Source organism: Sus scrofa, chromosome 2, assembly GCF_000003025.6.
Source record: "Sus scrofa isolate TJ Tabasco breed Duroc chromosome 2, Sscrofa11.1, whole genome shotgun sequence".
NCBI lineage: Eukaryota > Metazoa > Chordata > Mammalia > Artiodactyla > Suidae > Sus > Sus scrofa.
In genome coordinates this window covers 3,061,329-3,184,515 of record NC_010444.4, presented here as the reverse complement: position 1 = coordinate 3,184,515, position 123,187 = coordinate 3,061,329, and the positions used below count along the sequence as shown (strand labels likewise).

At 54.4% G+C, this 123,187-nt stretch overlaps 1 protein-coding gene across 11 annotated transcripts; it reads left to right on the top strand.

Annotated features, from left to right (window-relative positions):
* PPFIA1 (PTPRF interacting protein alpha 1) lies at positions 19,040-111,280 on the top strand. Of its 11 annotated transcripts, XM_021082660.1 has the most exons (31): positions 19,086-19,258; positions 20,480-20,743; positions 57,593-57,694; positions 58,028-58,192; positions 58,850-58,924; positions 59,278-59,379; positions 59,582-59,803; positions 62,322-62,468; positions 63,795-63,929; positions 65,195-65,278; positions 66,997-67,128; positions 68,741-68,803; positions 70,002-70,081; positions 73,162-73,297; positions 77,335-77,558; positions 80,093-80,324; positions 82,306-82,335; positions 85,869-86,020; positions 86,962-87,134; positions 87,486-87,579; positions 92,033-92,114; positions 92,215-92,415; positions 93,813-93,875; positions 94,338-94,364; positions 99,683-99,858; positions 99,954-100,051; positions 102,711-102,886; positions 104,253-104,321; positions 106,028-106,193; positions 109,264-109,332; positions 109,944-111,280. In XM_021082660.1, the coding sequence occupies exons 2-30, from the start codon at positions 20,480-20,482 to the stop codon at positions 109,320-109,322; spliced, it is 3,729 nt and encodes a 1,242-aa protein (XP_020938319.1). In that variant the 5' UTR covers positions 19,086-19,258; the 3' UTR covers positions 109,323-109,332; positions 109,944-111,280. The 11 variants fall into 11 exon arrangements, 9 of the variants coding, with proteins under 9 accessions (XP_020938326.1, XP_020938328.1, XP_020938321.1 ...); XM_021082662.1 differs by lacking the exon at positions 109,264-109,332 and having other exon boundaries at positions 19,085-19,258; XM_021082661.1 differs by lacking the exon at positions 94,338-94,364.

Sequence of the window (123,187 nt, the reverse complement as noted above, 5' to 3'; positions counted from 1 at the left end):
CAGCTGCGTGGCAAATGGCTTGTTCCTTCCCTGAGCCAGGCAGTGACCACTGACCGCGTGGCGAGGATGAGCGGGTAGGACCCGGGGTGGGCGTCCCAGCCGAGGCTTCAGGCGGCGTCTGGCTGGTGTCTCTGCAGTGTCTTACGCCCGATTCTGTTCCTTTTGGGACTCGCCCCGGCTTCCTGCCATCTGGGCTGCAAAAGACCACCTTTGCCCCCGTCCTCTGCCCAGTTCCGCCGCGGCTCCCGACTCTGCCCTGTGGTGCCGCTGGGCTGGCACCTGCCCCAGAGCCTGGCATTCCAGCCAACTCCAGCCTTACTCTGTTTCCCAACGTAGGCCTTCTCTGGCCTAACTCCTCCCTAGAAGGTGCCTTGGGCTGTGACCCCCCCGCCCCCGATGTCTGTCCTCCTCACCCATCTCCCCACCGCCGCCCGCAGGAGCCTGGTCATGACCCCGACACGGACTCTGCCGACGCATCCAGCTCTGAGACGTGGAGCAAGGCCCTGAACCTCTCTGAGCTTCGGTTTCTTCGTGTGAGGAGATGTCATTCAAGAGTCCCTGTTGTGGCTCAGCAGGCTAGGACCTAACTGGTATCCGTGAGGAAGCGGGTTCAATCCCTGGCCTCACTCAGTGGGTTAAGGATCCGGCGTTGCTGTGGCTGGGTGTAGGCCAGCAGCGGCAGATCCAGTTCAACCCCTAGCCCGGGAACTTCCATGCGCCACGGGTGTGGCCCTAAAAAGACAAAAAGTCATTCAATTCAATGCATATTTATTGAAATCCTGTTCTGTCCATCCAGTCTGGGAATCAGTAGTGGAGAAAGCTCATTTTCCTCTATTTGCAACTTTTAAATGCTGCCTCATGTGCAAGTGATATGTATTTAAAACTTCTATTAAAACAATGATGTTTGAAACAAGACTTAGGGAGGGGGAGGACAGCTCGCTCCCAGAGCTGCTGTGAGGATGAAGGGAGGTAGCGTGCGGTCTCCTGTCCAGCAAAGAGGACACGCTCCCCCAACCACAGCTCAGCGAAACGCCACGCTCTCAGCTCCCGTTGTAAGACTTCTTCGGTTAAACCTGACCCCCACCTCCTCTAGACTCTCATGACACCTTTGTCCAGACAGCCAGCCACCCACCTACCCACCCCCCCATCCACTCACTCAGCCAGCCCCATAAGTCACCTGTCCATCCATCCTCCATCCACCTACTCACTCAGCCACCCACCCACCTACTCACTCAGCCAGCCGCAATAAACCCTGCACCCATCCATCCTCCACCTTCCTATCCCTCCATCCATGCATCCTCTCATCCATCCATCTATCCATTCATCCACCCACCCAGCCCCAACACACTCATCCACTCGTCAGGTATTTATTGCATACCTACAAGTGCCAGGTCCTCTGCCAGGTGGGTGGGCGATAACGACACTAGAGCCCCAGTCCTTCCCCTTAAGGGGACAGCTGTCAGGTGGGGGACAGACACCATCAGAAAGCATTTGCTCTCCATCACCCGAGTTTTGCTAGGTTGTGCACAGAGTAAATACGCTCCGTGGAGCTCATGGTGCAGGCACGTGACTTGCAGAAAAGTGGGACCTGAAAGTTGAGACCTCAAAGTAGAACAGGCAGGCGAAGACAGGGAGCCCCTCCCCTGTGAAAGGTGGGAGGTCGGAAGGTCAAGAGGGCAGATCACGATGGAGCCTTGGGCTTGAAGTTGAGAGTAGCGTAGAGCTTAGAGGCCACAGAGGACCTCGTAGTCACGTAGGGAATTTGAACTTTGTCCCGAGAGCAGGCTGGGACACGCCGGGAGGGTCATGATAAGGTTCTGGGTTTGGAGCCCTCAGTGTGACTACAGTGTGGACAGTGGGCTGGAGGGGTAGGAAGCCGGGGTGAGCAGCAGTGGTCCAGGGGAGCCACTGGAAAGCTGAAGCAGAGATGACCCAGGCAGGAGAGGGCGACGGGAGCTGGATCAGGGCACGGGCACTGGGGTGCAGAGGACAGAGTGAGATCGGAAGCCGCCTGCCCCTCCATCCTGAACATCTTCACCCTCCAGGGAAGTTGAAAGAACCCTGGGAGACTGCCATCTCCACTTGGACCCAGCAGTCACCACCGTGGTTGCCCTTTGCCTCCGCTCAATAGACAGCAAGACAGGCAGAGTTCCTTTTTCTGAGCCCCCGGGCGTAGGTTGCAGTCAGGGCGACGCTTCCTCCCTGCCTCCTTCCGCTGCATCTCCTGGAATAAGGGCGTTTTCCTCCTTCACCACGCGGCCAGCATCGCACTGGAAATCCCACAGGACGGCATCTGCTGTGCAGTCCACGTTCAGATTTCCCCAGTTATTTCAGGAATGTCTTTCATGGTTGGGTTTTGTTAGTTTTGAAATTCCGGGGCCCGTCAAGTTTCCGGGATTGTGTATCTTTGGCTTTCAAGGAGGACTCAGGAGGTGGAAGGTGTAGGCTTGCTGATCGCTGGACGGCGGCGGTGGTGGGCTGGGTGAGCAGGAAGGCACCCGGGGGCTGCCTGGGCTCGCGCTTGGGCAGCCGGGATGCAGTTCCCCAGATGCGGAGCCCAGCACAGGAACCGATGTCGAGAGAGAGGAGGTGCGGCCGGCAGGTGGAAAGGCAGAAGATGACCTCGGCGGGACACAGCCTGGGGGCTGTGTCAGCGTCCTGGAGCTGCCACGACAAGTGACCACAAACCAGGTGCCTTAAAACAACAGCAGCGTATTCTCTCGTGGTTCAGGAGGCAGCAACCCGAAATCCAGGCATTGGTGTGGCTGTGTCCCTCCAAAGGCTCCATGGAGAAAGCCTTCCTTGTTCCTTCCAGCTTCCAGTGGTTCGGGGCGCTCTTTGGTGTCCTTTGCCTTCCAGCTGCATCCCTCGGATCTCTGCCCCCTTCTGCCCCTTGGCCTTCTCCCCAGTGCATCTTCACACTGTCTGTCCTCTTTTAAGGATGCTGGGCACTGGATTTAGGGCTTATCTTATATCGAGTGAGACATGTGACCCCATCTTAACAAATTGCATCTGCTCAGACCCTATTTCCAAATAAGCTCACACTCTCAGGTTCCAGGTGGACATGAATTTAGCAGGACATGATTCAACCCATCGCAGGGGCCATCAGCCTCTAGATGGAAACTGAAAGCTCAGGATGGGTGAGCTTGCCCAGGGGTCCAGATAGAGAGGGGGGCTTGGGAAGGATGGGCGATGGGGGGAGGGAGCCCCATGGAATCCCCATGTTTAAGGGGTCACTGTAGGTTTGGCCACAGCTGGAAGGTGGGGAGGACGTGGCTTCAGCAGAGCCAAGTGCTATGGGAAGGGACCTGCTGAACTGCAGGCCCTGGGTTCCTTGAGGAAATTAATTTCAGGGTGCTGCTTGGGGAAGAACCTAGGCTTTCTTTTTTTTTTTTTTTTTTTTTGGTCAGGGCGTGCAATGTCTTGATGTGGGCTCTCAGTTCCCAGACTAGGGGTCGAACCTGTGCCACAGTAGTGAAAGCACAGAATCCTAACCCCTGGGCCACCAGGGAACTCCCTGTGTGGTTGTTTTTATATACTACGTGTCTGATGCTGTCACTTCTTCCCAGAGGACCATAAGCCCCTCCAGCTTAGGGACCCTGAGCTTGACAGTCCCAGCCCCCAGGACAGTGCCCAGCTTGTAACACATAATGAGTGTTACGTGAGCAGGCGAATGGGGGCCAGCGTCCTGGCTGAGCTTCTCATCTGTCCGAGGTTCCTAGTATTGAGGAAGGGGCACCCCTGCCACCGTTCAACAGGGGTCAGAGCTCTGGCGGGCCCAAAGGCAGGTGCTTCCAGACCTCCAGGTGACTGCCACAGTCCTGGCGCTGGCCCAGCAAGCATCCCCTGGCCCTGCTGCCTTGGTCCTGCTGCTCAGCCTGCGCTTCTATCTCCACTTCTGCCTCTGACAAGCTGCCTCAGCCCACAGCCCTGGCGAAGCCACTCCCAGCTCCGCCTGGCTTCTCGGAAGGCTGGCTGGGCCGGTCTCTGGTTTGGGTTTCTTCAGTTTTTATTACAGGTTCTCCTCGTCTTTTCTCACGAGAGACTCGCTTGTCATCCTTGGGCAGGTTGCCACCTGGCCAGTGGGTGGGAGCCCGAGGCCCTGTTCCCACACCCCCTGGAGCCCCAGCGGCACGGCTTGCGGGGAGGGGCCCACAGGCCGTGAGAAAGGGACAGCGGGGGGGGGGGCCCAGAGAAGGGAGTGGAGGGAGGACACGCTTCCCCCCCTTGCAGAATCCCCCTTCCATCAGGCAGAGGAAATCTGAGCACCCAGATCTCTGGCAAGAGGATTCGAAGGAGCAGCAGACGCCCCAGCCTCCACGAGCGCTCTCCTCCCAGCCTCCGCGCTGGCTCGTCCTTCTGCCTGGACCTTCCTCCCACCCTCCCCGTGACTCACTCTTACTTGTTTTTTCTGTCCTGCCGCCGATGATGCTTCTTCCAGGAAGACGCCTTGCTTTCCCCAGGCCTGAGGTGATGCCCCAGGCTCTGAGACCCCCACCATCTCCTTCCCCTGCACTCTGTCTGCACCCTCAGAATCTGGGTTCAACTGCCCTCCCTGTGCCCTGGGCACCTGCCCCGCAGCACCTCACAGGCTTGCGGCAGCTGGGACAGGAGTTGGCCCGGTACCTCTCTCTCCCTCCGCTCCAGGACCAAGCCCATCGACTCACTGCCTGAGGCGCCTGGCTTCCCCCTCTCTCACAGGGACCGTGGCCAGCCAGGAGCTGTGGGGAGAGATGGAGCAGGAGAAGCAAGCTGGACGGGAGGGGCTGCTTGGCAAGGTGACCTCCTGAAGCAGGTGACTTTATGGCGTGAGAACTCAGTGGCGGTGAGAGGCCAGAGGCCAGAGGCCAGGTCAGAGTGTTCTGGAAAAAGAGGAGCAGTGAGTGCAAAGGCCCTGGGGCAGGAACCAGCCTGGCAGGTTTGAGGACCACAGAGGTGGCCTCTGTGAGTGGAGCTGGCTGGGCGAGCTGTGGCGTTTATCCCAAGTGTGTCAGGAGCCAGGGAGGGACATGATCTGACTCTGCCTGTGCTGCCGTGGGCAGGCTTTCCTGACTCCGGGCGGGCTTGTTGAACGGGGGAGGGGGGGCACTGGGGGGTGTGCTGGGGGACTGGGCTCCAGGAGGGTTCCTGGCGGCAGCACCCCCATACCTCCCCACCCTGCAGACACTGTGCTGGCCATTACTTGCATGTATTCCCAGAAGGCACAGCGAGGAGGAGCACATGGGGCAGCCGGTACTCGACTCACCTTCCAGTTCCCAGCATTGATATTAATGTTGCTGGGTGAGAAGTGGGTCAGGGGCGGAGAGAACCTGCTTTTCCGCTGCCCACAGCGATGGAGACGGGCACAGAGAGCCTCTAGCCGTTCAGCAGAGGTGACCCGTCTGTGGCCTTAACCTCTCTCTGGGTTTAAGATATTTCCACAAAGGTCTGGGTTATATTGTCAACAGGTGTTAAGTTCGCTGACAAAAGGACCATTCTTTTCCTTTCTTATCAGAAAGGACTTGAACTGCCAAGGACCCAGCTGTGTGACGGGAGCTGGGGTCCCACCCGGGGCCCAGGGGGGCAGATAAGGCTTGCCCGCCTGACCGGGCACTCTGATCTCCTGGTGTAAGGTGGCCCCATCCCTCAGCCCTGGGCACACATGAACGTCCCAGACCACAGGCCGGGACACGCAGAAGAGGAACTTGGCACCTGCACCTGCTTCCCAACCCCGTGCCCTCTGAGCAAACTTCTGTTAGGAAATCATTCGTGTGTACAAAAGGACAGGCTGAAAATAATAACGCATGGATGCCCACGCACCGCCGCCTACTTAAGCGAGAACGCGCCAGGACCAGTGAGGCCAGTCGGGGCTGCTGAGGTGCGGCGCCCCCCACTCCGCCCCACAGGTAGCCATGACCCTGGATTTTGCTTCTCTCTCCCCCCCTTCCGCCCCCCCGCCCCCCGCCGCCCCTGCCAGATGCTTTGTGGTCTTATAGCAAGTAGGAAGTTAATCCGGTGTGGGTTTTGTGTGTGTGTGTGTGTGTGTTTGGCAGCCCCGTGGCATAGGGAGCTCCCAGGGCAGGATCAGATCGATTCCACAGTTGTAATCTAAGCCGTCCCTGTGGCAACGCCAGATCCTTAACGCACTGGGACGGCCTGGGGATCAAACCCGCGTCCCAGCTCTCCGGACGCCGCCATCCACAGTGAGAACTGCCATACAGTGTTTAGTGTGTCAGTTTCCTGTAACAAACGGGACAGCTTAGGACAACAGAAATGTATTCTCTCACCTTGCGAGGCCAGAAATTCCAAATGAAGGCGTGGGCGGGGCTGGTTCCTCCGGAGGCTCCAGAGAGCGCGTCTGTGCCCCGCGTTCCCGCGTTCCCGGGGCTGTCCTCTGTGTCCCTGGGCCTGCAGCCACACCCCTCCAGCCTCTGCTTCCGTCTTCGCACACCGCCTCCCCTGTGTCCCGTCTTCTCGGCATAAGGACACGGTGGTTCTGTTCTGTCCTTTCCTTTTTTTGCCTTTTACGGCCGCCCCTGCAGTGTATGGAGGTTCCCAGGCTCGGGGTCGAATTGGAGCTACAGCTGCCGGCCTGCGCCACAGCCACAGCAACGCTGGATCCTTAGCCTACTGAGCGGGGCCAGGGATCCATCCTGCATCCTCATGGATACTAGTCAGATTCTTAACCCACTGATCCGCAAAGGCCACTCCCAGGACCTGGTCATTCTATGTGGGGTCCCCCAAATCCAGGATGGCCTCGTCTTGCCGTCCTTAATGTGTCGGCCTCTGCAAAGACCCTTATTCTAAGGATGATGCAGTCACAGGGACCAGGGCCAGACTTGGACACATTCACCCAGCAGTACATAGAGGAGGGTGTTCAAAACTTACGTAGTGATGCAGGGGCTTCATCAAAAAGCTTCAGCGCCCCCCCCCAGAGAGGGTGATGTTTCTGCCATTGCCTCTGCTTCAGGGAGGGGGCCGCATCTTATGCCCCAGAGTCCCCCAGCTGCTCAGTGGATGGAGCAGACTGGGTCTGGTCCAGAGTGCGGGAAGCTCACTCAGGAGTCTGCGCAGTCTGTTAAGACTGAGCGTGGGAGTTCCCAATCGTACCTCATCAGAAACGAATCTGACTTGTGTCCATGAGGACATAGGTTTGATCCCTGGCCTCGCTCAGTGGGTAAAGGATCCAGCACTGCCATGAGCTGTGGTGTAGGTCGCAGACGCTGCATGGATCTGGCGTTGCTGTGGCTGTGGCATAGGCTAGTGGCTACAGCTCCGACATGACCCCTAGCCTGGGAACCTCCATATGCCAAGGATGCGGCCCTAAAAGACCGAAAAAAAAAAAAAAGATGGGCTGAGCCTAGAGCGGCAGCCAGGTCTCCCCCCGCACCTGCGGGCCGCAGCAGCCCACTCTGGCCCCCGCCACCTCCCCCATCAGACTAGCTCAGAGCAGCGTCCGTTCTTCTTGCACCCTCTCCTTTCCTGTGGGGCACTTCTCACCTTGTGATCGAAGAAATGACGGGGAAATTAGGTCTTTAAGACGCGTCTCCTCCCCAGGACTCACTCGGTCTGTCCTGTTCCTTCCTTCTCCGTAGGCCCACAAGAGATGAGTGCACTGAATGACTGAGGGCGGGCCTGGGTGATCTGGACCCTTCTCGGCCTGGCCCGAAGGAGCCTGTGGGCTGGGCTGGGTCCCAGGGAGGCGCCCGCCCGTCCAGGAGGAAGAGACCCTCCTGTGGTCTCCCTGAGAGCAGCAGGCAGATGTGGCCCCTGCCACTGGCCTCGCCACCCTGACTGGGTGCTGGAAGGACAGGGGACAGCACCTGTCCCCAGGTGGTGACTGCACACCTGCCCGGTACTGGGGATCAAGGCAGAGGGACAGAGCAGGCCCCACCCCGGCCCCCCTCCAGGCCTGCTCCCCCTCCCCCCGCTGCTCACTAGGATAAGAGCACACTCTATGTCTTCCACGCTGGCAATCCTGGTAAAGAGAGCCCACGTGTTCCCGGCCCGCCAGGCGTGAAAGCCCAGCGCAGCCAGCACTGTGGATTAATGCAGGCAGGCCCTGGGGTGGGCGGCTCCCAGCCAGCACGTTCTCAGAACCCCACTGCCAACCTGCCAGCTCTCCTCGGGGCATCAGCTCCTAGAAAGCCCTGGCGGCAGCACCACCCAGCACAGCAGGCTTGTTATGTGTCCCTGGCGGCTTCTGGGGCTTGCAAACTCCTGGTCCCAGCCCTGCTCCTCGCAGTCTGCCTGGAGCTTTCACCAGCTGCTACATGGAGAGGCATCACTCAGAGCTCAATAGCTCAACCCAAGTGTTTAAGAAGCCCCCACCCCAGGGAGTTCCCATTGTGGCACGGTGGAAATGAATCTGACTCGTATCCATGAGGATGTGGGTTTGATCCCTGGCCTCGATCAGTGGGTTAAGGATCCTGTGTTGTCATGACCTGCAGTGTAGTTTGCAGACTTGGCTCGGATCGGGCGTTGCTGTGGCTGTGATGTAGGCCAGCAGCTTTAGCGCCAATTCAACCCCTAGCCTGAGAACCTCCACATGACGCAGGCGCAGACCCAAAAAGCCAAAAAAAAAAAAAAAAAGAAAAAGGAAAAAGAGGAGTTCCCGTCGTGGCGCAGTGGTTAACGAATCCGACTAGGAACCATGAGGTTGCGGGTTCGGTCCCTGCCCTTGCTCAGTGGGTTAACGATCCGGCGTTGCCGTGAGCTGTGGTGTAGGTCGCAGGCGCGGCTCGGATCCTGCGTTGCTGTGGCTCTGGCGTAGGCTGGCAGCTACAGGTCCGATTTGACACCTAGCCTGGGAACCTCCATATGCCGCAGGAGCGGCCCAAAGAAATAGCAAAAAAAAAAAAAAAAAAAAAGACAAGAAAAAAGAAAAGGAGAAAGAAATGCCCACCCCACTGCCTGTGAAACAGGCCTCACTTCCCCTTCTTTGTCCTGAACCACAGCCGGTGGGTTCTGAGAAGGCGGGGCCAGAGGGACAGTGACAGCGCTCCCCGTCAGTCCCTGCCAGGCTTTGAGGACATCCTCGAGCCGCAGGGCGCCGGTCACCAGTGGGATGGAGGCTGGTGGCTGAGGGGTGGGACGGGGTGAGGGCGTCTTGTGCTCAGAGCAGCCGGCGGGCTCCCTTCTCTGGAAGAAGTGGGCCTCGTCCGTGGGGACGTTTTTCTTTTCACACTGAATCTGACCCACCCGGCTCTTCTGACCCACACGCGTGTGCTCTCTGATGAAGTGGCCAGTAATAAGCATCAGACGTGTGCAACTCCGTGCAGCACAAGACAACCACAGGTGCCTCCCTAACACGGTGCGAACACATGCAGTTGGATAAAGACGGTCGCTAGGATAAGGAAATCAGCCACCAGCTACACGTAAAGGCAAACTGTCCTTAAGAGCTTACACGTCCACCAGCGCTGACCATAGAGCCAGAGCGAACAGACTCGTGGTTGCCGAGGGGAAGGGGGCGTGGGGAGGGATGGATCGGGAGCTTGGGATTAGCAGATGCAAACTGTCACATACACGCTGGGAAAACAACAGAGTCCTGCTGTACTGCGCAGGGAACTACGCTCCATGTCCCACGATAAACCGGAGAGGAAGATAATGGGAAAAAGGGTTACATGTATGTGTAATGGAATCGCCGTGCTGTCCATCAGAAATGAACGCGACATTGGAAATCAGCTCTTCTTCAATAAAATAAAACGCGTAAAAAGAAAAGACAGAGAAAGGACTATAAGCATGCTTTTCTTCTGGGCTGCGCCCCATGGCGTGTGGAAATTCCTGGGCTGGGGATCGAACCCTGCCACAGCAACGACTCACCACAGCTGTGACCACGCTGGATCCTTAACCAGTCAGCCACCAGGGAACTCCTGTAGCTATTCTTTATGCATGGTAAATTAAAAATATATTTAAAAACAGGGGATTTGAGAATCTGCTCTCAGCTTGAGTATTTCCAGATTCTTCTTTCTTTCTTTCTTTTTTTTTTTTTTTGGTCTTTTGTATTTTTAGGGCCGCACCCTTGGCATCTGGAAGTTCCCAGGCTAGGGGTCGAATCGGAGTTACAGCTGTCAGCCTACACCACAGCCACAGCAGCATGGGATCCTTAACCCACTGAGTGAGACCAGGGATCGAACCCACACCTCCATGGTTCCTAGTCGAATTCATTTCTGCTGGGCCACAATAAGAACTCCCCAGATTCAATTTTTTTTTTTTTTAGTGGAATTGTGTCTTTTTTTTTTCTCCCGCTGTACAGCATGGGGATCAAGTTATTCTTACATGTATACATTTTTCCCCCACCCTTTGTTCTGTTGCAATATGAGTATCTAGACATAGTTCTCAATGCTACTCAGTAGGATCTCCTTGTCAATCTAAGTTGTATCTGAGCCCAGATTCATTTTTACACAAGTTTCTCAGTGAGGTAAAATGTATTCTGTGGTCCTTGAGTCCCCCCTGGCCATTTGTCAATGGTCAGACCTTCAAGGAAACGTGATCCCCACAAAGGTAGGGAGTGATTAGCCGTGTGTCTGGAGTGTAGACAGCCAAGGATGTTGCTGAGGCTATCGTGGCTGTACTGTATCCCCAAATCCCCATGTCCTGAGTCCTGACCCCAAGCACCTCAACATGAAATTGTATTTGGAGAGGGGTCTTTAAAGGAGGGATTAAAATAAAACGGGGTCACTAGGGTGGGGCCCTAAGCCCACAGGACTGGTGTCCTTACAGGAAGAGGCGGTCAGGACGCAGACTCACACAGGGGGATGGCCCTGAGAGGACACGGGGAGGAGACGGCTGTCTACACGCCCAGGAGAGAGGCCTCCGGAGGGACCAACCCTGTCCACACCTGGGTCTCATACTCCAGCCTCCAGGACAGGGGACAATGATGTTTGTTATTTAAGCCCCCTGAGGGACTTTGATACAGCAGCCATAGTGAACTAATACCCACGCCGATCTCAAGCAAAATGTTTTTCAGGGAGTTCCCATCGTAGCTCAGTGGTTAACGAATCTGACCAGCATCCATGAGGATGCAGGTTCCATCCCTGGCCTCGCTCAGTGGGTTAAGGATCCGGCGTTGCCGTGAGCTGTGGTGTAGGCTGCAGATGCGGCTCTGATCTTGTGCTGCTGTGGCCGTGGCAGCACCTATTCGACACCTATCCTGGGAAGCTCCATATGCCATGGGTGTGGCCCTTAAGAAAAAAGAGCAAAAAAAAAAAAAAAGTTTTTTCTCTTTTTCCATTTTTTTTTCACATGAAATGCTCAGCCTTTGATTCCGCATTAACCTTGTGTGAGCAGCGGAGGTTGAGAACCAGACACTGTAAGAGAAAGATCCAAAATGCACCTGAGAGCTCTCAGCTTGACACAGACTCACGGCTTAAACGGTGCTGAGTTCACGTCTGTCCACCTCTCTCTGGCTCCTTCCTGGGGAAGCTCATCTGCCTTTCCATAGTGTGGGGGGACAGAGGGGCAGAGAGGAGCTCTCGGCCACGGCCACGGGGCCACCTCAAGGCTGCCTCTCCGTGGAGAGGATCCAGCGGACGGGAGCCCATCTCAAGAGCCATCATTAGCCACGGCACAGGCTGTTTTCAAACCAGATGCAGTTCTTCTGCTCACGCATCTGTTTCTCTGCCTAACCCTGAGCGCTGACGTCCTCATCTATCGATGCGTTTCCAGCGCCTGGCCCGGTGCCTGGCGTAAAGTGGTTGAACGTGATAATGTCTGTTGAGTGAGTGAATGAGATGGATGCTAAAAGCTGCAACGTCTCGCAGGTGTCATATCTTCCGTAAAAGTTAGAGGGATTTTAAGGCAGCGTCAGGGAGACGGGGAAGACTTTCTGGGCTGTCCTGCCGGTGGTGCGTGAGATCATTTGATCAAGGACAGAGAGAGCGCTCCTGGTCCCACTTCCGGGGGCCGTGGCAGGGGTGGGGGCGGCGGTTGGCATAGCCTCTCAATGTGACCCTCGTCCTTTGTCCGTGAGCTATCAGAGCTTCCCAATTCCCAACAGATATTAATCTTCAAGACTTGGGAACAAGGAATCAGAATTCCCCAAACCTAGTTACTGATTACTCCGTATTTTCCAAAACACTGTGCTTGTATGATTTAAATAACGATTGACCTTAATAAGCAGGTTCAGAGGTTTTCTGTAAAAAAAAAAAAAAAGTATACGCTTATGGCTTCTTCTTGTTCTAAAAAAAATATTTTGACAACATTCCATGTTATTATAACGTGTGAAAATGATCTCTATCTGACATAGACATCAGATAGCAGAAAACATAAAAAGAAGGGACAATTAACAAAAGGCAAATGCCAATTAAAAATCATTTTAACATGGATGGACCTAGAAATTATCCTACTAAGTGAAGTAAACCAGACAGAGAAAGACAAGTGTCATATGCTATGACTTATATCAGGAATCTAAAAAAGTTACGAAGGAACTTATTTATAAACAGGAACAGACTCACAGACAGAAAACAAATTTATGGTTCTGACAGGAGGAAGAGGAATAAATTAGGAGTTTGGAATGAACAGATACACAGTCCTACTGTATGGAAAATAGACAAACGACCAGGACCTACTATAAAGCGCAGGGAACTGTATTCAATACCTTGTAAGAACCTAAGTGGAGAAGAACCTGAAGTAGAATATATATATATATACGACAATTACGTTGCTGTCCACCTGAATCTACCACGTTGCAAATCAACTATACTTCAATAATAAAAATAAATAATTTAAAGATGATTCCACAAACATATAATACTTATTTATTTTATTTTATTTTTGTCTTTTTAGGGCCACACCCACGGCATATGGAGGTTTCCAGGCTAATCGGAGCTGTACCCGCGTAGCCAGCGGCCTACGCCACAGCCAGAGCCACAGCTGAGCCATGTCTGTGACCCACACCACGGCTCGCAGCTATGCTAGATCCTTGACTGGCTGTGCAAGGCCAGGGATCGAACCCGCAACTCACAGTTCCTAGTCGGATTTGTTTCCACTGCGCCACGATGGGAACTCCAACATATAATCTTTAAAAGACTAATTGCCCTGATCGTGCTGATCCTTTGTTTCATGACAAATATTTCAGTTGTAGAAAAAATGCATTCCCTTGACAGTGATTTGGGTTGAATTTTTAGGAGCGTGTCCAAAGCATTCTTCGAGTTGGGCAATAGGAGAGTACAGGCTGCTCTTCTTCTTCTTCTTTTTTTTATCGAGGCAAAACGTATAGAACTTTCAAGTTTCCACCTTAGCTCTTCCTGAGCGTGCAGTTCAGGGCGTTAAGTGCATTCACACTGTTGTGCAACCATCGCTACCATCCGTTTCCAGAACCTTTTCTTTCCTTTTTATTCATGTTATGGCTTCATCGGCGGCAGATGGAAGTTCCCAGGCTGGGGATCCAATCCACACCTTGGCGGGGACCAGAGCTGCTGCAGTCAGGTTCTTAACCCACTGCACCATAGCGGGAACTCCCATTTCTAGAACTTTTTCATCTTCCCAAACTGAGACTCTGTCCCCATTAAACACTTACCGCCCCCTATCCCCTTCTCCCCTGCGCCTGGTCCCTGTGGCTGGTCCCCGTGGTCCTACTTTGTGTCTACAGGTTTGACTTCTCTAGGGACCTCCTGGCCTTTTGCGGCGGGCATACTTCACTGAGCGTCACATTCTCAAGGTTCATCCACACGGTTATTTTTTGGTTTTTTGTTTTGTTTTTTTTTTTTTGGCTTTATTGTTGTTGTTGTTGTTGTTGTTTTTCTGCTTTTCAGGGTCACACTTGTGGCATATGGAAGTTCCCAGGCTAGGGGTGGAATTGGAGCTGCAGCTGCCAGCTTACGCCACATCCACAGCAACGCAGGATCTGAGCTGTGTCTGCCATCTACACCACAGCTCATGGCAACGCTGGATCCTGAACCCACTGAGCGAGGCCAGGGATCGAACCCTCATCCTCATGGATACTCGTCAGGTTTGTAACCTGCTCAGCCACAACGGGAACTCCCAGGAGCTTCCTTTTTTAATGGTGGAACCATTTTCATCTGCTTCACACATCCAGAGTCCACAGTGAATAGTCAAACACTGAGAAGCACCAGCAGGGATTACTGAGTGGGTTTCAGTCACTCTGGGACAAACGACAAGACCCGCTGTACAGCACGGGGAACTGAATGCAATATCCTAATATAAACCGTAACGGAAAAAAAATTAGAGCTGAATCACTTTGCGGTACAGCGGAAATTAACACAATATACTTCAATAAAAAGAAAAAAATAAGGAAAAACAAATAATGTCCCACTGAGCTCCTTTAGCAAGATTACAGCGGGACACAGGACCACACATTAAAGTTGCCATTTTAAGGACACTGTTTTCTTATTCCTTGGAACCCCACTCACAGGATTTGTATAAAGGCTACTATGTGTACAAACTCATTCACACTTATTTTACTTGCAGGAATGACTCAGTCCCGGCAGAGGCAGGGCCCAGAGCGGGCCCTTCCAATGTGACGCAGCCACAAGCCAGACTGACTGGTTCCGACCCACGTGCTTCCATCTCTGTTCCCAAAATGTCACCCTTATCCACCAACTCCAGGTCAGAGGGCTTCCTGCCCTTGCTTTTGAATTTGATCCGTGGATTTCTTCCAACCAGCAGCGTCTTCACGTTGACTGTTTAATTCTCCAAAGAGAAGTGTAATGCTCTGCCCTTTGTCTCCCTATTTTTTTTTTCCCCTTCGTTTTGGCCATACCTGCGGGGTGTGGAAGTTCCCACGCCAGGGATCGAACCTCTGTCACAGCAGCAACCCGAGCCGCTGCAGTGACAGTGCCAGGTCCTTAGCCAGTTGAGCCCCAAGGGGACTCCAGCATCTTTTTTTTTTTTTTTCAGTTTTTGTTTTCTTTTTTCACCCTCACCTGCACATATGGAAGTTCCTGGGGTCAAATTGGAGTCTTGACCGCCCCTGGCCTACCCACAGCCATGGCAACACCAGCTCTGAGCTGCATCTGCAACCTCCACTGAAGCTTGAGGCCATGCTAGATCCTTAATACACCAAGTGAGGCCACAGATCAAACTAGTATCCTCAGGGATACTAGTGGGGTTTTTTTGTTTGTTTTTATTTTTAGAGCCGCACCTGTGGGATATGGAAGTTCCGGGGCTCAGGGTGCAATCAGAGCTGCAGCTGCCGCCTACACCACAGCTCACAACATGGGATCCTTAACCCACTAATAAAGGCCAGGGATCGAACCTGCATCCTCATGGTTACTGGTCGGGTTAGTTACCACTGGGCCACAACAGGAACTCCACTGGTAGGGTTCTTAATCTGCTGAGCCACAACGGGAACTCTGAAATCTCTTATATGATCCTTCCCAACTCTGGTAACCCTCACAGCCATCCTCAGAGCGGGTTCTATCATCCTACCTTAGGAATGAGGAGACGGAGGCCCAGAGAGGTCAAGCAACTTGCCTAAGAGTACACAGCCCTGGCAAAAGGAAGCAGACCCGAGACGTGAACCAGGACACTGGGCTCCAGAGCCTGAATTTATAACCACTGTGCAAAAACTGCCTTTCAGAGGGGCCTGGTGACTGGACAGGGCAGGGAGGTGGCAGGGACACCAAAGCGGTCACCTCTCACCTCCAGCCATGAGCCTCTCAGTGTCCCCGCGTGGTGGTTAGCGTGCGTGTTGTTACTCCCTCTGCAGGTGAGGAGACGGAGGCTTGGCATGGGGGGCAGACCTTGCCTGAGGTCATGGTGAAGGTCAGGGCTGGGTCCCCCGCTGAGCCTGCCATCTGAGTTACCTGCCTGGGCCCTTCTCCCTCCAACGGCTGGGCGTTTTTATTAGACGGCTCCATCTGTAGATCAAAACGAAGTTATCACGAGAAGCCAGTTGCAGGGAGTTTATGACTTGCTTTTACAATGTAATTACACAGATGAAGGGGATGGCGTCTTTGCACCCGTGTGGGAGGCCCTGAGTTCCCCGAGGAGCTGGTGACTGGCTGTGCTCGGCCCCGAGCTGGGACAACGGGCGCGTTTCACACAAGGAGGCAGAGAGCCCTGTAGACCCTCCGTGGGCATCAGGATTGGTGCCTTGCTGGCCCGGCGCTGGTCTAGGGGTTTTGTCCCCAGCTTTGGGGGCCTGGGGACTCCTTTCGATGTAGCATCAGGAAAACTGGCTTTGGAGGTAGACCTGGGTTCAAGCCCCGGCTTCTACCACACCCTCCTCCCAGGCTGCATACCTCTCTAGAAAGGAGAGGTGGCCCAGGCCACCCACAAGGCTGACAGCTAACCCCGTCACCTGGACAGTCAAAGCTGGTGGGCACATTTATGAAAACACAACTCTGGCGTGCACGCGCGCACGCACACACACACACACACACACACACACACCAAAAAGCTCTCTTTCCGTACCTCACCTGTATTCCATATTTCTTTTCTTTTCTTTTCCTTTTCTTTTTTTTTTTTGGCCAGAGCATGCAGCAGCTTGATATAGGATCTCAGTTGCAAGACCAGGTATTGAACCTGGTGAAAGGGCCAAATCCTAACTACTAGACCACCAGGGAACTCCCTCTCGTAGTTTCTTTATCGAACCTTTCTTTTTCTTTTTTCCTTTTTTAGGGCTGCATCTGCAGCATATGGAGATTCCCAGGCTAGGGGTTGAATTGGTAGCTGCCAGCCTATGCCACAGCCACAGCAACGTGGGATCCGAGCCGAGTCTGCGACCTACACCACAGTTCACAGCAAAGCCAGATACTTAACCCTCTGAGCGAGGCCAGGGAGTGAACCTGCATCCTCATGGATCCTATAGTCATATTTGTTTCCACTGAGCCGCGATGGGAACTCCTATCGAGCCTTTAATAGAATAATTGGAAGGAACCTCTTCACTGTTTTCCTGAATGAGCCTTACGATGATACCACGTAGTCTCTGAGATATGTTTTAGGTAAACACCTCTGGGAAAGAGCTCAGTTGAGTGGTACAGACCCTACATCTCAGTGTCACCTTAGCTTCCTGAAAGCAATTTGCCATGGTTTTCTTAAAGTGGCACTCTTGGTCTTTTTCCCTGGAAGGAGAACCAGAATTCACACTCATGGTAAAGTATCTGGAAAGCACAAACTACCACAAGAAAGAAAGGGAAAACCACCCCAGTCCCCTTCAAATACAACTACTGGCAACATGCTGACATTCTCTTTCCAGGAGTGTCTATCCATGTACGCGCATATTTAGAGAAATGCAAAAGACTAATCGAATCCAGTAACAATGTTTTCATATATAGACGTGTCTGTCTGTCTGTCTGCCTTTCTTTCCTTCCTTCTTCCTTCCTTTTTGTCTTTTTAGGGTCAAACCTGTGGCATATTGTCTAGGGGTCTAATCAGAGCGGCAGCCACTGGCCTACGTCACAGCCACAGCAACGCCAGATCTGAGCTGCACCTGCAACCTATGCCGCAGCTTGTGGCAAAACCGGATCCTCAATCCTCTGAGCGAGGCCAGGGATCAAACCTGCATCCTCATGTATAGTGGTCAGGTTCTTAACCCGCTGAGCCACAATGGGAACTCTGACATACTTTTTTTTTTAAATTTTTTTTTTTTACAAATTTGAGATTTAAAATTTAAGATCTCTTGTGGCAAAGCAGGTTAGCGATCCATTGTGGTCACTGCTGCGGTTCAGGTTGCTGCTGTGGTGCAGGTTGAATCCCTAGGCTGGGAACTTCCACATGCCACAGGCATGGCCAAAAATAAAAATACAATAGAATAGAATACAATACAATAAATAAGGGCTGGATGAATTAAGTTGGTACACTCGGGAGAGCTGGAAATTTTCCTCTGTTCCAGACCCTGGGTGAGGGGTGCAAATTCATACCTACTTGTATTCACTCAAATATTTATGCGATGAACAAGTACATGAATGAAAGAAAGGTGTGGCCCTGAACCTGGGAGATAAGAAAGCCAGTCAGAGGTGGCACCTGCTCTTGGTGAGCTCACTACTGGGAATCAGGGAAAACACCTTGGAAGCGTCACCCGCCCACTCCCCCCCAAGCTGACTTGACTTAGACTCCGCACCACCGACAGCCAGACAGTGCCCAGTGGCATGTGGCAACGACGCCCCAACATTTTGATTTGTGAAGTTTGTGCTCCACGAGTCAGACCCTTGAGGAGGAAGCATTTGCTTTAATTTATTAAAAGTGTATTTATTCATTTCTGTATCTGGAAGAACTAGCACAGGGCTTGGCCCATAGCAGATGTTTTTAAACGTTTGAGCAAGGATGAAATATGAATAGGAATAACAATGTTTGAGAAAGAAGAAAATGACTGCCCTTCGCTGAGTACCTCCCCAGCCAGGTGCTCCACCAGGTGCTCCGTACACGTTCTGTTTCTTAGAACAGCCCTGGGGTAGGTCTGTATCATTCTCCCATCTTACAGATTTGCCCAGATCCACATTGCAGTGTGAAGTGTCTGCTGGAAGTTTAACCAGGAGTGCCTGGCTCCAAAAAATCTGCCTTCTCCACACAGCGCCGAGGAACCTCAATATCAAACGCTGCCAATCTCTGCCTCCCCAGGTACAGCGGGAAAAGCTCGGTAATGAGTCTTGCGTAGAAACCGTGTCCTTCCGAATCGTGCAAGGGTCGGTTCCTAGGAGGCCCCAGGGGCCACACCCGATGCGAGCAGGTGACTAGCGCCTGGGCGCGCTCTCCAGCAAGGTGTGTAGCCGCGACTTTCCCGGAAGTGGCTGGCTCAGAACCTGACGACCAGAAGATGCTCTATATCGGCCTTTGTGTCCCCCGCGGCTGTAAGCAGAGATTTGGGGGCAGCCCCCGAGGTGGAAGACGCTGCCTGGGACGAGGACCTGAGCTGGGAGCCGGGAGCCGGGAGCCTGGAGCTGCCACCAGCCCGAGGCGCACCTACAGGGGCGGGGCCTGGAGGGCGGGGCTGCGATCACACTCAGCCAATCGGCATCGGAGAGGCGAGCCCGCCCTCCCTGAGGAGGCGGCGCTTGCGCACTTGGCCTTCCCGGCGCTCCTCCCTGGGGGGGACGGGGCGGGGCCTGCTGGCGGCGCTCGGCGCTGACGCTGCGCCGACGCGCCTGACGTCGGGCACGTTGACGCCGGCGACGCGCAGCCGGGCCCGCTCCTCCTGCCTCCGCCAGTGTCCGGCCGCGGGCCGGCCTTAGTGACTGGGGGCGGCGGGCCCGGGGCCGCGGGCGCGGGGCGGGCGGCGGGCGCGGGCTGCCTTCGTCGGGTCCCGAGCCCGCCTGGAGCGAGCAGCTGCCCGCGAGCCGCCGCGGAGCCTCCTCGCCCGCTCCCGCCGGCGAGCAAGGTAAGGGAGTGGGGGACTGAGGCAGGGTCGGGGCGCGGCGGGGCCCGGGGCGCCGGTCCCCTCCTGGCGGCGGCCCCTGCGGCTGGTGAATGTCAGCCTCAGTGGCAGGGGGCGCGGCGGGGCTCGGGGGCGGGGGAGAGACCCGCGGGACCCGGACGGGGGCCTCTCGGGGCCGTGCGCCGCCCCCTCCCCAGACCCCAGCACCGGGTGACCAGAGCGCCCAGTGACCCCAGCGCCGGCCGCGAGGGCAAGGACCTGTGGCCGCAAGAAGCCCCGACCCAGGCTGGGCTCCCGTGATGAATGGTTCTCGCCACCCTGGGGTCCCGGCTGCTGCAGCACCTGGTGCGGGTGCAGGCTGATCAGGTGTGTGCGATCCTGGGCACCTGCGTCCCGGGAGTCCGCCGAGTCCGGAACACCGCCGGCAGCCTGGGGAACCGGCTCCCCTGCCCCTCTTTCCGCCGTCATTATTTTAAGACACTTAATAGCCTCTTGTAATCTCACTTTTCACTTTTTCTTCCTTCCTAGCCGCCCACGGCTATATCGACCTGCTATATTTCCGTTGTGGAATTTTTTTGGGGGGTGCTGTTAACTTATGTAAGTTAGGTTGACTGACCAACCCTTGCAGCCGTTGAAAAACAGCTCTCCCAGCCCTTCAGGAGTCCAGTTCCGTTTAGCGCTCACCAAATCCAGCCCAAGAATTCAGGGAGCCGTCAGTCCTTCCCAGGAGCTGACTGCACGCATTCCTGTAAGATGCCTGATGGGGTTTTGTGCTTGTCAGTTTTACAGGCTGTATGCTCCTTCTGTGCTTTTCCTGAAAAGTGATTGGGTGGCCTGTGTTTTGACTTTGTCTCCCTCACCGAGAAATAGAAAGAAAGAAAAAAAAAATTACAGAAGCACACTTGTTTTCCCCAACTAGAAAGTACAGCTTTGCAAACAAAATACCACAGGGTTTGTTCTTTATGTGAGGGGTAGTCTTTGGTTTTTATGCCTTGGCTGGATTATTTCAGTATTAACGTCTTCGTCTTGTGTGTTCCCGGGCACCCAGGATTTGCATGTCTGTGTTTTCCCAGCCTATTTATGTACAGAGCACAGGCAGTCAGATCGGAGACTCTCGAGGCTGTCAGCCTCTCATATATTAGCCACAGATCACCATAAAGGGCAGATTTGTGGCAGCCTTTCTCTTGCCCTTAATGACCAGGGTCTGGGTCTTTTTATTTCAAGATGATGTGCGAGGTGATGCCGACCATCAGTGAAGCGGAGGGCCCCCCAGGAGGGGGTGGGAGCCATGGGTCCGGCTCCCCTTCGCAGCCGGATGCCGATTCACATTTCGAGCAGTTGATGGTGTCCATGCTGGAAGAGAGGGACCGTCTCCTGGACACGCTGAGAGAGACTCAAGAAACGCTGGCGTTAACCCAGGGCAAGTTACACGAGGTTGGTCACGAGAGAGACTCCTTGCAGAGGCAGCTCAATACGGCGCTTCCACAGGTACGGAGGACTTTCACCTGCTCAGTTCTTCCCAAGCCTTGTTTACGGTGTTGCTGTCTGGGGGTGCGTCTTTTTCATGACCGCTTGTGAAACGGTGCTTCTGGTGTTTGTAAGTCACACATAGATAACGTTCCTGAGGATTAGAGAATGAGCTCTGGTTCTCCAAAGTCCTGTGAAAACACCTTATCACGCTGGTTCCTTTCTTTGGGGCAGCAGGAGGAACCGCCTGGATTTGGAATAGCGCTCCAGAGTTGTTGAAAAGGGGCCATGAAGCAAGCAAGCAAGCTCCGTGGCGCCTTCCGTTTTGCTGTCTTAAGCCATTCCTTGCCTAAACGTGTCCTTCCGTGGATATTATGTATTCCCAGTTTCCTAACAAAATCTGACAGACAGATAGGATTGATTTCCTAGGAAAAACATTTTTACAGTCTACCTTTCTCAGAACCCCTGTGTGTTGTGAGTGGCGTTTGTTTTAGGGCCTAGGAGCCTGACGATTGACTCCTTTGGAACTTTCTCTTTGGCAGGTGAGGATGATAAAGTTGATGGTCACACTGGAGTTTTTAATCTAAGTCGTGCTGCCTTTGGTCCAGGTTTTAAGGCTTTCCTTGTGGAGCTGAGCGCAGATCTAATGGCAGGTGCGGCGAGAGGGCTCAGCTAGAAGAGTGTGAGGCGGATGGCGCCGAGCACAGCGGGAGATGTGTAGGTTACGCAGGTGTGTTTGAGCTGTGGGGTCCGTTTTGTTTATTCACAACAGGTGTCTTTACGGTGCTTTCGGGTAGACCTGAGTAAGCAAGCGTTTGTTGTCCTGACGGGTCTGCGGTGGTAAATTAGTAAATGAGTAATTACGAGCCTTAATGCAGTTCTTGGCATTGGTCATTTCTCCTGAAGGATCGATCAGATAAGCCAAACATTTGGGTTTCCTTCTTAGCCACAATAACTTGATGTGAGTGCGAGAATGTTCTTTGCCGTGTTAGGAATCATTAAGTTTTTCCTCGTTTGAATCATAAATTACTGTCTGGGTCAGATTTTATTGCCACAGGCATAAAAGGATTGGCCCAATATATTTTACTGGGATTTTATTGCAGTGCATGTAAATCTTTTCAGTACTTTGGGGGTTTTTGGTTTGCTTTCCTAGTTGTACTTGTCTTCGTGTAATTTGCGGTACATACACTGAAGTATAGTTTTTCGAGAGGATGAGCACAGGAGACAACAGCAAGGGGACAGGAGTTTTGTGAAGTCCAGCCTGGGCCGTGGAGGTTGTCACACCAGCCGTGAGACAGTTGCTCGGTGATTTGTTTGTAGCTGCCCTGAGTCGTAGCCTGGAAATGCCTTGTCGCGTGGCCACTGTGGTGACGTCACCAGTTCCCCTGCCGCCTGAGCCCCTGCGTCGGGCGGTTCAGGAACGTGGGACCCTTTCAGTAAACTTTGTTGGGATCTTCCCTTTCTTGGCGTTCGTCTCCTGTTTGGTGGCTGATTGTGTGACCGGGTAGGCATGGGCATACACTCCTGCCACATGATGTAGGCGGGAACAGTGTACTTAAAAGCTTACCTGCAACGTAAGACACATCGGAAGAAGGCACAAATCCTGCGGGTCCATTACAGTGAATTTTTCACTAAGTGAACACACCCTTGTGACCACTGCCCAGACCAGGACACAGCCTCACCAGGCTTCCCAGAAGCCCCTCCCACCCACTGCCAGTCGTTGCCTCCCAAAGCCAACTCCGGTCTTGACTTTTTGCCAAGGTTGGGTTGGTATGCTCTCGACTTTATAGAAATGAAATAGAGTCATATGTGCATTTTGTTTCTTGATTCTTTCATTCAGCTGTGTCTCTGAGAGCCCCATACGTGTGCGTGTGTCTGTTCTTTCTCATCTGTTGCTTAGTAGCCCAGAGTAGGAGGGTACCGTCATTTAGTCTTCCCACTGTTGATGGGTGCCTGGGAGGCTTCTAGTTTAGCCAACGATGCCCTGCTTTTGGGGTGGATGTGTAAATATCTGTATATGTAAATATTTGTATTGGGTGTGTTCAAAGGAGGAGCTCTGCCGGGGGGTGGAGGGTGTTCAGCCTCGGTAGGACCTGCCCCAGGTGGTGGTCTTGCCAGGGGCCCTAGCCCCAGGGCGTGTGAGCCGCTGGTTGTTCTGATACTTGGCATCGTCAGTTCTCTGGTAGTAGCTGTCTGGGGGCGTTGAGTGGTAGGAGCTCGGAGCTGTGGGAACTTGCTGCTCCCCGATGACCAGTAAACAGGCAGAACCAGCGTTTCCCTGAGGGCATTTACTGGCCATTTGCATACCTTCTTTGGCGAAATAATTGTCTTTCATCCAGTTTTCAGTTGGGCTGTTTTGTTTCTTACTGATTTGAACAAAAGTAATATGCATTTTCACTTATTAGATTGCCAATGCCCTCCCCCCCCCCCGCCTTTTTGGCCATGCTGGAGGCTTGTGGAAGTTCCTGGACCAAGGATTGAACCCACACTGCAATAGTGACCCAAGGCACTGCAGTGACAACTCCGATCCTTAATCTGCTGCGCCACCAGGGAACTCCCTGAAGTTCTTTCTGTATGTGCTGAGTACGTATGTGTGCGGGAGATGTTTTTTTTACATTCTAGGGTATGTTTGCCTTTTCACTCTCTCAGTGGTGTCCCTTAAGAAGCATGATTTTTTTTTTTTATTTTAATGCACCTCAGTTGACCTGTCTTTTTGATAATGTTTAATGCTTTGTGTTCATTGAAAGATATTATCCTGAAGTTGCATGAAGATATTATCCTGTAAAAACATTATTGTTTTATCTTTTGCCTTTAGATTTGTAATCCATCTGAAATTGATTTTTTTTTTTTTTTTTTTTTTTGCTTTTTTCAGGGCCACACCCTTGGCATATGGAGGTTTCCAGGCTAGGGGTCTAATCGGAGCTACAGATGCCGGCCTACACCACAGCCACAGCAATGCCAGATCTGAGCCACGTCTGACCTACACCACAGCTCATGGCAATGCCAGATCCTTAGAGCCAGGGATCGAACCCGCAACCTCGTGGTTCCTAGTCAGATTCGTTTCCGCTGCGCCATGATGGGAACTCCTGAAATTGACTTTTGTTTATGGTCTGAGCGAGGGACCAAGGTTCTTTTTTTCCCTCTAAAACGTGCTCCAGTTGACCAAGTATAATTTGCTAAAAGAAGCCATCCTTTCTCCAGTGCACTGTGGTGTCATCTCTGTTGTAAATCAAGTGACTTTAAATGCATGGGTCCATTTCTGGACTCCCCTCTGCTCCATTCTTGTCTTTTCTGCACAGACACCACACTGCCTAAATTGCTGTAGATTTAGTCAGTCTCGATGTCTGGTAATTTCATTCCGACACCTGTGGACTGACTTAGTGTGATCTTAGCTAGTCTTGACCCTTTGCATTTTCAGATAAATTTTAGAATTTTAGATTGCTTGGCAGTCTTTCCCCAGAAGATGTGCTAGGATCTTGTGTTTGAATTTAATTTGTAGACCAGCGTGAGGAGAAATGACATCTGTTTAATATTGTTCTTACAATTCGTGAATATAAGATTCATGAATACAATAAATTCTATTTATTTAGATCTTCTTTATCTTAAAATTTTACTATTTTCTGGATATTTTATACATGTTTAATTAGGTATCTGATATTTTTATGCCATTATAAATTACTAGTATATAGAGACAGAATTGATTTTTCTGTATTCACTTGCTAAATCCATTTCTTTCTTTCTTTCTTTTTTTTTTTTTTTTTTTTTGTCTTTTTGCTATTTCGTGGGCTGCTCTCGCGGCATATGGAGGTTCCCGGGCTAGGGGTCGAATCGGAGCTATAGCTGCCAGCCTACACCAGAGCCACAGCAACACAGGATCCGAGCCACGTCTGTGACCTACACCACAGCTCACGGCAACGCTGGAACCCTGACCCACTGAGCAAGGGCAGGGATCGAACCCGCAACCCCATGGTTCCTAGTCGGATTCGTTAACCACTGTGCCACGACGGGAACTCCCATTTATTTCTAATAATTCTTCTTGTAGTTTCTATGTATACACAGTTTGTATCTACAAGTAAGTTTCTTTTCTTTCCAATTGCTGTAACTGTTTTTCTTGCCTTATTATACGGACTCGGATCTTCAGTACAGTGGTTTACAGAAATAGTGAGAATAGATGTCCTTTTCTCACTCCCAGTATCCTAGGAAAACCTTTTGGTATTTCATCATTACATATTTGCTATAGCTTTTTCGTAGATTTTCTTTTTTTATGGAGGTTCCTAGGCTAGGAGTCCAATTGGAGCTGAAGCCTCCGGCCTACGCCAGAGCCACAGCAACTTGGGATCCGAGCCTGGTCTGCTACCTACCCCACAGCTCATGGGAAGGCTGGGTCCTTAACCCACTGAGCGAGGCCGGAGATCAAACCCGTGTCCTCATGGATGCTAGTCGGGTTTGTTAACCACTGAGCCATGGCGGGAACTCCGATATTTTTATCAAATATGAAACTTGTCTATTCTTAGCATGCCAAGAATTTTTTAAAATCACTAATTAAAATTATTGCATTAGGAGTAGGCCAGCAGGTGTAGCTCCCATTGGAATCCTAGCCTGGGAACTTCCATGTGCCGAGGGTGTGGCCCTAAAAAGCAAAAAAAAAAAATTACTGCATTAAATTTTCTTAAATGTATTTCCTGGAAATTTTGAAACAGTCAAGTGATTTTTCTTTTATTTGCCGATTTAACTTTTCCTTGTTAGTATTTTGTTTAGGATTATTGCATACATATGCAAGGTCTGTAATTTTACCTTCTTGTACTTCTTGTCTTTGTTGGATTTTGGTATCAGGGTCACACTAGTCTCAGAAAACAAGGTGGAATTTACCCCCCAAAAGGTTCCTATGAGACTGCTGTTTTCTTCCTTAGATTTTTGGAAAAATTGATTGGAAAAACCAGCTGGTGTAGGGCTTTATTGTTTAGAGAGCTTTTAATTTCAGAATCAAATTTTTTTTTTTTTCTCCTTTTTGGCTGCATATGGACTTCTCAGGCCAGGATTCATATCCGAACTGCCGTTGCAACTTCTGCTATGCCTGTGGGAACACGGGATCCTTTAACCCTCGGTGCCGGGCAGGGGATTGAACCTGAGTCCTGGCCTTGCAGAGATGCCGCCAATCCTGTTGCACCTCCGCTGGAACTCCCAGATACAGATTTTTGCATGGAAATAATTTTTCTTTTATTTATTTATTTATTTATTTTTGTCTTTTTGCCTTTTCTAGGGCCACTCCTGCGGCATATGGAGGTTCCTAGGCTAGGGGTCGAATCGGAGCTGTAGCTGCCACAACAACGGGAGATCCGAGCCACAGCAACGGGAGATCCGAGCCACAGCAACGGGAGATCCGAGCCGCATCTGCGACCTACACCACAGCTCACGGCAACGCTGGATCCTTAACCCACTGAGCAAGGCCAGGGATCGAACCCGCCACCTCATGGTTCCTGGTCAAATTCGTTAACCAGTGCACCATGATGGGAACTCCCGGAAATAATTTTTCTAATTTTATATTTCTTCTTGTGTCTATTGAGGTAAAGCATTCCCCCCATAGGAGTTTATTCAGACCATCCTAACTGCCCAGTGAGTAAGTGTGAGGTGCTTCATAATGCTGAACCACTTTACTGGGGGTGTAATACTCCCGTTTAAAAAATTCTTGAGGGCGCTCCTATTGTGGCTTGGTGGTAACAAACCCGACAAGCATCCATGAGGACCTGTTCCATGCCTGGCCTCGCTCGGTGGATTAAGGATCTGGCATTGCCAGGAGCTGTGGTATAGGTCACAGACGTGGCTCAGATCTGGTGTGGCTGTGGCTGTGGTGTAGGCCAGCCGCTACAGCTCTGATTCAGCCCCTAGCCTGGGAACGTCCGCATGCCATGGGTGTGGCCCTAAAAAGACAACAACAACAACAACAAATCCTTGATATTGGTAATTTGTGCTTTGTCTCTTAAGTCAGTCTCGCTAGGGGTTTATCAAATTGTTGTTGTTGTTGTTAATGGCTATCCCTGTGTCACAGGACATTCCTGGACTAGGAATCCAAGCTCAGCTGCACCTGCAACCCACACCACAGCTGTGGCAACGCCAGATCTTGGTAGATCTCTAACCTCCTGCGCCACAGCAGGAACTCCTTGCTGTCTCTTTCTGATTTACTTCACTTAGTATGATAAACTTAGGGCCACGCACGTTGCTCCAGATGGCATTGTTTCACACTTCTTACGGCTTAGTGGTACCTTGTTGTAAGTACGTACCACATCTTCTTTATCCATTCATCTGTTGATGGACGTTTAGGTTGTTTCCGTGTCTTTGTGAATAAGCCAAATTTTCATTATCTTTTATGTAAAACTATTTTCTAATTTTCATTGTGGTTTTTTTCCTAAATTCAAAAAACTTTTTAAGAAGTATACCATTTAATTTCCTAGCATTGGGGCGGTTGGTTTCTCGTTATCTTTTCGTTGATTTCTGGCTTAATTCCAGGAAGATCCCTGTCTTATTAGTCTTTTGGGGCTGCAGTTATCACATACCACAGACTAGCTGACTTCATAAACAACAGAAATTGATTTCTCTTAGTTGTGGAGGCCGGGAAGTCCCGAGATTAAGGTGCCGGCAGATTCCGTGTCTGGTGAGGCCTGGTTCATGATGGCCAGCTTCTTGTCGCTGTCCTCTCAGGGTGGAAGGGGCAAGGGAGCACATTCTGCTCGTGTGACCTAATCACCTCCCAGGTCCCTACTGTCACCGTGAGGGCGGTGGATTTTGAGGGGACATAAACTGTCAATCTGTTGCAGCCCCTAAAGCTACCCCACGTTATTTCATTCCTTTGAAGTGAATTGAGCTTTCCTGACGGCCCAATATATGCTCATTTTTGTGACGGTCCCTTGGGCACTTGAAAATAACGTGTCTGAATGGGGATGCAGTGTCCTGTGTGTATGAGATCAGGTTTGTTAATCATGTAATTCGGATTCTGAAAGCCGCATTAAATAACGTAAAAAGAAATAGGGGAAGTTCATTTTAATGCACTTTATTTAACCCAAATACCCCAAATATTGTCATTCCAGTGTGTAATCAATGTCTGGAAAAAGCTAATTAGATACTTCACATTCTTTTTTCCTACTGAGGCTTTAAACGCACGCCGGGTGTGTGTTTCACACTTGCAGCACACCCCTGTGTGGAGCAGCTGCATGGCAGCGACGTCACAGCTGCACGTGACCGCGCACGGGGCAGCCTGGTTCCACACCCTTCCTTTTTTTTGTCTGTTCTGTGGGGCACTGAGAGCAGTGTCTTCAAGTCTCCCACTGTGATGGTGAATTTGGCTGTTCCCCTTTTCTAGCAGTTTCTGTGTATTTTGAGATTGTGTTATTAGGTACACATTTGGAATTCCTATCTTCTTGGTAGATTGAACTTGTATCATGAAATGTTCCCCTGTATCTCTAGGGATGCTTCTTACTTTGTTGGGTAGTAATATTCCCCGTGTCAGTTTTCTGTTGGTGTGCTGGGGTGTCTTTTACTTTCACCTGTCTGTGGTCTTATGTCTTAACATGTACCCCTGTGAGTAGTGTATAGTTTTCATTTTACTCACTGTGACAGTGTTTATCTTTTAATTAGAGTATTTGCTCTACTTAAATGTGAGCAGTGATGTTGCAGTTTATAGGCCCTACGTTACTATTTGTTTTCTATTTCTCCCGCCTATGCTGTGTTCCTTTTCTCTTGCCTTCTTTTAGAAGCCCGGAGTGTTTTTAAATTCTTTGCTTCTCTGTCAGGCCGTGGATGTATATTTGTAGATACAGCGTGTGTTTTACATTTAAAGCTAATTCGGTGCTTTTACCACCTCCCCGACACCGCTCTTTCCTTTGGCACTTGAACTGCATTGAACGTCCTCCCATGTTTTGTGTTATTGTTATCATACTTTAAAATTTTAGACGTGCTTTTGGCGTTATCATTGCTTTTTTTTTTTATCTTTTAAGGGCTGCACCTGCGGCATGTGGACGTTCCTGAAGCTAGGGGTTGAATCGGAGCTGCAGCTATCAGCTTTCATCACAGCCACATCAATGCCCGATGTGAGCTGAGTCTGTGACCTGCACCGCAGCTCGTGGCAGTGCCAGATCCCTAACCCACTGAGCGAGGCCAGGGGTGGAACCTGCATCCTCATGGATCCTAGTTGGGTTCTTAACCCGCTGAGCCACAACGGGAACTCCCATCATTGCTTTGTGCTGTTAATATCTGTTAGGATTTATTCTCAGTTACCCTTTTTGTTGCTCTTCACTTGTTTTTTCATATTTCTGTGAGAGACTTTTCTTTTTTTCCTGAAGAACTGCTTTAATTTTTTTTTTTCAGTTCATATCTGTGCATGGTCAGTTGTCTCATTTTTGTTTGCCTGGAAAGTCTTCATTTTGCCTTTTTTGTTGGGTAAAGAATTCCAGGTAGGTAGTTTGGTTTTTGTTTTTTGTTTTGCTTCTGTTTTTCTCCAGCATTTTATAGATGCCAGTACATTATCTTTTGGCTACCTTTTTTTTCCTTGAAAAGTCAGCTCTTTTTTTTTTTTTTTTTTTAAATAGTTGATTTACAATGTTGTATCAATTTCTGCTATACAATAAAGGACCTGGTATGCATATATGTATGCTTTCTTTTTCTCACATTATCCTCCATCACGAGTGATTAGATACAGTTCCCTGTGCTGTACAGGATCTCATTGCTTCTCCACTCCAAATGCTATAGTTTGCATATACTAACCCCAAACTCCCAGTCCCTCCCCCTCCCCCTTGGCAACCACAGGTCTGTTCTTCATGTGTGTGAGTTTGTTTCTTTCCTGTAGACAGCTTCATTTGTGCCAAACGTCAGATTCCAGATGTAAGTGATTTCATAAGGTATTTGTCTCTCTTTCTGGCTTAGTTCACTTAGTATGAGAGTCTCTAGTTCCATCCACGTTGATGCAAATGGCATTGTTTTGTTCTTTTTTATGGCTGAGTAGTATTCCATTGTGTATATGTACCACTTCTTAATCCATTGATTTGTTGATGGATTTAGGTTGTTTCCACGTCTTGGCTGTTGTGAATAGCAGCGCAGTGAACATACAGGTGCATGTATCTTTCTCAATGAGAGTTTTGTCCGGATATGTGCCCAGGAGTGGGATTGCTGGATCATATATATGGTAGTTCTATATTTCATTTTCTGAGGGACCTCCGTACTGTTTGCCGTAGAGCTTGTACCAACTTACATTCCCACCAACAGTGTAGGAGGGTTCCCTTTTCTCCACACCTTCTCCAGCATTTGTTTGTGGACTTACCACACAACATGAACAAAAGAAAAGTCAAAAACCACACGATCATCTCAGTAGATGCAGAAAAAGCATTTGACACAGTCCAGTATCCCTTCGTGATTAAAAACTCTTATCAAGGTGGGTATAGAGGGAACATGCCTTAACATAATAAAAGCTGTTTATGACAAATCTGCAGCCGATATAATACTCAAAGGGGAAAAGCTGAAAGCCTTCCCTCTGAAATCTGGAACAAGGATGCCAACTCTTACCACCTCTATTCAACATGGTATTGGAAGCCCTAGCCACAGCAGTCAGACAAAAGAAATAAAAGGTATCCAGATTGGAAAAGAAGCGGTAAAGTTGTTCCCCTGTGCAGATGGCGTGGTGCTATGTATAGAAAACCTAAGGATGCCGCACAGAGACTGCTCTAGCTGATCAGTGAATCCGCAAAGTAGCAGGATGCAAGATTCACGTTCAGAAATCGGTTGCATTTTTGTATACTAGCAATGAAATATTAGAAAAGAAGTATAAAAATACAATGCCTTTTAAAAATCTCACCCCGAAATTAAATACCTAGGAACAAGCCTGACGAGGAGCCCTTGTTGTTGTCTCGTTAAAGGCAGTCCCTCTCTAACACTGGCTGCTTTTAGCACTTGCGTCTTGCCTTAGGCATCAGGAGGACTGCTGAAAACCAACATGTGGTCTTTGCTGAGTCGATGGCTTGATTCCTAAATCAATTCTGAAAACGTTTTGACCATTTTCCCTATAGGTTTTCCTTATTCAGCTTTGTCTTTCTTCCACTGTGAGGAGCCCTATTTTTAGGGACATCAGACCTTTTTAACAAGGTCTTTGGGGCTCCTTCTAGATATTCTAGACTTTTTTTTTAAACTGACCCATCTTTCAATTCCCTGATTCTCTCTTCACCTGTGTCCAATTTGCTGTTAAGCCCACAGATTGCATTCTGGATTTGTCACTATTTTCTTTCCTCTTTTCTTTTTAGGGCTGAGCTGCAGCATATAGAACTTCCCAGGCTAAGGGTCAGAGCTGTAGCTGCCAGCCTGCACCACAGCCCCAGAGGCACTGTTATTTTCAAGTTTGAAAATCTGTTTCGATTCTTGGAAAATTTCCCTTTTCTCAAGTGTATGTATATTATTTGTGTGTGTGTGTGTGTGTGTGTGAAGTATATTTTTGACCAGTTGAAGTTTGCCTCTGATAACTCTAGTATATGGGTCACCATATGTTTTGGTTCTATTTCTATTCTTTTTTCTCTTGGTCCTATTTGTTGTTGTGGCCGTTTTTTTCTTATTAGGGCCACACCTGTGGCATATGGAGGTTCCCAGGTGGGGAGTTGAATCGGAGCTGCAGCTGCCTGGGCCACAGCCACACCAGATCCAAGCCGCACTTGTGACCTGTTGCACAGCTTGCTGCAACGCAGGAGCCTTAACCCACTGAGCCGCAGTAGGAACTCCCGTTTTGGTTGGCCTTTTGTTGGGTGTTGGACGTTATGTGTGGAAAACCCCAGGTTTGGGTGATGCTGTCTTCCTCCAGAGCTTCCTCTGAGGCACACCCACAGCAGGGACAGAGGTCTTGGGTCCCTCGGGGACCGAGTGACTTGAGCCCGGAAGTTTTGGAAACCTCAGTCTCTGCGGCCTTCAGCCCGCCCCCACCCTGGGGGCAGCCCTCCAGGGTCTGCGTTTGGGTGGGAGCTTGGGGCCTTCCCAGGGGCCCTCCTTCTTGTTGTCTCCTCAGCACCAGGAGGTTATTGCGACTCAGCTCCCTGGCCGGTTTGTGCAGCGCTGGGCTCTTTTCTGTGCCTCCCTTTTCTCGGGGAGTGGGGCTGGGGTTGGCCTGGTCCTTTAAGTCCTGGCTGGCTTGTGAGGCCTGTACTCGAATTTTTGTCTTCCCGGCCCCGTGGCCCCGTGCGGCGCTCAGCCAGCCAGTCCCCTCTGCCCAACCTGGCGCCGTCTCTCTTCCCAGCTTGCTGGTGCGCCCTTGGCCTAGGGCCCTGGGGAGGACGGCCGCTGAGCCTGCCCTCCCTCCGGGGGCTTTCCTGGGGGCCGGCTCGGGCCCCCAGTGCCTCTCTCTGGCCTCCAGTCAGACGTCACCGTGCCTTCAGCCTCCTGGCTCTTGGCGGGCCGGCCTCCCAGCGGCCGACGCGTGGACCAGGAAGTGGGGAGAAGCTGGGGTGGCCTCTCCGAGGGAGGCAGCCCGTAAACGTCAGAGCAGAGGCTTGATCACCCAGACTGACACGGGCGGAGAGAAGACCCCCGGCCTCGCCCGTACCCGCTCTGCGGTCTCCAGCCGGAGTCCCCAGGGGGCCCGTGTCGGACCTGAACCCGAAAGGGGGCCGAGCACGTGGCCCGCTCTCCGGAGGGAGACGCAGGACCTGCGCTGCTGCTGCTGCTCCTCTCTCGGCCCCGTGCCAGTGTCCCAGCCCCGCGCTGCTCTCCCCTCCTCCGCTTGCCCCGCGCCCGCCCTGGGCAGGCTTTGTGACACAGGCTGGCCGTGGCAGAGGCGGCGGCCGAGGAGGTGGGAGGGGCTGGGTGACCTTTGGTCTGTGACTTGACCGCACGTGGGGTTTCTTTTGCAGTGTTTACAAAAATTCCTGCCGTTTGTCGTCCCTCCGATTTCATCTTCGAGTCGAAAGTGACGATTTTAAAGTTGAGTGTGCTGATTTTACAGTCTTTTTGAAAAAAGCAACAGAGATTTTAAAAGGATGTCTCAGAGAACCCCAGTGTATAAAACCGAGGAAAGAGGACCTGTTTGGCTCGTCCTGGGGGAGCCCGGGTCGTGCCTGTCTCAGGCCTGCCAGCCCCTGTGGTGGGTATGGAAGGACGCGGGCCCTGAGGAGGACAGCCTCAGCCCACAGCTTTGTGCCCCTGGCCCAGGCGCGTGGGCAGTTAGAGCGAGGGCTGGGCTGGGCTGGGCTGGGTGCAGGGCAGCCTGCTGGGCGGGCCAAGGGGAAATGAGGAAGGTGGAGGCAGAGCCGGGCTGGGAGGGGGAGGGGAGATGGCACCGGGGCACCCACTGCGGAGACAGGAGGGCGTGACGCCTGCAGGTGTGTGGTGTGGCCATCACAGTGTGGGCACGGGTGCTCCTGAACCCCGGCAGTGCAGCCCCCACAGCACAGCATTGCCAGGCAGCCAGGGCAAGGCTGAGGAGCCCTGGGGCAAAGACTCAGCCTTTCTCAAGTGCAGCTCAAGGTCAGCGGGTCCAACACGCTGCTGATTTAATTTTCAGGGTGCTTAAGGTTTGCTCCAGCACTTTCTGCGCTTAAGTTAGTGCGTAAATTCGGGGCATTTCCTTGGAATCAGGGTGGGTAAAGTAGCTCAGTGGCCCTCACTCCGGGGGATTTGAGTGAGACCCCTGGGTTTCGGCGGAGACCCTCCTGTGAGCCTCAGGGCTACTTTTTAGTAGGAGGCCGGGTGGGCAAAACCTCGCCCTGGAGCCCGGCTGCTTGCCAGCGGTTTGGATTCTGGGACAGGCGTGGAGAGTCCTGATTGCCTCGGGCTCTTCCCTCTGGGGTGCACGCTCAGCCTGTCACCTGTGTGGAAGCAGCCTGCCGAGTCCCCCCTGCACCTCTGATGGTCGGCCCGAGACAGAACCCCCGCCCCCCACGCAGCCCCCTGTGATGATTCCACTCCCCCCGTGCTGCCGAGACCCGGAGGGAGCCTGTCCCCGGAGAGCTGGCGTGACACATCCTTCCTGTGTGATCAGTACTGTTTTGCGATCCTGACCGAGAGAGAAGCAGAGGCTGGCTGAGCGGGGAGGCTTCCTGCTGGGGCCGCACCCGCCCCGTCCCTGGGGACAGGCCCTTCGGAGGGTCACTTTGCACTGAGACCCGAGGCTCAGGGCGCTTGCCCGCCACTGGGACCATGATCGGAGGGCGCAGGCGATGAGCAGCCTGGCCTCGCTTCAGGACGTGGAAGAGGGGCCAGCGCGCCTGGCCTCGGAGCCGGGGCCGAGGGAGAAGCGGGCGGCGGGCAGGGCCCTGCCCGGCCAGGAGCTGGGTTTTTGCTTTTGTTTTTCAGTTGCGGGCCCCGGGGCGTCTGGCCCCAGTGGGGGAGGGTTGGCGGGGTAGAAACCGCTGGTCAGGGGGTGACCGGTGGCGCAGGAGCTGAGCTGCAGAGTTAGAGAGGCGACCGCTTTAACCCCTTCCGGCACCCGCCTTGTAAAGCACCGACCCGTACCTGCGCGTGATAGCGAATGAGCGTGAGGTTCCGATGGTGCCCTCAGGCATCTGCTGAGGGCCTGCCATGTGTCAGCCACTGTTGCAGGTGCTGAATACTTATTAGTATGTGGCAAGGCTCCATAGCCCAGAGGTTTTTTTATTTGTGCAGAGAGAAGCAGCAGAAAGAAGACTGTGTGGTTCCGTCTGAGCAGGTGGAGCTCGTGACCAGCGGTGCCGCTTTGCGGCCTGTGTCTGTTGGGGGGGGGCTTCCCTGGCAGAAGCTGCTCCCCACTCTCCAGCCTCACCTGGTGCCGTGTCCCACACCTCCGTCTGGGTGGCCGTGGGGCCTCTGGAGTTCAGTGTGGGCCCAAACCATCCTTTCCCACGTCCGTCCCCTCCTGAGAGGGCTGCAGTTTTCTGCCTTCCTAGTCAGGTGGGGACAGCCTCACCCCATCCTCCCAGCCCTCGGCCCCTGTCTCTCGGAGCCGCCGTGGGGGCCACTGGCGAGATCTGGTGGCCCCCTCCTTCCGCCAGGGTGACTCGAGGAGGGGTGGAGCCCGGAGGCCTCTCCGCCCCAGCCTGCCGAGGTGTAGGCAGTTCCTTGCAGGCAGGTGGTGTGTTTTCCAGCAGCTTCTTTGTCAGTAGGCTGTTCTCTCGGAGAAGCAGACCCTCCTCCCCGACCGGTCTGCTGCCTTGAGCTCCTCATGCCAGCTGCTGTCGAGTACTCTGCAGCGAAGTCTTCCGCTGAACCAGTTTTGCCCTGTGTGTAAGATTCTCAAAAGTGCTTACATTCTGACGGAGCAGTTCCATTTCTGCTAAGGAAGTGGGTCTTAGCCGGAGGGAGCCTGAGCCTCGTGGCGTTCACCCTGACAGCTTGATACCACTCACTCTCTGTACTGGTGGGAAGTGGGAAGAGCAGCATGTGCCAGCCCCAGACCGTTTTAAAGCCGAGTTCCCGTCGTGGTTCAGCGGTAACAAACCCGACTGGGATGCACAAGGATGCGGGTTCGATCCCTGGCCCTGCCCCGTGGGTTAACGGATCCAGCGTTGCCACGAGCTGTGGTGTAGGTTGCAGACTCGGCTCGGATCTCGTGTGGCTGTGGCTGGGGTGTGGGCCAGTGGCTACAGCTTCCATTGGACCCTTAGCCTGGGAACCTATGTGGAGTCTTGGCCCTGGGGGGAAAAAAAAGAAAGAAACCATTTTAAAGTATGAACACCGTGTAGCGTGCACTCCACGGGGGTTTAACGTCTCCCACATTGCCTCCCAGCCGTACCGCATTTCCCCTGTTTTGGGCATCGCTTTGGGGGGGAGCCATTTCTGGTGTTCTTGGGGTGGGGTGGGCTCACTGGCTCAGGGCTGGTTGCAGACCGCTCTTTGACGCCCTCCCTCAGGACTCTGCAGGGCCATGGGCAGCCTGCCGGCACCCCCCCCCCCCTCCGCCCCGCCGTGACCTTCCTGGTCACTGAGGATCCCCAGAGCTCCTGGGAGTTGACCTTCCCCTTGTGCTCCCGCCAGATCGCGTCTGGCTTCCCCAGCTCCGCCCCCTGTGAAGAGCGTCCCTCCTGTTCTGTCTCAGTCACTGGACCTGGGAGGGCATTTACTCCGTGTGGTGGTCACTTGTCTTCATCCTGCCATGGATGCTCGCCTTGTCCCCTTGGAAAGGCTCCTGTGCCCCTTGTGGGGGACCTGTTAATCTCTGAATGTGCCTTTGTTTCCTGGCACAGAAGTCTGTCCCAGGCCCACTTTGTGTTTTTCCTGACCCAGATCCAAAGTCATCCCTCTGAAGAGCCTGGATTCCTTGTTGTGGGAGTGATTTGGGAACCAGCATCCGGGGCCAGGCGTGCTCATTGCCCCCGGGTTAGATCTTCTTGGCCCTTCTAGGGGACAGGGCTGGACAAAAACATTTCTTTCAAAAACTCCTAGATTTCATATTGATATTTCCTTACCAAATTAAAATGGAATCTTCCTCCTTAATCCTTAATTAATGTTATGTTTCTTGCCTTCTGCTGTTTCTTTTGGCCATACCTGTAGCATGCGGAAGTTCCTGGGCCAGGGATGGAACCTGTGCTACAGCAGTGTCAACGCCGGATCCTCAGCCTGCTGGCGAACTCCAGGGAATTCCGTACACTGACGGTTCTGATTTCTGATGATAGTAGCATTATTTTCTTTATCCTATGATGTACATAAAATAGTTACAGCATTTTAATACCATATTATTACAGTTAACCTACTGAATGAAGTTGTAGAATTTCTTTGCAGTTCTTTTGGGTCTTAGAATAAGTGTATCTTTTATATATAACTTTTTTTTTTTTCCTTTTTTGGTCCCTGAGGCATATGGAGTTCCCAGGCCAGGAATCAGATTCGAGTCCCAATTGCGACTTATGCCGTAGCTGTAGCAATGCTGGATCCTTAACCCACTGAGCAAGGCCAGGGATCACACCCACAACCTCATGGTTCCTAGTTGGATTTGTTTCCACTGCACCACGACAGGCACTCCACTAGTTGAGTTCTTAACCTGCTGAGCGACAACGGGAACGTCGAGTTAATTTTTTTCAAACACATAAAGCATTTACAGGGTTCAGAAATCAGAACTGTAGAAAAAGCTATTCTCAAAAATCTTGCTCTTCTGTCCCTGTCCCACCCGCCTCTCCTAAGTGGCGTAACCATGTGACCTGGTTGGCATGTGACCTGGGTTGTCTGTTATCCTGAAGCGGTCAGCACCGTCGCCCCTGTTCACTGTCAGAAATGAAGCACAGCTTGGGGTTTGTGGGCGCTGCCAGCGTTAATTAGAAATGTGCACAGAATGTGTCCACTTTGTAGGTTTTTTTCTCTGTAGCCAGAAGTGAACTCTTGGCTGAGTTCTGTAGGCTTGGATTGTGGTTCCTTGGCAGGGAAGGTCCACCCGGAGAATTCTTACTCTTGGCTTGAGGAGTCTCATTCTTATTCTGAGCAGGAAATTTCATTTTACTCTGAAAATAAATTTGGGAGCTTGAAGCATAGCTTAACATTGCCAAGTTTTTCTGCGTTGCACACGGGCTAATTATCCCTCCTGCCTGTGTAGTTTTAAACCCCTGCCAGTGGGAACGTAAGCACTGGGTTGGTGTGTTGGCATGTGACGTCATCGCACCGTCCGCGCGGAGGTTTAAGTTCTGCTTGGGACTGATCCACGTTTCTGAGCCGTCGGCACCCTGAAATCTCGGGGTGCGCTTAAGCAGCTCGGTCTGCCTCTCCCCACCTTGAAAATACGAACCACAGCCCAAGGCCCGTGCCCTGTGTCCCCGAAGCGAAACAGGTGTGTCAGGGGAGACCGTCGCAGGCAGTCTGAGTATCACTGAATAGTGTGGCGTGTTTATTTTCATGCACATTAAGATACGAAGGACTTCAGTGGTGACTGAGTGTGGAGTCCAGCTGAGGCGAAGGGTTGAAGAGAGTCTGCGTAGAATTTTCCCTTGCTGTCTTGTGGCTCAGCTCTGCTGCCTCCGCCCTGGGCACACACGGAACAGGGGCTGTCAGCAAGCTGGTGTTCCGTCCCGTGCTGTCAGAAGGCATGTCACCCCCAAACTGTGAGCGTGTCTCTGGCCTCCGGCAGACAGAGTGACCCAACGGAGAGCTGGAAAGCGGGCCCATGGGTGTGCACCCGTCTCCCGCTTGGGCCTGTCTCTGTCCCAGGGCGGGACTCGGGGGCCAGCCTGCCTCTGTTCCCTTTGTCAGTGGCCTCGCAGAGAGGAGCCTTTAGCCTTCTCATCAGTCGGGACGGTAACTCTTGGCTTTTACTCAGCAAATACTCAGTGCGTGTCTCCGTGTGTGAGGCCCTGTCCGGGGGCTGTGTAGACAGATGTCTAGGGGATTAGATGAGATGAGAGCCAACGTTTACTTCCTCCCGGGCTCTTTGTGTGAATTCTCCCACTGAGGCCTCGCGAAGATGCTGTGGAGGCTACTTTAAACAGTGCTGGAGAGCAGGGCGCTACTCTGCACCTAGTTCATGGAGGAAGACGTGGAGGCCTGGGGAGGTTTGGGGGCTCCTCGGAGGCCAGCGGAGCATGAATGGTAGTCATTGTTTGCACCCAGGCAGTCTGGCTCCAGGCCTCTTCCTCCTGGCAGGAAAGCATGGGGCAGGCAGGGTGCCCGAGGTGCGCAGGCGAGGGGTGGTCCTGGTGCCAGTGTGAGCATCTCCGTGTCCAGGTGGCTCTGCCTTTGAGCATCAGGGCAGCTGCGTGTGTGCCGGCGCCTGCAGGGGCACGTGGGGCAGTGCCTGGTGCTCAGCCCGGCGCCTGGCGCACAGCGGGGCGTCACGGGTCCACTGGATGCCTTCTCACCGCCATCATCTGCTTTCTCCGATGTCCAGAATCTTTCAAAAGCCACCTGTTCTTCGACGGCTAATTCTATCTCTGACTGTTCTTTCGGCTTTTTCACTCGATTGATCCAGGATGTTTAGCATTTCTCTTGTTTTCTTCCTTCTGCCCAGTGCCTAACGAGGGGGTTCAGTGTGGTCTGGCTGTCAGGCCTCAGAGCGCCTGTGTCCCACCTGCCTTCTGTCAGCCAGCTCTTGGCTTGTGGCGCAATCGAAATTCACTAACCTGTGATTGCAACAGTGTTTCACTTTTGCTTTTGTTTTTTTGGCCTCCCCAGGGCATAAGGGGTTCCAGACCAGGGATCAGATCCACAACGCCAGATCCCAACCCCCTGTGCCAGGCCAGGGACTGAACCTGCGTCCTAGTGCCCCCAAGACGCCATTGACCCTGTTGCATCACAGCAGGGACTTCTGCAACAGTATTTTTAAGATAGCTCTAGACACATCACTCCTGCAGTAAATAAAAAAAAAAAGCTGTGGCAGGAAGCAGGCAAGGCTGCTCCTCCATCCCTGCCTCGGACGCGGGTATGACAGGGTGGCGAGTGGAGAGGATAGACGTTTGTGGCTCGGAGTCCTGAGGCAGTTCCTGTCCCAACTCTGTCACCACGTCACCTCTGGTGACTTCTCTAGAGTAAAACGGAACTAGACCCTGTCGCTGTGGGAAAAGAAGCCTGTTTCTGAAGGGTCTCTGAGGGCCCAGCTCACGAGGAAGAACAGTGCTGCCTGGAGCCTCTTGCACTGGGACCCTGGCTGCATGGGGTCCTGGAGGGACAGTAGGAAGGCCCTGGGAGTGAGCCGATGTCCAGTGTCCCTTCAGTGCTACGATTCTGCAAGTATCCTGTGGTCCCTGCACAGCCCTGCTCTGAGTGAGTGGGAGAGGAGGGGGCTCTTTGGCTGTGGGTTCGCCCAGAGGAGCTGTAGCCAGCTGCAGGTACCATCCCTTCCGTGGGCAGAGAAGAGGTCTGTGAAAAGGGCATGGAAGCGAACGATAAGAGGAGAATTGCAAGGATTTTCTTTTTTTCTTTCTTTTTTTTTTTTTTTTTTTTTTTTTTTTTTTGTCTTTTGTCTTTTTTGTTGTTGTTGTTGTTATTGTTGCTATTTCTTGGGCCGCTCCCGCGGCATATGGAGGTTCCCAGGCTAGGGGTTGAATCGGAGCTGTAGCCACCGGCCTACGCCAGAGCCACAGCAACGCAGGATCCGAGCCGCGTCTGCAACCTACACCACAGCACACGGCAACGCCGGATCGTTAACCCACTGAGCAAGGGCAGGGACCGAACCCGCAACCTCATGGTTCCTGGTCGGATTCGTTAACCACTGTGCCACGACGGGAACGCCGTCTTTTTTCTTTCTTTTTAATGGCCACACACATGGCGTGGGAAGTTCCCAGGCTATGGGTTAGGGATTGATTGGAGCTGCAGCTGCCGGCCTACGCCATAGCCAAAGCAACACCAGATCTGAGCCATGTCTGGGACCTACGCCGCAGCTTGTGGCAATGCCAGATCCTTAACCCACTGAGCAAGGCCAGGGGTCGAACCCACAGCCTCAGGGACACGTGTCGGGTTCTTAACCCCTGAGCCAGGCCAGGGATTGAACCTGCATCCTCATGGAGACTATATCGGGTCCTTAACCTGCCGAGCCACAGGGGAACTCCAAGAGTTTGCTTGAATTGCATTTGTTTCCGCACTGTGGGGGAGTGGCTTTTAACAAGTGTGCTGGAGCTGATTTACAGTGTGTTCGTTTCAGGTGCGCAGCACAGCGGATCAGCTCTGCATACACGTGTGTCCACTCCTTTTCAGACCCTCCCCCGTGGAGACTATTGCACGTACCGAGCAGATTTCCCGCGCGAGGCAGTGGGTCCTTGCCGCTTGCCTGTTTCATGTGTAGTGGCGTGTTTGTGTTAATCCCAGCCTCCTCATTTACCCTCCCGCCGTGTTGCGCCTTTGGTAGCCGTTAGGGTTGGTTGCGAAATCTTGTGAACAAGCTCTCTTTGCACCACTCTTTATGAGGTTCCACGTGGTCGTGATCTCGTGGTGCTCGTCCCACTGACTTCACCCAGTATGAGCGGCTCCGGGTCCATCCGCGCTGCTGCAGATGGCGTTCGCTCCTGCTTTTTTATGGCCGAGTAGTAGTCCATTGCATGTATGTACCACATCTTCTTTATCCACTCCTCTGTGGATGGCCGTTTAGGTTGCTTCCACGAGGAGGGGCTTTTTCATACTGGGTGACTTGGGGGTCGTGCTTAAGGGCCTGGGCGCTGGGGGCTGGCTCTCTCGCAGCGAGCTGTCCCGCAGGCTCTGGTAGCCGCCTGCGCTACTGCGAGGGGGGCCTGAGGCCTCAGAAGCACAGGACCTGAGCCGGTGTGGCCACCCTGAGAGTGCAAACGGGGGGACGTGCAAACTGTGTAGAAAGGTAAGGTGTGCACGGGAGCGGTCCCCGCCTCCGGCTGCCGTGTCCGCCGTGGAGGTGGTGTCGGAAGAGCCGCGTGTTCCTCACATGCGCTCACACTTCTCGCTGAGAAACATGGCTGAGGTTCTGGGCTGTGAAACCCTGAGTCACAAGTGGAATAAGCGTGTGCTCAGTCGCGGGGCTGCGTCCCAGACTGCAGAGACGTGAGCGAGCTGCCCCTGGGAGTGCCCGTGTCTCGCGGAAGGTGGGAGGGGCCGGCCTGGAGGCCCCCAGCCCTGTCCTGCTGCCGAAGCTCTGGTGAAGCTGGGGTCCGCAGTCTGCACCTGCACTGCCCACATTCTTGCCCGGAGCCGTGCTCGAGTGCCCGCCTCTGGGCACTGCGCGTTACTTCTGTTCAGAGTCTGGGCTCCAGACCTGTGATTGGTGAGCCTGGGGCTCTTCCTCACTGTCCCCAGATGCAGGAGAGGCCGGGAGGGCAGGGGGCTGGTGCGTCCAGCTCCTCCTCTGGGTCACGTGCTGTTCCTCACGGGCGCACCATCCCAGCCATAGGAAGGGCGCTCCGAGGCGGGGTGGCCAAAACGTGGACAGTTGAAGAAAGCAGTGTGGTGGTTGCTCAGGTGGCAGATGGCGAGGCCACTTCCTGGCTGCGATTCTCGGGGACAGGTGCCATGTTCAGCTCTCCTCTGCCCAACTCCCGCTTGAGAGAGGAAATAAGACAGTAAATAAAGACTGAAGTCAGGCGTTGGGATTTTCTCCCCCGCCAGCGCGCCGGTCTCATCACTGCCTTTTGTCGTGTGTGTTCCTGCTCCTGACGGTCACCCCTCCATTTCAGGGAGAATGTTTCACAGACCAGAAGCGATGCCTTTTTGGGGTGTGGGGCCTGAACCACCTGGGCGGTAGGAAGGCCGTGTGGGAGAAGCGGTGGGCGGTTAGAACAAAGGGTTTGAGTTGGGAAGAATGTACATTCCAGGGCTGTTTTCTGTGCAAGCCGTGGAAATAGTTGGTCTCAAAAAGCTGAACAATGAATTAAGAGATTGCTCAAAAGCGCATTCCTGCTGATGGTTCTGTGTGCTTTGTGCAGACCTGGAGGTTTGGTACTTTGCTTTTTGCTTCCCAGCTGTGTTGATAACAGCTATTAATGACTGTTATTAAAAGGGCCGGGTGCTGCCCGGCAGTGAGGCGTTTTCTGGTGTGCCTGCGAGTGTTAACACAGGAGCCGTTGGATGAAGCCACTTCCAGGCCAGCGCATCGCCCTGCCGCTCAGGCGCTCTCATTGCACGCCCGCCGCGGGGAGCTGGACTCCTCGGTGTCCCTTGGAATGCGTGTTTTCCTGTGCCTGGAGCCCTACCGCTCGTTGGGAGGTTTACAGTGAGACCCCCCGAGACCCACTGACACGCAGAATCCTCACTTCAGGCAGCCGACCACTGTCGGTCGCCGGAGGGGGCCCGCGCCTCCCTCTGCATTTCCTGCGCTCTCTGGCAGGGTTGGGGTCTGTCTTCCTCACACGGGGAGAGCCTCTGTGGGAAGAAGAATCGAGGCAGAGGAAGCGCCGGCCGCCCCAAAGGAGAGGGATGCGGGTACTTGCGTTGGGACGGAAGCATCGTGCTGGCGACGAGGAGACGTATCCACATCCTGGCCTCTTGCCCCTTTCTGTGGTCCTCGCGGAGACTTGCTGGCTTCCGTGGGCTCAGCTGCCCCTTCTTGAAGGTGACTGCCCTCAGCCCCGAGCTTTGTCCTGTGCTGTCGATGCAGCCAGGGGACGTCCTGCTGCGTCTCGTGTCCAGGCTTGTGCTGTGCCCCCGCCGTGCTCGGCCGCTTGCCCCCAGCCCCCACGGCCCCCCAGGCTGGCCCCGCATCACCCGTCCTTCCTCCCTCACGCTCCTCCGCCCGGCTCCTCGCTGGCCGTCCTCGCTGTCTCTCCTGTCCCGTCGTTATTTTCTTTGGTGTTCTGGTGTCCTCGCTCGGGTCCTGCCTGGCTTTCACAGCTCCTTTTCTGGCTCTCTCCAGCTTTCCCACACTTTTCCTCTATAAATACCCCTTCGCTCCAGCCAAATCCGTCTGCCCACTCTGCTCCCTTCCCTTAGGGCTTGGCCTTCTCGCTTCCCTTCTCCTGAAACGCCTTTCCCACCCCTTCTCATCCAAACCCCACCTGTCTCTCAAGGCCAAGGTCGACCCATGAGGTGTGCTCTCACCACCTCCCCTTCCTGCAGGGATTCAGGGTCTGTCCCGTCTCAGGAGAAGAGGTCTGATGCTTGGTGCTGGTTTTACTTTTTATTCCTTTTACCTTTCCTCCAGTTTTAAAAATGCCATTGGCTTTAAGAAAAACCCAGGTGGGAGTTCCCGTTGTGGCACGGCAGAAACGAATCCTACTAGGATCCATGAGGATGCAGGTTCGATCCCTGGCCTCGCTCAGTGAGTTAAGGATCTGGCATTGCTGTGGCTGTGGTGTAGGTCGCAGACGCGGCTTGGATCTGATGTTACTGTGGCTGCGGTGCAGGCCGGCAGCTGTAGCTCCTATTCGACCCCTAGCCTGGGAACCTCCATGTGCTGCCAGTGCGGCCCTAAAAAGCAAAAAAAGAAAAACACAGATGAAGTAGTAGAATCAGGTGTATGTCAAGGTCATCCTGAGGGGACAGAAGAAATCTCCAAAAGATGTCCCAGGGGGTGTGGCCGCCCCTTTCCTTCCACGCGGTGACGGGGACGGTGGCGGTGGCGGAGTTCCAGGTTGACTCTAACAGTCGCTTCCCTTTTGTTAACTGCTGACTGATTTCTTCTTTTCCACCCAGTCTCTTTCCCCCACCCAGCCTGTTTCAAGTCTTAGATCCTCTGCTTCCTCACTGAGGTTCTCATCGCAGCCGAGGTATTTTCCTTCTGAGACTGCTTTGTCGTCTTTAAAATAGGGATACTTCAGATGTCCCGGGGTTGTAGGTGGGTTTGGTGAGAACCGAAGTGCAGCATCCACTACAGGGAGCTCCATTGTGGCTCAGCGGGCTAAGAACCCAGCTAGTATCCATGGGGACACGGGTTTGATCCCTGGCCTCTCACTGGGTTAAAGATCCGGTGTTGCCGTGAGCTGTGGTGTAGGTCAAAGATGTGGCCCTGATCCTGCGTTGCTGTGGCTCTGGTGTAGGCTGGCAGCTGCAGCTCCCGTTCGACCCCAGCCTGGGAACCTCCGTATGCCACGGGTATGGCTCTAGACTGGAAAAAAAAAAATCACATCCACTCCAGGAGCCTGCGCAGAGCACACGTTCATGAAACAGTGGCGTCTGTCTGCAGACCCCCTCACCCCCCTCAGCGCAGCTGGTCGGGACGGGGCAACTCAGCCTGCGTGCGGACTTGGCTTTGGTGTTTCCCATACCACCTTCCCTGGAGATAACATAACGTCTGTATTGGGGTCCTGAGTCCCAAGCCACGTATTAACCACGTGACCTTTGTGCCTCACTGACCTGCCTGGGCCTGTGTTCTGATTTGTGAAATGGGTCATCATGTGTGCCTTAGTGGGCGGCTGAGAATAAATGTGATGAAACAAATGAAAATACTCTGGAAAGTATAAAGCATTGGACACAGAAAAGGTATCGCCATTACTGTGGACATCTTACCTGAGCACCCAACTGCTGTTGTTCAGTAAATTATTTGTCCAAACTACTAAGAGGTCTACTCGTACTTTGTTTTGGCCACACTTGCAACATGCGGAAGTTCTCAGGCTAGAATCGAACCTGCGCCACAGCTGTGACAACGCCGGATCCAGGCTACTCATTCTTCTTCTTTCTTTCTTTTGGCTGCATTCGTAGCACATGGACGCTCCCAGGTCAGGGATCAAATCCAAGCTGCAGCAGAGACAATGTCGAATCCTCAACCACTGCGCCATAGTGGGAACTCCCAGACTTGTCATTCTTTTTTTTTTTTTTTTTTTTGCCTTTTTTAGGGCCGCTCCTGAGGCATATGGAGGTTCCCAGGCTAGGGTTCTAATTGGAGCTGTAGCCTCAGGCCTGTGCTGGAGCCACAGCAACTTGGGATCCAAGCCGCATCTGTGACGTACACCACAGCTCACGGCAACACTGGATCCTTAACCCACTGAGCGAGGCCAGGGATCGAACCCCCACCTCATGGTTCTTAGTCGGATTCGTTTCCGCTGCACCACAACAGGAACTCCAGACTTTTCATTCTTAAGCTTGTGTTTCTGCGTGCTAAGCTTAATAGAGCCACAGAGAACATCCCTGATACAGTGCCTTCAGTCGTAGCTCTGTACCTAGGCCTGTGAGTCGCTGACGTATTGTCTTATTAAATTAGAGGGTAAAACTCTTAGAACAGAGGGCTCTCGTCAGACTGGCTTGCAAGTCGGGAGTGCCCAGACCCTGAAAGATAAGGACCACACAGCGGTAATACTTCCTGTCGGGGGGGTTCTTACCGCCTGGGTTCCATGCCCGCCTGTTGCTGGCAAGCTTGCACTTTGCCGAACTCGGCCGGGGCTCGGGCTTTTACCAGTGAGGGCCGCGCCTTCCCCCGCGTGGACTGCCCATGAAGGGGCGTGGGCGGCCTGGGAGAGCCTTGACTCAGAGCCTGTGGGAAAGGTGGGGCCGGGCGGCAGGTGAGGGGAAGGATGGCGAGCCGGGTGTGCGGCAGTGACAAGGCATGAGAACAGGTCCCTGGCAAGGGGATGTTGGGCGGGGAGGTGGGGTGGGAGGGGGATGGTGGCCTGAGGCCTCGAGGGTCAGCTCATGGGAAAGTGGGGACCGGGGGCGGGGCAGGGGTCTGACCAGGCTTCTCGTGGAAGGATCGTGATGGACGGGCAGGGTCTGGACAGGCAGCGGGCAGCCCTGCAGGCAGCTGAGGCACAAACACTTCCTTTGCTGACAATACACTCTTTATCTGTCATTTCCACTCGTCGGCTCCGTGGGTTTCCAGGAGGCAGTGTCATTCTTGAAAACTGCAGGTCAGAGAATCGAAAGCCTTTTTCAGGTTCTCTTGTACGTACTACTTTCAGCCTTAGCTCTGTGGCCCTAAGCACTGCAGCCATTCGGTTTCTTGGACTTGTCAGCAGAACTTCCAGAAGTGCTGTGGATGTAGCTGTAGATACTCAGAGACTGCTCATTCTTTTTTTTTTTTTTGGCCATTTCTTGGGCTGCTCCCGTGGCATATGGAGGTTCCCAGGCTTGGGGTCTAATTGGAGCTGTAGCCACTGGCCTACACCAGAGCCACAACAACGCAGGATCCGAGCCGTGTCTGCAACTTACACCACAGCTCACGGCAACGCCGGATCCTTAACCCACTGAGCAAGGGCAGGGACCGAACCTGCAACCTCATGGTTCCTAGTCGGACTCGTTAACCACTGCGCCACGACGGGAACTCCGAGACTGCTCATTCTTAAGCTTATGTTTCTGTGCTTTTGGCTGTGCCTGTGGTGTGTGGAAGTTCCCGGGCCAGGGATTGAACCCTGGCTGCAGTTGCAGGCTGCTCCACAGCGGCAGCAACGCTGGGTCCTCAACCCGCTGCGCCACACGGGAACTTCCCTTCGACATGAATTTCTGTCGAGCAGCCTGCCGCAGCCACGCGGGGAAGCCCTGGGGAAGCATGTTCTGTTGCAGTTTTGTACCTAGACCCTCGCTTCACTCCGAGATGCCTGTCTTCCGTCTGGTGCGGAAGCCACGCCCTTGGCCTCCCGTGCGCTGTGGCTTGCGCTTTCCGTCAAGGTTTCCCCACACGCGTCGAATACCGGCCCAGGTCCCCGTCGCTGTGTCTGCGGTCCCTTCAGAGCCGCGCTGTGGCTTGGAGCACAGCCAGCTACAGCGGCAGGTGCTTGTCAGGGCGCTGCTCTTGGGGAGCACCTGCCGGGACCGTCACGGGCCGTCTCAGGGCAGCAGCGGAGGCCCCGTCATAGGAGCTGTCAGTGCAGTAGTGTTTGCCAGCACCCAAGAGGGCCTGGGACACCTGGGTTCTGAGTTAATAAAAGCCATGAAATAAATTCACAGAGGCTTGATGGCACAAGGAAAAGCGTTGATGGGGGCTTTCAGGTTTTGTTTAGGGGGTGGGGATAGGATTAAGGTCGCACTAGGAGGGAACGACAAGCCTAAAATATCCTGAAATTGTAGCGAATCAGAGAAACCTGTCGCACACCGTCAGCTTTGTCAGGAGCGCTGCTAACCTGTGAACCACAGGCAGCCCTGAGTGGTGCCAGGCAGCCGGTGTGATGTTTCGCTAGGGGAGGGGGGGTCGGCGCGCTGGGCTCCCTCACGGAGGCTCCTCCTCAAACTCAGGGCATCCCCCATCACAGCACTTCTAAACACTCATCTGTCCCGTGTTTTGTTGGTGCCAACCGTGGTCCCGGAGCGTGGCAGTGTGGGTGACGAAGCGGTGACTGCCTCGTGCCCCGCAGCCAGAGCGTGCGGGCTGCCCGGGTGGTGCTTGGTGTCTGTAGTCCCCAAATGGCTCACCAAAAGGCCAGCTGCCCTTGTCGCAGCAGAGGGGGGACAACAGCAGGTGAGGATCTTGCCGAGACGCTTTAAACCCGTGTGGCGTGGTTGGAGGCAGGATGCAAGCATATTAGCCATGGGAACTTTGCATGCGGCCGGCATGAGTAGTTTTTTCTATCACTTCATTTTCTTGCGTGTGTAGGACGGAGCCAGAGGCAGAGCTGGCTGTCAGATCTACATTCCTGAAAGCGTATGTTAAAGCGGCCAAGAGACTTGGCCGTCGTCTTAGTACCTTAATAAGAAAGTAGGGGAATTGCATTTCACTTGCATTTTAATTGGCTTAGATTTGGACATAAGTACTGTATATGTAATGTTTAAATAAAATGAATAGTTTGGATATTAAACTAAATAATCGTGTGTTTATGAACTGTTGTATAGTAGCATAATATTTTCTTCTCTCCTTTTTTGCCACGGGAAGGTTAGAAAAGGCCAAGATTCTAAATGGAGAAACTGTGGTGACGTTTGAACAAATAAAATGCCTTTTTTTTTTTTTTTTTTGGCAACTAATGATTTATGTTTAAAAAGTAGGCGGATGAGGAGTTCCCATCATGGCGCAGAGTCGGATTAACGAATCCGACTAGAAACCATGAGGTTGCGGGTTTGATCCCTGGCCTTGCTCGGTGGGTTAAGGATCCGGCGTTGCCGTGAGCTGTGGTGTAGGTTGCAGATGTGGCTTGGATCCCACGTTGCTGTGGCTCTGGCGTAGGTTGGTGGCTACAGCTCAGATTCGACCCCTAGCCTGGGAACCTCCATATGCCGCTGGAGCGGCCCTAGCAAAAGCAAAGAGACAAAAAAAAAAAAAAAAAAAAAAAAGTAGGCGGACGTTCCTGTTGTGGTTAAGAACCCGCTGTAGTCTCCGTGAGGTTGTGGGTTTGATCCCTGGCCTTGCTCAGTGGGTTAAGGATCCAGCATTGCCCCAAGCTGAGGCGTAGGTTGCAGATGCGTCTCGGATCCGGTGTGGCTGTGGCTGTGGCCTAGGCCAGCAGCTGCAGCTCCAACTTGGCCCCCAGCCTATGTTGCAGGTGTGGCCATAAAAAGGACACAAAAAAGGTAGTGAGGGAGTCCTCACTCTGCATTGGGCTATAAAGGTGGCCGTGCGAACGGAACCTGTGCCGAGGAAGCTGTCTCACCATCGGTTGAGGTGGTTGTGATGGTTGGTGATCTTTACCTTGGTTTTGTTTTTTTTAATTTGGTCCGGACATCAAAATCCTGTAAGTTATGAAACGTACGAAGAAATGACTAAAGCAGTGAAACTAATGTTTATTTAGTACACTAATCTATAACACTCAAAAGGTTGAGAATTTAATCGCAAAGCTCTTTGACCCAGCACGTCTCTTCGTAGGTGTGCGCCTCAGAGCAGTCCACTTGATCCTTTGAATAAAACCTTAAGTTGTAGTCGGTGCTATCGTACAATTCGTTTAAAAATCTATCTAGGAGTTCCCGTCAGGATTCAGCAGGTTAAGGACTCCGCGTTGTCTCTATGAGGACGCAGGTTTGATCCCTGGCCTCGCTCAGTGGGTTAAGGATCCGGTGTGGATGTGGTGTAGGCCTGCGGCTGCAGCTCTGCTTCGACCCCTGGCTTGGTAAGTTCCATATGCCGCAGGTGTGTCCCTAAAAAGAAAAATAAATAAATAAACAAAACCCTACCTGAACCACGTGATTTGAGACGATCAGTGTGACGCTCTAATTGTAACGTGAAGTAAATTTTAAAATTAGTTTACAGTAAAATATTTTGTTATGTAAATGCTAGGCCATGTCTGCCCTGGAGGCCTAAGTCGGATAGATGTCTGTGCTTCTGCTGAGGAGTGTTTGAGTTTGGGAGCAGGTGGTCAGAAGCTGTTCCGTAGGAAAATACGGGAACGGGAAAATGTGCGAGGATGGGTAGAACAGCCATCTCACTGGTATCCGGTCGCCAGCAGCCCGACGTAAGGATCATGTGTCACTCGTGTGCCCGATCGTCGAGTGAGGAAACGAGGGCTTAGGGTAGCCTCGCGGGAGCTGAGCCTTCTCCGTGAGAGAAGCACCAGCCCCGCGCCTGGTCCGGGGAGCCGGGGAGCCGGGGCGTGCGGGGAGCTGCTGCCTTGCGCTCACACCGGGGCCCGAGTGGGCACCCGGCCTCCAGCTTCCACGAGTGACGGCATTTGTGTGACAGCCGGCAGAGGACAGAGGAGGGACCAAAAGAGAACAAAGTTTAGCAGACCCAGGGCGGCGGGACTGCAGGGACCGTGTTGGCGCGGAGCCGCCCCGAGGCGTGACGCCGAAGCCTCGCATCGCCCGCAGGTGCGCTCGGCGCAGGTGCGAGACGGCACGTGGCCGGGGCTGTTTCTGCCGGGTCACCTGTGACAGAGGTTGACACCCAAACGTAAATGCCCATCAGCAGGCGAATAGTCACGGTTCGCGGTCGCTGCCGCCATGAAAACGCAGGAGGACCTCAGGAGTGGGTGCGTGTTGTGTCCTTAGCTGAGGAAAAGCAGGGGGCGATGGACGTGTTTGTGGGTTTGTGTGTGTGCGTAAAACTCCGGATGAGCAAGAACCCGTACCGTTAAAATTTCCTACCGCGTGGAAGAGCGCACGGCGCTGGAAGGGAGACTTTTCTTCTGTAAAGCTTTGTTGCTCTTTTAAAACAATACATTTTTTGAAAGTTTGTGTAAAAACAGCTCTGTCCAAAGCCCCCTTCCATTGCTGCTGCTGCTACTGTTTTTGTAAAAGTTTGTTACAGCCGAAGATCTCTGTGGGAACAGGGATTTTACCTGCTCTAGGGAGGGTTGAGGCTGCCGAGGTCAGACAGGCAGGTTCTGGTCTCATACTTGACAGTTTCTGTGTGATTCGGTAATCTCTTGGCACATGTATACATCTGTGAAGTGAGCTATTTGAAAATGAAAAGTATTTTTTACGGCAGTAGCATGAGCAGTGCCAAAACCCACATTGCCTCTTTATTGGGAAGTTTGAAACATTATATAAACTGGCTGTTAATGTATTTCATATCATGTTTTCCTTTTATTTTCTAGTGTTTTTGTATTTTGTAGTGTTTTTTTGGTCTTTTCTAGGGCTGCACCCATGGCATATGGAGGTTCCCAGGCTCGGGGTCCAGTCGGAGCTGTAGCCACCAGCCTACACCCCAGCCACAGCAACGCGGGATCCGAGCCTCGTCTGTGACCTACACCACAGCTCACGGCAACGCTGGATCCTTAACACACTGAGCGATGCCAGGGATCGAACCCGCCACCTCATGGTTCCTAGTCGGATTCGTTAACCAGTGCGCCACGACGGGAACTCCTTATTTTCCAGTGTTTTAGAATTCAGAAGGTACTCATTCCTGTTCAAATGAAGGATTTCTGCCGTTATTTCTTTATTTGTTTGTTTTTAACTTCATTGGTTGATTCTCCCCTGACCCCCAGGCTTAGTTTTAAAATTTTAATTAGAATGTTTTTGCCTGTGAATATTTCACTAACATATGCTTGCTTCTGAAATATATGAGGCATGCATTCATACTCTCATATTTTCAGGTTATTTTGAAATGTACACGTGAGTTCATACTTCAGATCAGCTTGACTGATTATAAGAAGTTATGCGTGTTCGATTATAAGAAGTTATGCGTGTTTGATTATAAGAAGTTATGGGTGTTTAAATCCTGAAACGCTAATGGCACCCCAGAGCATTTGTGTTTGCTCTGTAGCAGGAGAGGAAGAGAAGGAGTTCGAGATTGAAATTTGTGACTTTGGGGGAAAGGATTTCTGCACAAGATACGTCCACTTGGACAGTCTGTAGTCTCCTCATGTCCTATTGTTTTAACATTGTTTAGAAAGGAAAAAGGGGAGTTCCCGTCCTGGCACAGCAGAAACGAATCTGACTAGGAACCATGAGGCTGCGGGTTCAATCCCTGGCCTCGTCCAATGGGTTAAGGATCCAGCGTTGCCATGAGCTGTGGTGTAGGTTGCAGACGCGGCTCAGATCTGGAGAGGCTGGGGCTGTGGCTGTGGCTGGCAGCTACAGCTCCGATTGGACCCCTAGCCTGGGAACCTCCATATGCCATGGGTGTGGCCCTAAAAAGACAAAAGACAAAAAAAAAAAAAAAAAAAGAAAGAAAGAAAGGAAAAAAGAAGTGAGGACTGGTCTTTTTTTTTTTTTTTTTTTTTTTTTAACAAAATGAAGGTACATATTTTAAAATTGAAATTAAAAAGGAGTATAAATGAAAAAGACTCACTTCCAGCCCGCTTTTCCACCACAGTGGAAGATCCGCATTAGCAGGTTGATAGGCAGCCATCTATACTTTATCTTGGGTAAGAATAAAAAAGACACACGAGGTTGGAGTGCCCATTGTGGCGCAGCGGAAATGAATCCGACTAGTACCCTTGAGGATGCGGGTTCAGTCCCTGGCCTTGCTCATTGCGTTGGGTCCTGCGTTGCTGTGGCTGTGGTGTAGGCCGGCAGTTGTATCTCTGATTTGACCCTAGCCTAGGAACCTCCTCGGTGCGGCTCTAAAAAAAGAAAAAAAAAAAAAAAAAAAAAGACGCAAGTTTGTATTTGCTTTTAACCAAATTGAGGTCACATTGAAATAGTTTTTTAGATTCAGAGTATAATCTTGATTACTTAATTGCCAAATGCTAAGACTGAAGGTAAGCTTTGTCAGTATCTGTTCTTAGAAACAAGAAAAAAAAAAAAGAAAAGAAACAAGAAAAATCAGATATGTTGCACCTTTTTAACTGCTTATGCCTTGAACTTTGTTGCTCACAAATAGTGATTGAAAATCCACTGCTTTTGCCTCCACGGCGTTAAATGAGTAGTGAGCTGATAGGTCAAAAGATGTCCAGTTTGCCTTTTTTCTTTCTGAGTGTCCCTCTGTCCTTCTCCCTTCATTAGGTCCCAGTGCAATAGATAGTGTATACATCGCCTTTCTAGGCATGCTTTTAATCAAAACATCGGGGTTTCAAACATATGAGTTGCTAATTCATTTTAATATATAAACTTCCAATTTCCTTTCTATTCAAATAGAAGACTGAGGCAAATAGATTCCACTGCCAGAAGATAATCAGATCAGTTCTGTAAGTCGGCTTCTCGGCTGTTCGTCTTGGTTTTGCTAAAAATTAGGCCCCACTTCTATTCTTTATTATAATGCTCCATGTCCCTACTCTGAGAGGACGAAAACTTTTTCCCGCCAGTGAAGCGTCCTTCTTGTTTCGGCAGAAGGTTCCTGAGAATAATGAAAAGTAACTAGACCTGTAACACAGGATGGTCGGGTAAGGGCCCGGGACGAGGGCAGGAGCAGGCAGGGCAGGAGACCAAGTGAGGGCGGGGCGGCCAGACCCTGCTGCTTCCCCCTCGGCCTCCTGCGCTGGCTGGGGAGAGAGCGCCACCGTCGCTTTGGGATCCAAGTGGCATCTGGCCCATAGGACTTCATGTAACATTGGCTCGATTGTGGACTTGGATCAGTAATACCTGGTTTAGGAGTTCCCACTGTGGCACGGGGGTTACTGGTCCAGCGTTGTCTCTCTGGTGGTTGTGGTTTGATCCCTGGCCCAGCGCATGGGTTTAGGATCTGACAAAATGGTGCAAAAAAAAAAAGAAAGAAAAAGATTTCAATGATTGTTGTATCTATTCAGTCGCAAAATACTTTAAACTCTAATTAGAGTAAATAGAATATCACTTTAAACTAGTAGTGTATTTGGTTTCCAGCATTTTTTAAAACTTTTTTTTTCTAAAGAGGAAAAATCGTAGGTGCTGGCAGATTCCTGTCATGGTCCTAGAGTAGATCCTTTATTGCGCATATTTGGGGTTTGTTCAGGCTGTGCTATTCTTTTCTGCAATAATAATACAAACACAGTGCACATAAGACCATACTTTTGGAATCTTAAACTTTGGAATTTCCTGTCTAATGTTTATCTAAACTCCTAAGTTTAAATTTGCTTTGATACATTTTCAGTTGAATTCTTTTGAGCAAAGAGAAAGGTTTTTAAGGAGTAAAAATAGTTGGGAGGTTCTAAAAATTTGTTTTCTCCCTAAAGCACTGTATCAGAATGGTTTTGACTGTTGCATTTATTTTAACACTTATATTTCGCCAGAATGATGGGAATTAAATATTCTCTTAATTGGCGAGTGAAGACAGTTCGGAGCTCTTAGGAGGAACTTACGGGGACTTTGTGTGAGGAAGACAGAGGGTTGCTTGTGGTGATGAAATTCAGTGGTAAAGGAAAAGTGAGGTGCTGAGCACGTGGAAAAGGCTCGTGTGTGAGTGGAAGTGGGTTGCTGGTGGTCCTTTCTGTTTCCGAGGTCAGTGAGCCCGAGCTGCCACCTGTTCCTCGCGGCTCCCGCCACCGCCACACACTTCCAGTGTCCACCTGCTGCACTTGGACTAGGTGTTTCATTTAAAGGCAGTGACGTCTGCTCGGAGTAGATAGTAAGAAAACAGGACATTGATGTCCAGCCCTCCTGGGGCTTTCAGCCTGCGACCGTACCACCTCGGGGTCCCTCGCCCTCTGGGGTCCCATGGTCTGTTACCATCACAACCTCAGGAGCCCTTCAGCACCCTCCCCCCTTCTCACTTCATCTGCTGACCGAGCAGAAACCTGCTCCGGGCAACTCCATTCTCCGTCCGTATGCATCACCGAAGGCCCCCGAGTCGTGTTGCTGGCATCCCCCCCTTGCCAGATGGCTGCTTCCTTCCTTTTCCTCCTGCCCTCCCTTCAACTCTACGCAAAGGCGCCTGTCTTCTCAGGGATGTTGGAAGAAATTAGAAGAGGACTCGCATAAAGCCCTGCCACACCTGTTTGTCTGGCCCCGAGCCCGTGTATTCGTCGGGCTTTCCTTTCTCTGGGGGTGGACTATGCCGTCAGGAAAGGTGCCCTCTGCACACGGGGTGGGTCCTCTGCCAGCACTTCCGCTGTCAGCGTCAGCCTGAGAGCATCTGTCTCACCTGCAGCAGGACCACCCACGTCTGCTTGAACCGCTGCCCTGTTTCTCTTCTACCCTTGACTGCAAAGCTCCTCCAGAGACCCTGTGCACTCACTGCTGTCCTCCCCCCCTGCCCCGTCCTGCAGAGCCCTGTCCAGCCAGGCTTTCGGCCCTGCCAGGGCTCCCAGACTGCTGCGGGCAGGTCACCATGTCCACCTCTGCCAGCAGCCGTTGACACTGTCGGTCGTTCCTCCTGGGAGTCCTCGACGCCCCCCCCCCAGCCTCCCCCAGCCTCCCTTGCCGGAGCCTCTCATTTCCCAGCCGCCCGCGTGGCGTCAGCTTATCACAGGGCTTGAGCCTCCCATCTCGTTTCCCACACTTGGGGCCTGTTGCTGTGCGTGGATGGAGGCTGATAGCCCACCTCGGCCGGCCTCCCCGAGGACTCCAGACTGGGTACCGCAGCTCTGTACCTGAGCCTGCCACCCAAATAGAACGTCTCAAATGAAGCTTGTCTGGAACGGGGCTCTTAGGGTGCCCGTGGGCATCCCCGTCTCAGAAATGGTGACTGTCCTGCGGAAACCCACGGCGCCATCCTCGGCCATCCTCTTGGGTCTGTCGGACCTGTCAGCACATCCTGCGGGCTCTGCTCTTAGACATGTCTGGGGCCCACCTCCTTGTCTTGCCCGCGGTGTCACTGTGCCTGGCTGGTCTCCCCACTTCTGCCTCACCTTCTCAGGCTCTTGTGGGAACAGCCTCCAGAGGATCCTTAGAAAACGGTGGCAGGCATAGCAGGTGCGCCTGGGACACTTGTGTCTCGTCTTCGGTGCGCCGTCTCTAATCTGGATCTCAGTCCAGACCCTCACGTCCCTCGGAGGTTCTTGCTGGTTTCTCACTCCTCCTCGCCTCCTCCAGCCCAGCCTCTGCGCTGCTCCCGGGGCTCCTGCTGGCTGGCAGACGCATTTTGAGCACATCCGTTGTGCCGGGCACTGCCTGGGACTGAGAGCAGATTTGCCCGCTCCCTGTCTGTAGACACACAGGTCCCGGAGCCTCCCAGATGCAGCCCAGCCTCCTTACGGGGCTTGCAGGGCCTTCAGAGCCTAGCCTCCGCCCACTCGCAGCCGCCCCAACCCCTTCTTGCGGACGCCCTGTTCCTCCATCCGGCACCTGTGCTGGCAGGAGAGGCCGCCAGCTGGATGCCCGCTCCTCCTTGCACCCACTGCAGGTGCCGTCCTGTCAGCAAACCTTTGCACCAGCCGCCCGCCTCCGGTCACTGCCGATTTCCACTCCGCTCGGCCAGCAGCCAGCGCCGCTCCCCCGGAGCGCGGGCCACTCCAGGGTCGGTGCCAGCTCGCCTGCCTGTTCTCTAGGGGCACCTGAGGAGGGGCCCGGCGCCCTCTCTGGTCCACAAGGCCGGGTGTGTGACCACTTCTGGCGGAACGGTGACTTCAGCTAGGGTGACAGCGAGAGCTCAGCAGGGAAAAGGTAACTTTAAACAGAGAAGCAAATAAACCACAAAACAGAGCCAGTCCCCGAGAGAGGAACACCCTGTGGCAGAGAAACGGGCAGCGAGCGTGGCCAACGGGAGCTGGCTGCATTCCCGCGGCGGCGGCACTCGGAGACGGAGCTACAGTCGGCCGTGGGGTTAGACCTGCACTCAGACCCACCCTTGAGCTGCGGTTAGATGAGGCTTCCCCACCGAAGGGCTCCTGTGCAGGAGGTTGTGGGCGCAGGGGGTAGAAAGCAGAGCCCGCATAAAGCCCAGTTCTCTGCAGGGTCCGCAGTGGGACCCGGCAGCGGGGCCCAAGTCGCCATGGATGCATCGTTCTGGCCTGGGGCTTGGGTGGCTCAGAGGGGCACCCGCCGGACGCTGGGCAGAGGGTCGGCACTGGCAGCATCACCGCCTCCTCCTCGGAGCGAGCTGCATCCCGGCTCCCGCAGCACCGAGGCGACTTCCCAGAGCCAACACCTCGGAGCGGTGCCGCCACGCTGACCGAAGTTCCTGGCAGAGCTGTCGCCATAACTGTGTTTGAGATGCTTAAACATTCATGAAGAGCAGCCAGAAATTATAAAACAAAACCAGACAAAAATGCAACGAGAGCCGGAGGGCCTGGCCAGAACCAGTTTGAAATCCAGTACATGAAAAGGACATAGAATGATCAGCTTTGGACTGGACACAGCCAAAATCTAGTGCATTGGCGTGTTCCTCACAAACGTGACCCCGGTTGCAGTGCGAGGGGCACCGTGGCCAGACCGGAATCCGAGGCCCAGGTCCAGGCGAGCCCGGGGCCAGCCCTGCCTCTGCCTGACCCTCGCGGCGGTCCCTGTCTCTCAGCCTGCACTGGCCTGAGTCAGGCTCTTTCACCCGCAAAGGAAGGCCGTTGCTGCCCCCAGAGCTCAGCGGTTGGATGGGGGTGTGGATGCGACAGTCCCCCGAAGCTGCTGACCAGAGGCGGTGTGAGTGGATCAGGGTGTTGGATGCAGTTCACGCTGCCCGTCGAGGAGGAAGCTCCGCCATTCGCGGGGCGGGGGGGGCGGGGGCGCAGATGGACTTGCTGGGAGGACTCGGAGCGGGGACACGGCCCTCTCGCCTCCAGCCCCCACAGCTTCCCAGCCATGAGCTGCGCCCGGGGCCTGCCAGGCCTCGCAGGTGTATCGGCCTGGACAGGCGCTTCGTCAGGTTTGAAGGCACACGGCAGTGCTTCCACCCAGCGTCCCTGGGGCCCTTTGTGCTCACAGGTCTGCACTGAATGCTCACGTCCAGAGTCGTTCACCTTCTTCAGCTGACTCCTCTTCTCAGGACCAGCCCGTCTCCACAGGGCGGTCTCCGTGCACGTCTGTGTAAATTGTGGTAAAATATATATCGTGTCAATTGACCATTTTAACCAGTTTATGAATGGCGGGGCGACGTCAGTGAAGCCAGACTAACGGACTGGCCCTGGGGACCAGCCTTTCTGTTGGGGACACTCCAGATCTGGGGCAGATGTCTGTGAGTCATTTAAAAATATCTTTCTCCCCTTGGATGTCAGCGTTTCTGTTCCGGAGAGTATCTTGGACTTCCCTGGATCTGAGGAGGCGGGCGTGGATCCCCGGCCCGCCCCCGCACGCGTGCGCCAGGGTCGGGGTGGAGAGTGAAGGCCGGGCCGAGGCGTGGTACCCGTGTGGCCTCGGGCTGGGCGGGACGCCCCCCTCTCTGGAGGATCAGAGGTCGCACGTCCCCTGGCGCGCGTTGCCTCTGCGCGAGGACTGGAGAGGCTTGCCAGGAGTAGGTCTTTAAAGAATCTCTCCTTCTGTCTTGTTTTCTAGGAGTTTGCAGCACTTACTAAAGAACTGAACGTGTGCAGGGAACAGCTGCTTGAGAGGGAAGAGGAGATCGCTGAGCTGAAAGCAGAGAGGAACAACACCAGGGTGAGTAGGGGTCTCACCATCTGAGCACCTGCCTCTGGCCGCTGGTGGGATGGCGCTGCGGTCCCCACACTCCAGACATGGCCCGCTCGATGCTGGGTTTCTGCGCTTTCCCACTGAGCTGGCTGGGATGGGTCCATGCAGCGTTCCCGTACCTTTGCCTCAAGTTTCTGATGCGAGCTGAAGGCATTTTGGTACCTGCGAGGGGGACTCTCTAGCATGAGGCCGAACTGAAGGGATTCAGCCCTGTCTTCACGCGGCTTCTGGCGGGAGCGAGGGGTTCTTCGCCCCAGACTCAGATGAGAGACCGCGGAGCTCTTTGCGCGTGTCTTGCAGCTGCTGCTGGAGCATCTGGAGTGCCTGGTCTCCCGGCACGAGCGGTCCCTCAGGATGACGGTGGTCAAGAGGCAGGCGCAGTCCCCAGCCGGCGTGTCCAGCGAGGTGGAGGTTCTCAAAGCACTGAAGTCATTATTTGAGCACCACAAGGCCCTGGACGAGAAGGTACCGGCCGCCGAGGGCAGGGCTTGATGCGTGCACCTGTCCTGCCGTGAGGAGGACTGCGCCGTGTTTAGCTCCGGTTGACTTTGCAGCTTCTTGAGTTCTTGTAAACAAACCGTTTCTCTAGGAAGGCAGAGCTCTGTATGGTTAAAGAGTGTTTGCTGGCGTTCATGTGTTAAGATGTATCACATTCTCCACACCAACTTGCTGTTAAGAATTGGGTAATTTATTTAGCGGGGATTTTTCTCAGACTTTGACGCTATTAACAAGCACATCTTGACATTAAAATCCGCGAGCGGCCTGAAGGGTCATTACTGTGTTTTACTCCACTAATGGTAGGTTAAGGGGACTGCACAGTCAGAGTTAAATCAGGAGTGCCCATCGTGGCGCAGCAGAAACGAATCCGACCAGTGCCCATGAGGATGCGGGTTCGATCCCTGGCCTCGCTCAGCGGGTTAAGGATCCGGCGTTGCCCTGAGCTGTGGTGTCGTTCGCAGACACGACTCGGATCCCACGTTGCTGTGGCTCTGGTGCAGGCTGGCAGCTGTAGCTCTGATTCACCCCCTAGTTTGGGAACCTCCATATGCCGGGGGTGCGGCCCTCAAAGAAAAAGAATGAACGTATGTACACACACACTAACTCAAACTCTTGTGTTTTCAGGTGAGGGAGCGATTACGAGTAGCACTTGAAAGGTGTAGTTTGTTAGAAGAAGAATTAGGTGCCACACACAAAGAGGTGAGCTTGCTAAGTCATCGTCATCTGAATTGAGGGTTCTTCGTTTGTGCTGCTTCATTTTTAAAAAAGCCCGTAGGCTATAATTGTGCATGTTTGCCTTTCTAATTGAGGACAGCCCGTCTGGCCCCTTTGAATGACGAGGAAGCGAGACTTTTAGTCCAGAGTTGCAGAACCCCCAGGCCCCGTTTGTCCGGCAGACGCCCGTCCTGACTTTAATGAGCTGTGCGTTCAGCACGGTACCCCCACCCCCGCGTTTTCTCTCCATTCAGTGCTCGCCGTGTACAGCTGTCGTGCCAAGCGGAGTTTGCCTGTCTCTCCTGACTTCTTTCCTTTCTTTCAATGTTTTGGTTTAGCTAATGATTCTTAAAGAACAGAATAACCAGAAGAAAACACTTACGGACGGGGTGCTTGATGAAAACCACGAGCAGGAAGACACGCCGAGCGCCAATGGGAAGGTGAGTCAGCCCTGGGCCCCCTGTCGGGTCTCGTCTCCCCGTCGGCCGGTGTGCGGGGCGGCCGCCTGAGCAGCCACGGGCGTCCCAGGCGCCCGCCCGCCCGCCGTGTGCGCAGAGCCGGTTCCGACTCCGCGAGTCCCCGGGGCTGCTTTACGTCCCCCCTCACCAAACAAGGCTGTTGAAAGCCTCTTTGCCCTGTCAGCGGTCTTCCGACGGTTCTCTGAGCCACGAGGAGGACCTGGCCAAAGTGGTGGAGCTCCAGGAGGTCATAGACAAGCAGGCGAGGGAGCAGACCCAGATGAAGGAGCGCCTGGCAGCCCTCTCTGCGCGTGTGACCGAGCTGGAGGGGGACCTGGACACGGCCAGGAAGGACCTCATCAAGTCCGAGGAGGCGAACACCAGGCTGCAGCGGGACGTCCGCGAGGTGAGGGACGGCGACTGTCCGTGTCGTCGGGCGCGTGGCCGGCTTGGTTTGACCGCCGGCCTCTGGCTCTCGTGTAGGTGAGCGCAGGACCGAGCAGTGCGCGGAGGCCGTGACGGGCTGCTCCCGGGTCCGTGTCGAGGTCTTTAAAGGCAGCGGAGACCTGTGCCCGCTCCTCCCCGGCGCCAGACGGACCCGAAGCCGGGCCTCCCGCTGTGCTGCCGCCGTGAATGCGTGACGCCCTGGCCGTGGCCGCCTCGTTTCCGCAAGTTCTAGGCTGTCTGCATGTGCTCTGGGTCCTCCCACCCGCCTGAGCAGGGGCACACGGTCTCGCCGCGCGAGCGCTGGGCTGTCGAGGAGGGGTCGGCTGTCTTCTCGCCCTCTGCTGCCCTGCTCTGTGGAGGAATCTGTGAAACAGATGAAGAGCTCCCGTCGCGGCAGCGCCCGCGCTGGGAATCCAGCTAGTGTCCATGAGGAGGCAGGTTCGATCCCTGGCCTCGCTCCGTGGGTTAAGGATCTGGCGTTGCCATGAGCTGTGGTGTAGGTCACAGACGAGGCTCGGATTCAGCATTGCTGTGGCTGTGGCGTGGGCCGGTGGCTGCACCTCCAGTTCAACCCCTAGCCTAGGAATTTCCATATGTCTCAGGTGCAGCTCTAAAAAGAAAAAAAAAAAAAAAAAGCAAATGAGTGCTTGGAGTTCCGAGGTGGCCTAGCGGTAAAGGATCTGGCATTGTCACTGCTGCGGCATGGGTTCTGTCCATGGCCTGGGAACTTCCACATGCCTTGAGCACAGCCAAACCTCTCCCCACCGAAAAAAACCCCCAAACAGAAAAACCCAAATGAGTGCTAGATGCTGGCACCCCCTTCTGGCACTTTCACCCCTCCTTTGTAAACTGACAGCCCCCGGCCCCCTCATCCCTCCTCGTGAGAGCTCCAGGAGAGCCCTTTTAACGTGTGTGGAGGACGCACCTGCTCTCCGTTTGGTAGCTTGGTGCGAGGAGTTTTGAGTAAGAATTCAAAACAGAAACATTTGCCTTTACTTTATAACCTGTTTATATTATTCTTGGGCAACAGTAGATTATGTGGCAGAGTTTACTATGTAGAGAACTTTGAAAAAAAGTTTTAAGACTTGTTACTTTTCCTATTAAGACTCAGCTAACCTTGGTTCCTTGGTGAACAGGGAGGGACCCGAAATGGACTTTTACCTGCGGGCCGGGTCGGGATTGCCCTAGCAGGAAGCTCTGGTCCTGGTTGCAGCATTCGATACTGTGTGATACAACTTAGCTGTCGGAGAATTCAGCTGTAGAGGGCTGCTTCCGACTACATTAAACTTGGACTTCTATTTCCATTTGTTAATATCATCACTTGAGGAGTTCCCGTCGTGAACAGCGTCCCAGCTGGGATCCATGAGGATGCGGGTTGGATCCCTGGCCTTGCGCAGTGGGTTAAGGATCCGCCGTTGTGTGAGCTGGGGTGTAGGTCGCAGATGCAGCTCAGATCTGGCGTTGCTGGGGCCGTGGTGTAGCCCGGCAGCAACAGCTCCGAATGGACCCCTAGCCTGGGAACCTCCATATGCCGCGGGCGTGGCCCTAAAAAGACAGGACAAAAAATATGTGTATCTTATTACTTGAACTTTGTGTTAATTGGATGATAATCTATCCAGCTTTTACCCAAGAAAACGAGACATCTGTCTCGCTGTTGTGTCTGTTGAGAGGTCACTCCCTGTTCTGGGAAAAGCCCACTTGTATCGTGAGGCAAAGAAAGTCCTGTCTTCATGGCAGAGCAGATGGCTTCAACTCCTGGAATTCTTTCGATAGTGGGATATTTTATTATTACTGTTGTTGTTGTCATTTTTTTTTGGGGGGGGTAACATATGTAGAACAGGATAAGCTTGTTAAACTGAATGGCCAGACATAGCGTTAAGATAGATGAGCGCTGGGCGTTCCCGTCCTGGTGCAGCCAAAACGAATCCAACTAGGAACCATGAGGTTGCGGGTTTGATCCCTGGCCTTGATCAGTGGGTTAAGGATCCGGCGTTGCCGTGAGCTGTGGGGTAGGTCGCAGATGCGGCCTGGATCTGGTGTTGCTGTGGCTGTGGCTGTGGCGCAGGCCGGCGGCGATAGCTCCAATTAGACCTCAGCCTGGGAACCTCCATGTGCCGCGGAAGCGGCCCTAAAAAGACAAAAGACCAAAAGAAAAAGACACGATGAGTGCTGGCGTTCCCTCGTGGCCTGGCGGGTTCGGGATCTGGCGGTGGCACTGCTGCGGCCGTGGCCGTGGCTGCGGTGGAGGCTGGCTCTCTGGCGCGGAGCATTCACTTGGTGTGTGTTGGCAACTGTGGAGGTGGGTGGGGGTCCTTTCGCGGTGCAGAAGGTCGGCGTCTCCAGCAGTTTAATTTTGAGGGCACTCCTTTTACGTGTGATTTGAAAATTAGGATTTCGTCCAGCTTTTTCCTCTTAAGTGTATCCGTGGGTTACGTGTCAGTCGCTTAACCTTTTCTCCTCTGAACTGCCTGACCCAGGCCATGGCCCAGAAGGAAGACATGGAGGAGAGAATCACTACTCTGGAGAAACGCTACCTCGCCGCACAGCGGGAAGCCACCTCTGTGCACGACCTCAACGATAAACTTGAAAATGAAATTGCAAATAAGGATTCTATGCATCGACAGGTAGTGGTGTTCGTTGACCTCCGTCTGGCGTTTGTTGATCACTAGCGAAAGTAAAGACCCTTTCCTGTGACTTTTCCTGCTGGAAGTGAAGTCTCGATGTAAAGTGTTTATGGTCGTAGGATGTTATGTTCAAAAGTGTGGGTGACGGCAATTTACAAGTTTTAGCTAATTAATTATTTTGCCTTTTCTAGGGCCACTTCTGCCGCACATGGAGGTTCCCAGGCTAGAGGTCCACTCGGAGCTGTAGCCACCGGCCTCCGCCAGAGCCACAGCAACGTGGGATCCAAGCCGCGTCTGCGACCTACACCGCAGCTCATGGCAGCGCCGGATCCTTCACCCGCTGAGCAAGGCCAGGGATCAAACCTGCAACCTGGTGTTTCCTAGTCAGATTCGTTAACCACTGAGCCATAACGGGAACTCCTACAAGTTTTAATTATTTAAGAATTGGTGTAGCTGTTTTATGGAGCTATGCTAGTGATTCTTCTGTTTTGCTTTAATTGAGCATTAATCTGTTGCTTCTTAGCTTTTTTTTTTTAAGGCCGTCCCCTTGGCATATGGAAGTTCCCAGACTGGGGGTTGAATTGAAGCTATAGCTGCAGGCCTACACCACAGCCACAGCTACAGTGATGCAGGTTCTGAGCTTTGTCTGTGACCTGCACCCCAGCTCACAGCAGCATCAGATCCTTCACCCACTGAGCAAGGCCGGGGATGGAACCCGAATCCTCGTGGTTACTAGTCGGGTTCGTTTCCGCTGGGCCACAACGGGAACCACTGCTTCTCAGCATTTTTACCAAAAGAGCAGAGAGTGGCAAAGAATTTCAAGGCAGCTGGCCGCCTGTTAGCAGCTGGATCCGTGTGATAGACGGCAGACTGAGAAACGTGGTCCGAGTAAGGTTTGCTAAGCTGCCCTTGCTCCTGTTTCTGTGTGGCCTCAGACAGTCAAGAGTTAACAGGAAAACCAAGGCCAGTTTCTCGAGGTCCATCATCAGGGGCTCCCGGTGGCCTAGTGGTTGGGGATCTGGCCTTGGCACTGCTGGGGCACAGGTTCCACCCCAGACCCGGGGACCTCTGCGTACCGCAGGCACGGCCGAAAAAAGAAAGAAAAAGCCTTCTCTGCCGTCACTTAGGAAAAGCACACGCTCTGGCAAGAGGGGTTTTGCACGTCGAAACCCAGCCTGTGAGGGTGGGTGCGTCGTCCTCCCCGAGAGAAAGGCGTGACCCTGGAGCGGCTGCCCCAGCGGTTGCGCTCCGTCCCATCCCTGCCTTTAGACGTTCCAGTTCCTTAAAAGTGTGGCCTGGTTTGGATGCTTTGCTCTCATCCCGTAGACGGAGGATAAGAACCGCCAGTTGCAAGAGCGCCTGGAGCTGGCGGAGCAGAAGCTGCAGCAGACCCTGCGCAAGGCGGAGACGCTGCCCGAGGTGGAGGCCGAGCTGGCGCAGCGCGTGGCCGCACTCTCTAAGGTGCGCCTTGAGGGGGGCCTGTCGGGGTGCGTTCGCGGCGTCCTCCCGGCCGGGCCGCGCAGCCGCCGGGGAGCGCGGCTCTTCCTCGTGCTCTTTCACTGCTGCGAGCGGGACACGCTCCTGGTGTCAAGTGTGAGCCCGCTTCCTCGTCCTCCCTAGCTTAAGTTCCCTCCGCTTCTGTTGGATGTGTCCTGTGTGTCCCTGCTGCTTAGAGGTCACTCGGCACCCAATTCCAAGCACAGGGTCGAAGCGTTGGGTCAAAAAGCAGGGTCGTTTTTCTCAGAAATGGGGAACTCCCATTCTCTTAAAAACAGCCAAGATGACTTTGTCATAAACGGGTTTTTCAGTCATTTATTCAGTCATTTGTCCAACAAGTCGCGCCTGGGCATGTGCCAGACACAGGCCTGTCCTTGCGGCCTCCTCTGTCCCCAGGGGGAGCCAGCAGGTGCCATGCGGTTTCTCACAGGGCGGTGGTTAGCGCTGGGCTCCGCTGGTCCGCCCAGCAGGGAAGACGCGTCCCCAGCAGCCCAGCCAGGCGGCCTGGGCCCGGGCAAGGCTTAACCCTGCGCTGCCAGTGGGCATCGGCCAGGCATCAAGAGGTGTGCCCCGGCCGTGCTGGCACGTCTGCCAGGTGTTTGGTTTTGCCAGGTGAGGGGCCGGGCAGCCCCAGGACGCTGGCTAACAGTGGGTGCCAGATGATGTCGGGTGCCAGATGACGTCAGGTGCTCAGGCCCCTTGGAGGAAGCTCTGACCGCTCCAGTGGGAGCTCCCCGTCCCTCTGTGAGCGGCGTTAAAGCTCAGTGTCTTTCCTCTCCTGCCATCTCTCCCGGCTTTGGTCGGCCTTGTCGTCTGACCTTTTGTCTTCTGGAAACTCTGCTGCTCAGGAAGCTAAGCTGTTGGAGTTTTACTTCCCAGCTTAGGGAGGTAGCTGCGCACTCGGCTTTCACCCTGCTGGCCGTCCGAACGCAGCCTGGGCTGGGAGGACACGGCCCTCGAGGTCGCACACGGGGCAGGCAGGCGGGGAGAGCATGGCCTCTCCCACCCATCGCTCACCAGCCCCAGGGGCGCCTCAGCCACCCACAAGAGGGGTTTCACTGTTGCCGCGTAGGGTGCCTGGTCCCGTGAGCACCTGCTCCCCAGGCCGCATGGCTGGAGGTGGTCCGCGCAGAGCCCGGCCCGCTCGCTGCTGGCGCCGCTGCAGTGCACCCGGCTGGCTGCCCGCTGAGGGCCTTGCGGGCTGGACTGACCCCGGTCTTTGCCGACAGGCCGAGGAGAGACACGGCAACATCGAGGAGCGACTCCGCCAGATGGAGGCGCAGCTGGAGGAGAAGAGCCAGGAGCTGCAGCGGGTACGTGCGCAGGCGGCCCGGCGCCTCGCCGCCTGCCTTTCCTTCCCCCGCCTGGCTTCTGCGCAGTGACCCTGTGGGCTGTCTGTGACTTGTCTGCTGGGGGACGATGTTATGTCGACCCTGGAGCAGGGGGAGAGCTTGTTGTCGGGGAGCAGGTGGCAGGGAGTCCCCACGCCATGGTGGCAAGCCTCTCGGGGGAGCCCCTCAACAAACCTGAGGTGCTGGCCTGGGGTCCCGTGAGGCCTAAGGCTCAGTGTCCTAGGTGGTGGGTCTGCCTGCCTAGAACGTGGCGGTAAAGTCCCAGACCCAGGGCCCAGGCCTGGCCTCTCTCCCAGACCCTCATCCTAACTCCAGGCCCAAAGATACGCGTGGGATGGCTCTTCCTGAGCAGGGGAAAGCGTGCCTGCGCTGTGATAAGAAGGGCCTCAGGGACGTGCGGCGGTGGGGGTCCATGTCAGGTGACTCCCAAGAGGCTTTCCCTGGAAGCATTGATCACACGTCCATAGGGAGTGTCGGGGAACAGGGAATGGCAGTCCCAGGTCCAGCAGGAACCTGACGACACCAGTGTCGCCACCACCAGAAGCCCGTGTTCTTGGGACGGACTGCATAGAGTCAGACGGGAGCTTCCAGGAAGTGGAGACTCCGACTCCGTGGAGAGAGGTCCCTGCCTCCCAGCGCCCTCCCCCGGCAGTGCCATTCGTACCGACTTAGGGAGGCGCCTTGTCCCTCTGAGAGCCGCGTGGTAGAGACTGCTGGGCTGGGAACCAGGGCAGTTCAGAGTAAACCTTTCAGTTGTCTTGCTTTAACAAGTGTGAACGCAGATAGCTTGCTGTGTGGTGAGCCGGCTCCGTCCTGGAGGATGGTAGCTGCTGGGGTTTGGGCATAATCCTCAGTGCGTTACACCTGGTCCTATGACAGCCCAGCCGGGAGAAAGGGCGGGGCGGAGACCCGGGGCACAGCGGGCACAGAGTGTGTTGCGGGCTGGCTCCTCCTGCCTGGGCAGCTGGGCTGGAGCAGACCCCCAGCCCTCGGGCCGCGCTGCCCTCCGCCTGCGAGGAGCCCTGACGCGTGCGGCCAGTCGGCACTTCCTGTCCCCGCACTTAGCTTCTCTGCTCATTCAGGGCGTGGGCTGAAAACAAGCGCTTTCGACCATGAAATCCATGCTGGTTTGATGAAAGATAGACTCGCCAGACTTTGTAGTTTTTTAGGATAAATTGTCGTTGCAGAGAATTCAAGTGAGGTTAAGAGCATGAAGAAGGATGTGTGAAAGTCTGTCTCCTGATTGTTTCCAAAATGATTTTTCTTTTACCTTTTGCTTTATACATCGAATTCCTTTTACCCTCTCGACCCAGATTCAAGCTTCTGATAACACACTGGGAAATTCCTGCCTGAGGCGCTATCAGTTGGGCCCCTTTAAAGTACGCTTGCTTCTGCGTGTACATCCGCTCCCCGCGTCCACCCGACTGGTGCTCTTCCTCGCGCTCCGTGGGCGCCCTGTTTAGCAGAAGCAGGGGGAGGGACCGTGTGACGAGCCAAGTCCCCGTGTCTCTGCACCTGCGGGTCGGTCCTGGCCCTCGGCACAGTCTGCTGGAGAAGACGGAGGGCGGGAGGGACAGCCTGGGGGTGGCGGCCTCTGCTGCCCACGGCCTTGGTGCTTGGAAAACAGTGACCACCGTACTCTTCTTGAGGTTTGCAAGGTTGTGTTTCTCCCGTTTCAGGCGAGGCAGAGAGAGAAAATGAATGAAGAACACAACAAGCGCTTATCCGACACTGTGGACAAGCTGCTTTCAGAATCCAACGAGAGGCTCCAGCTTCACCTTAAGGAGAGGATGGCCGCCCTGGAGGACAAGGTGAGGCCGCACACAGCGTCCCGAGGGCCTGCAGGGGGCGCCAGCGCACGTCCCGGCCCCTCTGCTCAGGTTTGAGAAGGAAAAGACAGGTTCTTTTTCCTTCGGTTCCTTTCGTGGCCACCCCCGCAGCATGCAAACGTTCCTGGGCCAGAGATAGACCCGAGCCACAGCGGCGGCAGCGTCAGATCCTTAGTCTGCTGAGCTCCCTGGTGGCTGTTTCTGCAGAGGCCAGGTGGTCAGTGTTTTAGGCTCTCACTGACTGTGAGTGATCGAGTGAAGGACGTCCGTGCTGATCAGTAGGTAGCGTGGAAGTCGCCACGGGCCGCATGTAAAGGAGTGAACGCGGCTGGGAGCCAGCAAACCTCTGCTTATGGAAGCAGACAGCGGCTGGATGCAGCCGACAGCCCGGTTTGCCAGCCCCTCCGGGGTCTTCTAGGCCCAGCCCTCACGCCTCCGTTGCTCTCGCCTTGCAGGTTCATTTCTGTCTCACTCGTGTGGTGTAATAGAAAGCTTTCATCGACTCCACCCCAGCGTTCTCCTGCTCCACTCCTGCCTTCCCTCTTTTCATTTGGTTTGGAGAATGTCTAAGCCCAGACGCTGGCTGCTCTCCTCGTGGGACTCCTATAGCTGTAACCAGAGTAAAGGAGCAGCCGGGAGTCGCTCTGAGGGCGACGGCTCAGTTCAGGCTTGATAAAGACCTGTGCTGACGCAGCAGCGGCCCTGAGGGTGGGGCCCAGAGGCTTCCCTGGGGTCGGCCCTCGGGCTGAGGCTGGTTTGAGAGAGGCCGCTGCAGCTGCTGCTGGTTACTTGGCCCAGTTTATTTTATACCAAACCCGTTAGGAAATTAGGAAATGCGTTACTGGAGGCGACATGGGGCAGTTACCTCGAGGCCTCCCCGACCTGGGGCCCAGCCCTCGGGTCGAAATGTTAGCTTTCAGTTTTGAATTTTGCATGTGAATCTTTCTGTACCTTGATTTCTCCATGACCTGTAGCCCAGCCCTTAGGTAGAAATTTTAGGTTTCAGTTTTGAATTTTTTTTTTTTTCTTTTTGTCTTTTCTAGGGCCGCACCCATGGCATATGGAGGTTCCCAGGCTAGGGGTCCAATCAGAGCTATAGCCACCGGCCTACGCCAGAGCCACAGCAACATGGGATCCAAGCCTCATCTGCGACCTACACCACAGCTCACGGCAACGCCGGATCATTAACCCACTGAGCAAGGCCAGGGACCAAACCCGCAACCTCATGGTTCCTAGTCAGACTCGTTAACCACTGAGCCACGACGGGAACGCCTCAGTTTTGAATTTTGCATGTGAATGTTTCTGCCAGGTTTCCCAGGTAACAGATGAACCGTAAAACCTGAAAGTTGACATAATCCGGTTTAACCGATTAAAGTAAACTCAGCCCGTGAACTTGGTCTGCTCGTGTCTGAAAGTCAGTCGGTGGAGACGAACGTGTTCTGTGTACAAAGGATCGTTAGAGTCTCCGTCTGGCCTCGCGGCCGGCGCTTCCCTCTGGGGGCGCGATCCGCCTGCTCGATAATGTGCTCCTGTGGCACGTGGTGCATGGGACATTGTCAAGATTAACCCTGAAGGACTCTCTGTGTCTTTCCAGAATTCTCTCATACGTGAAGTGGAAAATGCAAAAAAGCAGCTGGAAGAAGCGCAGCATGATAAGGTACTCAGCTCCCTGCCTCGAGAGCCGGCTTGGCCTGGGCTCACTGGCACTACAGCTGCCACAGATGTTTGACAGAGCTTGGGTCACGCGCTCTTTACGGCCGCAGCGCTGCTGTGACGCTCTGGACAGCGCTGGTGGATCTGTACATCGAATGCGGTTTGGTGTGTTTTTGGCCACCTCGCAGCATATGGAGTGCCCGGGCCAGGGATCAGATCCAGGCTGCAGTTGCAGCAGTGCCGCATTCTTAACCCACCATGCAGGCCGGGCATCAAACCCACGCCCCGGCGCTCCAGAGTCGCTGCGAGTGCCCTTGTGCCACAGCGAGAATCTGTGTGTGTGTTTTAGATGGAGTTAGAGTCTGGCAGCTGTGTGCGGGTCAGAATTCTCCATCCTTGCTGGGCTCGTTTAAAAGCCGAAACAGGCGCGAGCCTCTCCTCGGGAGCCGAGCTGCCTGCCACAGAGTGTGTGTGTGTGTGTGTGTGTGTGTGTCCGTGGCCCAAAACGCCCTCGCAGCCACGTTTCAAACAGTAGAGAGAAGCGGGTGAGGTCCGTTTAAGCTGCGCAGTCAGATGCTCTTTTACCGTTTAATTAACACGGAGGGAGCTGAGCGCTCTTCATTTCCTCTTGAGCCTTTAAAACCCGCGGTGTGGCTCCCGGTCACGGCTCCTCTCCCCGGGACCGGCCCGCTGCGGACGCTCAGGGCCACGTGGGGCCAGTGGCTGCTGTAGCAGACGGCACAGGTCTAGGAGGTTCTCGAGTCCCTCGGGAGGTTCGCCAGCCGCGCTCCCCGTGTGCCGGGTAAGGGACTCTCTGGGCACGAGGTGAGACCGCGTGAACAGCTGGAGACTGTGCCGGCGCGCCAGCAGCGGAGCGTGGGTGCGCCCCCCCCCCCCGCCCCGCCCCAAGGGTTCAGCCTCCTCCCCCAACGTGGTCCTTGCAGACGGCTTAGTGCTTTTCCTCTACAGGCTTTTGTCCGGCGAGACGTAGCGTTCTCTTCATCGTGGTTTATCCAGCTAGTGTGTGTCTGCTTACGTGGGCTGTGGCACTCCTGGAGACGGTTTTCTCAGACGCGAAGTGTTTAGAGTTGATAACGGCGAGCGCCACCTCTTAACGGTTGTGTCACCCTGAGCACGTTTCCATGCAAATGATTGTAAATCCTGAAAGAGAGGAGCAACGTGTGTCACCTGCTGTTTTGTAGGATCAGCTGATGCTAAAACTGGAAGCGCTGCGAGCTGAGCTGGACCAGACGAGGCTGAGAGGGGCTCCCCTTCACCACGGGTACGAGGCTCCTCAGGTCACAGCCGTGTTCAACACGCATTGTATGTGCATGGGGGCGTGTCACTGGCCGTGGGGACAGCATACCTGGACAGAGCTCACGGTCTCACCTCACGGGCCTGTGGCTTAGTGGCAGGCGACGGGGAGAGTGGAACCTCACTCCAAAGGTTAGCCCTTGGGCCGAGGACCGTAGCAGGCATGTTCCTGACAAAACTCAAGACCACAGGAGGAGGCCGGGAAGGTGGGAGGCGACCCACTCGTATTTGGGTCCATTCATTTGAGGGGCCGGACAGACCGTGACACAGGTCGTTTTTAAGAATCACAGTGACGACACGTCTTTGTAAAAACCATCGAGACGTGCCTTGGAGTTGGCTGCTGTGAGAGGCATCCCCAGCTTATAAATGACTCTGGCGGATTCCTCGGCATGCGGGTTTCTTGTTACAGGGCAGTGATGCTTATTAAGGCACTTAACTTTTGCTTTTGCTTTTTTGTAGCAAATGCTCAAGTGAGAGTTAAACTTTAGCAAAGTTATGAAGTGCTTCACTGCTGACATTCATGTGTCCATAAGAAAAGGGCTTCAGGAGTTCCCGTCGTGGCGCAGTGGTTAACGAATCCGACTAGGAACCATGAGGTTGCGGGTTCGATCCCTGGCCTTGCTCAGTGGGTCAGGGTTCCAGCGTTGCTGTGAGCTGTGGTGTAGGTCGCAGACGCGGCTCGGATCCTGCGTTGCTGTGGCCCTGGCGAAGGCTGGCAGCTACAGCTCCGATTCGACCCCTAGCCTGGGAACCTCCATATGCTGCAGGAGCGGCCCAAGAAATGGCAAAAAAGACCAAAAAAAAAAAAAAAGAAAAGGGCTTCAGCTTGAACCGTGACCTAGGAGACAGCTCAGAGCTTGCACAGACAGCTCTGCCTCTGCTCGTTTGGGGCATGGGCAGGGTCCAGGGTCTCGTAGGTTCCCTGCTGGACTTACTTCCAGAAGCAGCAGAGGTCAATGGCAAGAGAGAAGCAGAGCCAGAAACTTCCCTGCCTCAGAAAGCACTGGGGGCGGAAGTTCCAGGAGAGCGTGTGCTTTCAGAGAGGGGAGGGTGGAGGCAGATGGGGACAGAGGAAACCGCTGGATTTGCTGGCCCAGAGGCTGGAGAGAGACGCCGCTCTGGGTGGAAGACGTGACTGTGGTGGATGGAGGAAGAGAAAGTGGACACAGCCTGTGACTCTCTTGACAGCTTGAGTAAAAGGCCGTTGGTGCAGGAGCCCAGGGGCCTGCGCAGATGAGGGGCTCGTTCAGAGAGAGCCGTCTTGGGCGTGGTCACCAGTCCCGCGTGTGAACAGTGAAAGTCAGAGGCAAGAAGGGGACGGTGCCTTTGCTGTTGCGGTGCAGAGGGACGCTGCGGGGCTCTGTGCTGCTGGTGCAGCCGGCCCGCAGGTGTGTTGCCCTGTGCTCTGAAGAGCCCCGGGGAGAGAGGCTTGGTGTTGAGGGCAGAGGGCGTTTCAAGGAGGCAGGTCTAGAGCTGTCTCGTCAGGTGGCTTAGAAGCGGGGTGCCGGGGGCTGTAGACCAGAGAACGCCCTCACCGCGGGCGTGGAGTGGAGCCTTGGTCGAGGACGGAAAAGATGGCTCGCAGGCGGTGCAGCCTGGTTTGTGAGACCTTCTGGGACAAGACAGCCTCAGGGCGGGGTGGGGGCCGCGGGGCCGGCTCTGCGAGGAGCTGGGGCAGTGGCTGCTGCGGGTGCAGAGTCAGCAGGCGTTTGTGGGCCTCAGAGCGCCCACGCGCCGCTCAAGGTGACAGGCAGGATTTTGTGCGGTAGCTTTGTCCAATTTTTTTTTGTTGTTGTCTTTTTTGTCTTTTTTACCATTTCTTGGGCCGCTCCCGCGGCATATGGAGGTTCCCAGGCTAGGGGTCGAATCAGAGCTGTAGCCACCAGCCTACGCCAGAGCCACAGCAACGCGGGATCTGAGCCACGTCTGCGACCTACACCACAGCTCATGGCAACGCCGGATCCTTAACCCACTGAGCAAGGGCAGGGATCGAACCCGCAACCCCATGGTTCCTAGTCGGATTCGTTAACCACTGCGCCACGATGGGAACTCCCAGCTTTGTCCAATTTTGACGTGTGCCCAGAGCACTTAAGCAGGAGTCAGGCTGAGAAGGGAGGGCTGTCATTCGGAAGAGAGGAAGGAAGAGACGGTCGCGTGAAAGGGAGGTTCCAGGCTTCGGTGTCTTACAAACACGTCACCCATCCCGGGCTACGCGGAGCACGTTTCTCGAGAAGAGGCAGAGCTGCCCGTGAGGCGAAGGAGGCCGAGTCGGCGCTTCTGCAGGCGCCTTCCTCAGCCCCTGCCGGCTGAGCTTCCCGGCCAGACGAGCGGCTCTGTCCGCCGGGTTTACCAGCTGCTGCCAATGAGGGGGCCCCCTCTCCTACCCGAGAGCAGGGCATTACGAGGTGCTGGGGCAGGACTACTGGGCAGGTGGGTCCAAGGTCCCGCTGGGCCGCGCCCGCTCCGGCCAGGCTTCTCCCGCCGGAGCTCCGGGCACTCCCTCGGGGCTCCGTCCCACGGGCCCGAGGCCCGACCACCTGTTCAGGGACCTCCTCAGCCAGAGGTCTTGACTGTGGCTCTAGTTACACGCAAGGCTCTGCTTTTGCTTCGGAAACACCAGTTCACAGAGGCAGCTCCAAGCCGGGGTCGAGAGGGCTTCTGCAGCCGGTTTGTGTGAGGCGCCTTTAGGCGCGGCGGGCGCGGCCTCAGGCAGTGTGCCAGGTCGAGGAGCGTGGACGACGCACCAAGGGCAGAGGCGTGAGGGCGCTGCAGGCCCCAGGCCGGGGGAGGTGCGCCTCCCGCTCAGTCCGGAAGGGCGGCGGGGGCAGGGCCGCTCAGGTGGGCTGCAGGCCTCTTCCGTAGATCCCAGACGGCCAGCTCCCGGCTCTCGCCGTCACCGTCGGGGCTGCAGCCTCTGCGCGGGGCTGCAGCTGGCGGGGAGCGGGCGGCGTGGGGAAATGTCCCGCTCTCCCAGTTGGCAGGGCTTGGCTTGGCCAACTGGGGACGTTCACTTTTCGTCTAATGATGACCTTTCCCCCCGTGTTTCAGCCGACCCCACTTGGGCAGCGTCCCAGACTTCCGGTTCCCGGCGGCAGACGGGCCCGAGGACTCCTACAGCAGCAGCGCGGTGTTGCGGCGCCCCCAGAAAGGCCGGCTGGCAGCTCTCCGCGACGAGCCTTCCAAGGCAAGGGCCTCGTCCCACTGGGCTCTGTGCAGTGTCCGCAGAGAAGAGGCACTCATTAGCCTGTGGTTTGAGACTGTCTGCGAGCAGAGGCACTGATAGGTTGCTTTCCTTCTTCCCTCCCCCCACTTGCCTGTTTCTGGCTAAGAATTTACTCTTTTTTTTTTTTTTTTGCCTTTTCTAGGGCTGCACCTGTGGCATATGGAGGTTCCCAGGCCAGGAGGTTGAATCGGAGCTGTAGCCACCGGCCTGTACCACAGCCACAGCAACATGGGATCTGAGCCGCATCTGCGACCTACATCACAGCTCACGGCCACGCCAGATCCTTAACCCACTGATCAAACCCGCAACCTCATGGTTCCTAGTTGGATTCGTTAACCACTGTGCCACGACGGGAACTCCAGGATTTACTTTTAAGGCATGATTTTTCTAGGGTTTTTTGGTTTTTTTTTTTCCCCCTCTGTACCCATGGCAGGTGGAAGTTTTTGTTTTTTTTTGTTTTTTTGTCTTTTTGCCTTTCCTAGGGCCACTGTCGTGGCACATAGAGGTCCCCAGGCTAGGGGTCTAATCAGAGCTGTAGCCTCTGGCCTACACCACAGCCACAGCAACTCGGGATCTGAGCCGTGTCTACAACCTATACCACAGCTCACGCAACGCCAGATCCTTAACCCACTGACAAGGCCAGGGATTGAACACACAACCTCATCATTCCTAGTCAGATTCGTTAACCACTGCCCCACGACGGGAACTCCTTGTGGAAGTTTTTGACCAGGGAATGAACCCGTGTGACAGCAGTGACTGAGGCCATAGCAGCGACACCAGGTCCTTAACCTACTTTGCCATAAGGGAACTTGCACGCCCCCCCCCCCTTTTTTTTTTTTTTACGCCCACACCCAGCATATGGAAGTTCCTGGGCTAGGGGTGAATCTGAGTTGCAGCTGCCAGCCTACACCACAGCCACAGCAACGCCAGATCCGAGCCTCATCTGCCTCAGTTTGCAGCAACGCCAGATCCTTAACTCAGTGAGCAAAGCCAGGGATCAAACCTACATCCTCACAGACACTGTGTTGGGTTCTTGACCCACTGAGGCACAATGGGAACTCTCATGCCCTGTTTTTTTTTTAAGAACAAATTTTAGTAGGATATGACCTACCCTTAAGCAAACCCAGTGCTACTTAGCATGGTTTTAAAGTAGTTGTAAATTGAACAGTTTAAAGTAGTTGAACTCCCTAAGAGGAAATGAGAGTTCCTGTCGTGGCTCAGCTGTAACAAACCCAACTAGTATCCATGAGGACGCAGGTTCGATTCCTGGCCTTGCTTAGTGGGTTAAGGATCCAGTGTTGCCATGAGCCGTGGTGTAGGTTGCAGATGTGGCTCGGATCCCGTGTTGCTGTGGCTGTGGTGTAGGCCAGCAGCTGCAGCTCCGATTCAACTCCTAGCCTGGGAACCTCCGTATGCTGCAGGTGTTGCCCTAAAAAGTAAAGCGAAAAGAAGGTAAATGAATATAGGAGTTCCCACTGTGACACTGTGGGTTAAGGATCCGACTGCACTGGGCCAGGTTGCTGCAGAGGTGCGGGTTCAATCCCCAGCTCAGCACTGTGGGTTTTAAGGACCCAGTGTTGCCGCAACTATGGCATAGTTTGTGGCTGTCACTCTCTGACCTGGGGACTTTCATATGCCACGATGAGGCCAAAAATCGAAGAAAAAAAAAAGAGTAAATGAATACCTGTTTTTATCTTTTAGTGAAGAGAATTCTCACTTGTAAGTTTAATAAGCGCCTTCACATTTTTGTCTGTTTCACAGCGTGTGTTTTTAGATGTCTCTTTGTTTTGAGCACCTGTATTCAGTGACCAGCTGGTGTGGGGCAGGCATCGCCACCCTCAGGGCTCTAGCAGTGCCTGGAAACACGATGCCTGCAGCCCCCACGTGAACACTCTAGGGAGGAGAGACAGCAGCGAATGGAAAGTGAGATAAAACACGGCGTGTGTGGTCGTTACCTGTTGCTACACAGCAAAGCCCACAAAGCTTAGTGGCTTCCCAGTCAACATTCAGTAGGTCACACTTTCTGTGCTCGGGGGGGGGTCACCCCCCCCCCCCCCCCCGCGCCAAGTTCCAGCTCAGGGCCTCCTGAGGTCGCTGCTGTGGGAAGGCTCAGCCGGGGCTGGACGGTGCCTTTTCACGCTCGCTCCCCTCTTCGTGGGCTGGCTTCCTCAGACTGTCTGGGGGACGAGGGCAAATGGAGGCGCCCACGCCCTAGGCCTGCGGCCCGCTGCTGGTCAGGCCAGCTCCTCAGTCCTGCCCCGCCCAGCGGGCTGGGAAGAATTTATCTCTGCCTCTTGAGGAAAGATATCAAAGAATCAACGGATGTGTGTTTATAAAGCATCACAGCGTGTCAGGTGGTAATAAGCCGGGAAGGGAAGCCGGGGTACCCGGGTTGTCAGACGAGGGGAATAACTTTTAAATAGTGTGGCCGGCTGGGTATCCCCAGGAGCAAAGAGGAGAAGCAGCCGTTGGGAGAGGAGAGCTTGTTCCTGGGAGAGGTGCTGATGGAGCGCACACAGGGCGCCAGAGGGTCGGCTCGGGCAGGACCAGGGGCTCAGGCGGAGCGGCTCGAGGATGGAGCCTGTCTCCCGGGATGAGGAAGACAGCCGGCGGGCAGGCTGGGAGTCGGCCTGGGCCCTGTTCAGGTTGACAGACCCACCAGCTGAGCCAGGGGACGTGGCCCGTGGGCGGTTGGGTTCTGAGCCTGGCTCTCAGGGAGGTCTCAGCTCAGGATAGACTCGGGGTCACCAGTGTGCAGAAGGCAGGGAGAGGCACGAGACCAGGCGAAGGCACCCAGTGCATGCCTGGGGATGGAGGTGAGGTCCAAGGAGTGAGCCCAGAGCACCCCAGAGTGCAGAGGTTGGGGAGGTTGAGAGGGGAGTGCAGGAGACAGGAGGAAGTGAGAGGGTCGGGCCGGAGCCTGTGAGCCAGATGGGGGAAGCGTGGTGGGCCGGAGGGTGGAAGATAGGGAGGGTTTGGCAACGCGGGCGGGAGGCTGGGTGGGCACGAGAGAGCAGCTCTGCTGGAGGGGGCGTGCTGCCTGCTTGCAGCGGGTGGGGGCCCGGGGTGGGGGGGCGGAGACGGAGCAGAGGCTGCCCGCTCCTGGGGGCTTTCAGCGAAGCGCAGTGGTCACTGGGTGGAGACGTGGAGGAGAAGCTTTGTGGTTTTGGTTGTGTTATTTTAAGGAGAGAGATGGGAGCGAAGGTTCTGGGGCTGATGGCGGCGAGCCAGTTGGTACACAGTTGATTAGCCGGAGAGAAGGTGGAATGAGGAGGGAAGACAGGTGCGTGGGCATAGGCCCGGGGCCAGGGCGCCGGCGCCTGGAGCCCCCTGGTTGCTCTGGTGCATGCTGAGACGGGAGGCAGGCCCTGGCCAAGAGTGAGGAGGGGCCCACAGAGCCCCGAGGTGCTGCTTCTGTCCACGTCCTGGTGACCGTGGGATGGGGGTCTGGGCCGAGCCTGGCGGTGCCTTTCCTGCGTGAGCCGCGGTTCCCTGGAGCACTGCGGTTGCCGCCTGCTGCCACCCCAAGGAGGCCGCGTCCCCAGGCCTGGCCCTTCCGTCTCCGTGGGCTGCTGCCTCGCTGTTTGCTGTCTGGTCGGGACCGGCCTCGGGAAAGGGTGGGTTCGCCACCTCCCACACCCGCAGCCTGTTACTCGGTGACGCTGGTAGGCACGGCAGCGGGCGAGCCCGGCTAGTTTGGATCTGAGGCGTTTCCCTGCCTTCGGCATGGCTGATTGGGGCGCGGGTACATTGGTTTAACTCCCAGTTTTTGTTGCCAACTCCACGGGCTCTGTGTTGTGCCTCCCGTCCACGGCGACGGCACGTCGCGGGCAGACGGGGGAGGAGAGGTCCTCTCCCCCCTCTCTTCGCATGACACACACGTCAGCGGCTTTTAAAAGTAGTGCACGTTTTTCCAGAAGCTGTCGGACTTCCGTTTAAAGTCGTCGTGCGTCTCTGATGGCTTCGGTTGCCGTGACTCTGGCTGCTCTTGTCCACAGGTGCAGACTCTGAACGAGCAGGACTGGGAGCGCGCCCAGCAGGCCAGCGTGCTGGCAAACGTGGCCCAGGCGTTCGAGAGTGACGTCGACGTGTCCGACGGCGAGGACGACAGGGACGCTCTGTTCAGCTCGGCAGCCCTGCTGTCGCCCGGTGGGCAGGCCGATGCCCAGACCCTGGCCATGATGCTGCAGGAGCAGCTGGACGCCATCAATAAAGAGATCCGGTACGTGCGCCCACGCACGGCTCCGGAACCCAGTGTCCTCGGGGCTGGAATGCCGTGGCTGCTTCTGGATGTTCTGTGTGATCAAATTGACTGCAGTTCGGTTGTAAGAACGTGAAGTCCCGAGACTGCCCTTGATCATCAAGTTCAGTCAACCAGGGGTTGTCCCTGCAGTTGTGGTATCGGCGTGTTTGTGGGAGGGTGGGAGGGGTTTAGTTGCCCCCCAGAGCGGCGCTCTCTAGATGCGCAGACCAGGGCGCAGAGAGCGGAGACCGCCGGAGTGTGGGCGGGAGCCCTGGCGGGGCGGCGCCGTGGAAGGCTCGGGACGAGGTCCACGGATTCCCTTCCCCGTTGTCAGGGCCAGGCGACTGGGTGACCGACTGGATGAAATGCCGGGGGCCAGTTCCAGGGCAGGCGCACGGTAGAGCGAGCGGGAGGAGGCCCTCCCTGTCAGTCCCTCCAGCCAGAAGGGCCCCTGTAGTCTCTGCGCTGGGACCCCCTGTGGCCCAGGCGTCCTCCAGCGCTGAGGGGCCACCAGGGAGCCTCTCGTTTTCCGGTGGCTGTCACAGAGCCACCTAGAATGGAAAAGCAAAGCTGTGGGGTTGGCAGATTCCCACCTGTACTTGCATTTTGCATCTTAAATTAACATAATGTGAAAATCGGCTTGTCGTGAGACATCGGTCAAGGATGGCATGAGCATTTTTGGTCTCATCGGTGTATTTAAGGTGTGTTCTCTAGAAACCCTCTTGGCAGTTATAATAGTTAATTTACAAAGCTGACCATCTGTGGAATCGAAGCCAAAGGAGGGCCTTGTGGTCAGGAGGCCCTGAGATCTGCCCAGTGTCAGGCCTGCCACGGCCACACGGCCAGTCCTGAGTCCACGTGAAGAGTGGCCACAGGCCTGTGACGTGCGGTGGATCCGCCGAGAGTGACTGTTCAGACTGTGCTGATCAGGTTGGCGGGCAGAGGTACCCATTCCTGCCTGCAGAGGGCGTGAGGTAGAGAGAAAGGCAGCAGGACAAACGGCCAAAACAGCGCCAGGGAGGCTGTGCTGCCCTTGCTTTTGGCTTTATTTATTTATTTATTTTTGTCTTTTTGCTATTTCTTGGGCTGCTCTTGCGGCATATGGAGGTTCCCAGGCTAGGGGTCGAATCGGAGCTGTAGCCACCGGCCAGAGCCACAGCCATGTGGGATCCGAGCCGCGTCTGCAACCTACACCACAGCTCACGGCAACGCTGGATCCTTAACCCACTGAGCGAGGCCAGGGATGGAACCTGCAACCTCATGGCTCCTAGTCAGATTCGTTAACCACTGCGCCACGACGGGAACTCCACTTTCGGCTTTATAAACTGACTTGCGTGCGCTGTGTTTGCACACAGAGGGGCTCTGAAAGGTGGTTTCTCCCCATCCCGTGGGAAATGTGAAAGGATTACCGGCTTCAGCTTTTATTTTCACAACGTGTTGCCACAGACGAAAGTGATTTTTCTTCATGCACAACTTGACCTGATGAAAATGGTGAATTCTGCCCATCGACATATTATCAATAACAAAAAAATACTTTCAGGATATGTAGGTAGACATTAAATTGGAAAGTTTACTACAAGGATCCTGCATTTTAATAGCAAAATAATTATTCACCTAATCAAGTATTTAAACTGCTATTTAATCATCCACTATATATTAGGGGAGAAGCATTGAATTGCAAATTGATGCAGCGTGGTTAACAGGAATCCGGAAATTCAGAGGAGGCTGGTAGAGAATGTCATCAGATAAAAATTTTGTTCAAATTCAACTTTTATTTATGTATTTATTGGATTTGATTTTGCGTTTTAGGGCCACACCTGCGGCATATGGAAGCTCCCAGGCTAGGGGTCGAATCGGAGCTGCAGCTGCGGGCCCACACCACAGCCACAGCCACATGGGATCTGAGCCACGTCTGTGACCTACACCACAGCTCAGGGCAACGCCAGAGCCTTCACCCACTGAGCGAGGCCAGGGAGTGAACCCGCGTCCTCATGGATGCTAGTCGGGTGCGTTAACCTCTAAGCCACGAAGGGAACTCCCCAACCTTTTTTTAAAAAATCAACCGTATTTTCATTAGTCTAGAGACTTAAGTGTTTAGAAGTCCAGATTGCTTTTTGGATTAGTTTTGGATTATATTCGAGTGCCCAGCTTCCAGTTGGAGAGGTTGCTGGGCAGGTGTGCAGCTTTGCTCTAAGAATAGGGACGGTTATCGCTCACAGAATTCTCGTATCGCCTTAGGCAGCGAGAGTTGCCACCCAGCCCCCGGCAGAATTTTAGTGTAAGTGAGCAAAGTCAAACGTGGATGATCAGAATCAGGTTTGTGAGACTCCGGGGACGTTGTTCTAAATTTGAGTGTATTAAAAAGATACAAAGCAGGCCCTTTTTGTAGAGATGTTCATTGATGAGCTGTCGCTGGCACTTGCTGGCTGTGCTAAGAGCGCAGGCACACTGGCTACCCGGACGCCTTCCTCCGTTGGCTGGCAGAGGAGGGGACTGGTTTTACTCTGTTCCAGGCTGATTCAAGAAGAGAAGGAGAACACGGAGCAACGGGCGGAAGAGATTGAGAGCAGAGTGGGCAGTGGGAGTTTGGACAGTCTTGGTCGTTTTAGATCAATGAGCTCCATCCCCCCCTATCCTGCTTCCTCGATCGCCGGCTCCTCGCCTCCCAACAGCGGGCGGTCCACCCCGCGAAGGATGCCGCACAGTCCGGCGAGGGAGGTGGACAGACTAGGTATCATGACTCTGGTGAGTGCCCCCCCCCCGCCCCCCGACAGCACACCTGCGCTCTGTCTTTCACAGCCCCAGGATGCCTTTTTTCCCACCCAGAAGAAAAGCAGTTACGTTTGCTGTGCTCAGAGGTTCAGATTTTAAAACCAGCCGGTATTTACTCGTTCAACAATAGTGCAGTGACACACTGATTTTAAGGTTGGATGAGCAGCTCGGCATGTCATCATGAGCTCATCTGGAGTTTTCGTGGTGTACCTTTGGGCGCAAGCCTGGGCAGGGTGCAGCAGCCAGGGGATAACGTTTGTTTTCTAGGAACAGACAGCTCTCAGAGGGCACCGAAGAGCGTGCTGTCGTTAACCTCAGGGATGCTTAGCGGAGGGCCCAGGGCAGGAGCCACAACCAAACCCCAAAAGCCAAACTCACTCTCTTTCGGATGCACCTGGCCGCATGCTCATGCCAGCCCTGCATGTGAAACCAGGTTGAAAGCCAGGTGCTCCACCATGCCCGGGGAAAAAGACAGGCTTCTTTACTCTTCAGCCCCGGGAAATGCGGTGACCTTAGGATTTTTGGTGATAAAGTGTGCAGCTCTAAAGAATACAGTGTAACTTCCTTGTGTCCTTAGTTTAGGTTTTGTGAGTGCATTGCTGTTTGCCATATGGAATCGTGTCTCTAACATTTGGCTTCGTACCTGCACCTCTGTCACCATTTTTCTCTGTAGCCGCTCATTTTCATTTGAGCTGCACTGTTAGCCAGCGCTTAATTAAATCAACTATGAATCATTCTAGTGGCATGCAAAGTGGTAACTAGTCCATTTCCTGATATTTTGACATATTGTTTTTATAATTTACATCATAGCTAATTGGCTGATATTTAAAACTGTTTGATAAATGCATTTGTGATTTCATGCTTAATTTCTTTCAGGGAATTTATAAAAACAGTTCCGTATATTTTTTTCCTTGTTTTGTATTTCTGTGTGCTGGCTGACGGTGTGTTTGCCTCTGTCATTGCTCCCCCGTCGTCCTTTTGTTTGTTTAATCGTTGTTCATCCAGACCCCAGCCTCCCATCCCCCAAGGCTGTTGTCAGCCTGCCCAGCTCCCCTCCGCTGTCCACCCACTCGGTTCCAACTCCCTCCACGCTTGCTCTGGTCACAGCAATGCTGAGTCCACAGTGTGTGTCTCGGCTTATGCTCCATCTTCCGTCCTTACTGAACAGTGGCTCCCCCCGCCCGCCCCCGTCGTGGTGGTGCGTTTAATTAGCGTATCCCTGCATCATAGATACAGTTACAGGCGCCAGAGGGTGGATCAGCTTGGTGTTGCTCGCACTGTGTTGGATGCGTGTAATGCACGGATGAGCTGTTGCTTAACAGAGGAGTCACCCACCCAGTGTGGCAGTGAGAGGATGCTGACACAGTGCACTTTGATTCTGATCCTCCTGTTTAAAATGCTGAATCTCAGCAGCTTATTCAACATGCGTAGTTAATGTCTTCAATAGAGTACTTTTAACTCCATTCTCTTCTGTGAATCATAGAACACCAGGGTTCCACCTGCTGTTATGGTAGCTTTGGTCTTAGGTCTTTTCACAGGTACCTGCTTTAATCAATACATTCATTTTGAGACGTTCTCAGTCACATTCTAGGTAAGGATGTTATTGTGTTCATGTCCAGCAGGTGGTTAGACCTGTTCAGTGTTAAAAACCGGCATTCGGTAACCCCCTCATCAGTTAGGCTGCTGTGGTAAGTGGAGCTTGTTCCAGAGCAGCCGGGTGTAGGGTACAGACAACTGTTTCGGGCCCTCTGGTTTAATAAGTCGTCGTGATGTAATAGGATTGTATCTTCCTGAGTAAAAATGTACACTGTCTCTTGAGAAGCTTAATTGTTCAGCTTCCGTGGTCCAGAAAACGTTGTATTTGCAGTTGCGTGTCTTGCATGTGCTCCGGCCCGGCCTCTTGACTGTGTCTGCCTGGACTGACCCTCTTTGTTTCTTTGCATGCGTCTCCCAGCCTAGCGATTTAAGGAAACATCGTAGAAAGGTAAAATATTCAGTAACTTCACCTGCCTGTGTTTCTCTGTGAAGTGTTGAAGCGTCCCTGTCATTTTCCTTGCGTGAACACTGTGCGGTTGTGTAATGACGAATGATGGATGTTTTAATGTCAAGTGTTGAGACTCACCCTCCACTTAACATGGGATCATGGTTCTGCGGGAAATAGGTCGTCCCTTGGACAGCTGTAAGGGTTTGCCTTTCTCCTGCTCGTTTGCCTTCAACTTGTTGCACGCTTATTTATAATGGACATGGGTGGCAGTGGCCACTCCTGTGGCTTGTGGAATTTCCTGAGCCAAGGATCAAACCTGGGCCACAGCAACGACCCGAGCCACAGAAGTGACAAAACTGGATCCTTTACCACTAGGCCACCAGGGAACTCATAGACATAGTGTGTTTTTTTCTTTTTTGGGGGGGAGGCGCACCTGCGACCTATGGAGATTCCCAAGCTAAGGATCCAGTTGGAGCTACACTGCCAGCCTACGCCACAGCCCCAGCAATGCCAGGTCTTAACCCGCTGAGCAAGGCCGGGGATTGATCGAACTCGCAACCTCACCGTTCCCAGTCAGGTTTGTTTCTGCTGCACCTCGATGGGAACTCCGACACGGTGTCTTTTAGAAAGAAATTGTGCAGCAGATGCACAAGTGTTGGGCTTGGGAAAACCGACTGTAGTCATCACAGGTTGCAGCATTCAGCAAGCTCTCACGGTACGCCAGGCGCTGTGCGGGTGTGCTCTCGTCTCGTCCTGCAGAGTCCGTGTGAGACTCAGGGTGCTGCTCTTCCTGTTTACCAGACGTGGACACTGGGGCTTAGCGCCGGCCCGCGCTGGGCCCAGGGATGCGCAGTCGGTCAGTGGCCTGGTGTGGGCTTGTCTGACTTCCGGACCCGGACCCGGACCCGGAAGCTCTTATCTCTGTCTCAGCATCCCTGATGCGGGGAGCTGGGCCTCTTCTCCTCGGACGGCCCTGCGTTGGGCCTCCCTGTTCCTGGAGGAGGTCCGGTGCTTGAAGTGACAGGCCTGCTGACCACACTGTCTCCCTCGCCGCTTTCGCTCTGGTCCCTCCTCTGTGAACGGGGCTTCACAGCCCCCTGTCGCGCAGTCACGGTGCAGCCCTTCAGGGCCACCGCCTCCAGCCCGAGCACGGCCGTCTGGGCTTGAGCCCCAGCTCTTCCCTGGCAGCTTGGTGCCCCCAGGGGCTGCTCGCCTGCTCTGTGCCTGCTTTGCCCGCTGGTGGAGTGCCTGTCCTCACAGCCCGCCAGGCGGTAAAGAGCTCACGCTGGCAGTGAGCCCATCGTGCCCACTGATGTTTTGTAGCTTTTGCAGTCAAGGAGATGGCCTGCGGGTTCCACCCAGAAACCCGCAGGCCATCGGAGGGTCTTGTTCTGAGCTGGCTTTGTGTGTGAGGGGAGCACCAGGCACTGTGCAGGCCCCTCTCCTCCTCCGTGTCGCTGGTGCCGTGTGCCCGGATGCCTGCCTGCCTGCATACAGCTTCCTGTTCTCGTCACATAGGCACAAGGGTGCTGGGCTCTCCCGGGAGTGGGGGCTGGGCGGGGGCGGAGAGGACGGCCAGGCTGGGTGCCCGGAGCGCTTCCTCGGGAAGGAGCTTGCCCTGACCCCTGGGATTTAAGCCGCTGGGTCGTCTCCATTGAGTCCATGGTCAGCTCAGACGTGTCACTCTCCTGACCTCCTCCACTTTGTGGCTTTTTTTGGCTGTGCCTTCGGCATGTGGAAGTGCCCCAGCCAGGGATCAAACCCAGGCCACAGCAGTGACAACAATGGATCCTTAATCTGTTCCACAAGGGAACTCCTATAATTTTATTTTTATAAAGGATTGTTTTAACTTGAATTCTACCCCTGTTAAGTTTCACATTGATAATGTCTAGCCTTTGCAGCATTTTGTTGTCTGATGGTTGTAATTAGAAATCAGGAGAGGACACAGAATTTACCCAGTGACTGCTTAACCAAGTTTAGCTGCGTTTTGCACAAATTCACTTGGTTGTCACCAAGCCACTGTGGGGCTAAGGTGGGTCGATATTCTTTACAGAATCCTATTTAAAAGCCCAGGGTGGTTGCTCAGCTCCCATTGTTTAGAGAGCTGCTTATGATGCGTGCTTCCTAAAATCAGCCTGGCTTAACCACAAACCCACTTTCCTAAATGAGACCTGCCTGGACCCTGAAGGGTTAGCCTGTTCCCGTGCTGTCGTCACCCCTTCCTTTCCGTGTGAACAAAGACTGGGGCCTGCGGGAGGTCTTCTTTTTTTTTTTTTTTTGGTCTTTTTGCTACTTCTTTGGGCCGCTCCTGCGGCATATGGAGGTTCCCAGGCTAGGGGTCGAATCGGAGCTGTAGCCACCAGCCTACGCCAGAGCCACAGCAACGCGGGATCCGAGCCGCGTCTGTGACCTACACCACAGCTCACGGCAACACCGGATCGTTAACCCACTGAGCAAGGGCAGGGACCGAACCCGCAACCTCATGGTTCCTAGTCGGATTCGTTAACCACTGCGCCACGACGGGAACTTCAGGAGGTCTTCTTTTAATAAGACCTGGGATTGCTTCATTGAGCCGTATTGAGCTCATTGTCTTTAAACTGCTCGTGGGCGCTTGGGTTTATAATCTCCAGGCGAAACATTACTGAGGAACACAAGCCAGACACGTGGTGTCTGTGTCGGGGGTTAGGTGTCTGTTCACATTTCGCATGTTACGGATGCCAGTGATTTGTGTCGGAACTGAAAACGATCTTAGGTCATGTGGTACGTACAGCTCCTCCTTTTTACTCCCTCAAACGAAAAGGTCTGGGCAGTTTTGCCCAAGAGCTTTCTTCCCTTTGCTGATGTTTCTCTCTCTCTCTCTCTCTTTTTTTCCTGCCTTTTTTTTTAAGGGCCGCACCTGCAGCCTATGGAGGTTCCCAGGCAAGGGGTCCAACGGAGCTACAGCTGCTGGCCTTCGCCACAGCCACAGCCACGCAGGGTCTGAGCTACGTCTGCGACCTACCCCACAGCTCGCAGCCACGCCAGATCCTTAACCCACTGAGCGAGGCCAGGGATCGAACCCGCAACCTCGTGGTTCCTAGTGGGACTCGCTTCCCCCGCCCGTGACGGGAGCTCCCTGGGGTCCCTCTTGAGTGACATCAGGAGAGAAACACGTTCCCCCTCCTCTTGGGACCTTGATGCCGTCCACGGCCTGTGGTCTTAGCTTGGTCATGGCTCGGGCGTCGCTGCCGCTTTAGTGCTGTCCTCAGGTGGCTTGGACCCCAGGGAGGGCAGAGCCCTCGGCCGCGGGGCTCCCTCAGGCGCGGCGGGCAGGAGTCGGCTCCACTCCGAGCCTCCCCGCTCCCCGGCCCTGCCTCCTGTGGCAGGGTGGCCCTTGAGGATGGCACGAGGCCAGAACCAGCTCTTTGTCCTTGGCGGAAAGCATAGCTGATAGGTTTTCAAACGAGCTTCCGCTTATAATGTAAAGCTGCCGTGGTTTCCGTTGCTTGTCGTGGTCTCTTGTTGCCTAATGTACACTCATCCCAACCCCTCAGCTGCCCGCTTCCCGAGAAGAGGTACGAGACGACAAGACGACCATCAAATGTGAAACCTCCCCCCCCGCCTCCCCGCGGTCCCTGCGGCTGGACCGGCTGCACAAGGGGGCACCGCACACCGTCAGCCACGAGGACATCAGGGACGCACGGAAGTAAGCGGCCGGGTCTCCTCCTTGTCACGTTCAGAAATCTGTCCATCTTTCCTTGGAAAGTCAGAACGATGGTTTTAAAGAAATGCCGGTTCGTTGAGTTGCGTTCATTTAAGCGACGCGGCTGGGGTGCCTTCCTCCGCTCTGGATGCTGTCGTGAAATCCGGCAGGAGAGGCAGATCTGTTTGGGCAGAGCCAGTTTGGCGAGAAAAGGGCTCAATGATCGTAGCAGCAATTTTAGAGAGGCTTCGCTTCTTCCGATTCTGCACGTTGGCTCCTTTGAGAACCTCCTCCGTTCCTGCTGGAGCCTGTGCCCGGCGCGTGGCGTGTCGCGACGGCCACTCTTCTGCAGGCGCTGCCTGCCCTCGGGCGCACTCCTGTCCCTTCTGAGCTGCTACGAGCCCCCCCGTCCTCGCCTCTTCATCGCGTGCGTCCTCTCAGGACCCTCGGGAACCCTCCTAGGCCTGCCTCCTCCTTGGTCAGACCGCCCCCTACAGAGCCCTTGTCCCGACCAGGGAGTACTTGGTAGCGGGCACGTGTGTCCGTCTGTCCAGCGCCCCTGCAGCAGTGACAGTGCTGTCCTGCCCCGGCCGCGGACATTCTCACCCAGGGAGGCGGTGGGGCTGCTAAGGGTGGGCGCTCCTGCCTTGGGGGCGAGTCTGCACCGGGGGTCCAAAGTCAGGGCCTCCTGGAAGGAGGGCCCCATGTCGGGGCAGCTCTCCGCTCCCAGCAGCGCTGGTCTGTTGGGGTGTCACAGGCTCACTGCTCGTGCCTCGTGCATTTCGTGAAGGAGATTCTCGTGGGAGAAACTGGCCCTGTGAAGCGCCAGTTTGCTGTGAGGTGCCAAGAACAAGTGTCGAGAGCGTGGCGGGGTGCCAGTTCAGGCGGGTGCGATGTTTGGCGGTACGGGGGCACCTGTTGAAGATTGCTTTCTGTCCCCAAAGCTCCACAGGCTCTCAGGACGGCCCCGTGAGCAATCCCAGCAGCAGTAACAGCAGCCAGGACTCGCTCCACAAAGCCCCTAAGAAGAAAGGCATCAAGTCCTCCATCGGCCGCTTGTTTGGCAAGAAAGAAAAGGGCCGACCTGGACACCCCGGCAGGGAGTCCTTCGGGCAAGGTCGGTGGTTCCCAGCAGCCTCTTCGCTGTTCAGGGGGACGGGGGCCGCCGTGCGCACCTCCTGTCCGCCCCCACTTGCTCCCATGTGGCTCCTTTCACTGGAGCTGGGTGGTCTCGGAGGCACAGCTTCTCTCCGTGGGTCTGTGTCGAGCCGAGGGCGCAGCTCACGCCCGGCTGCCTGGAGTAACTTAGCCTCCGAGACGCCAGAGCTTTACTGAGCCCCTTGAGTGTCTGTCGTCTCGTCAGGAATCCGCCTTAGAATTTTCTCCACTTGCCTGCAGGTGCTCCTCCACCTGTGTACAGCAACACTTGCTTGGCCGTGTTGATTTTGACCCCTCTGCTTCCTCACAGCTGGCGTTTCAGAGATAGAAAACTCATCTCAGGATGCCTTGGGGCTCAGCAAATTGGGAGGACAGGCTGAAAAAAATCGTAAACTGCAAAAAAAGTAAGTTTCTTGGTTTGTGTTTACCTCTCTGAACAGTTTTCGATGTCCCTGATTTTTAACTGATGTTTGTGTTTTTTGTCTTTTTTTTTGTTTTGTTTTTTTTGTTGTTGTTGCTATTTCTTGGGCCGCTCCCGTGGCATATGGAGGTTCCCAGGCTAGGGGTCTAATCGGAGCTGTAGCCACCGGCCTACGCCAGAGCCACAGCAACGTGGGATCCGAGCCGCGTCTGCAACCTACACCACAGCTCACGGCAACGCCGGATCGTTAACCCACTGAGCAAGGGCAGGGACCGAACCCGCAACCTCATGGTTCCTAGTCGGATTCGTTAACCACTGCGCCACGACGGGAACTCCCTTTAACTGATGTTTGTGGATGAAATGTGCCGTCTAGCTCTGACTGTGGTTACCTCCTGGAGGCTTCACCTGAAGCCCTTGTTAAACCACATGCCCTCTGGAGTTCCCATCGTGGCGCAGCGGAAACCAGTCTGGCTAGGGACCGTGAGGTTGCGGGTTCCATCCCTGGCCTCGCTCAGTGGGTTAAGGATCCGGCGTGGCCGTGCGCTGTGGTGTAGGTCGCAGACGCGGCTCGGATCCCGCGTTGCTCTGGCTGTGCCAGGCTGGCAGCTGTAGCTCCGATGCGACCCCTAGCCTGGGAACCTCCATGTGCCGCAGGTGTGGCCCTGAAACCAAAGCAAGCGAAGACACCGCCGTGTGCCTTCTGGAGGACGGAGCACCTGTGACACTTGGGAAGTGCTCCCACGTGTGCGCCTGTCCCCTCTGGGAAACTGTCCAGCGAGGGCACTTCGGGGTTTGGCGTCGGGTCAGCCTCGAGCGTTTGCATCTGACTCCTGGCTCCTGCCCCCGTGGGCTGTGGGGCGCAGGGGCAGTTCCTCGGCAGGCCTGGGCTCAGGTTCCTCCTCTGTGCCGCGTACCTCGCACACTGTCAGGGGCGTGAGCTGCACGGGTCCTTCCACCCGACACGTGAAGAACCTGTGGCCGTGCTTGTCCCCGCAGCCACACCGCCGTCAGGCAGGGCGCACACTGTCCCTCCTCTGGTCCCTTTGAGTGTTTATCTTAAATACACCCTCAGTTTTGTAACCTCCTTGTTAAATCTTCATTCTGAATTGTCGTCGTCCTGCAAATGAGTGACATCAGTGGGGTGGTTTCCTGCGAAGCAGCAGGGCCGTGCTGCCCCAGGACCAGGTGTGGGGCCAGAGAGGCTTTCCTGACCCCGAGCAGGGCATGTGTCGGGCGCCCACATCCACAGCCAGCGCACAGCAGGTGACCTGGGTGGGCGGACTGTCCCCGGGGGGCTGCCGAGTGAGAGGGAGACTGATGGCTCCTCCAGCACGAGAGGCCGGAGGTGGCCTCAGGTGAGCTGCGAGGGGAGGCTGGTGACACTGGAGCTTGAGACGGGGAAGCTGGCTGGGCTCCGACGCGTCGGACCCTAGGAGAGCCACCTGGCCAGCGTCAGCCGCCTGGAGGCGCCAGCCCTGGGCTCCGCGCTGTGCCCCAGGACCCTGCGGTTGGCCTTCAGCCCTGCTCGCGCTGTCCGTTTCCTCCTGGGAGACCTGCCTGTTTCGGGGTGAAATGCTGTCACCTCTGCCGTTGCTCACGTACTGCAGGTTCCCTATAAATGGAATTTCGTAGGAAGCTCTTAACAAAGTCTGATTTGAACGTTGCTGTCTTTGAACTGTATAAAAATGTTTTAAAATAACTTGGGTAGTTGCCATTTGGTTATGTGAAATTTATTTATTTTATTTGTTTGTTTTTTGCTTTTTAGGGCCACACCTGCAGCATATGGAGGTTCCCAGGTTAGGGGTCCAATCGGAGCTGCTGCTGCCGGCCTCCACCACAGCCACAGCGACACCGGATCTGAGCTGCATCTGTGACCTACACCACAGCTCGTGGCAACACCGGATCCTTAACCCACTGAGCCGAGGCCAGGGATCGAACCCGCACCTCATGGTTTCTGGTCGGATTCGTTTCTGCTGCGCCATGAAGGGAGCTCCTGGTTATGTGAAATTTGCTATCAGGGCCTCTGCCTCCTGGAGCCATGCTAGGAAAATTTCCTCCCCTGGATTTTCCCTTCCTCAGACTCCCCATAGGAAAAGCAGGATGATGATGGCTGTGCCGCCACCCCCGCCCCCCGCCTGAAGGCGTGTCGCTCGCAGAGGGTCCCCGGAGTGTGACCTGCTCTCCGCATAGTGTGTGGGTCTCAGGAGCCTGTGCTTCAGGGCTCGGCTCCGCGAGGGAACCTCGGGGTCTCTTTGCCCCAGCGTGTCCGTGGGTTTCACGCGTGGGGTGTGTGTCTGGCTGGCTGGCTGGCTGGCGGGCAGGGTTCTGTGGAGCTGTGAGGTTCGAGTTGAAGTGCTGTGATCATGGCTGAGTGTGTGCACGTGGGTTGATCTCTGCTCCGGCGCCACGCACGGCAGCTTCCAGGATGTGCTGGTAACTTTTAAGGGAGAACAAGGCGCCGAGGCCTTCGGACTACAGCGGGTAATTTTTGTTCTGTCGCTTCACCAGAGACAAGCTCGACTTTAGGGAAGATGCTGTTTAAAAATGTGAAAACACTGTTTGAGTTGCCCAGGCAAAGCTGTTGTTTGAGTACAGTTGAGCATTTACAGAACCATGGGTGTGAGACTCGACGTTCACCTCATAGCAGTGTTTTCTGTTTATTAACCCCGGTTCGTCTCACAGGCGCTCTTCAGCTAAATCCACACGGCCAGGGCCTAGTCCCTCTCGGCGCATTTTCAAGACTGGGGAAAGATCAGATCTCAGGCCTCATCCAAGCCGTGTGTGGGAGCCTGGCAGGCTGGCAGCGGCGTGCCCAGCGAGGGCCTGAGCCGCCCCTGTGCCCAAGGGCTGGCGCTGTGGTGCCATGTCACTGTGTCCTGAGCTCTAGATGGGCCCTGCAGCGTTCGGACTCGCTCCCTGTAAGCGCCTGCGCCTTGCAGGTGCAGGAGAGGCCCTTGGGCAGAGGCTGCGTGGCGGGGGCCGTGTCCCGCCGGAGTCGCAGAGCAGCCTTGGTGGCGTAGAGCCCAGGAAGCCGCTGTGCGTGTGCCAGGGGTGCAGCGTCCGTCCCAGAGAAACGAGGCGACGTCCGTGCGGAGGGTGGCCTGGCACCGTATCGCATCAGCAAAGCCCCACGAGCTTCTTGGTGTGCAGGACAGCTGGGCGGTGTGGTGCTCGCGTCCCGATTGTAAAACGCCTGTCGTCACTCCCAGGTGGCATGACCTTTCAGTCGTGTCTGCTCCGCGCCGCGTCGACCGTGTTTCCAGGGGCCTTTCTCCCGCGACCCTGATGTCACGCCTAGGCGGTGTGCGGCTTCCGTTGCTGCCAGAGCAGGTGTTGAAGGACTCGGGCTCGCGTCTAGCTTTGCCCCTTGAGGTGCTGGTGTAGTTAGTCCTAGATGATTGCATGTTGTTTATTCCCAGCAAACTTAGAGTTGTCTTATTTGAAATTCTACGTGAGTTGTTTTGAGCTCAAATTGTACAGACTTCACAGTCTTAAGAGGCTAATATCCTTTGAATGTATTGAAGAGCCGGCGTGTATCTTTAGAAATAAAAGATTCCGTGGTACGTTGTACAGAAATTGTCCCAGGAAAATAGCTGAGAATGACCTAGGAGTTTAAGAATGACTCAGGAATGCCCAGACCCGCGAGGTAAACGGACCTGTCCTTCCCGCTCCAATCCCACCTTCTCTCCTCGACGGTCCCTCTTTGAAACTAACTGGTCGCTGTCAGAAAGAAGTGCATTAGGGTTCACGATGCTGCTTGTCTCGGCTCTGGGATGAGTCTGTTACCGGCAGACGCAGTCGCTTCTCAGGATGGTTAGAGGAAAATGAGGGACGGGCCGTTGCAAGCCAGGTGCCCAGCATGTTTCTGTGTCCCCAAGGCACTCAGGACTCCTCCCGGCTTCCTGCCCCGGGTAGAGGTGCGGGGCTTTAAAGTTTCTGGATAGGAAACCTGCGGCTCAAACCACAGGATGACCCAGTGTCTTCATTCAGCAAACACCTACTTAGCTAAACAGCCGTGTAGAAAAAAGCAGCCGACATCCAGCCGCTCCCTTGCTTGTAGATTAGAGCACGAGTGGTGTGGCAAATGTGCGTGGCTCTTTGGGTTCTGAGGCGAGATGCTGAGCGCTCCGGAAGCTCTCAGAGGCAGACTCCTTCGTCCAGACGCGGGTGTGGTTGCCTCTGGCTCCGTGTTTTTCCTTGAGTGTGAAGACGCCGCCGGGCTCTCAGGCTGCAGCGGGGCTTCCGCCCCGCAAGGAGCGAGTCTGTAGAGGCCGCAGCGCGGCCCCTGGGGGTCCTGACCAGGCGCTCTCTGGGCGGCGTGACGCACTTGCACGAGGTGGGTGGGTGGCTTGGAAGAGTAAAGCAGGTGGCCGAGCCCGGCGCCCCTGCCCCCTTGGCCCGTGGGTGACAGCGAGTCTTGAACTTGTCGTTGGCAGGCACGAGCTGCTCGAGGACGCGCGGAGACAAGGCCTGCCTTTTGCCCAGTGGGACGGGCCGACGGTCGTCGTGTGGCTGGAGGTAAGGCCGCCGGTGCCTCCCCGGGCTGGGCGCGCGTCTCTGGCCGGGGGTCCGTCCGCGCGCGAGGCGTGACTGTGGCCCTGCTGTCTCCCGTCCGCAGCTCTGGGTGGGGATGCCCGCGTGGTATGTGGCCGCCTGCCGGGCCAACGTGAAGAGCGGGGCCATCATGTCCGCGCTGTCGGACACCGAGATCCAGCGGGAGATCGGCATCAGCAACCCCCTGCACAGGCTCAAGCTGCGGCTGGCCATTCAGGAGATCATGTCCCTGACCAGCCCCTCGGCGCCCCCGACCTCGAGGACGGTACGTGGCCGGGGAGGCGCGTCTCGCGTCCGGGTTGCCTCTGCTGCGCTGTGAGCACGGCCGGGGTCCCGTTTCCAAACGTGACAGCTCTTAATCCTCGGCAGGCCGCGGGCCTGTCAAAGGTACGTTCTCGAATACTGGCGAGCAGCGCGGCCGCGCTATGCTGCCGTCGTGCAGAAGTAGGCGTTTCGAAACGGTAAAACGTAATCATCCCAGGTTTAAATACACGTTCAGAGAAAGGGAAGGGGAACAAGCCTCGGCCCAGGTCGCACTGCGACGGCTCTCCTCGTGTGACCTGTTCCGCGCTGGCACTCCCTCTTGGGAGCCCCAGACCGCGGCCTCCAGATTCGAGGCCGTGTACATCCCACGCAGTGTCCACGCGTGGGATCTGTGCCCGTGCACTTGTGCTCCTCCCGTGGGAAGGCCCGGCACATCCTCTGAGAGGGTTAAACCGGCCAGACGCGGGCAGGTCAGAGGGTGCGAAGGCCGGGCCAGGTCTTCGTTTCTGAAGGGGAGGCTCTGTGCTGGCTCCCTCCCGGCTGGACTTTTAGGGGCGACGGAGGAGGGCGCTCAGAGCCTCGCACCCACTCCGCCGAGTCGCAGGGCAGGGCCTGGTCCGGGGCTTTGACTCACGGGGTGGGAAGGCTTTCATGTCTGCCTCATGTTGCTTCTGCGGGAAGCTGTGGCGGCGATGAGCCCGCGTTCTCACCCCTGGCTGGGAGCCCTCGTCCCCCGCTGCGGGCGTGTTCTCTCACCGAAGCTCCTCTGCTCCCAGCTGTCTGCCCTGTCGCCTTTTGGGGAACAGAGCTGCTGGGGGTTTCCCCAGAGTTCGCAAAGTTTCTTGGGAAAAGTAGCTTCTCAGGGATTGAGTCTCATGTGCTGAAGAGGAGCGGTTTCCGGGCGGAAGCTGCCCACCCTCTTGGGGCCACAGCGATGCTAGGTGGGCTGTCAGGGCCCCTCCGGCCACTTGCAGGCTGAGGGGTCCCCCCGCCGTGGGCCACAGCGAGACTTTTGTACTCTTGTTGGCTGTGCTTTGTTCGGGTAAGACTGTTTTAAATACTTTGGAATTATTTGCAGTTTCGGAGGCACGAGGTGTACTTTCTTCTCTATTTCACAGGCCCCAGGTGGTAGGCGTGGCAAGGAAAGCTCTAGAAACGAGGGCTGTTCTTGCATCGCTGACCACACAGTGTCATCAGCTGTGGTTCTTCCTAAGAGGGGGGCAAGCGTGGGTGCCGCTGTCTCGGGTTGTGTGTGGGCGTCGAGAACGAGAAGGTGGGGGGGCCGGCCTCGGCCTCCGCCTGCTCCTTTGATGTGCCCGTGGCTTACGTGTCTGCCACCTTTCCTCTCTGTCACTGCTTCCCTTGACCGGATGTGGCTGGTCCCTGGGGTCGCCCTAGACCACAGGAGATGTCTGGTTAACACACGAGGAGATGGAAACGCTCCCGGCCTCGCCCCACACGGTCAGTCCCGGCCCCAAGCCTGCCCTCCTCTCTGCACCCCACTCTCGCGCTGCGCCCTTCCTGGCCTCTCGGTGGAAAACGTAGCATCGTTTTACATGAACTTGCGCTGGCTAAGTATTCCCCGTAGGTATTAGTTCAGTGTGTGGAGTAGAAGCCGTGTCTTCTCTACTCTGCGTTCTCTTCGGGGCCTTGAGGTTGGCCGACCCGCTGCACGTAGAGTAGAGACCTCAGTCCAGCGCCCTGACCCTGGTGTTCCCCCAGTGGACGTGCTTGCCGTGGGGCCAGCTCCCTGCATGAGCCGCTGGGACTGTTGGTTGTGCATGAGTTTGCATGATGCTTTGCGTCTGTGACCGTTTTTGCTCCGTTCAGCTGCACCTCCCCTGCAGCGCTCGCTGGCCTGCGTGCCGAGGCTCACCAGTACTAACGGCTCCGTTCTTTTGCCTCCTAACCACGTGACACCAGGAGGATGAGGAGGGAAGCTGGGCTCAGGTTGGAGACTTTCTATAATCTATTCTTCACTGTATGTACAGCAACAAAAAGCATTGGAGTAGGACAGCTTGTAATTGACTTTTCTTAATGTTTTTAACATCTCGATTTATTCAGAATATTGTTAACGATTTGAAAGCCAAAGCAAAGCACAGGATTGAAGAGCGCGTCTCATGGACAATTTTGAACCTTCGTGGAGGGGGCGAGGGGGGGCGCCCTGGTCGTTCGCCCTGACGGACGTGGCTCACTTGGTTTGACTGCGGTCTTTCCGCAGAGCCCTGTGGCTTCGCAGCTCCTGAGCTGAGGTGTCTTGGCCCTGGTGAGGTCGCCTTAGTTGTAAGACCTGCTGACAGGAAAGCTGTCGTGATTCATTTCCAGCGCAAGAGTCGCCCAGGTTCTGCCTCCGCCAGTATTTACTGCAGGCAGCCCTGATGCTGTGTGGTTCCAGAGGCTTCCTCACGTGTGGAACCCTCAGAAATTGAGCCCCCAAACAAACACATGAACACGAAGACGGGCACAACAGTATAACTCAAGTATGTTAATTTAAAAAATCAGAGCAGGTTCTCGTTTACGTACGCATTGAATTTTCAGTTCCCAGTTCAGCTCCATAAAAGCTGTCACCACGGTTTTGCAGCCTCACCTCTGAGACAGTTCATTAAACACAGTGGTTTCCAAGCTGCGGTCTCCCACCATCACCGGGCGACACCCTGTGAGTTTAGTGACAAGTCGAAGGCCCCTGACTGTGGGCGGCAGTTTCCCTGAGGCTCTCGCAGTGGCACAGTGCCCACGGACCTTGAAAGGATAACTTTGTAACCAAAAAATCAAAGTAATTTTAAATCAGAGTTTTCCTAGAGTTCCCATCGTGGCTCAGCAGAAACGAATCTGCTTAGTATCCATGAGGATGCAGCTTCGATCCGTGGCCTCGCTCAGGGGTTAAGGATCGGGAGTTGCCCTGAGTCGTGGTGTGGGTCGCAGACACAGCTCGGATCTGGCGTCGCTGTGGCTGTGGCGTAGGCCGGCAGCTGCAGCTCCGATCCGCCCCCTGGCCTGGGAACCTCCGTATGCTGTGGGCGTGGCCCTAAAAATAATAATAACAATAATGCGTAATCAGCGAGCAAGAAAAGAATACCAGATACTCACGCTGTGAGTGCCAGGCTTAGGAGAGTAAGGTTTGAAAGAGTGGAAGAGCATGGGTAGTGTGAGGATGCCTCAAAATACTGGATGTTTTTCTCCACTCCTGGTGGTTTATAGGAAGCAGTGAGACATTTATATTTTCTCTTAGAATCTGAGTGTTGTTTTTGGAGTTGGGGTCGTTCCTTCTGCTTCATTGGTCAATACTAAAATAGAGGCTTTTTTTTTTTTTTTTTTTTTTTTTGCTTTTTTAGGGCTGCACCTGCCTCATATGGAAGTTCCTAGGGCAGGTGTTGCATTGGAGCTGCAGCTGCCAGCCTGCATGACAGCCACAGCAACTCAGGATCTGAGCCGCATCTCCCACCTACACCACAGCTCAAGGCAGTGCCAGAGCCCTGACCCGCTGAGTGAGGCCAGGGATTGAACCTGCGTCCTCATGGACCATAGTTGGGTGCGTTACCTCTGAGCCACAGTGGGAACTCCGTAGAGGCCATGTTCTTGAGACAGAGCGTGGCGGTCGTGAAGAGACGCTATTTGTAGGGACTCCGTAAGGTAACTGCGGAATGCCCGTGATGAAGGTACTGTAGTCCTCTTGGAGAGTAGCAGGTGCCTTTCTTTGATGTGTGTGTCTGTACACACAATGTATTTATTTCTGTTGCGTAGACCTCGCCCATATTCTGTCTGTCCCTAAAGATGTCATGGCTTTCCATGACATTATAATAAGTGGTATTTTTAAAACTTTCAATCATGTTTACTTCTGCTATTTAGAAATACTGTTCAGATTTTTTCTTGGCCATGCCCATGGCGTGTACCAGTTCCTGGGCCAGGGATCGACCTGAGCCACTGCAGTGATGATGCTGGATCCTTACCTGTTGTGCCACGAGGGAACTCCCATACTGTTCATTTTTCTCTATTGACCTTATACCCTGCAACTTTGCTAAACTCACTTCCATGCTTGCCCCTGCTCTGCAGATTCGTTTTCTATGTTGATAATCAGGTCCTATGCAAGGACAGTCTCGTTGCTCTTCCAGTTCACGGGATTTCGAGTTCTTTGTCTTGCCTTATTGCCGTGGCTAGGAGCTCCAGAGCAGTGTTGATGAAAAGTGGTAAGAGCAGACTCCCTTGCTTGACCCCGTCTCAGGGCGCATTGTATGATGTCAGCTCGGCACGTTCTGTAGATGCCCTTTTTGAGCTTGAGGCAGGGTTCATCCATTCCTAGGTTGCTGAGATTTCCGTTTAGGAATGGTGAGTATCCTCAGATGCCTTCTCTTTATCATTTGAGATAAAATCGTGGGCTTGCCTTTCATTCCATTGATTGAGTGAATTTCACTGGTTTTTCAAATATTGACTCAACTTTATGTTCTTGGGATAAACCCCACTTGTCTTGATATCTTGTTCTTTTAATTGAGCATTGGTTTCCTGATATTTTGTTCAGGAATTTTGCATCTGTGTCTATGAGGGGTATTGGTCTGTAGTTTTCTTGTAATGTGTTTCTCTGCTTTAGGTATTAAGATAATTCTGGCCTCATTGAGTTAGGTGTTTCTGTTTAGGTTGGAATAGATTGTGTAGAATTGGTATTTTTTTTTTCAAAATTGTTTTGTAGGATTCAGTGGTGAAGCCATTTAGGGTAGAGGTTTTGTGTGTATGTGTGTGTGGGTGGGTTAGGTGGTTTATAACCACACATTTGAGTTTTAATAGATACAGGCTCTGCTTCTTAGTTGCTCTCATAAATTATGTCTTTCGAGAAATGGGACCATTTTTGTCAGTGGAATGTGGAAGCCATTCTGTGTAACAAAAGCCACTTTGTGTTACCCTCCAAGTGCTCAGTGAGTGGCCTTGAATATCAACCAGCCACAACAGCCATGTCTCAACCCCTTATTTGCATGGTGGAAACGGAGAGAGGGCAGTCTGAAGCCAGGGGCCTTATGAAAAGAGCCCAGGGAGTTCCTTGGGGGCCTAGCAGTCAAGGATCCGGTGGTGTTGCTGCTGCGGCACTGGTTTGATCCTCGTGCCATGGTGAAGGGCCCCCCCCCCCCAAAAAAGCCCAAACCACTACCCCAGGGCAGACGAACTCTCCTGCCCACTGCTCTCCTTAGTGTATCCATCCGGTCTCTTCTCATTAAGAGAGAGCGGAGGAGGGGAAGGGAGGAAGGACGGACCACCTTACTTTAGTTGCTTCGAGTTGTGCACAGTTGCCCTTACTCTCCTGTCAGTGTCTGTAGGGTCTGTGCTGACGTCCCCTTTCACTTTGTTTTTGTGTTTTGGCCACATCCACAGCATGCGGAAGTTTCTAGGCCAGGGATCAAACCTGAGCCACAGCAGTGACAGTGCTGGATCCTTAACCCACTGAGCCACCAGGGAGCTCCAGTCTTCTCTTCTCTCTTGAGCACTGTAGTTAGTTTTGCTGATATTTATTAAGAATCTGATTTTCATTTCAAGTTGGGGGTTTTTGGTTGTTTTTTCATTTTTTGTTGTTTTTATGGCCACAATTGAAGCCGGATCCTTAACCCACTGAGCAAGGCCAGGGATTGAACCCGCAACCTCATGGTTCCTAGTCAGATTTGTTAACCACTGAGCCACGACGGGAACTCTGTTTTTTGTTGTTGTTGTGTTGTTTTGTTTTTTAGTCTTTTTAGGGCCGCATATGCAGGAGGTTCCCAGGCGAAGGGTTGAATCAGAGCTGTAGCTGCCAGTGTACACTACAGCAACAGCAATGCATGATCTGTGACCTACACCACAGCTCATGGCCAGATCCTTAACCTACCAATCGAGGCCAGGGATCGAACCTGCCTCCTCATGGACACTTAGTTAGATTGTTTCTGCTGAGCCAGGATGGAAACTCCTGTTTCAAGTGTTTTTTTGTTTTTTGTTTGTTTGTGTTGGTCTTTTTGTCTTTTTAGGGCCACACCCGCAGCATATGGAGGTTCCCAGGCTAGGGATCGAATCCGAGCTGCAGCTGCTGGCCTGCACCACACCCACAGCAACATGGGATCCGAGCCTCGTCTGGGAACTATACCACAGGTCACGGCCAATGCCAGATCCTTAATCCACTGAGCGAGGAGGCCGGGGGTTAAACCCGAGTCTCATGGATACTAGTTGGGTTTGCTAACTGCTGAGCCGCGATGGGAACTCCTCAGGTTTTTTGAGGTGGTATCTCAGGTTATTTCTCTTCAGCCTTTCTCCACCTATAACGCAAGTATTGAATACTGTCAGTTTCCCTCCAGGCACCGGTTTAACTGTGTCCCACAGTTTTTTAATAGATTATATCTTCACTTTTATTCAGTTGCAAGTATCTTCTCATTTCACTTGTGCTCTATTCTTTGACACCTGGATGATTTAGAAGCGTGCTAATTTCCAAATATTTGGGAGATTTCTGGGTGCCTTTTTTTAATTGATTTCTGATTCAACGCTGAAGTCAGAGAACATGCTTTGTGTGATTTCAGTCCCTTTAAATATGTTGAGATGGTCTGCCGTGAAGAACGTGCCCTGTCCCCGCACAAAGCGGGTCCTGCTGCTGCCCGGGGGAGCGGTTGATGACTTGTCAGCAGGGTCAGGTGGGGGCCCGTGTTGTCCAGAGCTTCTGGGTCCCTGCGCGGTTGGTTGGAGGTCGGCCTTGGCCGTTCCCGAATCTTGGCAAGAGGAGGGCTGAGGTCTCCGGCGGTGACTGTGTCCTTTCAGTCCTGTCAGTTACTGCTTCCTTCTCGCTTTTGAAACTGTTTTAATTCACGTGATGGGTTGTGAGATCAACATGTCCATGAAGGAAACAAAGTGTTAAAAATAAAGGCAGTGAGTAGGTTTGATTGATCCTTCAAACTTGTTCATGAGTCGTGATCATTCTTTGCTGGCGCATTGTCGCACATAAAAGCTATGTCAGGAGAGTAGCCTGTGGCCAGTTGCAGCTTTATTGTGGTTTGGTAAATAAGGGCAATTTATGAGCACAAATGAGCCTGGCTCTTCAATGGTAGAATCCCTTTTGTGGAAAGCTGGCACATTTGCCGGCAATTTAAAGGTGGTCAACAAGGCCCAGGATTATGTCGAAGTTGCAAACACAGCAGCCTTGTCGCCAGTGCCCTTAGCCTCTGAGAATGTGTCGTAGCTTCAAAGCCCCGTTTCAAGGTCATGTAAACAGCCCTCTGGCCGCTTCTCTGGGGCTGCTCCCCGCACTGATGGTTCTCACTTGTTGAAAGCAGACCCTGGCCTACGGGGACATGAACCACGAGTGGATCGGCAACGAGTGGCTGCCCAGCCTGGGCCTCCCGCAGTACCGCAGCTACTTCATGGAGTGCCTGGTGGACGCGCGGATGCTGGACCACCTGACCAAGAAGGACCTCCGCGGGCAGCTGAAGATGGTCGACAGTTTCCACAGGTGGGCGCCGCAGGGCCGCCTCGCCGGCTGGCTAGAGGCTGTGCCTGTTGCCGCGTCTAAAGTTTTTCTTTCTCTTTCTTTTTAATCGGAAATAGAAACAGTTTCCAGTGTGGAATTATGTGCCTGCGAAGGTTAAATTATGACCGAAAAGAACTGGAGAGAAGAAGAGAAGAAAGCCAGAATGAACTAAAAGGCTAGTATGGTCTGTTGCGTTGATCCGGCATAGTTCTTGCTTCCCAGTGTATTCGCAGCCTTGGTGATTTCCTATTTTAAAAAAAAAAGCAAATCAGGAAATGCGTTCAGTGGAGGAGACTCATCTGGCCCCCTGGAGGAGGAGGGAGGGGTAAAAGGAGTGGAGCTAGCATCCGCCTCCGCGACCAGAGAACTGGCGCCTGTGTGCGTGGGCTTATACCTCAGTCATTAGGTCAAGGTCTCAGGGTAAACACGTTCCCCACGACGTTAGAGAATTCTTGTTTGGGTGACATGCCCCGCGTCTCCCAGAGATGCTGGTACACAAAGTAGGTAACTCCAGGAGTTCCCATCGTGGTGCAGCGGAAGCGAATCTGACTAGGAACCATGAGGTTGCGGGTTCAATCCCTGGCCTCGCTCCGTGGGTTAGGGATCCGGTGTTGACGTGAGCTGTGGTGTAGGTCGCAGACGCGGCTCGGATCCCGCGTTGCTGTGGCTGTGGTGTAGGCTGGTGGCTACAGCTCTGATTAGACCCCTAGCCTGGGAACCTCCATATGCTGTGATTGCAGCCCTAGAAAAGGCAAAAAAACAAAAAACAAAACAAAGTAGGGAACTCCAGGGATGCTGGTTACATGCTGTAGGTAGCTCCAGAGATGCTGGCACACGCTGTAGGTAAGGTAGCTCCCGAGATGCTGGCGCACGCCGCAGGGAACTCCAGGGATGCTGGTGACACACTGTAGGGAACTCCAGAGCCGAGTACAGGATCCTGCTGGTCTCTCTTGATTCTTCTCTCTTTGTGTACCCAAAATGCGTTCATTGGGATCATTTCTCCATCCATCTTGATGCCGGGAGCTTTTAGGGCTGCTTCCGTCTGAAGGTGCATCCTTCTGTCGCCTCGCTTTTCCTCCCGTGGGCTGGCAGAGGACCCACTCTGCTGTCTGTGCCTGTGGCCGAGGACGGAGTGTAGAGCATCTCGTGCTTCCTCGTCTCCTCTGGAGACGGATGGAGGGCATCCTTTGCGAGAGGCGCCTTCTCGAGGGAGGTCCTCCCGCCGCAGAGGGCACTCCCTTGATGTCACCGTGAACAGTGCTCCTCTGGCCATTTGTCTGCGGACTCGAGGAGCACGGAGGACAGGGAGCTCTGCTCCCAGGCTGGAGGGACGGGCCTTGGAGGCAGATGGGCTGTCCTTCGCCGGGGAGGGCCAGGCGTCTCGGTTAGAAGCGGGACGTGGGTGTGGGAGGACCGACCGGGAGGCGGGGTGCTCGTCTCACTCCCTGTGCCTCTGAATGGGATGAGCCAGTGCAGGGGAGCCTTCGACACCGGCTCAGAATGGAACCTCCTGCTCCCTGGGGCTCAGGTGAAGGGTCCGGCCCGGACCCTGCTAGGGCGCAGGTTCGATCCCTGGCCTGGGAACTGCCACATGCCATGGGTGTGGCCCAAAAAGTGAAACCTCCCAGAATTTTCAGAAAATAAAGGAATCACTAATGATAGTGATAGCAATACTTATTGAACCACTGTGGGCACTGTCATAGGTTACTTTCTTTGATCCGTACGCAGCCCTGTGAGGGTGTGTGATGGTTTCATCCCTGGTTTTTACTAAGAAATTAAAGGTGAAAATTTAATGGCTGCAGAGATGGCCCATTTGAAGGCCGGTCTGGTCGTGACTGAGTTACGGGGAAGCGTGAGAAAAGCCAGTAGCCAGCATTCATGCCGTGTGTGCCTTTGTCTAGAGAAGCGTTTGGAGATGATGTGTGTGAAGCTGTTTCACTTGTTTCCCAGATCCCCCTTTTTTTTTGGCTTCTCTAGGGCTGCACCCACGGCACATGGAGCTTCCCAGGCTAGGGGTCGAATCCGAGCTGTAACCGCCAGCCTACACCACAGCCACAGCGACTCAAGCTCCGAGCCACGTCTGCGACCTACACCACAGCTCACGGCAACACCAGATCCTCAACCCACTGAGCAAGGCCAGGGATCAGACCTGCATCCTCATGGATACTAGTCAGGTTCTTAACCCGCTGAGCCACAGTGGGAACTCCAGGCTTCACAATTATAAATGAAAGGTTTGTGCTGAATTGAGCAAGCTGTCCTGACATAGTGCCAACTCTTGATGACGGGAACAAAGTGTATGGGAGTCTGTATCTGAGCCATGTTCGTGCCTGATGGGCATTCACTTTTTTTTTTTTTTGTCCTTTTGTCTTTTTAGGGCTGCACCCAAGGCATATGGAGGTTCCCAGGCTTGGGGTCCATGTGGAGCTGTAGCCACCGGCCTACGCCACGGCCACAGCAACGCCAGATCCTTAGCCCGCTGAGCGAGGCCAGGGATCCAACCTGCGTCCTCACGGACGCTCGTCGGGTTCGTTCACTGCTGAGCCACGACGGGGCCTGGCGGGCATTCACCTTCTTATGTGTCCTTCCGTCCCTGACCCCTGGATCCTCGTCCTGAAGGTGAACGGGGTAATGACGTCGTTTCTCCTGGGCTCACGCGGAGGACGAACAGCTTCCGCTCGGATAGAAACGGGCCGAGCCCGGTGTGTAAGCGCCGGAGGGCTGGTGCGCCCGCCCGCAGGGCCTCCCCGCCCTTGTGGAGTCGCGTCGTGGTCGGGAGCCGGGGGCTGCGGGCACGTGGGCGACGAGCTTTTCCGACGGCTCTCCCTCACCCGCAGACGTGCTCGTCTGGAGCAACGACCGCGTCATCCGCTGGATCCTCTCCGTGGGCCTCAAGGAGTACGCCAACAACCTGCTCGAGAGCGGCGTGCACGGCGCGCTTATGGCCTTGGACGAGACCTTCGACTTCAGCGCCCTGGCCCTCTTGTTACAGATCCCCACGCAGAACACCCAGGTGCGTGCCGCCCCGCCGCCGCTGCCGCCGCCGCCGCCGCGGCTTCCCCCAGGGGCGGGGGGGCGGGGGAGGGCGGGGGGGGCGGGACCAGACGGCCGGGACTCCCTCCACGCCGGGCCGCGCGGCTCGCACCCGGAACGCGCACTCCTCCGCCTCTTCGCCCGCGCCTCCCCGTTTTCCCTGGGAAGCGTGAGTCTCGCAGTGAACCAGACGAGGGCCAGCGTCCTCACTGGCTGCCGGGAGTGCCGTGCATTTAGTTCTCATGTGGAGAGAAAAAGGACTCTGACGTGCCAGAGGAAGGTTTTGTTAATTTTGGTCCTGTGGGTGACGGCCCTGGATCATTCTTTTTGACTCGTGGGCTCGTTTGAGCTTCAGCAATTTTTTAAATTCTTCTGTAGAAGATTGTTTCTCTTTTGCCAGTACCAGCCCCTGACCACGAGGCACGCTTTCATCTGTAATTTCCAAGAGGTCAAGAATTCCTCCCCTAAGTGCCCATCCATGGACTGACATTTAACCCCCACGTAAAACACTGACATGGAGTTCCCACTGTGGCCCAGCGGGTTGTGAATCCCACCAGTATCCACGAGGATGTGGGTTCGATCCCTGGCCTCACTCAGTGGGTGAAGGATCTGGCAGTGCCATGGCGGTGGCACAGGCTGGCAACTGCAGCTCTTAGCCCCCTAGCCTGGGAACTTTTATATGGCCCTAAAAAGCAAATAAATAAATAATAAAATATTCTTGGAGTTCCCATCGTGGCGCAGTGGTTAACGAATCCGACTAGGAACCACGAGGTTGTGGGTTCAATCCCTGGCCTCGCTCAGTGTGTTAAGGATCCGGTGTTGCCGTGAGCTGTGGTGTAGGTTGCAGACGCGGCTTGGATCCCGCGTTGCTGTGGCTCTGGCGTAGGCCAGCAGCTGCAGCTCTAATTAGACTGCTAGCCTGGGAACCTCCATATGCCGTGGGAGTGACCCTAGAAAAGGCAAAAAAAATTAAAAATTAAAAAAATTAAAAAATACAATAAAATATTGGCATGCTGGTCTCCATGAGGACGCAGGTTCCATCCCTGGCCTCGTTCAGTGGGTTAAAGGATCCAGCGTCGCCGCAAGCTGCGAGGTGGGTCGCAGACACGGATCAGATCCCTTGCCGCTGAGGTGTAGGCCAGCAGCTGCAGCTCCAGTTCGACCCTAGCCTGGAAACTTGCGAATGCTGCAGATACTGCCATAAAAAGACAGACAGACGAACAAGTCAATAAAAGACTGTCTTGGTTTGAGGGGTGTGTTTTCAAGTCTTGGTTAAAACACATGGTATACGGATGTTAAGGTTAGATTGGTGAGAGTTTTAGGGCGGTGGTGTTTTATGATTGCAGGCTCGTGCTGTCTTGGAAAGAGAGTTTAACAACCTTTTGGTCATGGGGACTGACAGACGGTTTGATGAGGTGAGTTTTCAGCTTAATGGTTTTAAAGTTGCAGCAATGTAAATTGTTTTATTTTGCTTGTATGAGCCCCTGTAACTAGAGTAGCTCTTCTAAATGTAGAGATGATTTTACTTAACAAGTTAGGCTTTTCTCTTAAACATGTATTAACAAATGAGCTATTAAGAAAGTCATATCAGGAGTTCCCATTGTGGCTCAGTGGTTTAAGCTGACATAGTGTCCCTGAGGATGTGGGTTCGATCCCTGGCCTCGCTCCGTGGGTTAAGGATCCGGCATTGCCGTGGGCTGTGGTGTAAGTTGCAGAATGAGACTCGAATCTGGCGTGGCTGTGGCTGGGGTGTAGGCCGGCAGCTGCAGCTCCCATTCGACCCCTGGCCTGGGAACTTCCACATGCCGCAGGTGTGGCCCTAAAAAAGAAAAGAAAAGAAAAAAACTAGTATCGTCAGTAAGACATGGTGGGGTTTTTTGCTGTTTATAAGCTTTTGCCCTTTAACTCGGTATCCCTAGGGACAGTTTTTCGCACTGTAAAGCAGTGGTTTCGGCTTAGGGGTGGAGTGGGTGTATTTGGGGACAGCTGGATGTCTTTCCCGACCCAGAGGCTTTGTGCTTCCGGAGCACATTTCATATTGAGAGACGCGGTGTCAACTCCCGCACACAAAACCGGGACTCACGCGACTCACTGCTATGTCTGAGTCCCCTCCCGGAAGCCATGCGCTGGCCCTGTTGCCCCCTGAGGCAGACCTCTTTACCGCTCGAAAACAGTCTTCAGACCAGGGAAAGTGTGTCAGCTCGAGTACAAGAGGAAACCTCTAAGGATCCGCGTGGCTGGGGCCGTGGTGCAGGCCGGCAGCTGCGGCTCCGATTCAGCCCCTGTCCTGGGAACTTGGTAGGCCACGGGCGCGGTCCTAGAAAGACAAGGCATTTGTGTAACAAAGACGTGGAAGCTGCTCATGGCAGGAGGAACGTGCCGGGAGGCCCAGGTCCGTCCTCGCTTACAGAGCAGGGTCCCCGCGAAGGTGTTACACGCCTCTGCCACTGTCACAAGTTCCTGATTTGGGCAGATAATCACATGAGTTCCCTCGCGGCTCGGCAGTAACGAACCTGACCTGTGTCCGTGAGGACACAGGTTTGATCTCTGCTCAGTGGGTTAGGTAAGGACCCTGCGTTGCTGGGGTGTAGGTCGCAGACGCGGGACTTGGATCCCGTGTTGCTGTGGCAAAGGCTGGCAGCTGTAGCTCTGATTCAACCCCTCGCCTGGGAACGCCTGTATGCCGCGGGTGCGGCCCTAAAAAGACAGACACACACAGACACAGACACACACAGACACACAGACACACACACACACACACACACACACACACACACACTGGGGTTAAATACATGCGGGTGCGGCCCTAAAAAGACAGACACACACAGACACACACAGACACACACACACACACACACACACACACACACACACACACACACACACACACCACACACACACACACACACACACACACACACACACACACACACACACCACACACACACACACACACACACACACACACACACACACACACACACACACACACACACACACACACACACACACACACTGGGGTTAAATACATGTGCGCGGAGGTGCAGTAGCCAGTGCAGGCGTTTTAAAGGGCTGCTCCTCCGTGTAAAGTCCGTCTTGTTCCCTGTCCTCCCTGCACCAGGACGACGACAAAAGCTTTAGGAGAGCACCCTCCTGGAGAAGGAAGTTCAGACCGAAGGACGTGCGTGGTGTGGCCGCCGGCTCCGCAGAGATCCTCCCCGCGGACTTCCGGGCCACCTCCCCTCTGTCCTCACCCCCCCTGCAGCCAAAGAAGGCGCAGCTGGACGGTAGGTGGCGCGGCGCCGCCGCGGATCGTCCTAACCCGGTGTGTGAGCGTGGCATCCTAACACGGTGTGTGAGCGTGGCGCGGTCGCAGTGGTTTTCAAGTGCTTGTCTGGTTGAATGTCAGCACCTTCCTCCAGCTGATAAGCGCAGAGTCACGCGTTCTCAGCGCGTTAGCGCGACGCCCCCGCCTGTCCAGACGTGCGCGAGGCCGGCAGCGCTCAGAGGCCCCTCGGCCACACGGCCTCCACCTCGGACTCGTCTGCACCCGGGGAGGGCGACCGAGGCACCTTGGTGACTTCGTGACAGGGCGTCCACCCTCCCCATCTTCCCTCCGTCCCTGCCGCTGTCTGTGCCTTTTGTGCCGCAAGGGGACGGGGAGAAGGGAGACGGCGGAGGCAGTGTCCCCGCCGTCGGGCCCGCCGCTGTCCTTCCCAGCCACGCGCTGCTTTTCCCTTTGACGACCCTCCTGCCAGGGGACCCCCGCTAGTTAGGGTTGGCCAGGGTCCCTGGCAGACCCCTCAGCTCTGCTGTGTCCCCACTCGCTCCGTGTCCCCTTCCGGAAAAGGGTTGCCTTGGCAGGGTCCTCTGGGCCAGCTGCGAGGGGCACAGAGGGCTCTGAGGAAAGCGCCTGCCGTGTGGGCGTAGCTGGGGTCACGCTGGCGCTCCTGTCTTCACTGACCGCCCGCCCCCGCTGTCTGCCAGGGCTGCACAGGCCGCGGGAGCTGTGGTTTAAGGTGCACGGCGGGGCCTCTGCCGTGTGCTGTCGTCAGCCCTCCCCGTCGGTAGGTTTACGCGTTGCTCTCGCCTGCCTCGTAAAAACCCGAGCGAAGGGCCTTTAGGAATATGCCTCGCGGAGCTGGAGGCTTGCAGGGAGGCTGATGTACAGGGCAGCGCTTCTGTTAAAAAGCTGCCTCTCTGCTTTTCCCAGGCTCATGGCAGGCAGGCCTTGAGAAAGTTTCTTCCCTCTGAGACTGAGTACTGGGTGAAAGAAGGCAGCTGAGGAGTTCCCGTCGTGGCGTAGTGGTTAACGAACCCGACTAGGAACCATGAGGTTGCGGGTTCGGTCCCTGCCCTTGCTCAGTGGGTTAACGATCCGGCGTTGCCGTGAGCTGTGGTGTAGGTTGCAGACGCGGCTCGGATCCCGCGTTGCTGTGGCTCTGGCATAGGCTGGTGGCTACAGCTCCGTTTCAACCCCTAGCCTGGGAACCTCCATATGCCGCGGGAGCGGCCCAAGAAATAGCAACAACAACAACAAAAGACAAAAGACAAAAAAAAAAAAAAGAAGGCAGTTGAAACTGTAGCCACAGGAGGCTCTGCGCTTCCAGGAAATCTGAGGAAGCGCTGCAGGCCGCTGTGGGGGCTGTGGGTCAGGCTCCGAAGGGGAGCGGGTGGAGAGGTGGACGGAGCGAGCCTGCGAGCCGGGGCGAGGTCTTCTCCCCCAGCACGGAGGCGTCAGAGGAGTTCCGGGCGGCAGAGTCATTGCTTTAGAGGTGGCGCCGTTCTTGGCAAACACATAGACACTGGACGTCCCGCTGCAGCGCCTCGCGGGCGGCTGCCTCTTCCACGGAAGCTCTGAAATTGGTGCCTCATGTAAATGATCTGCAGGAGTTCCCCTGTGGCTCAGCAGTTAGCAAATCCTACCAGCATCCATGAGGACATGGGTTTGAGCCCTGGCCTTGCTCAGGGGGTTAAGGATCGGGTGTTGCTGTGAGCTGTGGTGTAGGTCGCAGACGCGGCTTGGATCCTGCGTTGCTGTGGCTTGGCCTAGGCTGGCGGCTATAGCTCCAGTTAGACCCCTAGCCTGGGAACCTCCATATGCTGCAGGTGCAGCCCTAAAAAAGACAAATAATAATAATTTCCACGTCTTTCATAATAAACTCATGATATCTAAACTAAAAAAAAAAAAAAAAACCTGCATCTCTTTGCCAGAGTTTGGTAATATGCTAGGAGTATTTCTCTCCCGAGGAGCATGTAGTTAATTTTTCCTGATTTTAACTGTAATTTGGCCTTCAGCTTACTGAAGAATAGTCTAAACGAGTGCTTTCTTATTTTTCTCATAGCTTCATTGCCAGCTCCTCAACGCAAACTGCATTTGCCTGTTAAATGTTCACATGAGAGTTTAGATTAAAATAATCCTTGAGAGAGGTGTGGGACTCTATTGCATGGGAGAGGACTTTTCACCCTAAGGCATAAGCGGTTAAAATGGGTTGTTTTCACGGCTCTTTAAGGCAAATAGCAGCAGGGCTGTGGGGCCCTTAGAAGCAGAAGGATTTATAAAGATGATCCGTTTCCATCAGCAGCCTTAACGTCCTTTCTAGAAGCAGGGCAGAGTATTGATAAGAGGTGTCCGGTGGACCGGTGAGGAAACCAAAAACGTAGACTCAGGAGCCGCGAGTTTCTGCTGGGCGCTTAGGGAGGAAATTTCTTGTTCCCCTTGAACCGGGTCGGGGTGCGGGGCTCACCTGCTGGGCCAGGCAGCCTGGTTCCCGACAGGAAAAACCGTCAGTTGAGATGATGCCGGCGGGAACTGAGACAGGGCTTCCTCTTTGCTAGACCGCCCCCCTCTGGCCACCCTGCACCGGCCCCATGGGGAGTGTCACCAGGGCCCCGGCAGGGAGTCCCGGTGGCTCCCAGGGCCGAGTAGGCCCAGCCTCTTCCATCACTGTCACCGCCCGGGGTCGCTGCTCTCTCCTCTCACCCGTTCTGCCAGGTGCCGTATTTAGGGCCCAAAGGAGGTCCAGTCGCCCCGTAAATCCAGAGGGCTGAAGGCAAAATGACATTGCCGCGCCAGGTAGCTGTCATCAGGAAGTGGCTCTGTGTCCCCAGGCGTGCCAGCGCTGTTTTAGCCCGGACCCCCGGGCCTCCCAGGGCTGGTGGGGCGAGGGGGACCCCCACGTGCAGGCGCTGAGCTTCACTTTCTCTGGCTCGCCCGCCCTCTGGAAGTTTCCCCGGAACCTCAGGAGGTGCAGGCGCCGTGTGGGTGTGTGTGTGAGCACCTGCGCCCGTGTGACGTTTTACGACTAACTGCACGCTGTGTTTGCACGCCTCCCTCGCGGCGCGGCGGTCTGACAGGCGGCGTGTCGGGATCGCAGAGGCTGGATTCTGCCACAGTCAGGACTTACTCCTGCTGAAGCCCCGCCGGTGAGTGGGGAGCAGCCGGGCCCCAGTGTCGCGCTGACGTTGGGCTGGGGCGGCCGGAGAGCAGAGGGCAGAAAAGCGCGGGCCGAGTGGTTCCGAGCCCGGCCCGGGGTCGCCTGCGGGGACCTCGTGGGCGCTGCCGGGACTCGGCCATCAGCCATCAGCGCGGGGCTGACGCGCCCCCCGCGCCGCCTGCCCCGAAGCCGCCCGAGCGCACCGTCTCCGGAGGCCGCGCGCGCTGCGTGCCCTTCACTCCGGAGGCGGGTTTTAACTGCTGCCCCGAGAGCCCCTGCTCACGGCCCTCAGGGCCGCTCTCTCCTGCTCTCGCCGGGTGTCCTCCCGTCTCCGCCGGGACGTTCGCCCGTCTCCGCCGGGACGTTCTCGTGTTTAGCAGCAGCCTCTAGACCTGGGCCGGAGGGAGGTCAGGCGGGGACCCCTCTCCTCCGCGTACTTGGCCCGTGACGTTTCTCTAGACGCTCAAAGCAGCGGAAGCGCAGAAAGGAGGGGAGGGGAGGGCAGGTGGGCGAGGGGCCGCGGCCCGGGAGCCCCCGGCAGCCGCCCTGCCGTCCGCGCGCCCGGCCCGGCGCTGATCCGTGCCCGCCTTTGTCTTCCAGGCTACCCCCACTACTTCTACCGCTGAGGCGCAGCCGTGGCCCAGCAGAGACCCTACCCCGATGGAATCGTCCATCTGTTCATACTTGTTATATGGACCCGGAGATATTTTATTACAGAGTTTTTAATTAGAGAAAAATTCATGAATACCATAGAGAAAATATTTTAGAATTTAATGTTTCTTATATTTATGTAAACTTATGACTTCATTTATATAGCTACTTACTTTTTCATGTATATCCAGGCTATAAATATCCTTTCAAATCCGTTCATGTTCTTATATCTGATTTTAGTCTTTCAAATGAATGTGCGGTAAGGCTTGTATGTATAAATCTTATGAACAAATATAGGGCTTTTGTAAATTGTGCATTTTATTGTAATTATCATTGTTTAATTTTTTAATAATAAACCGCCACAGAGGAAAGGATTTTACTGCGTTTGTAAAATCAAGACACAGTTGCACTAACCTTCACACGATGTGACTCGGCTCTGCAACAGTCATTTTGAAGTGAGCAAACTTAATTTCAAGCAGTTGTTACATTTTAAGGACTGACCTTCACTGTACTTTTTCTAGCAAGAACAGCTTTACTCTGCAGCGTGGAGACATGAATACCGGGTGTTAAGTGTCTGATAAAATCCGGACCGAAAGCGTTGTCAGAACCCTCTGCAAAGCTCTGTGGACCGCTTACCTCCTCCCCAGCCTGGTCTCCGGGGCCCGGCGGGGGCTGGGGAACGAGACCCGGTGGGCTGGGCCCTCGCCCGCCCCTTCCAGCACCTTCCTTCCAGCACCTTCCCAGACCTTCCCGCGCTCCTCCTGCGGGCAGGCGGGGTCAGGCCACGGCAGACGCTCTGAGAGGACCAATGGCGGAGCCCTTCGTGAAGCGAGAGACCCTGGAAATAATGCGACGCGACCCTAATAAAGGCCTTATTTTTCTTACGTAAATCCTCTCTTTACATCTGTTTGTAAACAGGTTTAAAGAAGGGACCTAGTCGTACATTTTTAGATTTTTGACGATATAGCCATTTTGGATTGTATAAGTAGCAAATGTAACTTTTATCTTTTAAGTGACATATTAAAAGCCAGCAGGAACTGTGTTCAGATCGCGGTGCATTATTTATTATGCAGCTGATAGGGAGAGACACCTGTCTTCTTGCCTTTGGTTTCTGCTTTCAATCTACTTGTACAATTCCTTGTCTCCATTCTGTTTTTCTAGTAATCTTTTGGGAACTTGCTGATTATGTAACAAAGTATATGTACAGTCTACTTTTGAACTATTTTTATCACAGTGTTATTTATTGCTTTCTTTCAATAAAGTACTGAAGCGTTTTCCACTGCCAACAAAGAGTACAGCCGGTGCACTGGAGTTACGCTGACAGGTGACGGCAGCTGCTGTGGCGCCGGCCCGGGCCCGGCCGACTCATCAGAGCCAGGGCCCTCATGGGAAGTTGCGTTAGGCATCAGTGGATGCTGTGAAAGGCGGGAAGGTGGACAGAGGGGCGCAGGTGCCCTCTGCAGCATGTTCTCATCACTACCCGAGGGAGCCGGGCCCGGGCAGATGAGGGCAGGGGCCACGGCCGACCTCCACACACAGGGCAGCTCTGCAGGCGCACCTGCAGGGCCGGGGGCCTGAACGCTGAGACCGGGCAGTGTGTGCACGTGTCTGTGCCTGTGCACTTTTCAGTCTTCTTGCAGGCCCCAGTTTTTATTCGTCACGTATTTCCTAGAAACAGGAACATGGCAAGAGGGTCAGGGGGGTATGAAAACAGACCCCTCGTGCAGACCCGTCTTCACGGCTCTGCGAGCACCTGGGAGCGGGCTCCCCAGCAGCAGCTCTCCTGTCCCATGCCCCTGTGGGGACCAGCCCTGGGCGCACCCGGCACAGCCCTGGGGCGGCGGCAGCAGCTCTCGCAGGAGCTGTTTTTAGGAACCGCCAGCAGAGCGGGAGCAGTTGACGCTGTTCGAGGCCTAGATGAGGCCACAGGTCCAGGCAGGTAGCAAAGACGATGCACTGTGCTGGTGGCTGCTGTGTGCATTTGCACGCGTGTCTGCAAGTGCATGTGTGTGTACGTGTGTGCTCATGCGTCTGTACACCGGTGTGTGTACATGTGTGCACTTGCACACATGCCTGTGCATGGGTGTATGTACATGTGTGCGCTAGCACGCATATGTGTGCGTGTGTGTACAGGCGTGCACTCGCTCGTGTCTGCACATGTGTACATGTGTGCACTTGTGTGCATCTGCATATGTGTACATGTGCGCATCTGTGCATTGTGTACATGTGTTCGTGTGTGCACGTGTGCGTGTGTTTGTGCATGTGTGTGCTCATGCAGTCTGCACATGTATGTGCATGTGTGCCCGAATGTGTATGTGCACAGGCGTGTACATGTGTGCACTCACACACCTATACACATGTACGTGTGTGTGGGTGTGCACTCACGCGTCTGTGTGCATGTGTGTACGTGTGTCTGCTCTTGTGCAACATCTGTACATGTGTGTGTACGTGTGTTCCCCAGCTTCCTTCCTCTGGGCTTTGCTCCCCTGCTCCTCCCACGCGGTCCCACGATGGTGCCCAGGCTGTCCTTCCAGGTTCATGGCCCTGGGACCTGGAGCCACCTCTGTGATGGCCACACCCCGAGGCCCGTCCACATCCAGCGGGGGTGGGGGCAGCCCACACGGCCACTGCAGGCCGCACGAGGCCCAGAGCACCGATGTCTCGCTCACGCGGTCCCCCCCCCCACCACGGAGAGGTTATTGCCCGCGCCACTGGCTCCGGGGATACCCGAGGTCTGGTGACTGACCCCACCCCCCTCGGGGGCGTTGCCGACCACCGCGTCATTCCTGTCCCACGCCCCTCGAGTGGTGCGGTGGGGGGGGCTCTTAGGTGGATAGACCCCTCCCGCTCATTTCTGCGGGCGTAGCTGTCATGTCGTGTGTTGCTGGCTGACCTCCCGGGTTCATTTTAGGGGAGCCTTATTCTCTGCAGTTCCTAGTCCTGGGGGTTGACTTAAGTGTGAGCTTTAAAACCACGGAGTACTTTGCTCCCATTCCATTTCGCCTGACCAGAGCCAAGCAAGCCCTTGGGGGTCTTTTTTTCTTTCCATGCATTTTTATTCAGTTATTTTTCTAGTTTCATTTTTATGAGCCTATGGGTGATTTGCAGTGTTGTGTCAATTTCTGCTGTAGAGCGTAGGACCCAGTCATACATATATGAACGTTTTTTTTCTCAAACATCTTCCATTATGTTTTTTTTTTAAATTGTTATTTCCCCAACACAATCTTTTTTTCCACTGTGCAGCATAGGACCCAGTTACACATACATGTATACATATTTTTCCTCCCATTGTCGTGCTCCGTGGTAAGGACCCAGACCTAGTTCTCAGTGCTACACAGCAGGATCTCGTGGTTTCCAACAGCAATCGTTTGCATCCCTTAACCCCAAGCTCCCCCTCCCTCCCCCTCCCCCTGGGGCAACCACAAGTCTCTCCTCCAAGTCCGAGATTTTCTTTTCCGTGGGAAGGTTCATTTGTGCCGAATATTAGATCCCAGATCTGAGTGACAGCAGATGGTATTTGTCTTTCTCTGACTCACGTCACTCAGTGTGAGAGTCTCTAGTTCCATCCACGTCGCTGCCCTTGACGATCCGAAAGCCTCGGCAACAAAGTCGTGAGTGATTCCTATTAAAACTGGATTCATGGATTCCGTTGGTGTCTTTTTTAAAAGTGTCGCTGGAGAGAGACCCAGAGCAAGCAGTAGATGTGTGTGTAGTTTTCAGCCGTGCTTCCTGGGCCTCCTCCCATCACGGCGAGCCCAGGGCTTGCCCGATCCGGGGGCCGGACGGGAGTCACTTTGCCGTCCAGCTGTGGTCACGTTGAAGGCGATTCTGACGGCCCAGCATTAAAGTCTCTGCGGAGGCTGCTGTAGCTCCCCGATGCTGCCCCTACGATCCTCTCTTCACGTCTACATCGCGCGCTCCGGAGGTAGCCGTGGTTTGGAGCTGGTTCTCTGCCTTGCCCTGGCCAAGCCCTGGCTGCCCCAGGATGGGCTCTGGGGTGCGCAGAAGAGTCCGTGCTCCCTGGCAGGTACGTAGGTGGTGGGTAACCCAGTGCTTTTGGAGCTGCGGTTCCAACTGCCCGCGTGGCACTCCGTCCGTCTGTAAACACCTCAAATCCTTTTGTCTCTTGCACTTCCTCGGCTTAATTCCTTGGTAAGAACGAGTAGCCAGTGATTTGCTGTTTGTGTCCTGGACTCAGCGGGGTGGCTTTTCAAGTGCTGTTGCCCTAGGCTCTCACCTTGGGCAGCCGCACGCCTGGCCTGCGCAGCGGGGACGAGGGCAGGACTGGGTCCTCCGGGGTGGTGGGGAGGCTCTGTTCTCTGCCTCCTGCACCTGTGGGCGTTGCTGGCTTCCTGGGCCTCATCCCCCGACTCTTCTCTGCCTCCAGCCGGCCCCTCCTCTGAGGGTCTCGTCTTCTGTCTCCTAAGAGCACCAGTCACTCGCCCACCAACCATCCAAGAGGTTTGAATTCTAGTTTTTCCTGCAGGGGTCTCCAGAGCCTTCTCAGTGACTCCTGCAAAGACAACTTTCCTGGTGTTCTCTTATGGGGCCTCAGGGTAAGTAAGGCATTATCACTGCAGTGGCTCTGGTTGCTGCTGTAGCACAGGTTCAGTCCCTGCCCCGGGAACTTCTATATGCTGGGGGGGGTTGCAAAAGGAGGGGAGACAACTTTTCCAAATAAAATCACATTCATAGGTTCCAGAGATTTGCACATAGATCTTTTTAAAAAAAAATGTATCGGAGGAGTTCCCGCTGTGGCTCAGCGGAAACAAACCTGACCAGTCTCCATGAGGAGCGGGTTTGACCCCTGGCCTCCCTAGTGGGTTAAGGACCCAGCATTGCTGTGAGCTGTGGTGTAGGGTGCAGACACCACTCAGATCCCGGCTGTGGTGTAGGCCGGCGGGTACAGCTCTGATTCGACCCCTAGCCTGGGAACTTCTATATGCTATGGGTGTGGCCCTAAAAAGACAAAATTTCTAGTTGATTTACAATGTTTTAAAAAGAAAAACTTTTTTTTTTTTTTTTGCTTTTTAGGGCCGCGCCCATGGCACATGGAAGTTCCCAGGTTAGGGCTCTAATCAGAGCTACAGCCGCCTGCCTGCGCCACAGCCACAGCCACGGCAGATCTGAGCCGCATCTGCTGCGACCTACACCACAGTTCACGGCAACGCCAGATCCTTAACCCACTGAGCGAGGCCAGGGATCGAACCCGCAACCTCATGGTTCCTCGTCGGAGTCATTTCCGCTGCGCCACGACGGGAACTCCTAAACATTTTTTTAAATTGTAGTTGATTTACAGTGTGGTGTGATTGACCGTGGTGGTGGTTCCGATTGTACAGCAAAGTGATTCAGTTAAACACGGACACGCATCCCGTTCGCGTCAGGTTCTTTTCGCGTGCAGGTTATTACAGAGCATCGCCATCCCTGAGCACACAGACGTGGTTCTGGGGCCACCACCATCCAACACTCCGGAGAAGACCCTGCCCTGGAGATGCCAGGGCGGGTAGAACGGGCCCTACCCAGGGGCCGTCCTCTAATGGGGGCGTGGACTTTTTTTTTTCTTTTTTTTGTTTTTTAGGGCCGCACCTGCAGCATACAGGAGTTCCCATGCTAGGGGCCGAACTGGAGCTGTAGCCGCCTGCCTACACCACAGCAAAGCCACATCTGAGCCTCGTCTACACCACAGCTCGGGACACCAGATCCTTAACCCACTGAGCAAGGCCAGGGATTGAATCTTCATCCTCATGTTTCCTAGTCAGATTTGATTCCACTGCACCGCGACGAGAACGCTGCTAATTTTTTAATTAAAACAATGTAACAGGAATTGTAGCATTACATAATCTGTAGGGCCTAAGAGACTCTAGTCATGAACTGTTGGAGTTCCCGTCATGGCTCAGTGGTTAATGAATCTGACTAGGAACCATGAGGTTGCGGGTTTGATCCTTGGCCTCGCTCATTGGGTTAAGGATCTCGCGTGGCTGTGGCACAGGCCGGCAGCTACAGCTTGGATTCAACCCCTAACCTGGGAACCTCCATATGCCGTGAGTGCGGCCCTAGAGAAAGACAAAAAGACAAAAAAAATTTTTTTAAATGAATTGTCCATCACCTTATTTTCTTTTTCATGTTTTATTTTAATCAAAGTAATAGCCTGCACATCACTCAAAATAGCCCCGCGGCCCTGTCTGCACACTCCCTTGCCCTCCGTAGTGCCTTACAGCTGGTTTAACTGTTTCCTTCGCTTTCTTCCTCACTCCTGAATGATGTGTGCTTCATGTGGCGGCTCGATTCCCCAGTTTCGTGCTTGACCTCTTGGCAACGCTCTTGTTTTGTTTGTTTTTGGCCATGTCCAAGAGAGGCAGATGCTCCTGGGCCAGGGACGGAACCTGCATGACAGCGGTAACCCAAGCTACAGCAGTGACATTGCTTAATCCTTGCCCCACCTCGCCACCAGGAAGCTCCTACTGGCACCGCTTTACAGTGGAGGGGAATTTAAGCGCGTCTCTGCCCTCCCAACCCCCCAACAGAATCAAGTCCAAGTTGTTGGTTGAATCCCCGTCCACCGTTTCCATTGGTGACGCTGTAGAGGGTATTTCTGCCGAGCCTAGTGGATTACTGTGATTACACCAAGAAAAGGCTCGGGGGAGACTACTCCCCAGAATTTACAGGTGAGCAAACACAATGGCTGGCACTTGCCTTACAACAGTCTTGGGGCAGGGGTAGGTCAGGAGACGGATGAAACAAAATTGACCGTGTGGGCGGATAATTGTTAAAAGATGGGTAAGGGATGCATGAGGGTTGATTTTTCTATTTTTAATTCGTGCAAAATTTTCCAACATAAATAAATGTTAATAGTTATTTTAGGGAACACCCTCTGTGAGATAAACTGTCTCGGTCTGGACGAGATGTCTGGAAATTGCCTCTTGGCCCTCACTCTGGAATGTCATTTAGCCCAGTTTTGAACTTTAGCTGCAGCCCACAGTGGAAAACATTTTCCACCACAGCTCAGCCTGTGTGCATTACATTTCATCCATTCTCTCATGACCATTTTTCACATTATTTTTTTAACCTGTGAAGTCAGCATGTATCTTACAAATGACATCTTAGAACTACGGTATGTGAGGGAGTTCCCTTGTGGCTCGGTGGGTTAAGGAACCAGCTTCACTGCTATGGCTCTGGTTACTGCTGTGGCACGGGTTCGATTCCTGACCTGGGAACTTCTGCATACCGTGGATGTGGCCAAAGAAAAGAATTGCAGTTGTAACAAACTATCACATAGACTGCAGATTCTTGGCTACGCCTGTCATGGAGGGGGGAGGTGTCTAATCTCCCCCTTAAGCCCCGGCTGGCCTCAGTGACTTCCTTGGGTGACCAAAAGAATGTAGCAGGTGTTCAGGGATGTGGGGAGGGAAGTCACCAGAAGCCTTGCAGAAACCAGCCCCCAAGTAAGTCTGGCTACCCAGGACCACGCCAGCCACCTGGAGAGCCGAGCAAGGTGAGACCCCAGGTGCTGCTGCCACCCTTTGGGAAGTGAGGGAGCCTAGTGGGACGTGATGGGGAAGAGAAATGGGGAACTCGCCCTGCCGTCAGAGCCCTGGCCCCCAGCCTAGGGCCCCGAACAGTTCATCCCAGGCACAGGCCCCCACGTGAGCCATCCCAGCCAAGGCCCCACTGGGAACAAAGATGGGCCAGCGGTGCCCTTTCCAAACCCCTGATCCCTGAAGTGTCAGCATAAAACAGTGGTTCTCTTTTCCCGTTAACTTCTGGAACGGCTCATGAGGCAGCCATAGATCACTGGAACGCCTCCCTATGAACCGAACTCTTATCATTTCTCTTCTGCCATCTTCTATTTTTTCATGCGGTTTTCCAACCCCCGGAAAACTGATTGCACAAGTCCCTACGAGATCACCATCTGCTTTGGCTTCTTACCTGCTGCTCTGTAAAAATCCACCCCAAAACTTAATGGTGAAAAGGCAATGATGTCTTGTTTCTCCCTCTTTTCCGGCCGCCCCACAGCATGTGGAGTTCCCTCGTGGATCAGACCCAGGCCAGGGATCAAACCTGCGTCCCAGCACCCCAGGGGTGCTGCTGAGCCCGCTGTGCCAGCAGGAGCTCCTCTTGTTTCCACTGGGTGGATCGGCACTCTGGGTGCTGCTTCTGCTGGTCTTCCCTGGAATCGCTCATGTGATGGCAGGCACCTGACAGCTCCTCTGGGGCTGGAAAGTCCGAGATGGCCTTAGCCAAGTACCGGGCAGCCAGGGCTGGCTCTTGCCTGGGATGCCTGGGTTCCCCTTCCTGAGCTCTGTCTCACACTCCAGAAGTCGACACCGGGCTCCTTCAACGCAGTGGAGACCCAGGTTCGAGAGTTCAAGGTCAGAAGCAGCAAGGCATCGAAAGGGCAGATTCCTTCGCACTGTGTGTAGAATTTGTGCGGTGTCGTTCCTGCCACATTCTACTGATGAGAGCAATTCACAACGCCACTCCAGATCCCGTGTCATCGCTTTACTGCTCAGAGCAACGGCTATGTCACTGCGATGGGCTGGACGTTCGTGTCCCTCCGCCCACCCCATTCGTACATTGAAACCCAGTGTCCCGTGCGACAGTGTGGGAGGCGAGGCCTTTGGGAGATGCTTAGGTCCTGAGGGTGGAGACCTCAAGAATGGGATTCATAAAAGGGACCCAGCGAGCTCCCGCCCCCAGGCAAGAGCCAGGAAAGGCCGGTTCTCACCAGACATCACTTCCGCCAGCATGTGATCTTCGACTGCCCGCCTCTAGAACGGTGAGACGTACAATCTCTAAGCCACCTGGTCTGGGGTCGTCTGCTGGTATAGCCCACGCCAGCTAGGACAGTCACGGAGCACAGACCTGGACGCAGGAGGCATGATGCGTGGAGGGCTGGCTCCGTCCGCTCGGGCTGCTGTAACAAACATCACAGCCGGGGCGGCTCACACAACAGACAGCCTTGTCCCCCGTCCTGGAGGCTGCAGTCCAAGCCCCAGGGGTGGGCTGGGCTGGTCCCTCAGGAGGCCTCTCTCCAGGGCGTGTAGGCGGCTGTCTGCTCCCTGAGTCCTCGCAGGGCCGTCCCTCTGTCTGCGTCTGTGTCCCGACCTCCTCTTCCTCTAAGGACCCCAGTCCTATTAGGTTAGGGCCCACCCTGGTGACCTCATTAATGTCAGTTACCTCCTAGAGGGTCCCATCTCCTCTCCAAATACAGCCACATTCTGCTGCTGGGGGTCAGTCCCTCATAAAGGTCTTTTTTTTTGGTTGGTTTTTTGCCACACCCGCAGTATGCAGAAGTTCCCGCGCCAGGGGGCCATCCCTTGCCACAGTCGTAACCAGAGGCACAGCAGTGACAAGGCGGGCTGTTTAGCCCACCGAGCCGCAAGGGAGCTCCTCCTGAGGGGTCGTCATTACCACACCTGGGACACACTTGCCACACTGTGAGGCACCGTGGATCACGCGCCACACTGAGGGTCATTTTCTCTCGGCACTTCAGAGATGCTAACCCACTGTCACCTGATCGGGATTTGGGCAGAGGGCTAACTGTGAGCCTTTGGCAAACCATCTGTCTTGTCATTCTGACAGCCTCCGTGCTTTATTTTTCTTTTCTTTTTCCCCCCTGCACCTGCAGCTTATGGAAGTTCCCAGGCTAGGAGTCGAATCCAAGCTGCAGCTGCCGGCCTACACCACAGCCACAGCAACACCGGATCCAAGCTGCATCTGTGACCTACACCGAAGCTTGTGGCGACGCCGGATCCTTAACCCCCTGGGTGAGGCCAGGGATGGAACCCGCATCCTCACAGAGACAGGGGCCCCACTGAGCCCCACACTTTCATGCGTTTTTGATTCTTGAGAGTTTGCAGTTTTACTATGATGTTTCCTGGTGAACAAGTGATCCTTGAACAACTCAGAGGCTGGGGTGCCAGCCTCCTCAACCCTGAAAATCTGAGGATAAGTTATAGCGGGTCCTCCATGCACAGGGGCCCTTCGCATCCACGGCTCCACATCCGAAGACCCACCCAGCCTTGGATCGCGCGGGCTGACGCATTTGCTGTTGGCAAAAGTCCACATGGACCCCGACTTCAGCCCAGGCACCACTTTGCATTTCTGCTCACTTTTGGTCCACAGAGATATTCAGCTTGGAGCACAGCTGTGCCTTTTTGCCTTTCGAAGCTTACAGGTCTCTAGGGTTGCTAGGTGGCCAGCTGGGCTCTGCCACACCCCCTCCCTCCTGAGGGGCAGAAATAGCCCAGCAAAGGGGGAAGCTGCCCCCGCCTTCCCCCACCCCAGAAGTTACTCGGAAGCAGGGACTCTTCTCCCATGGCAGCCGCAAAGCCTGCAGCTCCAGTCTCCAGTGAACTTTGGTTGTTCTTATCTAGATAAATGCAAGCAGAAATTCCAGCTCGTCAAGACGAAGCGGCCTGTGGTGGGGTGGGGAGCATAGGGACTGACTGCTGACGAGGGTTTCCTCCGAGGGATGAAAATGTACTAAAAGGCACTTGTCGAGTTCCCGTCGTGGCGCAGCGGAAACAAGTCCCACTAGGAACCGTGAGGTTGCGGGTTCGGTCCCTGGCCTCGCTCAATGGGTTAAGGATCCGGTGTTGCCGTGAGCGGAGGTGTAGGTCGCAGACACGGCTCGGATCTGGTGTTGCTGTGTCTCTGGTGTAGGCCGGCAGCAACAGCTCTGATTAGACCCCTAGCCTGGGAACCTCCATATGCCACGGGTGCGGCCCTAAAAAGACCAAACAAACAAACAAACAAACAAAACAAAAAACCAAAAATAATTTATTTCCAGGAGCTCCCGCGGTGGTGCAAAGGGATCGGCGGCATCTTGGGAGCTGCTGGGATGTGGGTTTGGTCCTCAGCCTGGCACAGTGGGTAAGGGATCCAGCATTGCTGCAGCTGTGGCTTAGGTTGCGACTGTGGCTCCACTCTGATCCCTGCCCCAGGAGCTCCATATGCCGATGGGCAGCCAAAAATGACCCCCCCCCAAAAAATTCCAGAGTTCTTTAGTGACCTAGCAGTTAAGGATCCAGCATTGTCGCTGCTGTGGCTTGGGTCACTGCTGCAGCACGGGTTCGATTCCTGACCCAGGAACTTCTGTCTGCCGTGGGCACGGCCCCCCAAGATTAAAAATTAAATAAAAGGCTTTGATTTAGGAAGAGCCAGATGGCAGCGATGCACAGGGTGAGGCGCGGGAAGCACACGGGGCGTCCATGCTTTCTGAGCACCACTCCCCCCAGTCTGCCCCGCTCCCCAACCAGGAAGCTCTGGGAACCCTGTCCTTTTGGGTCTTTAGAGAGGCTTCGTTACACAGGCATGAGTGATGAAACCACTGGCCCCTGGGACTGATTCAACACACAGTCGTCCTCTTCCTTCCCAGAGGGCAAGGGTGGCAATGAAAGTCCCAACCCTCTAGTCACATGGCTGGTCCTCCTGGCACCAGCCCCCAACCTTGGGTGCTTTCCAAAAGTCACCACATTCACATAACAAGAGACACCATCATGCCCTCAATGTTTAGGGAATTTCAAGAGGCTGGGGAGCTCTGAAACACATATCTATTTTTTGACCCACCCAAGGCATGCGGAAGTTCCCGGGCCAGGGACTGAACCCAAATCACAGCAGGGACAACACTGCGTCCTTAACCCCTAGGCTACCAGAGACTTCCTCTGTATGTCTTACAAATTGCACTATCGCACCTACACTTAAAAAATCTCACAGTGGTGCCTGATAAAGCCAAGCTGTCTCCAAATGCGAGTCTCTCTAACTTTCAGGTCTGCCTTCTCTACGAAGCCTTGGCCAACGGAGACGTTGTGTTGCTGTTTCTTCAAGGATGAAGTCACCGCCTTTTGCAATCGCTGACCTTCAGCACATCCTGAAAGAGCTCAGGGTGGACACCAGGAGGGAGGCCCTCTGCGCTCTGGGAAAAGCCTGCACAGCAGGCCTTCAGATGGTTCGATATTTTCAGGAGATTTTATGAGCCCCAATGCCTGCACCTTCTCCTACCTAGAAAAGCACTAAAATCATTAATGCAGACATCTGCTCCTTGTCTCTAGCAGCAACCCGGTGCCAAAACACCTGCTTGATTGCAGGTGCTCTCTTCACCAAAATCACACATATACCGACTTCCCTCTACCACTGGGAGCTGGTCCTCAGAGCTCTCTGGGAAGCTGTCTCCTGGGCGACAGTCCTTATTTTCCTCCCCCAAAAACTTAACTCACAACTCTTACATGGTGCATTTTTTCTGGTTGACACCACCAAGCAATTAATCTGATGCTTGACAGCACTCATGCTGTGCTGTCTGGTAATGATGGAAGCACAAACACGGTGGTTCTGTCTGTCTGACCTGTGTTCCCTACGCATACCCATTCTTTTTTTTTTTTTTTTTTTGTCTTTTTGCTATTTCTTGGGCCGCTCCTGCGGCATATGGAGGTTCCCAGGCTAAAGGTCCAATCGGAGCTGTAGCCACCGGCCTACGCCAGGGCCACAGCAACGCAGGATCCGAACCTCGTCTGCAACCTACACCACAGCTCACGGCAACGCCGGATCGTTAACCCACTGAGCAGGGGCAGGGACCGAACCCGCAACCTCATGGTTCCTAGTCAGATTCGTTAACCACTGCGCCACGGTGGGAACTCCAGCATACCCATTCTTTCCCACGTCTGTGCCTTTGCTTGAATTCCTCCCTTTTCCTGGGATGGCCTTCCTTCCCCCCACCTTTCTCTCTCTTTTTTTTGGCCACATCCACAAGCACATGGAAGTTTAGCACCCCAAGAAGCTGACTGATCGGCAGCTGTGATACATGCTATAGCTGCAACAATGCTGGATCCTCAACCCACTATGTGGGGCCAGAGGTCAAACCCGCACCTCCACAGTGATCCAAGTTGAGGTGTGATCCTTGGCCCGGTGCAGTGGGTTAAGGATCTTGTGTTGCCACAGCTACAGCTCAGATTCAATCCCTGGCCTGGGAACTCCATTTGCCATGGGTGCAGCCATGAAAAGAAAAATCTTCTCTGATCTCCTGGGGGAGTTTAGGTCTCACCCTCTCCTCAACGTAATATCATGACCTTGGATGACTTCTTGGCGTTTGTTTCCTAATTATACATCTATTTGATTAAAGGCTGACTCCCTTTCTAAGCTAAAAGTCCAAGTTTATTCTGCCGACCTTCTCACTGATACACATCTGGCCTTCTATG

What these genes read in the sequence shown, in the direction of transcription:
- PPFIA1 (XM_021082660.1), top strand. Translation starts at nt 20,480, where the DNA reads ATGATGTGCGAGGTGATGCCGACCATCAGTGAAGCGGAGGGCCCCCCA. An exon ending in CGCCGAGCGCCAATGGGAAG is followed by an intron (nt 59,380 to 59,581) that starts GTGAGTCAGCCC and finishes TTGCCCTGTCAG; the next exon opens with CGGTCTTCCGACGGTTCTCT. An exon ending in TCCCGGCCTCGCCCCACACG is followed by an intron (nt 93,876 to 94,337) that starts GTCAGTCCCGGC and finishes ACGTGACACCAG; the next exon opens with GAGGATGAGGAGGGAAGCTG.